Source organism: Acinonyx jubatus, chromosome A1, assembly GCF_027475565.1.
Source record: "Acinonyx jubatus isolate Ajub_Pintada_27869175 chromosome A1, VMU_Ajub_asm_v1.0, whole genome shotgun sequence".
NCBI classification, from domain to species: domain Eukaryota; kingdom Metazoa; phylum Chordata; class Mammalia; order Carnivora; family Felidae; genus Acinonyx; species Acinonyx jubatus.
The window spans coordinates 51,714,775-51,838,424 of record NC_069380.1 but is presented as its reverse complement, the minus strand read 5'-3'; the positions used below and the strand labels follow the sequence as shown (position 1 = coordinate 51,838,424).

General features: G+C 41.5%; 1 protein-coding gene and 1 long non-coding RNA gene across 6 annotated transcripts; both read left to right on the top strand.

Annotated features, from left to right (window-relative positions):
* The first annotated feature begins 8,189 nt into the window (after positions 1–8,189).
* On the top strand, positions 8,190–10,967 carry POU4F1 (POU class 4 homeobox 1). Its single transcript, XM_053216913.1, has 2 exons — positions 8,190–9,124; positions 9,816–10,967. The coding sequence occupies exons 1-2, from the start codon at positions 9,002–9,004 to the stop codon at positions 10,956–10,958; spliced, it is 1,266 nt and encodes a 421-aa protein (XP_053072888.1). The 5' UTR covers positions 8,190–9,001; the 3' UTR covers positions 10,959–10,967.
* Positions 10,968–16,487: 5,520 nt separating this feature from the next.
* On the top strand, positions 16,488–109,585 carry LOC113601073 (uncharacterized). Of its 5 annotated transcripts, XR_008296098.1 has the most exons (11): positions 16,488–16,603; positions 17,680–17,807; positions 77,966–78,116; positions 84,783–84,868; positions 89,961–90,212; positions 95,259–95,581; positions 95,727–99,940; positions 103,025–103,329; positions 105,698–105,855; positions 106,528–106,649; positions 107,658–109,585. It is a non-coding gene; the product is annotated as an uncharacterized LOC113601073 (long non-coding RNA). The 5 variants fall into 5 exon arrangements; XR_008296097.1 differs by having other exon boundaries at positions 90,004–90,212; positions 95,259–99,940; positions 107,658–109,583; XR_008296095.1 differs by having other exon boundaries at positions 95,259–99,940; positions 103,025–103,224; positions 107,658–109,582.
* The last annotated feature ends 14,065 nt before the right edge of the window (positions 109,586–123,650 follow it).

Genomic DNA, 123,650 nt, shown 5'->3' with positions numbered 1-123,650 from the left:
TACTATGAATGTGTCAGTTTTAAATTCATTAATCCAGTATAAACTGACAGTGTGCCATGGCAATCCAGAATGTGTAACCTGATTTACTAATGCCTAATCAGGGTTAGTGTCTATATTGGACCAGAGTATTTCCCAGCTGCTTCAGAAACCTTGCTCCATCCTTCCTAAAACAATATTTCATGTATTAAATTAAACCTGTGACTTTTTCAGTTGAAGGTAATAACCTCCAGGATTTTATTTTTTTAATGTTTATTTTTGAGAGAGAGAGGGAGAGAGAATGGAGGGGAGGGGGGAGAGGGGAGGGAGAGGGAGAGAGAATGAGGGGAGGGGGGAGGGTGGAGAGAGAGGGAGACAGAGGATCTGAAGCAGGCTTTGAGCTCTGTCAGCACAGAGCCCAATGTGGGGCTCAGACTCACAAACCACAAGATCATGACCTGAGCTGAAGTCAGAAACTTAACCAACTGGGCCACTCAGCCACCCCTGCAGGATTTTATTTTAATCACGTATTCTCATTTGTACTCTTTTACCATAATCTGATATATCATAATAAGTACAGTGGTTTCGTATTTTCAAGTGCACCTATTATATGCACACTGTAAACACAAAACAAAAACTTCTATTGAAACCAAGTACTTTGCTAAATTTTATTTCCTAATAATCCTCTTTTCAAACTCTGTGAGTTAAGAACTCTTATCCCCACCTTACAAATAAGTGAATTGAAGGTTAGTGATTACATGGCTGGAATGGGACAGAACCATGTCTTAGAGCTGGGCCTCTGACTCCAGACCTTGTACTCTTCCTCCCCCATGCATGAGAGTTCACATTTGTAAGGCCAAAGGATGAATGGAATTGAAATTTCCAAGGATTCTTTTTAAAGTACTACTTTAGAAGTATTAGCATGTTTCTTTTCAAGTAGCATTTAATTCCTGCCAGTGTTCCAGGGTCTAACTCCACTACTAAGGTAGAAGCTCAAGGATGGGAGTTGTGTGCCACTTTTTAGTATATGTGCTGCCGAAGCGAGCACGAGTGTGCCACTTTTAAGTGTAGAAAGATTCACATTAACTCTGACATGTAGCCTCTCCCTACTGAGAGGCTATGTTAGAAAAAGATGCACTCTTGATAAGAGAAGCAGACACTAACAGTTCATGTCTATAAAAACAGCATCTTTTGATTGCTCATCTAAAATGTAATGGCTAAGGAAATGTGACGTGATGCTAGATTTTGTTCTGACATGACCTTTAGTGTTCATCTTTTAATTTTCAAAATCTTAATTCTATCCATAATGACATGTCTTTTTCCTGTTTTAATGGATCAGTTGAGACTAAAACTGAAAATGGGAGACTTTAAGATTTATAGTCCCTTAAATTTCAAATGTACTTTGTATTTCTATAATCTCTTTTGTATCTACATTTGGTTCAAAACTAAAGGTACCACTGAACAAGGGAAGAACTTTGGTCTTACACCCTAAGCTGTTTCAGAAACTTGTTTCTAATACTTGAATGGTTTTCAGTTATTCAAAGTTAATACATACACTAGATTTTGTACCTGTGAATGACACTTGTAGAACATCAAACTGAGATAACAGTTTAACTTTTATGGAATGTGGCTTATTAGATTAAAAGTATTTCCCAAAGCCTCATAAGGTCTTTCATTCCTATTTGTGCGAGTCCTACAACACTGTCTTTGCCTGTGATGATGTAACCCTATCCTTTTAATAATACTTGGCAGAGAGAAAACCTTTTAAGCAATGATCTCAGAGTGCATAGTGAACATTTATTGCCTAATTCTCGGAACCCCACTCTGAGCGAGGAAACATCTATTAAGATGCAGATTTCTTTTAAGAAGAACCCTTCTGGAGCTCAAGCTAGGGTGATCTTCAGTTTTATATGACAGATGCAGCCTAGAAATACCTTGAAGTTCCACTTCATGAAACGGTAGATTTTTAGGCTTGCTCTGTCTTATCAGGGAGCAGACCCCCCTCTAAGAAATGGTCCTTGGATCAACCAACTGTGGAGAAAGAAGTGTGTGCCTTGTGTGACACTTGTAATTTGGGGGTGTAAAGATCCAGTTCCCAAGGGCAATGATTTAGGCATGTAAATGAGACTTTCTATGAGGACAGGAGCTAGTTGTGGCCCTTTTTGATTCTAATAACGTGGTGAGTAGAAAAAGTCGGTGTTGGGGGTAGGTTGGAGCAGAGAGGAAATCAGGCATCTTACCGGAAGTGCTGTTAGCTTTGGGTCTTTAAGGATGAATAAGAGCTCGGTGCGGAAAAGAACGTCCCTTGCTCGTCCGCTATTCTTGAAGGAGCACCTGTTTAGCAGACGTCTCAGAAGAGATGCTGAAGGACCCATTCTCTGATGTCAAGGCTCCTGATTGAGAAAGGTTTCTAGATTGCTCCAGCCTGAGCTTGCAAGTTTGGCTTTGCTCCGCCTCCTCTTTCCAAGCGTCTCCTGAGGCTCTAAGCTCGCCCTCGCCGCCAGGGCCGGCGGCCTGATGGCGAGACAGTGACTCCCTGGGCGCTGGAAGGCTCAGGAGGTGGCAGGGCTGGCCCATCATCTGTCCATTAAGCCGAGGCTTTGCGCTTCGAGGGCCGGGCCGGAAGGCGCGACCTCGCTTCACTCACAGGGTCATCTTTGTGCTGAAGGTGGGGAGGTGAGGTCTAGCCCGCTAGCCTCGGCTCTGAGCCCCCTTTCCTCTCTCTGATTCCAAGGAACCCAGCCTTCCGGGATTTTCGCAGCCAGTGCTGCTCTTCCCCCAACCCCCGGCCCCCCAGTGCCCCTGGGGGGACCCACCGGCCCAGGCCCCTCGGACCGGAATATCCCGCGCTCTCGAGGGCGCTGTCAGCTGGTCCCGCCCAGACCCCACCCGAAGAAACGACTTGCTTTGAGGTTTCCTTTCATTTTATTACCACTCCCGAAACCTGGCGATTAAGACGCGAAACCAACAAAGAGTTTTCTTTCCACCTTAACCTTGCACACAATCCTTTAACAAATTAATTAATCCTAATGAATTAACACTTCATTTATTTAAACGCGCTACAGTCCATGAATTAAATTTTCATGCAGTGATTAAAGGCTGTTAAAATATGCATGATTTCGTTAAAATTTTATAATAAATCAGGGCAATGTGTTACATGACAAGGCAACTATTTCCCAGTCCCTCGCAAGGGGCTTTGATTTGTGCGGGCGGCGAGGAGGAGGGGCGGCTGGCGGCGGCGCCGGCGAGCGCTGGAGCCCGGCGACAGGACCCAACTCCGCACTTCTGGCGCTTGGACTCGCGGCTTCGCGCTTTCCTCGGCGGCTCCCGGCTCTCCTAGGGATCCTGCTCCAGCAGGCAGAGCTGAGCCTGCGGAGGGCGATGGGCGCCAGCCTCCGGGTCCCCGGAACCGCACTCGTGGAGGGCCGGGGGTCCTCTGCTGTCCACTTGCGCCAGCGGAGCTCCCTCCACCTGGGGCCTGCGTGCGTCCGAGTCGCAGCGGTGGGCAGGCGGCTGAGCCGAGGGAAGGCGACAGAATTTCCATCTCGTCGCATAGGGTCACTGGCGGGAGTGCCTGCTGTAGAGTTGGTTCGTTCGTTGTTGTTTTTAACCCGGGGACCTCGAACCCCTTCTCTGACCAACGCGCTCTTCCAGTTTTGAAAGAGCCCGGGTGGGGCGGGGGCGACTTGCCTCCTCTTGGGATCTAGACCACACGGGCGCGTGGCCACGTTTAGTGATACAACATTGTTCACACGGACAGCGTAACTGGTTCTGGCAGCTAGCGGGCGGGGGAGGCCATGCCCCTGTTAGGATGAAGATGTAGTTGTCCGGCCTCACCCGCAGATCTTTCACAAGGTAGGTTGGTTTTAAGTCCACAGAGAGATTAAGATTAAGGTGGAGCTGATGGATGGATAGATAGATACAGAGAAACACAGATAATCTCCACGTGTAACGCCAAGAGTGATAGTGACCGGCAGTGAACTTTACTGGGGGCGCATCATCTCGGGGTGGGGTGGTCGACATCCAGGAAAATGTTCCCAACGGAAGTTGCACTTGAATTAAACGGCCAGAAGAAAGAAAACAGTAGGTTTTCGACCGGCTCCCTCAAGAACCTTCTCCTCAGGTCCCATCTGGAATCCGGTCTGAACGCGCGGGGCGGGATCCTTACGGGAGATCACCGTGGGCCTCTATAACTCACCCCCTTCAGCTTTGGGGGCAAGACAAGCAGCCCAGGGTGCGGGCCGGGCGCGGGCCGGGCGCGAAAGGGAGGACAGGGCCTTCAGGAAATCTCCGAGCTCCCGCCAGCAAGGACGTGACTCTGAACTCGCTGCTGGGGCAGAGCTGGGCCCTGGAGCTGGCTAGAGGGTAGGGCCACCGCCAAGCGCCGGCCCCGGTGGGTGCTGCGGCCTTGCGGTCTGCGTGGAGGAGGTCTGAGGACCCCGGCAGGACCCGCGAGGATCCCGGGCCCCTGCCAGCAGGAGAGACGCGACCGGCGACCGGCGTGCGCTAGGGAAGCGCTGAGAGGCAGCCCAGGCCTGGCCCGGGAAGGCGGCCGGGAGAGGAAGCGAAAATACAGTCACCAGCAGCTCCTCCATTCCACCCTTCAGACAGAAAGTGTCGGAGCAAAAGGGTGCAGGGCCCACCCAAGTGCTGCTCCTCTTCGGAGAACCGACCTCCGCCCCTACTCTGGGCCTGCCCCTTCACACTGCTTAAAAACAACCCAAGCGGCCTCTGCAACCGGCCAGCTTTGGGCTCTGGGGGCTTTCTCTGCGCGCAGAGTGCTGACTGCGCTGTGCAATGTGCCTAGTTTCAAAACTGGGCAAGTGCCCGCGGGAAACGTGGCTCCCCGAATCTGGCAGGTGCAGAGCTCCTGCTCCAGGCGCCAGAACCCGAGGTGGCCGGCCTGCAGGTAGCGCCAGATCTCTGGGTTCACGCTAGAACCCGGGGCCCGATCCTCTCCTCCCTATACACACACAATCTCCACGCACTTAAGCAGACATTCTTCAGGGCCAAAACCCTGTCCCTGAATCCGAACAAATAACTCGGGTTCAATCCATAGGTGTGTGTATGCGTGCAGGTAGTGGCTGCGGAGTCCAGTGCTAATTTTCCCCGCACCCCTTTGGAAGGAGAAAGGTAGCCCCAGCGGGCAGCAGCTGTCAGGCGTTCTCTCCAGAGCTGGAGAGGTGGGTGGGTGGGTGCGTGGGTGTCCAAGGCTAGGAGAGTTCACTCCCAGCAGTGCTGGCCCTCACTCCAACCAAGGAATCTCTGCTTTCTGAGCTGGGGGGGGGGGGGGGGGGAGGGAAGGAGCTGCCAAAGGAGATGTGAAGTGGGGCCTGCCAAAGGAGGAGGAGAAAATTAATTAATGAGGGAAAGAAATGTGTCTCTGATCCAGATGATAGACTCCCTATCCCTGGGGGCGGAAATTCCTTGGAAATCAATAGCTGTGCATTCATTATCCCCCTCTTGATAAAATGCAAAGCTATGAGCTAGGGGGAGGGGAGAATCTGTGGTGGTCATTAAACAAGGAGAAGGAAGGTGGGGGGAATCTTTCCAGGAATCTATGCCAAGGCTCAGACCCCATGTGGGCATCATTAGCACAGGCAGGGGCCAGCTAGTTACTGAGCTTGCCAATCCAGGAAAACAAAGCAGTAACATATTGGTGAGCCCCAGTCCATCACCCTTTTCTTTCAGCCTTGGGGTAAGTAGAGAAGGACCAAGGAACTGCCTGCAGACCTGCCACTATGCCCCATTCCCTAGCCTGGAGCTGAGGCCCGGCAGGGATGTGGCAAGATAAGTATCCCGGCATCATCTCCCAACCTGTCCCGTATTTCTGTACAACGCCCTCTCGTTGTACCTGTCACACCTATACCACAAACGCCTCTTCACCTAGGGCTGCCCCACTCTCCTAGACTGCCACCTCCTGGAGGGCAGATACCCATATTTTATACCTCATTTTCTCTCCAGTGTCTTGCCCTGGCCCCGACTGGTGATTACCAAGCATTTGAGGAAGGAAAGGAAAGGAAAAAGTAAATGAGGGAGAGATGAAATAATTGAACTCCAAAAAAAGAACAAGCTGCTATCCAGATTTACAGCTCTGTGTGGGGACAACACACCCCTCTGGCCCAGTCTTCATCTCCTTTTTAGGAGGAGGGAGACCCTTCAGTGATCTTCCTCTAGCTCTCCCCCCACCCCATTAACCTTGGCTTGTTGAAATCTCTGGCTTTTACTCCTGCTTCTCCATCTGCCTTCTCTTCCTTCCCAGACACACATTATTTCATGGGGCGTTTTTACTCTGTGACGAACACCTTGCTAAGTACCATGGTGGACACAGATGTGCCCTAAATGGGCTTCCAGTCCATTGGTTGGGGGGTGGATTGGGAATTGAACCCATAGCCCTCCTATTTCTAACCCCAGGAAAAGCTGAGATATTCTGGGCAGAGGTCTGGCCCCACCCCTAGGTGTTGTCTTAAGAAAGGTGTCCAAAGAAATGTGAACTAGGAGATGAGTGGGGGGTGGGAGCGGTGAACTTCTGGTCTCTGTCAGGGGGACTCCCCGCTGGATTTCCTGGTGCCCTCCCAGGGTGGTAGTGTGAGCAGAGATGAGCTTCCGGTACTCAGGGGCTGGCCTCGCTCTCTGGAGGTCCACCCAGCCCTAACCTGCGCTGTTTGAAATCCTGTCTCCTGTGCACGCTTCAGGGTCCCTAAAGGCCAGCGTTTCCCCCCGGGGGGGCGGGGGGGGCAGACAGGATCTAGGCGCTCGCCCTCTGTGGGACCCTTCCTTCCCCTAGTGAGAGAGCTCGGGGAACCGCTGCGAGGGGTGTCAAGAAGGATTAGGTTAAGCCTGGCCCCCCGGGGCGGCGACTACCTTAGGACTCACTCGCTCCCTCCAGCGAAGTCCTGCTCCTCTCCATTCCCTGCAGAGATAAAGTTGCATTTAGCACTCCCCAGGGACTACGTAATGGATGGAAACGCGGCTCCTCACACCAGCAAGTGAACATCTTTCTTACTCCCCTCTCTGGCTGCAAAGGGGGTGGAGGGTAGAAGAAAAGAATAGAAAGAAAGAAAAAGCCATGGTGACGCCTGTGGGCTCTTCTTGGAATTTGAGTATTGAGTGCTAATATATGATAAATACGGACGCGTTTATTGGAAGAAAAGATCCACGCGAACTCAAATTAAGGTTTATAGAAATAAGATCGGCTCTGCGGTAGAAATACAGACCTCTTTGATGTGAGAAGGACCAGAAAGATTATTTATCTGATCTCTGCCTCCCATAAGTAGCCTCTTGCCGCTCTCCAGCTCTCTTGCCACAGATGTGATAGCATCTGGGCTGTTATTATCACCCGGGGCAAGTGCTGTATCCCTGGGGACTCGGCACCTGAACTGTGGTTCTCACGGGAGGCCCTTGATCTGCCTGCCACACAAGGGCCATATAACAGGTTGGCTAATTGATTCATTCTTCTTAGGTTTTGATTTCACAATAAGAGCATACATAAAAAATAAAGTCCGGATCAGAGCTTAGGTTTCTTTCTTTCAAGTTGGTTTGAATTAATATTTTAATCACGTTTTCCTATAAACTGGCTTGATCCTATCTCCTATTGGAAAGGAGAAAACACACACACACACACACGGAGGGAGGGAGAGAGAGAGGCAGAGATAAGAGGCAAAGAAGCCAAAACGATGGAAGGGAAAAGAAAGTTCTCTTTTCAACATCTTATTCTTTTTTCTCTAAAGCAATTTCCTTTTCTGGAGTTTCCAGCATAAAGTGTGTGTGTGTGTGTGTGTGTGTGTGTGTGTGTGTGTGTGTGTGTGTACACGCTGAGGAGAGGAAAGGATCCCAACAACACCCTGTTAACTATTTTTCCTTTTGATTACTAGAAGCCTCAGATCACCTGGAGCTCGTTTGAAATGTGGGTTTGTACACGGTTAAAGGAGACAAACAATAAGAGAAATGCACAATTTCATTTCAACAGCGGTTCCCTGGTAGAACGCACACGCTCCTTGTGGCTCCTAAGTGGCTGTCACTGTCGGTGCCTGACACAGTTATATTCACAACAACAACAACAACAACAAAGTATGCGGAGGAAATTAAATTATATGGAAATCAATAGCGTCTGACTGCTTCAAACAAATGTCTGTCACCGCGATTATCCTCCAGGAACCTATTTATAAACCTTGAAAGAAACGGGTTCTTGCAGCAAAAGACAGCATCTTCTGCATTTCTGTGTTGTTATTTATATTGTATACAGAGGAATGCGCGGGCATAATTTAACATACAAATATCCAGCTGTATACATTATATAACAGCTTGTTAGACATCCCGGAGTGGAGGTGTGCCTAAGTAATGCGCATATATTCAGGGCTTGCGGTGGGGATGGGGGAGAGTTTGAGAGAGGGAAAACACCACCGGGCTTGTGAGCATCTTGTCTTCCTCCCCCTAAAAGGTGCATACCCTCAGACAATAGCTAGCCCTTTTGATCTTTCCAGAGCCGCGGTGGGAAAGGTGAGGCGTGCAAGTGCGCATGCCCGGGTAGCTACAGGTGCATCACCTGCGCTGTCCTTGCTGGTGGTCACTATAAGAGCGGCTCCCAAGCGCCTGTCGCGGCCGGGAGAGCGCGCGCGCGCGCGCAGACGCACGGCGCCGCGGAGAGAGAGAGCGCGCGCCAGACAGACAGAGACAGCTGATGCCTGTCAGCGCTGCGGGGCCGGGAGCTCTCGCGAGAGCTCCCCGAACCGGCCGCGAGAAGTGGGGCTCAGGTGTAAGAGGAGTGCATCCCGTCGGCGCGCGGGGCTAGAGCTGTAGGAGAAGTGGGATCGCGAGGCCGGTGCGCGGCGCTCTGCACGGTCAAAGGGAGCGCCGGGCGGCAGCGGCGGCAGCAGAGGAGCAGCAGCAGCCCCCGGCGCGGCCGCCGCCTCCGCGCCGCCAGCCGCCGCGGCTGCAGCCTCCGAAGGGAGGCCGGGGGAGCCGGCGTGCGCACTTTCCGGCAGACTTTCGGAGTGTTTGTGGATTTACATGCCAAGCCATCAAGATGATGTCTATGAACAGCAAGCAGCCTCACTTTGCCATGCATCCCACCCTCCCTGAGCACAAGTACCCGTCGCTGCACTCCAGCTCTGAGGCCATCCGGCGGGCCTGCCTACCCACGCCGCCGGTAAGCGCCCCACGCCCGCGGCCCCGGCCCGCGCGCCTGCCCCCTCCCCGTCTCCGAGACACTGCATGTCGGGTGCTGGTGTGCGCACAGGTCCAGGTGCGGGGATTTGCGGGCAGGGATTTTTAGAGGAATCCCGCTGCGAGGGACGTTTTGTCCAGTGGCGCTTAATGTCGTGTTCCCGTCGCCTCTGCCTCTGTCGGGCGCCTGCCATCAGAGTGGGGAGCGCCGGGGCCGTGACTCTCGACTTCCCTCCACTTTCTCTGTTAATTTCACGCCTCGGAAAGGCGGTCTCTGTGCGTGTTCGGGTGCGTGACACGGGTCCCCAGCTGCGAGTTACATCTCCATTTCTTCTTCTTTTCCCCCTCCTTTTTGGTCTCCCACGCCGGTTCCCGGAATGTGTTCTTGTGTTCCCCTCTCCCCTGCATCTGTCCCCCTCCCCACACATACTTCCCTACTCATCTATCCCCCCTGTCTCGTCCCCAATGTGCCCCCCATTCCGTCTTTCCTGTTCTCCACTATCCCCACCCCCGGTATTGTTATTTTGGTTGCTTTGTGTTTGGTTTGCCCTTTGCTTGTGCTTTCCGGCTTGTGTGTGGTTTTGTTTTGTGTTTCTGCTTTTTTTGTTGTTGTTTTGTTTTTGTTTTGTGTGTGCGTGTGTGTTTTGTTTTGGTTTGGTTTGTGTCGCCTGCAGCTGCAGAGCAACCTCTTCGCCAGCCTAGACGAAACGCTGCTGGCGCGGGCAGAGGCGCTGGCGGCCGTGGACATCGCCGTGTCCCAGGGCAAGAGCCACCCATTCAAGCCAGACGCCACGTACCACACGATGAACAGCGTGCCATGCACGTCCACGTCCACCGTGCCGCTGGCGCACCACCACCACCACCACCACCACCACCAGGCGCTCGAGCCTGGCGACCTGCTGGACCATATTTCGTCGCCCTCGCTCGCGCTCATGGCCGGCGCGGGTGGTGCGGGCGCGGCGGGCGGCGGCGGCGGCGCCCACGATGGCCCGGGGGGCGGCGGCGGCCCGGGGGGCGGCGGCGGCCCAGGCGGCGGCGGCCCCGGGGGCGGCGGCGGCGGCGGCGGCCCGGGGGGCGGCGGCGGCGGCCCGGGCGGCGGGCTGCTCGGCGGCTCGGCGCACCCGCATCCGCACATGCACGGCCTAGGCCACCTGTCGCACCCGGCGGCGGCGGCCGCCATGAACATGCCGTCGGGTCTGCCGCACCCCGGGCTGGTGGCGGCGGCGGCGCACCACGGCGCGGCGGCGGCGGCGGCGGCGGCGGCGGCCGGGCAGGTGGCGGCGGCGTCGGCGGCAGCGGCCGTGGTGGGCGCGGCGGGCCTGGCGTCCATCTGCGACTCGGACACGGACCCGCGCGAGCTCGAGGCGTTCGCCGAGCGCTTCAAGCAGAGGCGCATCAAGCTGGGCGTGACGCAGGCCGACGTGGGCTCGGCGCTGGCCAACCTCAAGATCCCCGGCGTGGGCTCGCTCAGCCAGAGCACCATCTGCAGGTTCGAGTCGCTCACGCTCTCGCACAACAACATGATCGCGCTCAAGCCCATCCTGCAGGCGTGGCTCGAGGAGGCCGAGGGCGCGCAGCGCGAGAAAATGAACAAGCCCGAGCTCTTCAACGGCGGCGAGAAGAAGCGCAAGCGGACTTCCATCGCAGCGCCGGAGAAGCGCTCCCTCGAGGCCTACTTCGCCGTACAACCCCGGCCCTCCTCCGAGAAGATCGCCGCCATTGCCGAGAAACTGGACCTCAAAAAGAACGTGGTGCGGGTGTGGTTTTGCAACCAGAGACAGAAGCAGAAGCGGATGAAATTCTCCGCCACTTACTGAGGGGGTGGGAGGTGCGGGGCGGGGCAGAGCGGGGAGCTGAAGGGGCTTTTCGGGAGCTTTCTTTGGGCCTGCTTCCCCCTAGACTTGGAGTGTCCGTTATCCTGCTTGCATTTGGGGAGTCCCTCCTCGAGCACCCTCTTCCACCCTCTCTGTGCTCCCTCTGCCCCTGATCCTCCACAGCAAAGAGGACTGGGTGCTGGGTGTGGACACCCAAGAGCCAGGTGGGGGAAAAAGAGGGACCTTTTGGGTGAGCGGGGAGTTGAGGGGAAGGAAAGCGGAGACTGGAGGAGGGGTTTTGAGGAGCAGGTTGGTTCTGGGGGTTGGGGTGGGGGTAGAGTGGGGAAGAGTAGGGAAATGGACTGTTTTTGACCAGAGACACTTGTCAAAATCTCCTGGGGACCAAGGAACTACGTACAAAAACAAACCTACCAACCACCAAAAAACAAAAAAAAAAAAAAACAAAAAAACCTAGACAAATAAAGACAAACTAAAACAAAACAGAACAAAAGCAAAGAAAGAATGCTTTAGTAACTTAAGTCTGGGGAGCCGTATTCTGCAGCTTCATTACCCCCTAAGGAAGAGAAAAAAGAGCACCACCATTATTACCACCAACCCCAACCCTACATACATGAACTGAGTTAAAAACCGAAAACCAAACGAACCAGAGGGTGAAATTCTGGGTAGCGAAGCTAGTTGTTCTGTCTCAGTGTTTACTTTTTCCCTCCAAGTGTCACCTCCACCCCATCCCTGTCCTCTTTGATTTATTTTTCTCGCTTCCAATGAGAATCCAATAGCTGCTCTCCATTTGCTGGAAAGTGAGAAAGTGAGTGGGAGCACAGGTGAAAGGGGGAGGGTGGCTGTTCAGGGGTCCCAAGTTTTCTGGTGACCTGGCCTCTACTGTGGCCTGGTCACTGTCATGTGGGGACAGTTAGGGAGAGAGAGACACACACACAGTCTTTGAGCTGACTAAAAGGCAGAATTTAGGGGCCCCGAAGTACTTTATTCTAGTGAAGTAAAACCATTTTAGCAAGGTTTTTCTCTTTTCATGTTTGCTTTTGTATCTAAGATCTGGAAAACATTATTTCAAAATAAGCTTCCTCCCCTCCCTGGCCCCCTCTCCCCATGGACCGTGCTTGCCCCTTCATTTATTTTTTAGTGTGGTTTATTTTAAACTACCTACTGACTCCCGCCCCCCATTGATTCAGTTAGACTGATGGGGTGGAAGACACTAGGAGAGATACTCAGTCCCATTTTCTCCCCAGAACAAGACCCGTCTTGCTCTTCTAGGTACCCTTTCTTTCTCTTTTAGAGAACATGAAATCGTTGAAATCCGAGAAGTTTCTGCTTTCAGTTGGAGCAGGACTTGGCTGGGAGAAAAATCAACTAAATCCCAGAAGAGAGGAAGACAGGTTTAAAGCCCTCCGTTTGTTTCAAAGGGGTCTGCATGTTGGGGTGGAAAGCAGAACAACTGTGTTTCATTATTATTATTATTATTATTATTATTACTATTATTATTATTCAAAAGTAATTTATTGCTGGGGATAAATGTTGGGTAGCAAGAACTTTAATTTGCACTATCAGTCTCCCAAATAGAAAATCATGTATAGTATTTCATAGTAATAATCAAGATACTTTATGAACTGATGGATTAAAAAAAAAGAGAAAGACAGTTGAAGGTGGTTAGGTAAAATGCGTGCTTGGTGCACAAGATACTCTTTCGATCTCATGTGGAGATGGTTTATTACCATCCTTTAATAAGAACTAAAAAATTAAAAACCAGACAAATGAGAAAAGGAAAACTCTGCCATTTAACAAGACTGAAATCATGCATGATCTGAAAGGTGCAGAAAGAAACACAATTAGGTCTCACTCTGGTTAGGCATTATTTATTTAATTACGTTGTATATCATTGTTTGCAGCGCAAACATTCTATGCATTTGAAACTGAGCACTAAACTGGGCTAGCTTTCTGATAGACCGTTTTGTGGATAGTGTGATTTCACAGTCTACTGCCTGTTTTCACCGAAAACACAACATTCTTGTCATATTCTTGTATTTAGAGGAAGAGGGGAAAAAAAGGAAGATTACTGTAAATATTTTCTTTAATGCACACACTCACACAGTGGTTACAAACTGCCAGTGTTAATCCTGAAATGTCTCACGGATTGATCTACCTGTCCATGTTATGTCTGCTGAGCTTTCTCCTTGGTTATGTCTTTGCTCTATTACCTTTTCCCCCCTCCCCACTTCTATTAGAACCATTTCTGTGCGCCAAAATACAACAGGGGGATGTGTCCCAGTATGCTTACAAATAAAACATAACTGAAAGAAGAGCAGTTTTATGATTTGGGTGTATTTTTGTTTATACTGGGCCAAATCCTGGTAGAGCCGGTCAGAAAACAAGACTCAATTCAACCACAAATACAGGGGAGGATATTGAAAGGGGGATAAAAAGTGAGGAAGGGGTGAGAATGATGTATTTTTCTGCTGAATCAGAATTCACTTTCAGATAACTCATGTGAAAAGCGGTGCTCTGAATAAAATGAATTCTATATTAGTTGCCTGTGTTTATCAATTTTTTTTGAACTGCAGAAACTCTTAAACCACAGCCCTCATTTCAGAGTGCTGGGAGGTAATAAATAACCAGGTACCCCCCCCCCAAATTAAATTGAGGTTCAGGGAAAGAGGCATTTGAAGGTTTGTGTATGTTATCCTAGCCTATAAACATTTCTTAAAAAGTAAATGACTTTCCTTTGGAAGTTAATAAATATTAAAAAAAAAAATCATCCACTGATCTGCCCAGCCACCATGTCAAATGCTTCTGTTCGTTTGGAACATTTAGTGTGCCACCTACTGCTCCAGAAAGACCAGAGATACTTTATTTCCTGGTGACCCAAGACTAAATCAGATGCCAAATGTACAAAGTTTCTTAATAGCTGGGATTATATCTTCTGACATCATCCTATTTTAGCCAAATCTTTTTTAATTTCACCGGCAAATCTGTGAAACAAAACACTTGATGTTCAAAACAGAATAGTACATTTAAAAAGCTGTGATTTTAAACAGTTGTTAATGTTTAAAAAAAAAGCACTAGAGGTATTTTTAAAAATAGATCTCTTCCATCAAAATTGATTTGTTTCTGTTGTTGACTTGAAATGTCATCAAAGTTTTTAATAAAATGCATTTGTAAAAAAAGAAGCAAACAAACCATTATTTTATAGGAAAGTATGACCGGATTTCATTGTTGGAGAACCAGGAATGAACAAATGAAAAGATTTAACAAAGGCTGTTTTTTTTTTTTTAATCTCCAAACAGGAATGTTGCAGGCAAATACATTTGTATTATATAATGATGACCAATGTATGTAATAAGAACTTAAACATTTGTTTTGTATTAAGTAAAATCCTTACCAAATAAAAAGACAATATTATGTTAATAAAACATAACGAAAACACATGCTTTGCAGAGTTTCCTATTTTATGTAGTAGGAAACTGTGCAAAACAAGAAATGCTTTGCTATCTAGTGAGTGAATCTGTGTATTGCGGGAAGGAATAATAAGACTATTCTATGACACCTTTGTCAATTTACGAAGAAGCAAGCAAACGTCCTCCGTAAGCAAGTGCAAAGGCTGGTCACTCAGCGGTAGCTGTCCTTTCAAAGTTTTATGGTTGTGAAGAAAAACTCCACTCTAAGCAGATTCTGAAACCAGACGGTGAGTGGAAATAGTAAAATGTGTGGTTCCCATACATTAAAAAAATAATCTTAAAGTAAGTTGGAGACAGTGGGGGACTTGTGCTCCGTTTATATTTCAGCTTCTCAGGAAATCCAGGCGGTAGAAGAGTAGAAAGGGCAAAAGAAAAGCAAGCATGAAATGCACCTGCCAACGTTTATGTCATCCATTCATTTTAAATTTCTTCTTTTCCCCAGCCCTAGCTCAGGGTCCTGCTCTCCTATAGGTCTAAGAAATGATGTCCTCAAGACACATCAACTAACTTCTGAATAGATTGTTTTAATGCGTGTTCTGAAATTGCTCTCAACTTCGATTACACTCTCATAAATAAACCGTAGGCACCCACTGCCGTGACTGTATCGATTTTTACTTTCTTGTGATATTAAGACTACTTCGGTCCCGTTACCACACGTAGCCACGCCAAGAGAAACCAGGGCGCCCTAGCCCCAGGACTCACCTGGCCAGCTCGCGCCCACCGCCCTCTGCCCTGTCGCCCGGGCCCCTCGCGTCAACCCTGCATGAAGCACCCGTGCTCCATCTTTAACAGGGATGAGCTTTCATAGTCGAGTCCTTGAAGTTGGAATTGCAAGTTCTGACTCTGGCTAAAAAGCAGTGTTCCCCACCCCATTCGAGCTGCCTTGGTGGCCAGCGGGATGACACGGGTGATGACCACACCTATTATCTGGTACGGTTCTGCTTATCGGTGTTACTGGCGCCTGGGTCTTAGCCCCACGATGAGAGAGCCACGTAGAGCTCGCCGGCGGTTTCAAAGGAGACCGCAAGCTTAATTGATTTTTTAAAAAATAGCAGCCGAATTCTAATTCTCGCGGGGAGCCTCTTTTCCACGACTGCGAGATAAGCCTTGTCGCAATAATTACGTTATTTAATATTTGATCAAACCTTCGCGCCACCGCGGCTGGCGGCGCCGGGCCGGCTCACGCCCTCTGGGGCGGCAGTTGAGCGGCGCTGCCGGAGCCGGGCCGGGAACGTGCGGCGGGGGCGCGCGACCGCCCCGCTCCGGTTGCCTTGCCCTTTGAATAATTCATGGCTTGAGAGTTCTGGAAATTAATAAAATGAATGATAACAAGAAGCTAATTAAAACTTTCATAATTGTTGTCAAGTCAGCTTGATGGGAGACGGGCAGCCCTCCCTCTCCCTCGGCCCGAATCTGGAGGATCTGTAGGGCTGGGCTCCGGCGGGGAAGGGCCTCGAAACTGGAGCGGACAAGCGATCCTTGGACTCAGGGAGTTATTTCGGCGTCCTCCTCGTGGGGCTGCTCCCTCCCCTCCAGCTGCCGCGGTCCGCAGCTCACTTGTCATCCGGGGCAGACTTCGGACTTCCGAGCGGGTGGATTGGCGGGTGCCGTTTCAAACCACAGGCAGAGCTGATTGGGTCATAATTTGCAGCCAGGAGAGACCCGCCCTCCCCCGACCCGTGTAGGGTTCTCCCTCTGCCATGGAAACACCCGCCCACCCGGGGCCGTCCGCGCGGGGAATCCCAGCGCCCCAAGCGTGTGAGCCTCCGCCAAGCGACCGCAGGGCGCCGGGTCTGCACCTTTCCACCGCTTGCCGGGAGACTCGCGGCCTGGAAGCTTCCAGCCACCCGAGGCCGCAGTTTCTCTCGGACGGCGGGACAGCCGCTGGCCGGCAGGCCCAGGCAGGGACTTGGCCTGGCCGCAAAACGCCCCAACCGACCAGCGGTCCGAGGCCCAGTCGCCCGGCGCGCCTGCGCAGCGGTGGCAGGTGGCGCGCGGGGCGCGGACCGCGGGGAGAGCGCGGGGCGGACGCGGCGCGCACGGTGTGCGCTGGGGGCGCGCCGAGCTCGCACATGCGCGCTGCGTGCTCTAGTTCCTGTCGCGAGCTGAGCTGGAGTTCCGCAGCTGGTAATTAGGCGCTCTCGGGTCCTCTCCCGCCATGTAAGTGCCTTTGAAGATGTCCCGAGAGAAAAGGGAAGGGACTAGTGTCTTACCGAGGTTAAAAATACTCTCCTCCCCACAGTTTGCCTAAGTCAACTGGACGCCTTAAAACACCAAGAAACTTCCAAAACTGGTTTACATTTAAATAATTGGGAGGAGTAAGACCTTAGATTTTGGTTGTTGTTGTTAAGGTGCACACCATCAAAGCCCTGTTATGGATTTGAGTTTATTAGGCAACGATTTGTACCCAGGGTGCGAGGAAGCCTGGCCACTCTGCTTCCGTCCGGGAGAATTAAGTAGAATCCTGGATCGCAAAACGGAGGTTGAAAAATCTCGGTCCAAGAGAAGCTGGCAAAGCACAAATTCGTGCGTCCAGCGTCCTGCCCCTGCAAAAAGCGCCCAGTCCCCTTCCCAGCCCCAAGCTGGAATGCCCCGGAGGTCGCTTCTCTCTGATTTACAAAGACAAGAGGATTGGAAGACCAGAAGGGAAACTAAGGATGCTAAGAGAGAGCTAGGACAGAGAAGTGGCAAATGGAAGGAGGGAGGAGGAAAACAGACTGCCCGCATTGGTTAGGTAAAATGAATTACAAACAAAAGTTTGGTAACTCTGACTCCTGGTTTTAGTGCAGCGTAATGTACACAAACTTTTGTAGGCATGGATCAGAATTAAACAAAGTGTTGACGATTTCCAGCCGAGGAAATACACTTTCACCAGTCTCTTCCCACCCTGTACCCCCTCCGCCCCCGCCAAGTGTTGACAATAAACATTTAATGAAGGCAGGGACCTGGCTGTCTCCAGTCAGTGTCAGAATACTTTAAGCAGACCATTAGCAAGGCTTCTTCCACTTCAAACATTGCGCGCTACACTCTAACAGTATATTTAAAACAAAACAAAACAAAGTGTGAGACAAATAATATGCTTATACGGATATTTTAAGCGGTCTGCAGTAGTTCTGATACCCCCGTACCGATTAACAGAAACCAACTCATTGTAGATTACTCGTGCTTAAAAAATGTTAAATACAGTTAATGCAATATTAATCGCCCTTTGGTGATATAAAATGCAATATTTTCAGACAGCTATCGAGCTTTTCTAGAGGAAGAGCTGATGAAAAGAGTCACAGCTGAATAGTGGAGAGAAAAAGCCCGGTATTTATTGCTTTTGTTTGGCTTTTGGCTACAGAGACAGGAACCTTCTAATGGGGTAAGGACATTTATTTTATCTGCAATCTATTGCTGCGAGAGCAGGGGCGGCAGATGGGGCTGGTGCGATATTCACAGTGTAATTTAGAGCAAATCCTAATAACTAATAATGATTTATGTTAATTTTGATCATTTATGCGACTTTACGAAAGCGTTGTCATGAACGAAAGAGAAAGAAAGAGAAGCAGAATGTAACAAGGGGCTCTGAGGCTGAGATTGGACCTCAACTATCTTGCTTAAAATACGTTTTATGAGTTAGCAATGGAAATGCAGGCATTTTAAAAAGCAGGTAGGACCTATTTAACTTGGGCAGAGAGTTATCTCCCGGGGGCGTGCATTTCCTCTGAAAATGTACCTAAATGAGAGGAAATGAAACGCCTTTGAGCGAGAGTCTCTTTCTTCCCAGTTTTAAAGAAAACAGATATGTTTCGATTGTTTCATTTGCTTATGTTCAACTAAGGGATTGTGTGTGTGTGTGTGTGCGCGCGCGCGCGTCCGTGTGTGTGTGTGTGTGTGTGTGTGTGTGTGCGCGTGCCTCCGAGAATCAAGTGTGTGCGAGGCATGAACGCGCGCGGGGGTCTTCCCTCCAAAGTGTAAACTGAGCCCCGTGTTTGAGAGCGGGCTGAGCCCCTGTGAGCAGACTATTGCGCATCGCCGCCACGCCTCATGCAAAAAGTTTTATTACTAGCTGCTTAAACAAGTTGTTGTATCTTAATCTTCACTCCCATCTGATATTTGTTTGCCTAGAATCAACTTTTGAGAAGCTTTCCAGTCTCTACCTCCTCTGCTTTTCTCTTCCCCCAAGGGATCCTAGGGCTTTTAAACTTAAAAGTGCATCCCCCTCTCCTCATCCCCCTGGTAACGTGGCGCGGGTTCAGAACCCCAGGGGCTGCCGACGGGACGTAGTTCTGCCCAGGAACAGGCGATTTTCGGCTGCCACGCAGTGCACTGCACAGGGTCGGAGCGATTTTGAAAGGGAGGGTGCGCCTTGCTCATGGCAATTTACTTTTTCGGTTACCTTTTGCGCGTTTCAACGCCTCGAGGCTATAGTTTGAAAGTAAAACAGCATCAAAGCACCTCCTTATTAGCTCTGTATTTGAGAAATCAGAAGATGAAACTACCTAAAAGGTTTAATAGGGCGGAACAGCATTTATTTGCCAAGCAAACAGCCAGAGTACAGTTCAAAAGGGGTACAGTGGTTTATCAGCAGGAGGCTGGAATAAGAACGTTGGGTAAAGCGAATTTCTAGCTTCAGTTATGCCGTTAAACCGTTAAAGTGAAATAAGCTTCAAGTGGGATGCCTTCTTTGACTTTGTATATCATCTCCCTCACCAGATGTATGTGTGTGTGTGTGTGTATGCACACATGCACACACACACACACACACACACATATATATATATATATATATATATATATATATATATATATATATCCTAGAGGCTTTCCCCACCTTCAGAGTTATTGTCAAGACTTTTGTTTGTAAACTTCCAGGTTTTGTAGAGCAAGAATAGTTACCTTTCCAAGAGCTTTGATCTGCAAATGTATCTAAAATATTATCACATCTTTTAAAGTTAAAATTTTCATTCTTTTCCTCCTCTTTTTCTTATTTCAAAGCTACAGATGTAAAAATGCACTTAAGTTCTACGAGGGAAAAGCATCAAGCTACATGATTCAGAGAAGTTTATTTCTTAAACATTCTACTGTATTTTATTTTTGCTTTATCATCCCTATCAGTAACTGTTCTGTAATCGCATTGTTAGTATTTTTGGCATAAAGAGGACTTTAAACAAAATAAATCTTTAAACAAAATAAATCCAGGCAGACGACGCTGCCTGTTTACTGATAATACTCAGGAGCTGACGTGTGTTTGTGAGCTTGAAGCTGTATCTCCACGTGCATATCCATGTACAAACAGATGTAGGCACAATTTTACTGTTGTTGTTGAATGTAACTGAGTCTCATTTCTAAACTTTATTCTGGTTTTGTCCCAGTGTTTCAGCACTAGAAGCAATGCTTAAAATTGAAGAATGGTGCATTATTGAAACTCTCTATCAAACAGCTCTGGGGTGCAGCCTTTCTGAAAACGCCGGCTCTCGATGAGGTCTGACTGTCTGACTGCACATAAGCCCCTAATATGTTAATGGCCGTAGGGGATGCCTAAGGTACTATCTCAAGCTGCTTCGCACACCATATGTCAGGCCGTTAGCCACATGGATCTATTAATCAAAAAGAGCTGGAGAGGGAGGAGAGGGTCTTCGAAAGGGGGAGAATGAGAGCAATGGGGGAGGGGAAGAGGGGTAGAGAAAGCGTTTTAAACCCCCATCATTCCCATTTCTTTTATAAAAAATGAATAAAAATAGCTAAAGATTCAACCAATGCAAATTTTTTTCTGTCGAGTTAAAGACTGTTCATAAATCTCTGCTAGAAGACATGAAAGAGTATCTGTCTCTATTAGAAAGGAATTTCATCTGAAAGATCTTGTTTAGGGTTCCTTTATGGCAAAACTTTTATAAGAAAGACTTGATACAAAAAAATGTTGTTTTGTTATATAAGTTGTTTTGTAGATGAGCTTTATTAAAAGTAGAGGGGGAAAGGGAATGGGGCAAATATGTGTTTAGGGGATGGCAGGGGGTGTGGAGGGAGGCACCTGGAGCATTTGTAATGAATATGTAATTTATTAATATAGATCTATGTATACAGTAGAGTTTTCACCACCGTAGTTTTTCTGAGAGTAAATATAAAGTGTTTACATTTTTATCCTTTTCTTCAGGCTGGCTTTATGATCAATGAAACTTCAGAGTCTACAGGGTACAAAAAGTATTTAATTCTTTTAAGGGGAGAGGAAATGAGAAAGTATTTAAAACTCCCATCTTTCTCATTTCTGCTTTGTTTAGAACTATCTCTTGTCCTTGAATGTTAAAAACAAATTTCGGTTAGATAAATAGTTTACAAAGTTTGCACAACCTTAGAAGTAATTATGTCCTCAACGTGGAGATGGTATAGATGAGTAAGTCTGCTACAGGTGAATGAAACATTGAGTCTATAAGAAAAAAATTACATTCTTTCTTGAAATGGTGAATATATTTTTCATGTGCCATAAACTAACATGAAAGTGCTGACATTAAAATCACAAACAGAGCAATGAAAGGAAAACATATAGACACTTAGATTTAAAAGTTGCATTGTTTTCATGTGTGATGCTACCTGGGGATACAGAAAATATAAAATCAAATATCAATTAAGGTATTGTTATTGTTTTAATTGGTAGTCAATGATGATGAACCATATGAGGACTTAATTCTGGATTATCAATTTTAAGTTTCAAAGTGTATAATTATAAAATTTAGGAAAGGATACCCTTGAAAATGATTTTTAATGTCATGATTAGTAGGCATTATTTACAGTGTTAATTTATAGTATAATGGAATGACCAAAAAGTTTATTGATCGTAGGTTTTAAAATATATATGCAAATGATTGACTACTTACATATATATTTGAAAGCATAGATTATACATCCGTATCACAAAACATCTGTCATTAACGTAGATTCATAGGACTCTATTATATTGGACTTGCAAAAAAGAGAGCAGAATGCTCTTATTTATGATTAAAAAATATATTGAAAAAGATACTTGTGAGATTGTGCTCAGTGATAAACAAAAATTATATAAATGTCATCTATTACATTATTTATAGAATATTAATGGAATACTTTATGCTGTATATTAGATTGGATATGTTAAATATTCTTAATTTTTACACAGGCACCTATTTGTGTTTATGTAGAAGTAAGGTTCTCAGTTACAAGGAAAGGTTAACGTTGGAAGTGCCAAAACACCAGCACATTGTATTATTTGGTTTGGCTGGAAAATCATCTGTAACTCTTTTGGAAAAACAAAGCCAAAAAAAACATTAAAAAATGGAGAATGGTATTGTATAGAACTGCAGTGAATCTGTAAATATGAGAGGTTCTAAAGCACTATATTTCATCCAGAAGATGATGAATACATAAAAACAAGATCATCCTGAATTTCAAGAGTAGCTGGGTAGACAGAAACACTTATTATCTTTAAATTTTGGTGCATGCACACTGGCCTTCATTTCTTTCCCTGTAGTTAAAAGGTAGCCCATATATCTGTCGCTTTGGGTTTCCAAAGACTCGTAACTTAATTCCTTCAGGCTATTCATCAGCACAGTAATTAAACTAGCAAATGGATGTAAATAAAGTGAAATTGGTTTCATGACAGATGAGGCGAAGAGGCCTCTGACATGAAACAAGGCAGGACAATAATGATTTCAACAGCATCGGGCTATGGAAGGAACCCCAGCTGGATTTATTAGATGCTGCAAGTGATTTGCTGGAAGCGGGCAAGACATGAGCACTCTTTAATTTGACAGGAATTTTGCATCCTAAGGAGCATATTGAAATATAAATCCAGAAACAAGTTCAGGCAAACTGTAAACAGATGCATTATTGGACTGAAGATACTATTCAATATTAAAAAAGGAAGAAGAATAGAGAAGTAGTAGAAGGGCTTCAATTGCACAACTTATTAATCGCGAGGAATGGCAAATAATTATGAAACATTTCTTTCTACTTATGAATTCTATTACTATTGTAGGGTTAGCAATTTTTGTATTTTCAGGGTTTTTTTTTTTTGGGAAAACAACTAATACAATAGATGATTTTAAAAACCAGCATATGAAAACATCTGTAGAAATTATGGGTATATGCATACGTGGGAGGAGAATATGGCAGACTGGGAGAGGAGCCTGGATGGGCAACTTATTTTACAGAATACAATTATTACTGCATTTAAATAAAATCTGGGATAAAGATCTGGTACCAGTTTGTTGCCTCTAGCAGTCTGTGCCTTGATACCCAGAAAGCAAATTTCTAGCTACAGAGAAAAATTGTGTCAAGCCCTTGATCAAATGTAGCCTTAAAATCAAATGTAGATTTATCCTTGCAAAATAAGCAGTTCCATAGAATAGGGGGAACAAACTATGGCCAAAAATTGATGAGTAAGAGAAAGAGAGGGTAGAAGGAATGAGTTCTTGGCTGGCTCAAGAAGACTTAAATGGAAATTAAGTCACCAATTCCACTGCAATCAGGAAGTCCCACATAGAATAAATAAAAGACATTTTCACACTAGGAGCAGATTAGCCCCTTTCTCCATGAAAAGATGAGAAATGAACTGTTTCATGCTTAAATGTAATCTCAATTATTTAAGCCCCCTTTTATGACGAGCTAAAGCCTTCATGAATAGTGCCCTTCCTTCCCACAAGATTCACGCAGGATTTTCAGCACCATGGCCAGTCCCCCTCCCCAGTCCCCGGAAGGGGGGTCGGGGTCTGCCGCTTTGGGGAGAAACTCAGCCATTGACCCAGGAAAGGTGAAATCTAAATACTCCTGAAAGTCTACGGTCGGCTTAATTATTTAGCAGTGGATTCAGATCCGCGAGTGGGATACTAACATGGCCCAAGCCCTCAATTCTTTTAGAAAGCAGTTTAAGAGAAAGGGGGGAAAGGGTAGGAGAGTAGGTTATCAAAATTCTTAATGAAAATAAGATCTTTACAAAACAAAACTCAGCACCCACTGCATGCTCCCTCCCTCCTAATTGTGGGTGACTTTCAGGCCATGAGGGAATTTATAATGAAACTCAATTGGCTTTCTCTCTGAGCCTGTTTCTTTTGTTGTTGTTGTTGCTTTTAACAGAAAAATATGCCTAATTATTTTAAAGTTATTTTCCAATCACAAGGCACAGGCAAGTCCTTTAATTATAATACAGTCTGGAGAGGGGAAGCATATGGAGGAGAATGTCAAGAAGAGGGTGCCAGGGGCAGATCCTCAGAAATCTGTATTCATTTCTGGCTCTTATTTGTTCAGTAATCTCTACCATCATAACTAAATCTTGAAGCACTGATGTAGTTCGAGTTGTTGTTGACTTAACGTCAAAATTCAATCACTGGGGGTTTTGCATCAGCCGGGCTACTTATTTGTCTAATAAATCCGTCATTTTGTAAGAAAAATATTTGAGCAGCCGTACTTGACCTCTTGGTATCCACAAGTCACATTTATTTCTCCCAGTTTACAAATGCAAAATCGAGATGATCATCTAATGCCTGGAGGAACTGTGTTGATTTCTGATTGGATTTTAGATGGAAATGTCTATTTTAAATACCTTGTGATTAAATTGTACATATAATAGAATCCATGCATTTTAAGCTGATTCCTGCTTGGAAACTTAACAACCCGCACTGCTAGTCACACATACCGATACCAAAAAAAAAAACCAAAACCCAAAAATGGAAACCCACCCTAAACCTCACAAAATACGAAACCTTCTTTTTCCAAACACTTAACATTCAGCCTCAGTTGTATGACTTTATTAAAACCAGAGTCTTGTTTTTTAAATCTTAAATCTTCTATGGATGGAATCCCCCCCCCCCCAAATGTTCTAATTCCTGGAGGGTAGGGCTTCATCATCACCATCCCAGGGACAATGCACACAGGAGAATTAATGGCTGGCATTTCAAGCTCAGGGTTGAATCTGAGTGTTGAGTCTACTGCCAAGTTGTAACTCAAGTTCAAGGAAATCTGTATGTCCATTTCTGAGTATTTGGAGTTAAGAAAAATAATGTGTTGACTGAATTCATTTTACTCTTCGATATAGCAATGTGTATGGAGATTGCTTGAAAATATTTGTTCCGCCCCACTCCTACCCCTTCTCCGTCCAGCACCTTTTAATGCAAAGATCCCTTCACAACTCAAGAATCTTTCTGAAATCTTAGACTAGGGAACAAGGGTCCATTGGAGTTTTTCCGTGTAGTGTTGGGGAGAATGAGACACCACCGGGAACCCCTCTGTTATGCATGACTCAAAAGACAAGTCTTCAGAAATCAGGCTGGAGAACTGATTTTGCCAGTTGGTGACGAGACTGGGCTGAGGCCTCAGAAACCTGGAACAACCGATCGCTTGCATTTGTCCACGTGGCGTGTCCTATGGATGCAGTCCCGCCTACTTGGCAAGGTGGCTGCGGGGTAGACTGGGTTGCACCTCGGCTAAGGGAAGAACTGGGCCTGGCAACCCAGTCAAGTTTTGGACCCCCTTTGCTTTTGCTTTCTTGCCCGGGGGTGGGGGGGAGTGGGAGGGAGGTAGGGGGGTGGGAGAAGGGGGGCGCGCGCGCGCGTGTGTGTGTGTGTGTGTGTGTGTGTGTGTGTACGTACTTTTCAATAACTAGGGGATGTGTAGAGAAAGTATTGCTCAAGCTTGTTTTTATCTGAAACCATCGCGGTAGTTCGACCCCACACGTTAGAGTTCAAGCCTAAGGTGGCCAGTACAGGGGAGGAGCCCCTTGGACCCTCTGCTTCCACCTTCGCTCGCTGGGCTTCCCTTCCTCGGAGCCCCGCGTCGGTTCCACCTGAGTTGGGTGTTCGCATGTTTTCCTCTCCTGCTCAGTTTACTCTCAGGATCCCCGAGACATCAGCTTCTGTCTCGCGGTGATGAAAGGGGTGCTCTTCTCGAAAGTGTCCGAGTTCCCTTGCCGGGGCTGCCCTGGAACTCGATCCCAGCGCGCGGCTCCGGAGCCGCTCGCACGCAGGGCAGGGCTGGCGGGGGGCTTGCGGCGCTCCGGGATGGGACTGTCCTGCTGGGACGACCCTCGGAAAGGCGCTGGGCGCCGCGCCCGGGACCAGTGTCGGGGTGCTCTCGGGCATCGGCTTGTTTCCCCCTGAGAGCTGGAGGGGTCGCTAGTGAGCAGCAAGCCTCGCGCTCCGCCAAGACCACCAGGGGACTTAGGGGACTTCCGGCCTCAACTTGCTATGACCGTGCACTCCTGACGCTTAGTAGGTGCCTGTTACTGACCCGTCTTAGAGAGGAGCGCTGGGATGAGGAAACTCTACCCGTAATATTCACTTCTGAGCCTTTCTCATAGACATTTCACTTCCATTTCCAACCCCCACCTCGCCCCCCAATCTGATTGCTTCATTTCCCCCTCATAGAATATTAAGACATTTTATACACTTAGAGAAGGACACTAAAATATCCCCTTCAACTCTCGGCCCACCCTTCCGCATGAAAACGACCATCTACCCTCCCCCAGTTGCCAGGCTTGTGGAAGGTGGATAGAGGAGATTATGTCTCTCTGTGGTTTATGCCATGGGTCTAGCTGGATTTACAGTTTCAGTTTTAGGAGGTGAAGGAATACTTTTTTAGAATGTGACAAAACAGGTCAGACCGAATTGGCAAATTTGCTCAATATTTGTTCCTGTTACAAAAACATACTTCTGGGGGCTTTTCGAGTCATTAACCCATCCCACTCTTTTCTTACTCTTCTCCTTGTCCCATCTTCCCCGTCGGTTCTTGAGAAAAACAGGGGGAGGAGGTGCTCCTGGTTTTCCCTGGACTGCCATCTACTAGAACAGATGTCTACTAGGACTTTGTCTTCAGGTGTGGAGATTTCTGAGGGAATTTTATTCCCTGAATGTGGTGACTATGAGGAGACCAGGGAAGTCTCTAGGAAGGCCCACCTCCCTGGGTTTTGTTGCTGGCTAAAGTTTGCTTGAGCCTCCTAGTGGCGTCCAGATTCTTCTCCACCCCCTGTAATACTGAAGAAAGGACTTTTGCATTTCCATTGGTTTTGGGGAGTCAGTCAATCAGAAGCTGGTATGATGTGCAAAGACTTACTAGCCAGCCAAGAAGGCAGCTGTGGTGGGCTGGATAGGCAGGGGATGGGGGAGCACAAGGGTGTTTCAAAGACATGTATACTTCTAAATGTAGAAGACCCTCAAGCTACAAATGCGTTAGAAATCATTTCTTGGAGAAACCTTATTTAAATACTCAGACTTCTACTTGTAAGGTTTTGAAGTTAGCTTTCCCTGCCGTAAAGTAGTGACAAGTTTGTGAACTTTTTTTTTAATATGAAATTTATCGTCAAATTGGTTTCCATACAACACCCAGTATGTTTGTGAACTTTTTAATGAGAACAAAATTGGAGGAAAAAAGGAGGAAGTGCTTTGGCATTTGAAAATATTAATGTCAGCTCATGGAAATAGATGTACTACACTGTAGTTATTAACAACTTATAAAATCTTAAATCAATACAAATTAATTTAATTATGATTTGTAATTGCATTATGCATGATCAATTTGAAACACTACATTAAAGATAATTAGAGCTGAGCGCCATCACTCGTCACTCCCCTAATAGCTTAATGAAAAGGAATGTCATGTACCACCTTTGGGTTAAACCTGTAAATTAGGATAAATGCTTGTTTTCCAATAAAAATGTGGTAAAATAATTGTACATTTAATAGACATTTTTATGACTCAATTGTGAGTATGTAATGGATTTTTGGGGGGAATTGTATTATTATTTTTTCCATGGACCTAGTTAAGTATTTATTAGGGTTGATTGAGCTGTCAGTGTTTTTTCAGGATCAGACCTCGAGGATTTGAATGAAGACTAACTTTTATGTAAAAATATCATGCTGTCCTCGAAGCTTGTGCCAAGAGGTCACTGCAGATGGAGGTCCTAACTTAGCATAATGGGTTTAACATTTCCATGACATCATCAGGGAATCTGAAAGGAGTCGAAGGATAATCAGAGTGGTCATTCAGAAGAACAGTAAATATTTTATGAGGATATATAGAAGACAGGAAAGATGGTCAGAAAGGTGATTCTAAGCTCCTTAGAGTTCTGTGAAAGAGGCTTCTCAGTTACTTGCAGTTAAAAGAGCCACTGCATATTCTCATATTAGTGAGACACATTCCAGAATAGGACCCAGATTAGGTATTAGTTTGTATATGATTAGTTTTGTTTCATGAACTCTTCATATTTTGTCAAACCACCTGTATTTATCCTTTATATGCTGGCAAACAGGAATACACATTTATTATTCCTGAGACTGTTCTGGTTTGTCGATTTCCCAATATTGTCCAATACTGCAAGACAGCTTTCTTACTTTTAAGATGATGATTTAAATGAACAGAAGCACGTCAGAGGTGCTTGTGAATTAGATGGATTCAGTAAGCTCTATTCATTATTTGCTTTATTTTCTGCTCTTTATTAAATAATATTTGGATTCTATATTACTACAGGTGTTTTGATGAGATCCACTTTTATCTGTTAGCAAATTTCCACCTCCAACCTCAAGCATGCAGGTATCCCCTGAGTTTCAAAGGTCCACGTTATGCTACTTTGCTTTTATGAAAGACCTACATTAGTACTTGTTTTGCTAACCAAAAGAAATCTGAAGATTTTTGTTTTATGAAAAAAGGTGAGAAGCAAAAATGGCATTCAGAGTTTGTTTTGCATGTGCCCTTATAGAGGCAGCATGCATCCCAAGCAACGAGAATGGCACCCCCAATCCCCTTCCCTGGGAACCACCCTCAGCATCTCAGCATCAAGCAGCCATAGCCTTTGAGCTGTGCCTGTGAACATCTGTGCTTTATCTCAGTTTATTGTGTGTGTCCATTAACAAGACGTGGCCTAAGGTATAAGAAAAATCTAAGAGAGGTAATTTTTGGGGTCTGGGGACTCTCAAAAAATTTTCCATATAGATTAATGGTAATTGAGTCTTTCCTTTACACCAGTTTGGCTTATGAAAACTTTCATAGGAATGCTCTGCTTTCAGTGAGGGGAATGCACACACACACACACACACGTATATGTATGTATATTTTGAGACAGAAAGAGGGAAGGAGGCTGGGAGGGAAGAAACAATAAAAGAATCCATGAAATTACATAATTTACAGTTTTAAACATTTTCTCTAAATTATAATTTTTATTTCCAGCCAGATTTTACATGAATAAAATAATTTTCTTTTTGTTATTTGAAAAGCAGATGCATCTGTTTTTCGAAACATGTTTAAGTACACTTGCTCAGGTTTACTGGTTTTTGTTTTAATCTCTTTGTATTAATTGGATTAACTGCCTAACATGAACCATTAAACTGGATATTTTAGGCTCATTTTTAGAAATATCAACTGGAATGAGCATTGAGTCTTTCTAAGTTTATTTGTATATTGTTACAAAAAATCATTTTGATGTTTGTGAAGTTAAGAGAACTTTTATCATTCTCTGCAGATATGCATTAGATGTTGGGAAGGGTAGATAGAATATTTTAAACTCTAAAATGTAATCTTCTCTTTCCCTGTCTTGACCCTTTAACATCTTACCCATCCTTAGAACCCCAGATGTTGTCATTCCATGAAGCCTTCCTTGATCTTTCAGCCAGGAAACCTACTTATGAATTCCTAGGCATGTTTTTCTTCATCTTAGGTACTTACCTCACATTGCCTTCTGTTACAAAGATATGTTTGTGTTCCTGTTTTTCTACCAGAGTTAAGGCATCTCAAGAGAACAGGGTTTATCTTTCTTATCTGTATATTTGGCTGAATGTTTAACACAACATGAGTTAAGAATGCACAAAGCTCTTTCTCCTGATAATCATATTGTAATATATGTACATATGTAGATAACGTACACATTTGTAAATAATGCAATTTCTTGCTCCTCTTTCATATACAGGTAATCTGCTAACAACACAGGAATTAGGGGCGCCAGCCCCCTGCTCAGTCAAAAATCTGCATATAATTTTTGACTCAGCCAAAACAGAACTACTAATAGAGGGCTATTGACCAGAAGCCTTACTGTTAACACAAACAGATGAGTAACATATTTTGTATGTTACATGTATCATACACTGTATCCTTACAATAAAGTAAGCTAGACAAAAGAAATTGTTATGAAGAAAATCATAAGGAAGAGAAAACACATTTACAGAACAGTACTCTATTTATTGAAAAAAAAATCTGCATGTAAGTGGATCCATGCAGTTCAAACTTGTGTTGTTCAAAGGCCAAATGTAGTTGCATTTTATCCTGGTGACTTCACCTGTGGCTGGACAAATGGCAACACTGGCTTTTTCAAGCTGGGGTTATTCTGATCTTTATAATTTATCTTAAAATTATGTCCTATCAGTTAGAATTTAGTTCCACAAAAACTCATTATAGTTTTTATTTTAAAGCAGTTTAAAAGAAGTTAGTACTTTAAATACAGTAATCGTCTATATGTCATTTGTGGAAACAAAATTTGTATAATTGCCGCAGATCATTGCGTGCTTCTGAACTGTTTTCATGACCAAAAGCCCTAATCCTTTGCCTTTACCCACAGCATTTTTATCCCATCTATTATTTGCCCCATCATCTGCAGATCTTGCCTTAAAAATTTGGCATCATATGGTCCCCAGATATTAACTTGAGAATGTCTTTGCATGATTTATGCTTTCCTTCTCCTTTGCACAGTCACTGAATATTGCAATGCAATGATTTCTGCAAGTGGACCAGTCAGGAGTCAAATAAATCATTTCTTGATGCAGAGTTTAAAGCAGCAGTTAGTAAGTTTTGATTCTTGGTAATAGGGCTCAGCAAATTTTACTTTCTGACACATCTTATAACACTTCAAAGTAGGTACAGTAATTACAAATAACTCAACCGCCACACCCCTGTTGGTGCCAGGCTCTGCTCTAAGTCTCTGAGAATGCTTTTGATTGCATTGGTAATTTTTAAATGATTGATACTGTGATTTGATCAACGCATCAATTATTACGGTGTTATTTTATGGGACTCTGATGCTTATTGGTTTCCAATAGGGGAAGAAATTATTAATGCTCTTAACAAAGGGAAGGATGCTAAAAGTGGTTTTAGTAATGAAACATAAGTGAGGTTGACCATTTCTGTTTTAAATATAAAATCCATCTTGCATTTTAAAACACTAAATAAATGTTATTTGTGATGTCTCTTTTAACTGGAGTTCCTGAATGGAAGGAATGTCTCTCATGTTCAAGTTTTTCTTTGTAAGAGACAAGAAAACATGACACTTCTAGGTCCGGCCCTTTTCACACTAAACAAACCCCAAAAGGGAAAATGTGCCAGTTTGGGGCCTGCCACATTACATTTCTTGAATTGAAGCCCCAGCAACCAAATATTTTGTCAATCACAATCCATATTTTCCTCACGTTTTGGGCTGTTTGCCAAACAAAGAGAAGGCAAAAACTCCACACTTGCACATTTCTACATTAAATGTAGAAACATTAAAAAAATTAGATTAGGAAATAGATGAATATAATGACCTTACTCTCAATCATAGGCTGCCAGCTAAGTGTTTGAGACTGAAAAATTGCACTAATGAAGCTATTTGAAGGCTTTTGTGGACAACTGCTTCCTCTTTGAAGATTAAATGAATGATGTTGATGTGATTAATCTTAGTACAGGGAGTGATGCAGCAGCTAGAAAATACCTTGGTGATTTTCATAATTAAACTGAATCAACATTTCAAAGAAATGCCAGTGTTATCACTTGTATATTAGAATTACATTCATTAGACAGAAGAAACAAATAATTTGAGCAAACAAGATTTTCCTTTTGGTGTACTGAGACTTCTGTCATGTCTCAGAGTATCTTACTATAAATCATCATTACTGTTTAATTTTGTCCTTGCCTTTTTAGCTGTTTTTGTATCTCTATGTGCCTGCGTTGTGCTGTTAATGACTCAAAGCATCTTGCTTCTCCTTTACTTATTTTCAAACCTTTGAATTTTATCTTCTCTTAGCCCCACTTTCAAGGTAGCTGTCTGCTCACTGTGAACTTAGATAATATTTAAGAAATCCAATTTCTAATAAAGTAAGACTTCTTGGAATTGCTTTGGTTACCTTGCAAAGAATTGAGGAAATCATAGCTCTGATATATCCATCTATCTTTGATGTATTTAGATCTCACAGCGCAGTATTAATCTTGATCCATTTACTAGTTTCTCTGTTTTTTATTATCATAGAATAATAATTCCAGCAAAGAGTCGCATTTTTTTTAAGTGCTTTGTGGACAATTTAAATGAGAAAATCAGCACCATTCCCAATCAATTAAACTATGGGGAATTGCCTTGGTACAGCAACTAGAAACCATTCTACTGACTTCTTGGTGCAAGTACAAGTTAAGTTCAAGGGTTAAGGATTACTGCATCAATAGAAACACACTGTGTTACTTGTTCTATCACCACTTTAAATTATTTTAAAGGTTTCTGGGTGACTCCTGGTAACCCTGATATTTGCAGTGCTCTTCCCGCTGTTGCATGATCTTTCCTTTCCTGATTGTTTAATAGAAACAAGAAATGCTTCCTTTAATGCACTGGATAAAGGATCCCATCTTTCTCTTCAGGGACCCCAATTTGAGTTCACCCTGCAGTCTTAAGTGGAATGAGTTTGGTACCTGTCACTGAGTCACTGGTGATTGAGAATACTCAGCCCAAACTTGTTTCTCCTTCAACTTTGTAATGCAGAAAACACTGGAATGATCAGGTGCCCAACAGTTCTGGGAGAAAGCTTCTGAAATAAACAATGTGCCACAATTGATCTAAGATGCTGGCACACATTCCCTGCTAGAAGACGTCCGCTAAAACACGACCTGATGGTCTGTAATCTGTTGGCATTCTCTATGTAATTGTCTGCGTGTAATTGTGTGCTTGAGGTGCCAGACAGTCACCCCATGCCTGGAAGTTGCCAGTTAACCATGACAGTAGATGAAAAACGAGACCAGCTCACCACATTTAGGACTGTAGGATGTTTAGTTGAAACAGACTTTTCAGCACTTTAAGGCTACCCAAATCAAACCTGAGTAATTACTGAACCTAAAGCACAATTTCCCCTGAGATCCTGCTCCACCCTACCGCCCCCCCCCCCCCCCCACCGTGTGCTTGTCAGCAGTAACCACAGCAGTTCTATGAAGCCAGGATGGACAGGAGTAAGTGGAGACTTGAAATTCTGGGGTGTAAAGAGCTCTACTAGTGGAGAGAAACCCAGGAAGACTCCTTTTGTAGGGTATTTGCCCAGAGATGGAAGGGAAAACCCAGAGAGCATGGCTGGAGGCGGAGGGAGGGCAGAGGGGGTGGCGCCAGGCATCCCCGTTTACTTGTGGAGCAGGCAGTCCAGACAGAGTGGGAACAGCATATAGCAACGGTGGGAGAAGCAAAAAGGGAGCAAGTGCTTTGGATAAGCATGCAGGGGCGAGGTGGGGGGGGGGAGCAATGATTATAATGGCGGGTGCAGTAAACAATCCTAAATCAGTGGGTAATGAGCAAGGACCAAGAAAGGGACAGAGAAGGGGAAGTTAAAATGACAGAAACGTGCAGAAAGGAGAGCTGCCTTGTGACTAACTGGAAAATTGTGCATCCTTGAGAGGAAGCTCTTCCGGAGAACTCCACAAATATAAGTCACCAGACTTGTCTGCTGTCCAGTTCCAGAGAGCTGAGGGCGGAAAGAGATAATTGCTCGATAAATCATTCTTATCAAGCACACTTTCTCTTTTCTAGAACACTGTGAGAAGTTGGAAAGATTGAGAGGTTATGAAACTGTTCCCGCTTCTCCTTCCGCTAGTCTGGCCGTGTTCCTGAGCCAGCCTACTCCACCCTCTTGCTTAACTTTTCTGGTGACCCACTGAGACCCCCTGCTTTCTTAAGCTTCACTCTTATTTTTGGCAAACTTGTCCATAGTATCCATTTTCCCCCAGAGTTGGTTTGGATGTATTTCTATTTCTCCTCCCTCACCTCCCTTTCTGCTTTTGGCAGGGAGGCCACAATTTCTCTTTGCCTCTCGGCTGATCTCCCTTTAGGAGTGAGCTTTCAAAAGAAAGGCGGCATTGAGAAAATTTCCTTCTGTAAGCCTTCCTTCAGGCAGGCCTCATGGCTTTAACCCAATTCAGTTTAAATACAAGTCTGATATATCTCTAGTGGTCAGAGAGCACAAAGATGGAATCCAGATCAAAATGCACTGTGGGTCAGTACTGAAAAATCCAGCTCCTTGGATGCCATTCTCCCATGCTACCTAAAAATAAACATGCATTCAGTATGCAAACAGTATTTTCCCCTGTTCAACTCTGTCAATTGTGAAATGATCATTTAGAGATCTCTATACCTGAACAGAAGCTTTGTTTGCATTGGAATAAAACAAAATACATTTTTGAGGTAATGTCTTTTAACCCAATTATAACTTTACCCTCTTAGGAATTTAGTTTTCACTTGAAATGTTCACTGGAAATTTCCATAATATTCTCCATCCTAATGATCTCATCTGAGTTTTCCTCATTCCCACCCGCTCTGGTCAGATCGGCTTCTCTACTCCCCCGGGAACACTCCATGCCTATCATTCATCCTCTTGCCAGAATTCCTTGCTCCTTGCCTGGCCATGGTCTCTTCATTTGCCAAGTTCTAAGTCCATTCCATTTTATCCATGAACCTCTCCAGGTCATTTATCTTCTTTTCCTGTAAATTCATGTAACACGTGACTGTTTCAAAATAGAACATGCTAAATGAGAGCATAGATTGGGGAATCAGAATGCCTGGGTTTATATCCTGGATCCAGAACTGATTAGCTATATAACTTTGGGCAAGTTATATAAATTCTCCATGTTTCACCTTTCACATCAGTACAGTGGAGGTAATAACATGCAGTTGACCCTTGAACAACACAAGTTTGAGCTGCATGGGTCTACTTACATGTAGATTTTTTGAATAAATACAGTACAGTACTGTATTTTTTCTTATGGTTTTCTTAAGAAAATTTTCTTTCCTCTAGCTTATTTTATTGTTAGAATACAGTGTATGATACATATAACGTACACAATCTGTGCTAATTGACTATTTATCTTATTGGTAAGACTTCCGGTCAACAAGTAGGCTGGTTATGGGTAGTTAATTTTGGGGGTAGCAAAAAATTATACAGCACCCCTATCCCCCACATTGCTCAAGAGTTATCTGTATTTTACTTTATTGGGTGGTAGGAGAATTTAGGAGATTAATACAATCAAATCAGTGCAGTGCATATTTAGAATAAGTACTATGTGTTTGTCATAATTTGTGTTTTGTATTTGTGTTCAGTCATATGTTAAACAATAGAAAGCAGAGGTCATTCTTTATTCCCAAAAAATGCCAAGAGAGAACTAAGAATAAAGAGACATTTAACCACTTGCATGCGGATTGATTGTGTCAATTAAATTAAAATGTCTCTTCTAATGTGCTAAATGGCAAGAAAAATTCACCATGAAGATTACTCCAAGAGTTAGTCAGTTAGAAGTAGTATGTTACTGAATCTTATGAACATCCCTAATCTCTAAGCAGAAGTTAACAGGAGACTGGGCATCTGCACAACTCATTGGTTCAGAGACTTGTAGCTCTTGTCCATGGCCCACACTGCTGCCACCAGATGAAGTGCCACCACCCACTTATCTCTGATTTTGTCTTTGGCCTTTCTTCTTATTACCAAAGAAAAGAAAGCAACTGGTAAACTAGGTCAACAGAATGTGTAAACTAGGACTGCAAAAGGGAATTGCACAGGGTGCCTGGCTGGCTCAGTTGATACAGCATGAGACTCTTGATCTCGGGTCATAAGTTCAAGCCTCATGTTGGGTGTAGAGCTTACTTTAAAAAAAAGCGAGGGTCAGGGAGGGAACTGCACTAAATGGTAGCAAAAGCTCAGCTTTGATGTTTGATAGGAGCCATTTCTTTTTCTTTCACTTTTCCTTAAATGTTCAAGGATTTTGTAGCCCTTAGCTTCATAACTGAATTACAAAAATTTCATAATTTAGTTTGATATGGTATGATGTATTCTTGGTTGTCACTCTTTTCCAAAAATTTCAAATGAAAACTAAGTTCTTATCCCCATTACAACAAAGAGGTATAAACAGCCCTTATTTTTTAAGTCACATTTTACTGTTTCCTCATCTTCCTGAATTCCATGACTCCAAACACAGGAGTAGAAATATAGTGCACATGTATAAACATATTTTTATTATTCTCACAATAGGTCACTTTGGGCATGGTAGTAATATTTTGATATTTCAATGCTACTCTTTGGTGTACTTTTCAGAAACAGGAATAATCTAACCTGAGACCACTACATGGGTTCCGTTTTATAGGAGGTCCAATCTTGTGGAGTTAGTAGCCTAGCATCAGCAAACTATCCTTCATCCGGACCACCAAAAATGGATGAGAGAATGAGTGGGAATATGATTTGATGAGCCTTGTCTATACTGAGAAGTTGCGTGGACCTTCTCCTATGTGGGGACAACTTATGTCATTTTCTCATTCTCTTCATGATAAGGGTGGATAGGATTAGAGGGTAGGGGTGATGAAGATTCTAGAAATACCAATATTTTAGTTCTAGAAGAAGTTTTAGAAACCAAGCACAGTCTAGGGAGCCGATCTGGCCTGGAGTGAGTCATAAGTGTGTCTGAGACAGAGGTTAGGAGAGCCAAGTAGCGGGGACAAGGGAACGATAAGTTGGGGTAAAGGAAAAAGATGGAAATTTGGTAACGTAGTTATTAGAATAATTGTTTGAATAATCTATTATCTGAGCTATTAATATTATTACCTATTACAACAGTTTCCTAATATACAGAAGTAGCAAGACTACACCTAGGATCCTATGAGATTATGTAGGATTCTATTCCTATGTTTCTTAATTCTCACTGGAGAATCAAACATAATTTTGATTTTATATACACACACATATATTTAATAGAAAAAATATGTATAAAATAGGTAAAAATAGAATTAACTACAAATATTTACCTATATTATAAATCAATAAATAATTATATCTATAACATTATATATATAATGGAAAAAAAAATCCCAGTCATACCAGTGTGACTCATGCTTTTATTGGCTACATCAATTTATTTATCTTTGCATAGATATTAGAAAGAAGAAGGGTATGTAGAAGAATTAAAATGACTTTTCTCAGGAAGTTTAATTTAACTGAACAACTGATATAAAAGCAAGCCTCATTTAAGAAAACCACACTGCTGTTTGGTTCTGTTGGCAATGAATTCTGTTTAAAAAAATTTCTTTTCTGTGGACCCTGTCATAGAACTCTCAAACACTACAACATTTTCAATGCGATTTCATTTAGATCCATATTTTTAATGTTAGCTTAACTGTAGTCCAGAACTAATCTCATTTCTCTTTTAGAAAGCACATATCAAGACAATTTTCTGTTGAAACAGCTTCTAGAGGTCACACAACAAATTCTGTTTCTGTTCTTTCTCTCCTTGTTCAACCTTATTCCTTGACCTAAATACACTTCTGTTGGACTCTAAGATTCAGAACATCTGTCTACAACCCTTTGCAGATTCCCTCTGGAGGCCCATTTTTGCTGTTTATTGTATATTGCTAACCACGGTAGAAGCCATGAACACGTCTGGTTTCCCTACAGGTCCCAGACTGCCTGATTGTCAGTGACAGCAATTTATGCTCTTATGACCACTCACTGCTATAACACATTTAGATTTTATGTCATTAACCCATGGATCCAGTGGTGTTTATATAATTCAGTTGGGTGAACAACAACTATCTTTGTTTTGTAATCCTTTTTTCCAAAAATGTTTTTCTCTTTAAGTTTTTCAGAGTTCCAGATACCTGAAAGTCATAATGCTTATTCTTACGAATTAGACCAGCAATGTTACAAGCTTAAGCAGATGTGGTGTCAAACACCAGAAAAGCGTCTTGTATGGCATTTTATATTGCTGTGAAGATGTTGAATATCAATGGAGTAGACTCTTTAACTATTTGCTCTGTAACCTTTACCCTGTTACACTAAAATAGATAGAAAAATAACTGAAATAATTCACTTTTATGTGGGTGGACTATTAGCATGCCATATTATTATCATTCCCCTTAAATTATTTTAAGGAGCCAACTCTGTCTAAGGACTCCTGTATCTTGCTTCACAGACTGTTACTTTGTATGAAGACTCTCCCATTATCTGATTTCAGACCGGGAGAAAACTCTGGAGGTAGTGCAAATCCTAATACGAATGGTTGAAATAGGCATGACTTGGTTTTGTGCATGGAGGTGAAGCTCAAATTCTCTTCCTTGGAAAAACGCTGTTGTCAACTAAGGTTTAATAAAAGCCAACCTGATCACAATACCACTAAAGAACAAGAATCCTCAAGAGCAAAAGCACACGTGACATGGATTTTTGAAGGTGGTCTCAAGGATTTAGTGTAAAGCACAGTGTGTTTGGAATGAAAGAGAGATAAGGAACAACTGTATGATGCAAAAATTAAATGCTTTAATGCAAAGATCAGAGCAGGGAAAAGGTGAAAGGGGTACATTACACTAAGTCAAGGGATAAAGAGGTAAAGAGTAAAAATGAACTACATGAATAGTTTTGTGAAATTAATGATGATTCTAACTGGCTTGTTGAGCTCAGAGAAAGCCAGTAATCCCTGGTGAGTAAGGAAGTGGATAGCCACTAAGGTTAAGACAGATTCTTTTATTCCATTATCTTTCTTACCTTTGTGGCACAGGACAGGCAACCTAATTCTTTTATGTGTTAGTTTGTGTAACTGTAAACTGAATCTCTATTTATTTAGGGAATCTAAGATCCAGAGAGATATTGACACTTCAAGAGCTTTGAAGCTCTTTGGAAGGGCACAATTGATTCCATATTTATTTAGAAGGGTAATCATTTCTTGTTTCAACAAAACAAAACAAAATCCAAATAACCAAAATATTTAAAAAGATTTTCAAAGATCTGGAAATAAACAACAAAGTTCAAAATTAAAAGGTGCTTGAAGGCAGAGGCTGTCTGTTTCTTTGTACAGTCGGCACCAAGCCCAGTGCCTAGCACAGCTTAGGTACTCTATTGTTTAGGGATTTGATCAGAAACAATTTTGAAATGAATAAATCAGGTTCTTTTGGGAAAAAAAATTGGATTCGTCAAAAGCATTTTACGAGTGGAGTTAGTCACACTGAGTATGTTAATTTTGTTTCTTAGGAAATAAACTCATCTGTCACTGTTTTGCATTTTATAGAGTGATCTAAGAATGATATGCAGTGCTATATAAGCCCCTTGAGTGGGGCTGGACCCTTCTAATGACTAGACTATGGCAAGAATGCTGGGATGTTATTTCTGAGGTTAGGTTATAAAGAGACTGTGGCCTCCTTTGTGGTGCTCTCTTGCACACTCCCCGGGATCACTTGCCATGTTGTGAGCAGTCCTATGGAGATGCCCATAGGGCATATGGAGGAGCTGAGGCCAAAGGGGAATGCAGATCTTCAGCCTGGCTACAATAGTTGAGAGAGAAATTAATACCTTCAGTCCCAGTTGGGGATTGTGGTGATCATATTCCCTCTGACAGCTTGACTGTAAGCTCGTGAGAGACCTGGAGTCTGAGGGACCCAGCTAAACCATACCTAGATGCCTGACCCATGGAAACTATGAAAGGATAAATGTTTGTTATATTAAGAAGCTGAGTATTGGAGTGATTTGTTATGCATCAAATCACTGTTAGGTAAATAGAGAAAAATGCACTGAAAGCACCGTTAGATAAATAGAGAAAAAATCCTTGGGTAAAATGTTTGAAAAATAGACTTGCTTTTTTCTAACACTTTAATTGTTGTTCCAGAGGGCCCTAAAGACAGAGAGAGGGGGAAAGGAGTGGGGTGGGAGAAAGAGAGAAGGGAAGAGAGAGAGAGATCGATTCTGTTCTACTCACGCCATCAAGGACATAACGTTGTATCTCCCCTGTCTCTTAAGAGAGCAGATTGGGGAAGCAAAATAGAGTGCATGCTTGTCTCCAAACATGTCTCCCAAGATATGAAGGCTGGTTATATAGAGAACTATAAAAAATTAGTCTGTATCTTCTCTGCGGAAGAGAATAGAGGCTTATAAAACAAAAAATTGTAGTATTGTAAATCAATAACAGATGGCACATGAATATTTTCAAAAGTATTTAGGAAAATGTGAAAAAATAATTTTTAAGAAGAAAATGAACCAAGGACTAAATTTACATTGTTATAAGGTTTGTTGTATATCATTTTATTTTATGTCATTTTACTATTTCATAATAATTTATTTATACTAATACATGTAGATATTTGCTAACATATGTAAACTTGTTCGATGACTGTTTTAGAAATCCGTATTGCATTTCACCTGCCTATTTACCCATTTACTATATTTTGTCCTGTATCTCATCACAGTTAAGTAGCAGTGGTCCACAGGTTTTGGTGACACCAGGGAGTTAGATTCTCTTAAAAATGATATTCTGTTTGTGGGTCTATACCGTCTGAGAGAGTACTGAATTTCATTAATCTGAAACTTCTGAAACTCTTTGGGGGTAGAGAGAAGTATTTGGTTTTTTCTTTGTTCTTGCCACATATGGTAATTTTTCTGAATCCATTATTTTTATGGTATGCCATTTAAATATGAATGTTTTAGAAGTTAATTGTAAAGGTCATAAATGTGATAGCTGTGAAAAGTACACTGAAGCCAGTTATATCTTTTTAATCAAAGGCATAATCTGAAGAAAATATTATTTTCTTATTATTCTATGCATGATAATCCACACTTATTTATTACTATCTACGGGCACCGTACTAATATCCGTGTGCCCTTTTTATTCATTTAATAAGGGGTTTCCAAATTCACCTGTTCCGTGAAGATTTAATAGAAGTAATCATAATCACCATCCTTTAAACTCAGAGTGCTTTATAGCTTACAAAATGTTTTTACATACATCATTCCATTAGTGCCTCCCAATGGCCCTGGTTTAGGAAGGGCATTTATTATTATTCTTATTTCATCAAGGTGGAATTTCAAGCTAAGAGAGTGTGAGTGATTCCCCAAATCACAGTGTTAGAATGTGTTGTGCTTGGGTTCCAAATCTATCTACTAACTACCAGAGGTGGTTGTATTTTATCAACCCGTAACAGGTATAGCCACAACAACTTTGTAATTAATAATAGGTGTTGAAATAGCGAATGACTCATGTAAGCACAGTAGCTCTTGAATGGCTCAGATTAAGTCTGAAAGAAAATATAACCACTTCAATGAAGACTCTATGTTTTATTCTACCTGCAACTATTAATGGAACTTAGTAAATGTATGTATGCAACTTCCCCTAAGGGGATATATTCCTGGCGTTTATTTCTAGTTGGGTTTATGACTCAAGTTACCTCTGGTTTCAGCTCGAAGGGAAGCACCTCTGGTTTCAGTTCAAAGAGTATTTAGTGTCAGAGGATTTGGCATGTTTCTTTTCCTAGATTGGGGAGTGTCCACTTAAAATTCAATCCAGGGTCACATGGGTGGCTCAGTCAGTTGAGCATCTGACTCTTGATTTCAGCTCAGGTCATGATCCCAGGGTCGTGGGATTGAGCCCTGTGTCAGATTCTGTGCTAAAAGTGGAAAGGGATTCTCTCTTTCCTCTCTGCTCCTCTCTCCTCCTCATGCTCTCTCTCTCTCAAAAAAATTTAAAAAAGAGTCCAATCCAGGACTGGATTGCTTGCTTTATTGGTAAATGAAGAGTCATTTTTACAAAGATGTGCTTGACACTAAGTGCTTTGAGCGACGTGAGGAGCAGGCCACGTCAGGCACCCGGTGGAGACTTGCTGTTTGCGCAACCTACCCTGCCTACAACCCAGCCCTGGCTATGAGACTGTTCTTTACTTTGCTACCAACGACCACTGGCCCATTGATCTTATTGCTACAGGATTCCTACTGGCTGAGCTATAAAAGAATTTCATTCTAACGTGCACATTTTAAGTATTCAGCGAATATTTGTTAAAAATAAATTAATAATTACATACTTTCATAACTGAAAACCTTCACAAACCCAGAGAAAATATAGTTTACACCTCCCTGGGGTTGGGCTTGTTACTTTCTTTATCATAATTTCCTTGGAGTTGAAGTGTCTGTTAAGTACGAGTTTGAATACTCTTCAAATACATTGGGGTTCCTGTGTCCTGATCAGTGGTAGAAAAGCACCTGCGGTGTGGTGACAGGGGCAGAAAAGGACTTCTAATGGATCTCTGGAGGAGCAATGTTTTGTGTGTGGGGTGAATTCCGGACTAGAAGTGTCTGAGTCAGCCAACATTTTTGATCGTTTACCCAGGAGGGAGTGATTGAGTGGGAAGCACCAAGGTTAATTTGTTGATTAAAATTATAATTCAGCATTTACATTTTCAAAGTACTCTGTGATTGCTAATGAGCTGTTCCTCAAAGTGGGCATGAGGGAAAGGTCAGCATCTTTGTCCCCATTGTACAAATGAGGAAACATAGTCAAGAGATATTAAGTGACTCACTCAAGGTCATACAACAAGTTCACTGCTGAGGAACTCAATTGAACTTTAGAAACTGGCTGTCTACAGCTGGCTCAGGATATTCGAGGTGGGGCTTCTTCCCAAGGGGAGTTCGCTCATCCCTGGGCTCTGTGGTCTAAATGTGAGTTGATGTGGGTCTGTGATCTTCTAACGAAATGAGTGCAAACATCTCCATGACTGAAGGATGTCAAAATGGCGCTGACGGCTGGAAGAACAATTCTGGGAACACACCATTCTGGCCTTCCTGACTGAGCTGAGGTTGTGCAAATTCTGCTCATGAAAATAATTTCTGGGGTCCTAGGGTCTTCACTCTCACTTTTCAACAAATCTCACAGGAAACCTTTTCCTTCAAGTCTACTCTTTGAGATCAGTTCAGGTTCACATTAACCTTCCTTTTAGATTCTTCTTTAATTAAAACTAACAAAATCCCATAATCTTTCTTTGTTGTTACAAGGAAATGAAGCAACTGTTCCTCCCTAATCAGTGCTTACGAGACACGCCGGGCTTCAAGAACTCACAGAGTCACAGTGCTGAGGATGTTTCTTCCTCTGAGCTCCCCGAACAGTGTGCAGACCTTTATTTTTGCATTTACAATGTAACAGATATTTGCTCTACACTTTCTGGGGGAAATTTTTCACATTTTTTGGTCTCTAAGATCTTTTACCACACCTATTTAATCATAGGCACTTAGTATTTCTTTTAAGTTTATTCATTTATTTTGAGAGAGAGAGAGCAAGGATGAGTGGGGGAAGGATAGAGAGAGAGAGAGAGAGAGAGAGAATTCCAAGTAGGCTCTGTGCTGTCAGCCCAGAGCCCGACACGGGGCTCAATCTCATGAACGGTGAGATCATGACCTGAACTGAAATCAAGACTCGGACACTTAACCAACTAAGCTACCCAGGCCATCCTCATAGGCACTTAGTATTAAATGTTTTTCCTAGAAGAATTAATTTAGGTCACCTAACCGCCTTTTCTTTGTACCAGTGGCTAAACTTTGCTTCTTTCCAGGAAGGAATAATAGGAGAATGAGAAAGAGGAAAAAAGGAGAAAGGAAAACTGGAATTGAAATAAAGAGGGGTAGTGCCAGATGCTATTTGGAAACTATATACTATCTTCCATAACTCATGTGCTCTTATTAATAATTCTATTTTGTACATGAAGGAAAGAAGAGTAGAGGGGGAGGAAATAGGTAGATGGAAACTGTACTGGCTGCCCAGGTGCATATATGCCCAACATTTGTAGTTCTAAATAATTATAATAGAACAAAATTAGCTTTACATTGAACAACTCATCTTTCCCCAGCCAAATTCTGAGACACGGCCAATGCCAATAAGAGAATCACCTGGAAATTGTGCAACTGGCGGTTTCAAGGGATTTGGTCTACAAACTCTTGATGGGTCAATATCCCATTTGCCCCCTTTCTAAGAGCATCCCAGATTTTTCAATGTCATCTTTAGTTACTAGAGTGTGGAGTGAGGAATGTCATCCCATTACTGGCCAGCACATCACCTATTTTTATTTTTCATTTATCAGAGCCCAGACCCTAGGGCCTGTACTGGGAGCATTTAGATGTTGGTTCTTGAACTTTTCTAACGGGAAGCTTAGTCATGGTTCCACAGCAGAAGTATTTGAAGAGAAAGACCTTTGGTAATTAAGGGGTTGAACAGATGCCTTATAGCAAGTGAGCCTGTATATTATGAGGTAACCGTGATATAATCAGCCATGGTATAAGAATATGGGTGACAGCTGAATTCCATGTCTGTATCTGCGATTTACTAGCTAGCTGAGCAAGTTACTAATTATGCTTCAGTTTCTCCACCCATAAAATAGGGGTGATATTATTTACACTAGAGAAGTTATGAGGACTAAAAGATAAAATATTAAAAATAACTGTCCCATGTGAGGGGAAACAAAACAAAGCAAGAAAAAGAGGATAGTTCTTTAGAGAAAACTGTCAATAATAAATGTGGAATAAAGGATACAATTAGAAAGTCACCATTTTATAGTCCTTAATATCATAATCAACTCATGTGAGTATGGTCGGTAGATGCTAAGTCATTGGGTGTTGAGGAAGGGGATATTCATGGTTTAGACTGAAACAGGACAAAATGTAAGTTTACAATGGAGAGGTCAAGTGGTCACTGCCTTTACCAAATAGTCAAGTTTGTACTTCCAGAGGGACAAGAAGGCCTTATATGTTACTAGATAATCAAACATGATGTATCAAGTACCACCCATGAACTATTCTGGCCAAAAATGTTTAAATCCAATTGAGTCTCTCAGCTAACTTCCAGTTTAAAGAAATACAGGGGAAGGGGGTACAAGTGAAAGTGCATCTTGAAGAAGTGACCAGTTTTATCCAGAAAGTGGGATAGTCTATGTAAGACAATTGGACCTGAATGCTTAAAAAAGTTCAATATCATGGGGAAAAAAAGGCAGGCAGGGGGACTGTTCTGAATTAAAAGAGAATAAGGAACTATAACAACTCCGTGAAATATGTAAAATAACAACAACAGCGTCAATGGCAAACGAGCGATGGGATGACTTCTTTTTTTGGCAAGGACTATTAGGAAAATGTGAGTGCGACTGGATCTAGGTGATATTTATGCAACAATTTTTATTCCATAAAAATTCAATAGTAATTAAAAATTTTTAGTTATAAGATACTATTGTGGTATATTTGAGAATGTCCTTATGCATACATATACACAGAGAAAGAGAAAGCAAACATGGAAAATATTAATAATTGTTAAGTCTAAAAGGAAGGTATCTAAATGTTATTTTTTTCAAGTTATTGTGTTTGGAATTTTTCATGAGTTAGAAAAACCAAAAAGAAAAACACCCAGGAAATATATGGAAGATACTTAATTATAAATCTATGAAGAATATAAGCTACTTTTAATGTATCAATAGTATGTATAATGTATCTATAATGAAAGTTGTTGACTAATTGGTTGACAAAGACAGGAAAAAACTTATTCCAAAAGGAAGTAAGAATCACATAGAAAAAAAAAACAGTTCAAAGACTGTCAAACACATAGGAAATATATAAAAACATTTCTTTCTGAATGTAAGTTTTATTAGATTTATGAATTGATCTGTCATCCTCCTGGTCTGAACACAAATCTAGATAATGATGTTTTAGGGTGCATTCAGGAACTTATATTAACAGTATTATGTGTATTTGTAAAGCATTCCTTATTTTCTTAATTTGAATGCATTCACAGTTGCATAGATATCCACACCAAAGGCATCCAATCATCTGACTATATTCATACATTATTCTGGGAGGTAAATAAGCCAAGAATTTCTGCTTCAATGTATCATTGAAGAAACTTGGTCTTTGATGGTACCTGGGTTACAGATGTGGAAGTAGGACCGACTATTAATTACTCCCTGTTTAATTAGGGTGAATGGCAAACATTTCATATCAGATTTACCTGACAAAAATACGCTGGATTAGTAATCCAATCTTCTGTATTATAACTCAGATATTTTGAAATTGCTTATGCCTGCAGTTGTGAAAAAAGCAACTTGGATTTAAAAGTCATTAGCTATGGTGTCCTACTAGACCATGTTCTTACGACATCACTCCATTAAAGCTGCCATATTGCCTCTATAAGAACAAATGCAATACAGCATACATTTCTAGCACAACGCTAGATATTTTCTCCAGTGAAAATAAAGAAAAGGAGAAGTTGAAAAGATTTGTGTTGCAAATACTTAAGTGGAAATCCAGACATTTATTATCTTTTACTACTATTTATTGAAAAATATTCAAGGGTTGGCAATATTTCAAAAAAAATGAATTAGATAGTTCCACCTTGGGGCTTTGCTAAATTTTGATTTTACTCATCTACATTTCTTTTGTTCCTCTCCTCTCATGTCTTGCTTTCTTTTCCATTACTTTTGTGTAATGCAGGAAAAAATGTGTTGTGGCTGTGTCTATGAAATCAGGTTTTCTATATTACATTTTTAAAAATAATTTTTTAATGTTTATTTTTGAGAGAGACAGAGAGAGAGAAAGGGGGGGGAGAATGAGTGGGGGAGGGGCAGAGAGAGAGAGAGAGAGAGAGGGAGACATAGAATCTGAAGCAGGCTCCAGGCTCTGAGCCGTCAGCACAGAGCCCAATGTGGGGTTCGAACTCATGGACTGCGAGAGCGTAACCTGAGCCAAAGTTAGACGCGTAACTGACTGAGCCACCCAGGCGCCCCTCTGTATTAAATTGTTAAAGTGAAAAAGAAATATAAATATATTAACAATGAACAATTCAACAAATCTAAAATACATCACTATTTGCACAAATGTCTTGTTTTTTTCTGCATCTATCAGCCAAAATAATAAATTCTATTTTTCACTGGAACTTGCTAATTGGTTATTACTACACTTTTAAAAAACCAGAAATCTAAAGGTCAGAATTGCCCATGGCAAAAAGCTTTCAAATAATTACCATCAGAAATACCATCTTAAAAACTGAAGGGTGACCACATTTATCAGTATCATCAGGCGTGAGTTGCCACGACCTATGTGACTTTTCCAAATAAACTTTTAGGTGACCTGAATTAAAAAAAAATTTTTTTTAATGTTTATTTATTTTTGAGAGAGAGAGAGAGAGAGACAGAGAGACAGAGAGACAAAGTTTGAATGGGGAAGGTGCAGGGAGAGAGGGAGACACAGAATTCGAAGCAGGCTCCAGGCTCTGAGTTGTCAGCACAGAGCCCGACCCGGGGCTCGCATTCACAGACCGGACCATGAGATCATGACCTGAGCAGAAGTTGGACGCTCAACCGACCGAGCCACCCAAGCGCCCCTAGGTGACCTGAGTTTTTAAAGGAGATTATTAACTTGAATAGAATGCCTTAAAAAAATCTTTTGTGTATGCCCTTTCATATAAGATTTAATGTGCAGAATACATGCTAATGTTTACTTAATGATTCAAGGTTATCATTATTAACAGGATACCTTTAATGTACACAACATTTTATGGGCTCGTGATCATTTTCACACACATACCTCCTATTCTGATCTTCGCCTCAGCTTTATGGCATAGGTGGGGTGGGTATCAATATCCCTGTTTTATAGAAGAGGAAACTGAGGCTCAGGATGGGGAAACGACTTTCCCAAGGATCTCTCATGAGTGCCAGAACAAGAAAGCAAACCGAAGTCTTCTGGCTCCAAGCCTAGTGCTCCTTCCCACGAACAGCCCTGCCTCTCTGGGCCAGTGATTACACAGTGGTGTTTTGCAAAGATAATGAAGTGGTAACATGGACCATTTTTCCTTACTCTAAAAGCCCTCAGACTCCTAAGGTTTTATGTTCTTGCATTTGCTTTTTATAGTTTTTACTGCACAGTGCCTGGCATATAATAAGCATTTAGTCATTGTTCCTGGGAATCTGTCAGCTGTCTGTTGTGGTGTGCCCGGCACCAGAGGCTTATCACCTTCTTAATATTCATTCATTCAGTCATGCAGGCGTGCATTCATTCACTCATATATACATTCGACAAATACTTATTAAGAATCTGTGTGTGCCAGGCCATCAGACTAACTGTGGAAATAAATGCTGAACCCATGAAAAGACTTAAAGTTTAGATGCTTATGTCAACACATTGTCACTCAAATGTCAGACTTCTTGTCCCCCTCAAAGTTACTTTGAAGAATACATGAGCTGCCGTAACAAAATAACACCTAGCCGGGTGGCTCAAACAACAGAAACGTATTTTCTCACAGTTCTAGAAGCTAGAAGTCTGATAGCAGGGTGTGGGCGCGATGGATTGTTTTGGGGGCCTCTCTCCTTGGCTCAAAGATGGCTGCCTTCCTGTGGCTTCTTTGCATGGTTGCTCTTTTTGCAGGCATGCCCCTGGTGTTTCTCTGTGCATCCAAGGTTCCTCTTTTATAAGGACTCCAGTCAAATTGGATTAGGTCCCGCCCATATGACATCACATTACCTTAATTACTTCTTTAAAAGGCCCTATCTCTAAACACAGTCACATTCTGTGGTATTGGGAGTCAGGGCTTTGGCATATGAATTTTAGGCGTGTGGTGGGAGCATATGAATTTTGGTACAACAGCTTATAACACTATTCTAATCACTTTCCATGGAGAGCTTATCATGTGTTAGCAATTTCTAGGTACTTGTATCAACACTAGCCCCAATCATAGCCCCTGAAGTTAGGGTGCAGTTGAAGACATGCTCAAGAGGACTAAGTAGCTCGTGTGAAAAATAGCTTCTGAGTGGCAGTGCCTGGACTAGAGCCCTTCCAGTCTGATTTGGCATTTTTGATGTTTATGTGTTGGTCTAGAAGTCTTTTCGTATCGTGGTGCTTTCCCTTCTGGATAACTGAGCTTCCAGGATGCAGGACTGCCAGGTGTGAGGCTGCACAATAGCATGAGATTAGCGTACATTTACTTGAGCTGTCGATCACACTTTGTTAAAAATAAAATTTCTGGCAGAGCCTTGTTTTTTCAATCTACAATTATTTATTGTGTGCATTCCATGTGCCCAACAAGGTATATGAACTTTTATAGGCAATGACAGCTGTAGATTTGCTTATTTCCGGCACGAAGGATTGCTTAGTTAATTGGCCATCTGGCTTTAGTTTTCGTTGCTGTTGTTGTTGCAATGAGCATTGAAACAATCCTTTAAAATCCGTATTTTTATCCACATCCCTGTGGTCCAGGAAAAGCAAAGTGTGGAAAGGATCAATAAATGTTTGTGGAATGAATTATGATCATGTTAAGCAGATTATCCAGTTGATTTTTAGCAACATTTATGAATGTGCTTTTTTTTTATATGACGTATTTGTGGAATTGTCTAGAACCTCAGTATGCATTATAATAGTCACTAGAAATGCGGTTTTAAAGCCAGGAGATGGAGGTTTTGTTGCGATGTGGGTGAGGAAAATAAATTTAGCTAAATTAATAAATATTATTTGAGCACATTCTGTGTACCAGGAACTATACCAGGCACCGGGGATGCAAAGATGAATATCCCCTGGCTTCACCTAGTTCAGTCCCTCCTCAGGTTTCCACCAGACCATTGCCTTCCTCTCTTGACTAGACTCTCTCTCCAGTCTCGCCCCCCTCTAAGCCAGCCGCCACCCTGCAGCACAGCAGCCTATCCGAAATGTAAATCTTACCGCCAGAAAGCCCAGTCTTCAGCATCACAGCTAAGCCCATCAGACACTGCCTCTCTCTTCTCGTCTCCTGTCATTTTTCACCTTGACATTTATGCAGAACATTTTTCTTGTTTCTTTTACATAACACCGGCCTCATCTTAGTTATTAGATGGCACAGAATCATTCATGAATTTCTCTCAATTTTATATTACTATCAGACACACTCCCATTTTAAAAATTATTTTGGGCTCTGTGAATAACTGTAGTATTTAACACACCTAAATATTTGATGACTAACTTTGGTTGACTTGTACCATCTCAGTTTATACCATAAATTCAGGCAATGCAGAAATATTTTAGACAAAATACTCAGCACATGATAGGAGCAGAAATAACTGGAAATGTTTATTTTATAGTGCATAATGCAAATATAACCTAGTTAAATTACCTAAGATTTAAAGCGATCAATACATATTTTCAATTCAGGGAGAATGTTAATACATCATTTTATGTTGTTGGATAATGTGAAATCTGATACGCTTTGCCATTTCCAGGAATTCCTCCCTGGGCTCCTCCGAAGGAGCTGGGTTATTCTAGTCTGATGTGTGGACCGGAAGCAGTATCGTAGCTGGCTAGTGGCCAGCTGTATTTCCTCAAACAACCTCCACTCCTCAAAAGCATTTCTCCAATGAGCTGCATAGTAAATAGACACCACTTGTCCATCAGCCTAAGAGAAGCCGTCTTCTCAAGGCACACTTTAGATTTTCCTCTCTTCCCTCTTCCTATCTTGATATTGATTTGTATGTTACTGGATTTTAATAATTAGAGGCTTAGAGATGGTTGCACTTCCCTGATAGCTAGTTAGACATTTTCTTAGTTGTTATTAGCGAATCATCTAAGTACACATCAAACCCTATAGTGAAACCTCAATAAGCGATAATGTTTAGAGAATGGTAATTGATTTGATTTGTGGATAAAACAGAAATCCCTACCCTGTTAAAAAAAATCTGGTTTAGCATTGTGTTTAAAATATTTTGTATAACTTTCCTATTTATTGTTAATAAATTTATGGTGTATATATATATATATATATATATATACACAAAACACATACATAGCATATACAACATACAATAGACTTGTCTATTCAGGATCTTTGTTCAGTCTAAACATAAATTCCTATGGACTGAATGAATGAATGAGCGAGACGCTGAGGTAATACAACTGACCCCGTGCTGCCCTGAGAACACAGGTTAGATGCATTTTATTTTGTTTTTAAAGTTAAATCCCTGTTATCTTTAGATTTGGTTTGCTCTTCCTAAGTCCATATCAGGGAAAAGAAATTCGGTTGACTTAGTAGTCAGTTATTTGGATTTAGATGTTAGTACCTGAAAATTAGAGACTTGAATCACTTTGCCACATGTGGCATAAGCCTGGGTAAATTACTTAACCTCTCTGATCTTTTTCTTTTCTCTTTTCTTTCTTTCTTTTTTTTTTTAACTTCCTGTTAAGTGGGGGTAAAAATGGCACCTGTCTATAGGGTTTTTGTAAAGATTAGGTGAGGTGATGTCATTAGAGTCTTAACTGGATGCCGTCAGTACACGGCAGCCATTGTTATTATCCTGCACGATGACATGTCCAATAGAGTTTGGTGGGTTTAGTTTATCCCGGTCTTGTGTCCCTCTTTGTTGAATGTTGCCTGGGACCCCGGTAAAGGCTGCAAGCCAGCTGGTGCTCCTTCTTGCCGGGCATCCCATACTCCCTTCAGGAAGTGGGCTTTGGTTGGAGAGACCAGCTTGGTTTAAACCGCTCTTGTAGCTCAGGAACTTGACACATAAGTACTCTTCCAGGTGGCAAGGGGGCATACGTATGCAGTTACTTGCATTCCTCCCACTGTAACTTGATCTCACACTCTTAGTTTGACTGAATAAAAAAAATGGAGAAAAGGTTTGATAGATACTCTTCCTTATACTTCATTCTAAAGGATCCAGAAATGACTTTTTACATTCTTATTTTTTTCCCCTCCACATTAAATTTTCCAATTTTTCAGCAACCCTAGTTTTGATTTCCCACTTGTGCTTCCACTGCCTCCCTCAACTTTCCTCTCCAGCTAAAGATACTGGAATCCTAAATATCTAAGCCACTTCTACCGTAAGGGAGGTTCTCTCGTACTGTCCGGAAACCGAATGCTTTCAATGAGCTTAAGACTAAAATAGACTAAATCAAGAGTAAGGGGGAAAAAAATCAAAGAAGTTGAACAAATAACCACCATTACAAGTACCTTATTTCCTTAGGCTGTTCTTATTACATCGTAGCGAGCTAAGATGCAGAGGACAACTGGGAGTGCTTTGTGACTTTCTGGTGATCAGAGAGGCTAAGCCTTTTACTTACCTCCTATCCTTACTCTTCAGTGCAACTGGGGTCAGATTCTGGCCCATCAGGGTTTTGCTTATTCCAGTTTTCTGGTGTAGGTGAGGAATGGGAGTAGAGTAAGCATGACACCTACTAAAAAAAGGTTTTGGAATAAAAAAGACTGGGATGTGACTATTAACTCATTTGTATTAGTTTCCGTTTTCTCATCTATGAAGCACGGTTACAACAGCACTTGCCTCCTAGGATTGTGAGAATTAAATAGAGCAATGCCTAGACCGTCCAGCCAGTCCATTCCTTCTCCCTCCCTCCCGCCCCGCCTCCCTCCCCCCTCCATCCCTCTCCACACCTCCCTCCATTTTTCCATTCCTCCCTTCCTCCCTTCAGTCCCTCCCTCCCTTCATTTTTCCATTCTTCCCTCCTTCCTAGCCTCCATCCATCCCTCTATTTATTCAGTTAATATTTCTGACAGTTTCCTTTCACGTGCCCTTGCAATTCTGTAGTTAAAATCCCAAACTCCAGCCAGAGAAATGAAGTTTTTGACCCTGGAATAAGGAGCAGCATTTTAACCAGAATCACTGCCCATCTGCCTTGCCCGACTCCTTTGACAGCTCTGGGAGGTGTTGACAAGTCTTCCAGGTTTTAGTCACAGGAACTGAAAGTTTCCTGTGTTGTCAACAATCCTCCCTCCTCCCAAACCATCATCCACAAGAGGCCAAAGGACGGAAGCGTCGCTGGACGGCACATCAGCAGGTTTTGTGATGTGGACCTGGAGGGCTGACCCTGGGGAGACAAGCATGCTCACCCTGGGTGCGCTGGGGATCCTGGGGGACGGGCTGTGCAGAAGCGTGAAGCTTTTAGGCAAATCTGGCCCCGGGCAAAAATGTGAATCTGACCGAGATTGTCTTCCACCTGCGGGCCCGAGCCTGGGATCCTGCCTCTTCCAGCAGTGTCCACTCTTCCTGCCAGCTCTCAGGAAGTGCTGCTTGTCATTCTTTGTGGGGCCCAGAAGAAACTAAAAGCGCTTCCCACTCGAGGCGCTGTGCATTTTAAAATAGGCGTGAAAGCCATCCGTTAAGGGAAATTTCAGCTTGGAAACTGTCGCCAGGGTCGGGCAACGTCCGCTCTGGACCTGCCTGGAGTCCAAGCTTCAGATATAGAGAGGAAGGCTAAGTCATCAAGAAAGCTAAGAAAAGTAGGGTTGGGGGGATGGCAGGCTCCTGTTTCCCCCCCGTCCCCTCTTCTAGCCTGTGTGGCATGGCACAGTTTTTTTGTTTTTTAATGTTTATTTATTTTTGAGAGAGAGAGAGAGAGAGAGACAGAGAGAAAGAGCAGGAGTGGAGGAGGGGCAGAGAGAGAGAGAGGGAGACACAGAATCCCAAGCAGGCTCCAGGCTCTGAGCTGTCAGCACGGAGCCCCACGTGGGGCTTGAACCCACAGACCTGGAGATCACAACCTGAGCTGAAGTTGTGATGCTCAACCCACTGAGCCCCCCAGGGGTCCCTGGCATGGCGCAATTTTTATTCTGAGCTAGAATTTATGTGGCTGTTCCCTTCCTTTGGGACGCATTCACCAGTTTGCAAAGAGCTATGCCCCCCTGGCCCTATAGAGCCTGGACCTGGACTGTTTTGGAAGCACGGAAGCAGCAGACCAGAGGGACCGCTCGCTGCCTGTGCTAGCTCTGAAGGCTCCTCTGTGCAAAATACTAACTGCATTGCCTTTAAATAAGTCACCCTGGGGAAGGCTGACTCTTTCGTCCTCGTCTGAAACAAATCATCTCATGAAATTCTATCAGAAGAACGTTGAACAAGATATACTAAATTCCAATGAGATCATCCAAGAACTTGCACTTCTACTCACAGACCATCCCTCCTGCATGTTAGGAAGAAGGGCAAGACTGCACTTGACTCTCTGCTTCTGATGAAAGGACACACCCCAAGAGCAATGGCTGTAGGTTTTATGTTCCTGTCACTGTGCCGGATACTGTCAATGTGTGATAGTGACTTCCCCTTAAACAAATTTGATTAAAGCAGATTATGAGTGAAAAAAAAAATGTCTGAGAAAAGACATCTTTTTTATGATAACTCACTTGTGGTTTTGAAGTGTGCTTTAAATGGTAAGATCACAGTAAGTAATTTAGCTGAAGTGTAATAATTGGGTTCCAAGTGTTAGGATTGATACATTTCATTGAAAATAGCACCCTGAGGTTTTTCCAAATTAAAGATGAAATCTAAATAAAACCTTAAATAACCCATGTGGAAATACTTTATTGTAGTTAATAACCAAGCAAAAATATGCTCATTCTGTCTGTAGACTCGTTCCAACAGATTATACCTATTGTTGCTTCCATTTGAAAGACATCTCGCTTGGTTTATGTAAAAATAATAGCATTCCTAACTATTAATAGCAAATAAGAGAGACTTTTATGGACATTCATACATCATTTATAAATGACCCTTATGAATAAAGTGTTACAATGATTTCCATTAGCATAAGTTCCACAATTACGGGTTGCATAAGAGATACATTTTTCTTTCTTGAATGCACATATAAAAAGCTGTCGTTTACTTTGTTGAAATTTTATCCATAATGCTTCATTGCATCTCTATGCTATTAAATGACTATAAGCCTAAATATATAGACCCGGATGTATCGTATGAGTATGTAGAGATCCATGGGGTCTCATCTGGACCCAGGATGCATGTGTGTGTCTACTCCTTGAATGGTGCAGTTTAGAATGAGTTCAGGCTTCCGGGACTGGCTTGGACAAATGACTAGAAATCTAAAGCCCCTAATGGGAATCTTGATCTTGTTTTCCCTTACCCTGGCAACTCTCAACCCAGGATTTTGGGTACTAGCTTCCCACTCTGTAAGGATGTCCAACTTTGGAGTAAATGACTTACTCCAGCTTCTGATGGAAAGGGCAAACCAAGAGACAATTAACTGTGGGTTTTGTATTCCTCGTCACTATACCGGGTACCGTCAGTGTGGGATGGTGGTAACTTCCCCTTAAACAAATTTGATGAAAGCAGATTATTAGGGAAAAAAAAGTTTATGACAACTCACCTGTGGTTTTGAAGTGTGCTTTAAATAGTAACAACACAGTTAGTATTCTAGCGGACGAGTATTAATTGGGTTCCAAGTCTTGGGACTGATGTACTGAAAATAGTACCCCGAGGTTTTCCAAATTAAAGGTGGAATCCAAATAATACTTAAGTACTTCAACTTCGGAGCAAATAAGGTAGTATCTTCCCTGATGACCTAGTGAGAGAGGCATCTCTGTGATGGGAACGCGAAAAGGCGAAACACAAGAACCGATCGCTATTGAGCTTCTGTTTTGTGACAGGCACTGTATGCCCATTATCTCCTCACAACCATCTTATGGTGATGTACATATTGATGATGTACTTATGAGGTGTTATACTTTTTTCTAGATGAGAAAACCAGAGCTCAAAGAGGTGACATAAATTTCCCAAGACTACATAAACCATGGCAGAAAGGGTTTGACCCAAACCCATGCTTGTCCCACCACATATACCCTGACCTCACTAACACATTGCCTGAGCTTGTAGGTACCAGGGCTCTGGAGCCCTCCCTATTAACTTTCTGAAGATGTGGAACTACTCTGAACAGAGATGTTCTTTATATGAGATATCATTAAATCGGTCTCATGTTGCCAGGAGACAGCCTGGGCTGTGAGTTAGAAAGTTTCGGCCACGGACATTGCCAGCAAAGAAGTTACAGTGAAGCACGTCCCCCAGCTATTGATATGCCACATACTCTTATCCCTTGTCATAGCCCTGCATCTCTTTTGTGAGGCCACTTAACATGGGTTATATGTCCCAGCTGTGGCAGGTGTCACTATCATCAGCTGTTGCCATGGTCCCCTCGCTCTACTTGCCGAGATTCCTGAGGAGAAGGCAGTGAGCCGGCTGTTGTGACCCTCCCTCATTTCTCTCAATGACTTTCCTATGTGCCTTCCTTCATAATGGCCAGGAGCATTTGGCCAACAAAAAAGTAGCTCCTCCATTAAAAAACAAACAAACAAACAAACAAACAAAAAAGTCGGGGAATCCTCTGCTTGGGAGTACATATAAAAATGTGGAATGAGGACAGGGAATATAGTCAATGGGATAGTAATCGGTGTCATGTGGTGACAGATGGTAGCTGCACTTGTGATGACCTCACACAATGTATACACTTGTTGAATCACTGTGTTGTGCACCTGACAGTAATGTAACATTGTACACTGACTATACTTCAATTAAAAAATATTAAGTAACTAGTAGAGATGTAAGAGAGCTTTTAAAAGAAAGAGGAATGAGGGATTTTAGAAGTGGAAGGTAACAATTTTGCTCCACCCTCAATGTTCGTACAGAGGACACATGTTTATCATGGCGAAGGGGACTCTGCCACTTACTAGAGGTGTGACTTCAGGCAAATTGTTTACCTCTCTGTCCCCAGTTCCTCCTCTGCAAGGCGGGAATAATAATCGCACCTGCCTCAAAAGGTTCTGCTGGAAATTGAATGAGATGATCTGTGGTTCAAAACAAACTCCCAATAAATGGTAGCTGCCTTTATTATTGTTATTACCACGTTCAACTTAGATTACGTAGCTAGGTTGCAACACTTCTGGCGCTCATGCTAGAACCCACACCTCCTTCCTCAGGCCAATTCTTTTTCTTCGCTGTTTCAACCTGAGACAGATCTAGACTTTTGATATCAACATTGATACCAACTTTCAATATCAACCTATAAAACATTTATAGGTGACCAAGAAAGAGAGGCTAACAGCATTATACTACTAACTTTGGCTTTCTTGAATAACTCTGTTACTTTAGAATAGGCTGTGTTTGGGGCGCCTGGGTGGCTCCGTCGGTTAAGCGTCCAACTTTGGATCAGGTCACGATCTCACAGTTCGTGGGTTCGAGCCCCATGTCGGGCTCTGTGCCGACAGCTCAGAGTCTGGAGCCTGCTTCGGATTCTGTGTGTCTCTCTCTCTCTGCCCCTCCCCTGTTCACACGCTGTCTCTGTCTCAAGAATAAATAAACATTAAAAAAAATTTATAATAGGCTGTATTTGCTAGTTTACTATTGATTATCTCAGCAATCAACTCTGGGAAGTATCTGCTGCTCTTAGGTGACACCAACCATTTACCACACACACACACACAAAACAGTTTTTTCCTTCTATTCTCCATTTTTGTGCAACAGGTCAGCTTGATCCACCGCATAATTCTTTCAGACTTTGTCACCACCACATTGTAACTTCCCCTTTGAGAACAAGAGCAGATAATGACCTGTTCTGGGGGAAGCCATGTGAGCAGATGAGTACTGATGTTGTCATTTGCAGGAGGAAAGCATTGCTGACATATGCAAAATAAATCCTAATTTTACAAATAATTTATCCCTGAATATTGTTTACTTTTCTTTTTTGAGATTATCAGCCTTAGCCCTAAAATTAATCCAAGGAAATTGTAGTTTTTAATGAGGATTTTTCTCTGTGAAGTTTATTGATGAATAAAGTAAGGTCGTGAACAAAGAATCGTTATTTTTTCCCATAAAATGTAGTGGCAACATACTTCTTTAATGTCTTCAAAAAACCTTTAAGACTAATGACTCCTAAAGCCAAAATACCTCTTTTGTAAAGAAACGGGAATCAGAATAACATTTTAAGGTTAACCGTGTTTGTATGCATGAGCGATTATTGTATAAGGATATTAATAATAAATTACAGAGATTTATAAATAAGTTATCTATGGTAAACTAGACCAGGACTTCTAATTTCTTCTTTTACTTTGCATACATTGAGGTAGTATTTAACTATAAGCCATTTAGCAATTAACTACAGATGTTTTCGTAATTTTATGGATCTCCTCTGGAAAAATATTAACCCCATAGCCTTTATTTTATAAGCAAAAATCCTTTAGGGATTGCTTGGTTGTTTGTTAAAAATTACTTTAGGAGTATCTGTTTACAACAAGCAGGCATATCATAATTTACTCTCAAATATTTGAACTGAGTAGTGTGAAAGCCCTTATTTTTTAAAAAATCAAGGCAAACTGCATGTAAATCACACCAGACCTTCAAACAGTTTTCAAAAACCATCAGACCCGAAAAAGACCATTTACTTCACATAATTGAAATTGAACTGCTCGCATTAACCTGGGCCCCCCTCTTTTCCTCACTTGTTCTGATCTCAACATCCCTAAGAGCCTGCCTGCCTCTAGCATATCCTGTCAAATCAGGATTTTATGAAAATGTCTTAAGAGATTGAAAACCGAATACTATAATTATTAACTCCAATGATCTGATACTTATTAGGTCTCCTCTGACTCACATTAGTCATATTGTGCAGAGGGACCAATATTTATTGTTACACTTGGATTCCTTTATGAGATAGAAGGTTGCCAATTTTGTAGTAAATTGAGTGTGTCAAAGACTTGGATGGGGGCCAACATCAAAACAGGCACGGGAAGTGTTTTCTTCCTGCAGGTGAGAGGCAGCTAGACAAACTTGCATTGTTTCTGTCAGCTCTATGATAATTAATTTCAACCATATTATCTGAATTAAAAAGTGACATTTATTCCCTAGACTGATTTCCTGGAACCTTTCCAGTTTCCCTACCCTATTTTGGAATAGGCTTGGCTAAAATATGAACGGATCATTAAGAATTGATGCATCAATGATGCACGTATTCCTCTAAAAGATGACACCTTTAGAACATGATTTTTAGACATTAGTAGAAAAGAAAATGTATATGAGAATGGGCTATGGGTCTCCCTGGCACAGCTGGAGTGCCGTGTGATGAAAAGTAAAAAGAGAGACTATTAGCAGACCTTTTGGGCCAGCAGTATGGATCTCCATTCTTCACATAAACCCATGTTGGCTCGTTTGCTGATCGCTGTGATTGACTGTTGGGTCATATTATCCCCTGCTGTTCCCCCTCCCTCACTTCTGGGGATATCAACAGCAGGAGTCGTCCGTCAGGGCTCCATTGATTATCTTCAAAATTTGCTCCTGCTATTGACCATAATGGGGAAAAAATCATGCCTCTGAATTATTCAGAATGAAAATATACACAGAAGAAATCGATAAGGCACCTCTGATATTAAAGACAAATTAAAACAGGCAGTAGCATGAGGCTCGAGGCAGCCACTACATACAAAGGAGAAGGCATTTTGGAGATGAAGGAAGAGTGATTTGATTTCTTAAGAAAAGATGTTAAAGCTGTCAAAGCTTTTCAAAATTAATAGCTTTATTAATGGAGGCATTAGGACTTCCTGGCCAGAGAGTTCCTTATGGCTGCTGGAATTGTACCTGGGATGACAGCTCCAAAACTTCTTCCTAATATCCCCACGGACTTTTTAATTATAGCATGCTGCACCGCCCTGGAGGGACCAAATTACTACTGAACCAAACTGAACAAAAGTTCAGCTCGAAACCAGGATACTTTTTTTTTTCCTTCCCCTCCCCCATGGTCTTCTGTTAAGTTTCTCAGGATCCACATAAGAGTGAAAACGTATGGTATCTGTCTCTCTCTGTATGACATTGAGGAGGGCACCTGTTGGGATGAGCACTGAGTGTAGTATGGAAACCAATTTGACAATAAATTTTGCATGAAAAAAATAAATAAACATTAAAAACAAAACAAAACAAAAAACAAACAAACAAAAAAACAAAACCAGGATACTAACAAAGAGTGAAGGCCTCGCACAAAGTACAGACAGAATTTGGTGGAAATTAAATGGTGAGGAAAAAAAAAAGTACCCTCTCACTGTCTCTTACAGTTGTGAGAAACACACTTACTCTGAATCTTTGACAGAAAGAACCAGGCTCCAGGAGGCTGTTCTGAGCAGGTGGGGATGGGGGTTGAGATCTCTGGGGTAGAAACTTCGCTTAACCTGGATTTCTGAGGAGAGAGGACTCGATTCAGAGCTATTTCGATGTCGTTGAAGTGGACAACTTGCAGTTCCCTGGAAATCCGATTCCCTTGGTTCGCTCCATAGAACTTCTGACCCGCTTTCCCCTTCATGAACAGGTGTGTTTAGTCCAAATTATAAACAATAATTATTTAGCTTTTTCATTTCATCCTATCTGTGAGGTTTTTGTCTTGGTTATGTAATCTCTGCGGGAGACATTCAGTCAGTAGCCCAGGAAACTTGAGGACCCTCACACCCCCAAGGGTCAGGAACCAGCTTGAAGATCAAGGGACTTTATTAGGTAGGCAGTGACAATCCTTCTTGACCATTGGTTGAAATGTCACTCAATTAGGAGTCTTCCCTTGGACTGCTGTGTGGAGACAGACCAATTTCCTGGGATGCTTCTCTTTTTTAACCCCTACTTCTGAGGCGAGGCCTGCTAGATGGGGAAGCATGCCCTTCCTGTGAAATTAACAGGGGCACTTAATATCACAGGGCAGCCAGTTGGTCAACTGAAGATAGAACTTCTTCCATTTTTTTTTCCAGCTCTTCTCTTGGTTTTTCTATCCTTAAAGCCACTACTTAAACAAGTTGTATATTTGAAAAGTATATAATTCAATGCATACCTCTGTGATATGTAGCATGGTCGGCTCCAACAGGGGAATGTTGGAGCAACATAATCTGACTTCTGCTTCACGGCAGCGAAGAGAATTCTGAAGGGAGGTTGTTCAACATGAGGTGTGTGAAGATTTTGGTAAGCGTTAGCAGCGATACTCAAACTACAGACTCGGGCTGTGTCCAGGCCCCAGGAACTTTCCTTGGCATGGCCTGTCTGTCAATTGGAGTTACTGCTATTGCTACTGGTCAGAAGAGAGATGAGTAGACTATCAGCCGGTTCACCCCAGCACCCCCAGGTCCCAGGCTTTCTTCCTTATATGTACTCACTTTCCAGAGTCTCAGATGCTATCATCCATCCTCCCCACCCCCCCCCACCCCGCTCTCTCTAGGTGACCGGCTCACTCTTTTCCCCTCTCTCCAAAACTCCAACGCTTCTACACCTCTGCCGCCATCCTCTCCCTCATCTGTGACCCTGCTTCTTTCCTCAGTGAGATGTCTGAAGCAATCAGACAGTATTGCTCATCTACCTCAATGCAGGTGGGACAGGAAGCAAGGTTGCATCCCATTTTTCCTCCTCAAGGACAGACAGTGCTGCAGAAATAACTCTTGCCAGCGTGGTCAGTTTTTATCTTTCTATCAGATGATTCCCACGGGGCTACAGGCATGGTGTTGTTTCTCTTTGCTTAAAAGAAATAGAAACCAAACTCAACAAACCAGAAAGCTTTTTTGACCCCGTTTCCTCCTTAAGCTACCATTTGTTTTTTTCTCACCTTTTCAGGAAAATTCCATGAAAGAGTTGCCTCCACTACTGCCTCCAATTACTCTCTTCCTATGTACTTTTCCCAACTTACTATTCTGAAACAATTTTGAACATACAGGGAAGCTACAAAAATAGTACAGAGAATTCCCATCACACTCTCCATGTAGCCTCCCTTGATGTTAACCTCTTACATAATCATAGCATAATATCAAAACCAGGAATTTCCATTTACTCTTGAATCCACAGTAATTGCGGCCTGCCTCCAGATAAAGTCACAGTGCCCTCCACGACTAAATCCAGAGTCAATTCTCAGGCCTTACCTTATTTGACCTATCAACAGTTTTCGTACTGCAGATAATTCTCTCCTCCTCCATACGCTTTCTTCCCTCAGATGTTAAGTCACTCACACCATACTCTTCATCTTTTGCTTCATTTTCAACGCTTGCCTCTTCCAGGGGAGCTCTTGGCCAGTTCCCTTTTCTTCTTTTTACCCCTTAAGGAGCTGAATCCTTGGAGGACCTCTTCTCTTTCCTTAGTGTTCCAACTCACTTGGTGACCCAGGCACTCTTATTGCTTTAAGTACCAACACACCCGGGGGACTGACGCATTTTCTGTCTTCAATTTTAACTTTCCCTTTACACTGTGGACTTGTAGGCCCAGTTGTCTACTTTTAACATTCATTTAGGTGTTTAACGGGCGCATCAAATGTAGCATTTCCAGTGCTGAGCTTCTGTCCTTGCCCTCCCCCCCACCCAGGTCGTTTCTCACACTGTATTCCCAGCGCCAGTAACTGGCAACTTAGTCCTTCCAGTTGTTCAAGACGAACATTTTGGAAAGAGATGCTTCTCTTTCTCTCATATCTCACATCCAGTATCACAATTCTATTGGCTATACCTTCAACATATATCGAGAATCCAGCCACTTGTTAATACCTCCTCTGCCAGGATCCTGGCCCAAGCCACCACAATCTCTTCCGTTGGTTATTTCAATAGCTAACTCACTGGTCTTCCTTATGCCTTTGACCCACATCTATTCTTTACCTGTAGTAATCTAATTAAAGCATAAAACAGATCACATAATTTTCTTATTCAAAATGGCTCTCCATCTTAAAAAAAAAAGAAAAGGGGCGCCTGGGTGGCTCAGTCGGTTGAGCATCCGGCTTCAGCTCAGGTCATGATCTCACAGTCTGTGAGTTTGAGCCCCGCCTCGGGCTCCGTGCTGACAGCTCAGAGCCTGGAGCCTGTTTCGGATTCTGTGTCTCCCTCTCTCTCTGACCCTCCTCCACTCATGCTCTGTCTCTCTCTGTCTCAAAAATAAATAAACATTAAAAAAAAAATGGCTCTCCATCATCCATGTCTCTCCATCTCAAAGGAAAACAAAAGTCTTGACAATGGCAGATGAGGGTCTATGAGACCTGATCGTCCTCTCGGTTACCTGTCTGACCTCATCTCTAACTACCTCCCACTACTCCCCTCTGTTCCAACGCACTGGCCTTTTTGCTGTACTTTGAACATTGCAGCCTGTTCCTGCCTCAGGGCCTTTACATGTGCTGTTTCCCTGTCCTGAAATTCTCTTTCTTCTGATATCCCTCATGAATGGCTCACCTTCAATCAGATGTCGCTGATCAAATGTCCTTTCTCAGTGAGGCCTGTTTTGGTCAGCATATTTAAAATTACTTCTCCTTCCAGGAGTCCTTGTCCTCTTTCCTGTTTATTTTTTTAAAAAATTACACTTATAACCATCACAATACTATATATTTTATTTTATTATTCTCTTTTTCTACTAGAATCCGAGTTTCACAAGAGCAGCAATTTTTGTGCTTTTCCCCCTTGACTTTTCCATTCCTAGTTCTTATACATTGCCTGCAATGTAGTAGGTCCTCAAGAAATATTTGTTGAATGAATGCATGATTCTCCCATATCTCTATGAGACAGGCCAGCCAAGTATTATTGTTTCCATTTAATGTGGGGTGGTGGGCAGAATAAAACATTAAGAGGTTAAATAACTTGTCCAGAGCAAATGAGAAGTCTGAAATGAGAGCCCATGTCTGGCCTCCAAGTGCTTGGGCATTTCATCACTAGATATCAGGAGAGGCCGTCTATTTGAGATCTTGGTGAACTTTGGCAGGAGGGTTATAAGAACAGAACCAAGGGCAGAAGAGTGCACTAAAGCTGTTGGTGGTCAGCTGGTTAAATACATTGGATCCAAACTTCTTTTTACAAGAGAAGAATCCCAAGTAAGCTTCACTGCAGGGTGACAAGAAGGAACATTAATCTGCCAGAGCAGCTGTTTGCTCTTATAAAATACATCAGTCTTCATAATAATGGAAAATCCAAGAGGCAGCTTTGCTGATTGAATTGAAAGTCAATGGGAATCAAGGAATTGTCCATGTTGAATAATTGAGTAACTATTTCTAAATTAAGCCTTTTGGATGAGCAGCACGCCGGACTGTAGCGTGCACAAATGTATGTTTTCCTCACCCCCCTATTCGGAGAAGTTACATTAGATGCCAGCACATCCATCAGAGACCCCAAAACAGGTGTGTGAAATGACCATCCATCAAATGGGATCCTTGGCCACTCCACAGCAGAGTGATTTGGAACTTGTTCAATGGATAATGCACAGGAAAAGGGAGAGGCTATGCAGAGCTATTAGCTGAATTCAAAAGAGCATGGAAATTATTCTGGTGCTGGAACGAAATCAGAAGATAGACTCAGCAGTTTGCTTGTTCTGATTTAGACTGCCAGTTTGAGAAATGGAAGAAATAATTCAGGCTTATATACAAAGAGCTTTTTTTTTTTTAATAAATCTTTGATTTTGGAATACTGTTAGATCAACAGAAAAATTTCAAAGATACTACAGAGAGTTCTCTTATACCTCTCACCTATCTCCCCTCTTAGTAGCATCCTACCTTAGTAGGGTACATTTGTTACAATCACTGGACCGATGTTGACACATTATTATTTACTGTAGTCCATGTTTGTTTTTTTTTTTTTTTTTTTGGTTTCCTTAGTTTTAAGATAATGCCCCTTTTTCCCCCAGGGTCCCATCCAGGATACAACATTACATTTAGTTATCATGTCTCGTTAGCCTCCTCTTGGCTGTGACAGACAGATTCTCAGATTTTCCTTGTTGATGACCTTGACAGTTTTGAGGACTACTGTCAGGTGTTTTATAGAATGTCCCTCAACTGGGATTAGACTGGAGACATATGATTTGGGGAGGAAGACCACAGAGGCAAAGTGCCATTCTCATCGCATACCATGCGTGCATACTATCAATATGAGTTACTCCTGTTCATCACCTAGCTGAGGGAATGTTTATCACATTTCTCTGCTGTAAGGTGCTTCCTTTTTCCCCTTTTCAAACTGTACTCTTAGGAAGGAAGTTTTTAGTGTAGCCTCCATTTAAAGAATGGGAAATTATACTCTGCCTCCTTGAAGGTGGAGTATCTACATAAATTATTTGGAATTCTTCTGCATGGGAGATTTGTCTTTTCTCCCTTATTTATTTACTTATTCAGTATGGACTGATAGCTACTTATTTTATAAATAAAATAAGACATTTTGGCTTAAAATATATTTTATATATATATATATATATATATATATATATATATATATATATACTTGTTTTTAAATACATGTATATAATAAATATATACCATTTCCTCACTTCCTGGCACTGCAGGAGGCACTGGTCTCATCTTCTGTATTTCCTGTGTTATTTCTGTTTTCTTTCACTGGAAAATAATATTAGAAACTGAGATCTGGGTTCTAGGTATGCTCATTGCTAGTGGGGTGTAGTTGATTCTAGTAGTTCTCAGTTGAGAGAGTGAAGAAATACATATGTGCATGCTAACCTGTGTGTATGTATGTGTGTGTATGTGTATGTTCATATATATATATATATATATATATATATATATATATATATATATATATAATACATGCTGTCTGTGTCTGTATTTAAGCTAAATGTACATTTATACTGGTTATCTAACTCTAATTTGTTCCCACATGGATCATTCTAGTCTCTGCTTATCTGTAATTTTCTATTACAACAGTGAGAATTTGGCTCTCGCTATCCATCATTTACCTAACTATTCAGCTTCTGTATACATGCACAGTGAGTCCAGAGTTGTTAACTTATACCTTTGTGGGAGACAACTTTATCAATTACAGTACAATGCTTATATATAGGGCTTTGCATTTAGTCTTACGGACTCTACTCATTTTGAAAGTTACTGGGTTTAGCAGTTTTCCCCCAACCACCTTCAGTGAAGTTATTTCATGCATTGGTGTGTACACTTAGATTCCCTTTTCACCTTTGCATCTCATCCTGACATCTTCCAACCTCCTAAGTGATTTTTTAAGTTGTATAATTAAGTGCTCTCTCTTTATCTCTCTCTATATATATTATATATAATATAACTTAGTGTTCTAAATTCTAAAAATGCATGGTGTCATGCATTCATCATTATAGTATCATACAGAATTGTTTCACTGTCCTAATAGCTGGATAACTTCACCACTTCAATCCTCACACTCTCCCACCCCCAAATCCCTGGTAACCATTCATCTTTTTACAGTATTTCTATGTTTTGCCTTTTTCCAGGATGTCCTATAACTAGAATCATACAATATGTAGCCGGAAAGACTGCTTAGTTCACTTCATAATATGTAGTTAACATTCACTGATGTCTTTGTGGGGCTTGACAGCTCATTACCTTTCTTACTGATGAAGAGTATTCCATTGTGTGGATGTATACTTTACCTATTTATCTATTGTAAGTCATATTGGTTGCTTCCAGTTTTCGATGAATATGGCAATAGCTAATATAAACATTGTGTGTAGGTTTTTATGTGGACACAATTTTTTAAATCAATTCAGTAAATACCCAAGGGTATTTGTATGCTAGATCATAGGTTAAGACCAAGCTTAGCATTGTAAGGAACTGCCACACTATCTTCCAAAGTGGCTGTATTTCCACCAGCAGTGAATGAGAATTCCTGTTGTACAGTATTCTTGCCAGCAATTGATGTCAGTTGGCTGGATGTGAGTCATCCCAAAAGGTGTGCGGTGGTATCTCCGTGTCATTTGAAGTTGCATTTCCTTGGTGACAACACATGTTGAGTGACTTTCCACATGCTTATTAAGAAAAGTCCTCTTCTTAAGGATCTCCAAGCTCCTGACTGGATGTGGACTGGCTTTCTTGTGTTGGTTCAGTCTAAATGTCTAGAAGTTGAGAGAAGAGGGTTTTCAAATGGAGGTTTCCTTCTTTAAAATTTCAAAATGGCTGAAACCAGTTCTGACATTTTAACAAAATGGATAACTGGGAGATGCCAATATCCTCGCTGACAATGAGCCAACTCCCTGCAAATTATTTAAAATGAAGCCGCTTTGTGTTCCAGCTGATACCGTTTAAACATTTTTCCGTAAAGAGCATGGCTTTTCAACGACTTCTGCCAAATGTCTTAAAAAACTCTGCCTCATCTCTGACTGTCCTTTATCCTCTGATTAAAGAGCACCGGACAATTGCAAGGACCACCTCATAGACTTCAAATGCTTCTGGCTTTAATATTCTGTGCTAGACTCACAGAACTCTCTTACAGATGCTAAGCATTCAATCCTGGAGGCTCCACTCCATCATCAGGTAATTAGTATTTTCATTAACTTGCTTATTGTCAAGGAAAATGAGCCTTGATCATCTAATTTTTCCTCAATGAGTTGAATATTGTAATATATCTATAATTAATGTGCTTTATGCCACAAACGTGTAATGGAGTGGAAATCTGAGGCTGCTCCCAGCAGTCACTGTCAGTAAATGTTTGATGAATAAACAGAGACTTTCTAATGGGAAATGGTGGCGACTTTTATAAGCAGACACAATAAAGACTTTATTAACATAGTTAAGAAGCATTCTGGGAAATAGAATTGAATGCATTATTACTGTAGGCTCCTTTTGTGAAAAGTAAATTTTACTGTCCCCATAACAAATGTTTACTTGTTTGATGCAAGTTGTAGTATCAGTATTTTATGGTGTGTTCTACAATTTAATACAATGAAGCTTAAATTAGCTACATATTCCTTATGGACTTGAGATTGTTGAAGAAAGTACCAATCCCATTTCTGGCTGTTAATCATTTGCAAACCTGGTTTACCTAGAAAGGAAACAGTGCACCTATTTCAGGATTTTTAGGAGCCCAAAGACAGATTTCAAGGTATTTTTGGTAGATAATAAACAGAAGAAGCGACTGTGGGCGTGCACTTATTTCCACATGTAAAGAGAGCAGTTTTAAATGACAGATCCCGAAAAGGGCCAGTGTATTATTACATTTTAGAATCTCTATCCACATGTTCAAGTGCAGAATCCAGAGACATGAAAATTTCGTTGTATCAACACATTTTTCTTTGCTTGTGGAACAAGGTAGTGGTTTGACTTAAGAATTGCCCTGTTTTCATTATTTGTTAAATAGAACCAGGAGGGCAGAAGGGAGCTTGTCCATTTGTTCTGCATTTGAAAGATGAGGTGTCTGTAGTGGGAACATTTCATAGGACTTTCCCATGGTTTTATACTGAGAAAATGGCAGTCAGGGAACTAGAACCCAAGTGAACTGATTTTTCTCGTTGCACACTGTCCCCTCGGCATGGATTTGTGAGCAGTAAGCTCTTCCATCATCGCCGTTGAACAACTCTTGCCGTGGTGTCCCCAGGACCAGGGAGATGGCGGCTTGTATCTTATATGGACGAATGTGAATTGTTTCCAAGTCTGCCCTAGCCTGGCCCGAGCCTGGTTATAAGCATTCTGCTAAGATGAACAGACGAGAAAATCAATTTGGGCAAAGAGAGGCGTCGGGTCGCATTTTAACCATGGCAAGAAGGGAGCCAATCTGTCCTTTACGTTGTGCACCAAATGGGTTTCCCAAAACAAAAATCAGGTCATGTCATCTGCTCAACACCCAGGGGCTTCCCATTGTCCTTGCTTTGAAGACTAAACTTGTTATAAGGCCTTGAAGCCCCACTCACACTTCCAGCACCTTCTCAGCACGCCCCCCGCCCCCGCCTCCCTGTGTATGGCCACGGGCCTCACTCAGGTCCTCACCACTGGGGTTTCTTCTGTGCTGTTCTCCAGCCATCTCCTGCTCAGCCTTCAAAGTTGGATGCAAACATCACTTTCTTGGGAGAAGTTTCTCCAGGACAGCTCTCTTCCACACACTCACAGAACTGCCAAGTGTCGTCTCTTCTTAGAGTCCCTGACGTCCTCTGTGGGGTTATTTGCTTGGAGTCTGTCTCTTCCCACTAACTGGAAGGTTCTTTGGGCCCGATTTGTATTTGTTTTTGCTTGCTGTTCCTAGCACCAAACACGGTGCCTGGCCCATAATAAACACTCGGAAACATATCTTTGAGATAAATGGGATTATTTACACTTAAAGGATTGAAGTATTCCTCTCACAGACCAGGTATTTAAATCACAAAGATGTTCATAGTGTTCTGGCTACTGCATCCTGCAGAGTGTGCAGGGACGGAGAGGTTGTAGTTGCACCGGGGCTCCTCTAACGTTTGGAGGGAGAAACTGGAAGACAGTGTGTGATGTGAACACAGTGATGGAAGGGAAAGAATCAGCTCTTGTTTTCAAAGGCCTGCGGACATCCGGGGTTTTCTTCAGAGCAAAGTGTACACGGCCAGTTATTGAACCTACATTCACTGCGAGCTCTGGATTCTTACTTTCAGAGGCCTCGGGGACACCCACCTGTATGTCTGTACATTTTGCTAAAGCAACTCAAGCGCCGCCCTTCCCCTCAGACCTGGCCCTCCCCCCTCTCTGTAACACAAGAACTGTTCTCTATGGCCTCCACCCTCTCAGCTCCCAACCACAACCCATTTTAAAAAATTCTTCCCCTAGATATTGCCCCAAACTGTTCTCTCCTTTCCACCCTGCAGCCAGTGGCCCTCATTTGAATCGTTTTACAAGGACTAATCCTTAGCTTGCTGAGTGCTTTCTCTGCTGCCCATGACTGTCCTCACCAATCCTTCCTCTCTACCACCAGAGTTTTCCTTTCAAAAGTTAAACCTGAGCATGCCACACTCCCTCATTTAAAATAAAATTTAAAGTCCTTGCGTTTTCTTTTTCTTTCTTTTTTTCTTTTTTCCATCCATGGCCTCCAGGACAAAGTTGGAGCCCCTTACGACTGCAAATTAAGCTTTTCACAGTGTCCCTATCAATTTATCTTTCCAGAATCGTCCTGGGTGCACACCCTGAACCCCAGTCCTTTTGTGAACTGCTCCTTTTGTCCTTAATGTGATCTTTCACTTTCAGGAATTACGAAACATTCCTGCTTAAAATCCTCTAGTAACTTCCCCAAACTGTTAGAATCAAATGGACCTAGAGACATTTTATTTTGAAAGATTATATTCATCAGTGAGAGATAGTTGAAGTTTCGGGTCTCATGAAATAAAAGTTTATAGTTTATAGTTTCTGATTGCTTACACTTGATTGGGATTTTCAGGCTATGGCATAAGTAGTACTGTAAGGCGATAGGGTTAGAAGACTTTCAGATATAAAATGGCATAAATTAATTCCCTTTACCTTTGATTCCCGTAAAACAGAAAAACAACACTTTATGAAGGCTGGGCGTTATGTATATGAGATTTTGAGTCGGATGGTCTGAATTGGAAGTCTTCCTTCCTCTGTCCCTTGCTTACGACTTTGGGCAAGTTGCTGTTTCCTTAATCTTAGTGTTCTCATGTGGGTATGTGGATAACAGTCACTGACATGGGTGTGTTTTCAGGGTCAGCCTGAAGTATAAAGTGCCGAATAAATGAATTCAAGCATATTAGGTGCTTAAAATATCTCCTTTCATTTTTCTCATTTGTTCTAAGCTCCAGACAATGATTGATCTTATTTTTTAGAAGCGGCAGTATAATTTTTGATGGATGTGATGGGGATCAAATGGGTGAAATCGTGAGATTTCTGACTTATGTTGAAGAAGAGTTCGTAGACACTGCTGTCAAACAACTGGAAGCTAGAACTTCCTTACGTTGGGTGTGTTTTAATCTTGGCCTAAGTTTTTCTGTTTTATTTATCCTTCGTTACCTTTTTGGTCAACATAAGCTGGTTATTACTTGGATCCTTACTACTTTTCCTGTGTGTCTTATGTGCTTGGTTTTTTTCCATGAAATGTGATGCAGAGTTAGCCTTTGGACACACAGAAATTGTTTGAATCTGAATGGAAACATAATAAAAATATTCATTTGGGGTTGAGGGGAGGAGTTACTGGATTAGGGATAAGGCATGAGGCATTTACATTTTAATTATATTTCTTTCCATATTCAATAAATACATGTTTATACGTATGCTCACAGACACAGAATTGGAGAGGAAATACAGAAAGTGAAGAGTTTAAAGGGCCCCCTAAGTTGGGGGGGCTTTGGCCTGTGGCAGTTTGTTTGTTTGTTTTGAGAGAGAAACAGAGAGAGAGAGAAACCACACCTGGGAGGGGCAGGGCAGACAGAGGAGACAGAGAATCCGAAATTAGCCTAGAGCCTGATGGGACTCCATCTCACCAATCCAGAGATCATGCCCGGAGCTGAAATCGGGAGTGGGACACAACAGGCTGAGCCACCCAGGTGCCCCGTGACAGTCTAGTTTTAAGCCTTTTGCTTTTTCTTCCCAATGAGCCATGCTAATTATTAACGAGAGTTGTGCAACTGTTAATTTTCGTTATTATTCTTAAACTTGTCCACCCTCCTTTCACCAAACGGGTCCCGATGCTCTTTCCCGCCACAAGTGTTGCGGTGGTAGGAGGCCCACAGGCTCGCAGGTGAGAGGGGACAGAGATTCAAGGGGCACCTGTTCTTCCTGCACCTGCTGCATGATAGGCCTGCAGGAAAAGTTAGCCCCCCCTGCCCCCCACTTATTAGTTCTGTCCGCAGGACATTTGAAATTTGATCCCTATCAAAGCCTTAAGCCAGACTAATTAAGCTCCAATATTAACTTCTTGGAGAGTTGGGTGGCTGAGGCCTTTTCTGAGTGTGGGATTGAGAGGCTCCTGTATCGCTCCGAGTGACCATCTGACAGCTGGTGTGGGAGCTGCGGAGGTCCTCAGGGGGGCCCTGTGGGCTTGAACCAGAAAGTGGAGAGAGACCTTTTCGGTTCTGCCACTTAGTAGCTGCGTGGCTTCTGATATGCCGATGGCCTTTCCTGAGTCACTATGTCCTTAAATGCAAAATGAGAGAAGCGACAGTGTGGATGAGGGCATTAGCAATGATTTATGTAAGTGCCTAGCATATGCCTAACACGTAATCACTTCTTAATAAATAATAATAACAATAATCATGATAATGTGTTGCTCCCCTCCCTCTTTTTTCTTTCTTCTTTTCCTCTTTCTTCAATACAACATGAGAAAGTAAGAAGCCACAATTAATCTAACAACTTCAAAATCTTTAATACAAGAAAAAAAAAACACCAAGCATTTTAAGTACCTTTAAAATAAGCCAGAGATCTTGACCAAAATAGAGAGAAGATGATACAAATGTCCACACATTTTATACCTTGTATACAGTTGTGGCTGGAAAATCAAATTATTGAGCGAGAGTCATCACCATAATGGAACTTCAAGAAACAAGATAAAGTTAAAAAAAAAAAAGAGGCATTTTTGTATATTTGCTTGCTGGGTAGAGATGCAGTTTTTTGCCTTTCAGAATAAGAACTAGATTAGAAATTGTAGTGAGTTTGTTTATTAACTCAATTATAAAACTATTAATATTACCCTACTTACAATACTCAGCTCTTTGTAAATATTCTACTAAACATACAGAAAAATTTTACTTTCACAGTAAGAGATCACCGATTGTCTTCTCCTGGGATTCAACTGAACAATGTATTTCTGAAGTGAGAATAAAAGCTTTGGAACAGAATAGGCAAAAATTCCAAAGAGTATAGTTTAATGGCCTGTGGGTATATATAAAGCAGATAATGCTATTTATATAAATAGAAAAGTCATAGTGATCCTCAAATGACAAAAGACTATATGTGACTTGTTTTCTTTCTAAATTGTTTCAAATGGTTGTACTAGATTTTCCTGATTGAATTTTTCATTTTAATTTTCTATTTTTGAAGTTCAGTGACACTAACACAGAATCCTTCAAGAGACTACTACCGAATAGTATCCCAGTTTAAAGTGTAAAATTCATAATAACATTACAGAATATCTAAAATAAAAGTATATAAGAAATGTAATTCTTTACTTTGCTGAATGAAGACAGAGGGGAAAACAAAGTGGGCAAAATAATCCATGTAAAGGCATCTGGGTCCCGAGGCACACTGACACTTCCCTAATGGACGACAGTGCACATAAAAATAATTAATCATATGGAGAAGGCATTGCCAAGGTTAGAAGCGAGGTCTCTGGTTTTTAATGGAAATGTTCCATGCGTGAACTAAAAGAACAACTTCCCTAGCTCAAGCATTAGGGCATCTGTCATACTTAGCTCAGAATAGTTCAGGAGTTCAGTAAAATATCAGATAGAGTTCAGCACTTTTATTTCTTGGGGTATTAAAACTATATATAATAAGAAAAAAAGGGGTTGTGATGAACTACTTAACACGGTGGGTAGAACATCGAAGAGGTTAGACTTAGAATCTCAGAAATTTCAGGGAAAAAAATTTCCCCTGTTATAGCTACGACTTTATTTTGTAGGATTTTTGTTGTTGTTGTTGTTGTTTATGGGTGCTTCTGACGATATTGAAGTAAATGATAAGCAAGTTCATACACTTGAGGAAAAACATACACTGAATGAGAAGGAAGAAGTCTTGGATGTATTTCATTGTTGAATTTAATAAACCAGGTTAATGTGCTCATTTCTTTTTGGCTCCTGGAGAAAGTGTAGACAGGTAAAAATGGAGTCTTCTGGGGAGTGACTGATGGTTACATTGTACAGTTCTTTTCTCTGTGGCTCTGTATGGAAAACTACCGCTTGAAGGCCCTGCCTGGGATGGGAGGTGGGGATTTCCAGTGGGCAGGGGGCTCCTGAGGGGTGTAGGATGGAATGGATTCCTGGAAAAAGCATCTCCTGTGCTCCCAGGGCCAAATGCACAGACTAGAAGACTGGCCTTCCTTGATCTACTGAAGTTGATGAACGAGCTGTCACTATCCAATCATGAGCTTAATTCTTATAGTCTGTGGAAGGGCTAATTCCTGGGTGTAGTTAATATGCTTGCACTGGGAGAATTTTGCTCAATAAGCAAGATTCTCTGCAGAAGTGGCCAATGCTGGGATGAAGGTATGGGATCCAGGAAGGGCTGATAGCAGTTTAGGACCTCTTTGAGAGGGTGGGAGAGGAGTGTGTGTAATAATTAGCACAAAGGTGATAACATGAGATGACTAAAATGCGGTTTGAATTTTTGAATATACAAACTGGATTTCACACTCTTAAATAATTTTTAATATTTTTAAAAAATATTTTTATTTTTGAGGGAGAGAGAAAGAGAAAGAGAGAGAGAGCATGAGTGGGGCAGGGGAAGAGAGAGAGGGAGACAGAGAATCCCAAGCAGGCCTTGCGTTCTCAGCACAGAGCCCAATGCAGGGATCAAACCCATGAACCTGTGAGATCATGACGTCAGCCAAAACCAAGAGTCAGACACTCAACCTACTGAGCCACCCAGGCTCCCCTCTTGACTTATTTTCAATCTTGTGAACACCCCCTGGTTGGATGACAGTATTAAGGCTTTCAGGTCTTTGCTGGACAGGATGGGGTAACTCTGCCCTCTCCCCACCCTCCTGCCATCCCCTCCACTGCAAAGGAAGAGAGATTTCTAGAACGTGTCCGGGGCCACACTGAAGTGGTCACTCTAGGTTCCCACTAAGTCTCTCTGACAGAATGGTCTAAACTGCTAGGGCTGAAGCACTTTTCCTTTCCTTGTGGGCGTCCATCTGCTTTGGATTCTGTTTCTTTGTGGTTTGAGATTATTGATGATTATCATGGGAGGGGAGAGTGTTTCTTCTCTGAATCGAATACACACAGAGAACACCACATGATTTGCAAATACTTTTCTTTGATTTGTTGAAATAGCAAATCCCAAAGTGCAGCTATGGGGAAGGTGGGAGGAGGATGATCAATCTTTTTCATCCGATAAGTACTTGTGTTACTAGGTGCTGTGACTCACTATATGACCTGATCCTTTGCTTGGTGGAGAGATTACATATTAATGTCTTGAGAGAGCTGGAGAGATAGGGCTGAGCAATCTGGAAAGAAACACGAGAGGATTTGCCTGGACTTAAAAAAGGCTGGCTCTTTGAAATACTCCAAGTTTTCCAAAGCATCAATTAGCTCAGATAAAAATGCAAATCAAAGGAAAACTTTCTCAATCTTTTAATATATAAATTCATAACTCAGTTTCCCGGCCCCTCTTTTAGGTGCCCCCACCTCCACATCCCTCATAAGCATGATGATAAGTTTACAGTTTGCAATTTACCTATTATTTTTGGAAGATGGCTTTTGGAAAGGAAAAAAAAAGGAAACTGCGATTTTAAATATACATGTACTCAGGAGCTTTTGAGGAGAAGCACAGGGTACACAATGATTGAAATTTTATATAAATTTTATTAGCTCGAACACTAAAGTCAGACAGATAATGGGATTCAAACATTGCGTCTGCCACTTAATTATTTTGTGACCTTGAACAAGTTTATCTGTCTGAATCTTCTTATCCTCACCTGTAAACTGGGATGATGGTGGAACCTGTTTCTTACGTTGTGTTGTTATGGGGAATAATCAAGATAATGCATTTAAAATGACTGGCATGCTCTCGGGCACCTGAGAACATTTTACAAAGACGTTAGCTATTTTTATAATTGCTATTGTCATCATTATTTTTATTCCCCAGCTCTGTTTTATTTTCTTCTGTATTCCAGAATTTTCTGCCTTCAGTTCATCAAGGAGCATGTGAATTGAATTGGACACGGAGACATCCTGTTGTCCAGTTTTCATCTACAACATCTGCCGTGACCCATACTGTCTGCTTCACAAATGTGTGCTCTGCCACTTGCAAATCATTCAAATGCCCAGGAAGCCCCAGGAAACCTTGAACCTACGCTTGAACCATTTGTTGGCTTTTTCTTGTTTTGTCCACATTTTAAATTTATTGTTATTATTTTTTAATGTTTGTTTATTTTGAAAGAAAGTGAGAGAGCATGTGTGCGCGAGCAGACGAGGGACAGAGAGAGAGAGGGAGAGAGGGAATCCCAAGCAGGCTCCACACTCAGTGCGGAGCCTGAAGCGAGGCTCTATCTCACCACCATGAGATCATGACCCGAGCCTAGATCAAGAGTTGGACGCTTAACCGACGGAGCCACCCAGGCACCCCTCCTCCAAATTTTTTAATTTTTAAGGGTTTTGTTTCTCTAATGCATCTTTCGATTGAGTTTGTTTTCCATCATAGTTATATGAGATCTATAATGAATATTTCATTGCTTTACCCTTCTTTCATCTGAATTCTATTAATTAAGCTTGTATATGTTTCTCTTTTCCCTGGTGTTTCTGAAGCAACTTTTTAACTTGTAGCTACTTTCCATTTAAGAAAACCAATATTCAGTCTCCTCATCTTCCTCTTCCCTCTCTCCTGTCTGCTTTTCCCTGGGCCCTGACGCAAAGCAGCGAAAGCCCTCTGCCTCGTGGCTGCAACCTGCCGGGCTGTGTCGGGGCCCTCCCATCGTGGAAGAGTGGATTGCCAGAGACTTGTTCTAACACAGTGCTAGTGCTTGTAATCCCTCCCCATGCCGAAAGCTACAGAGTGCGTCCTCTGCCTTCCTTGGGTGCATAATTACTTCCCCTCGTGAGGCAGAGCTTCCTGGAGGACAATCAGAGAGCCGCAGTGTTCAGCAGCCCGCTGATGAAGAATGTCTGCCTGCGGTCTCCTTCTAGGAGGCTATTGTGCTGGAGGAAGGGTTTAGCGGCCCAAGCATCAGCTCTCAAATGCCAGGTTCAAATTCTGACTCCGCCATTTGTCCCCATGCGGTGTTTGAGTCAAGCTGGCGTGGCTGTGCGTTTGGGGAGGGGCATGTTGCTAAGCAAGAGCCCTGGTGCAGCTCTGTTTCAGATTACCCTAGGGCTAGGGAACCATTGATATTATCTTTGCCTCATAGAAGTAAGAGCTGGGTTGTTTTGTTTCTTTCCTGTGAAATACAGTTCCATGCATCTCAGAGCTTCACGTTTGGGGAGAAATCCTTTAACTTTTCACCTGCGTTTTTCTTCTGGTGCAAATGGGGATAATGTCATTTTTGCCAGTTCCTAAGTGGAGCTGGGGGAATTTAGATATTTCTAATGTTAACAGGATATAGAATCGGGAAATGCCTGCACAACCATCGTGAACTGTTGTTGTGGTATACGACTTTACTTTCTCACTGTAGTAAATAACTTGTGTAAGGCCACATAAGACAGAGTTGGGATCTGAACTTAGCCTGTGTCTGGTCTTTCCGTCACCTCATGCAGCTCCCCGCCTGCTACTGTGGAGAGAGAGTGCCAGCTTCTTGGGAAACTTCCACTCAGTCTTACTGGAGCTCAGTGTTGGTCTTAGCAGGAGGCCAGAATCAAGGAGCAGTCAGCCGCTCACGGGAGCACCGGAAACATCCTGAGTCAGGGATCCTTCTCCCACTCAGAGCCCTGCCCTTTCGAAAGATGGGAACTGTTTTTATTTGCATTGCAGCCTTTAAGTTAATTAATGGGAATTAATACGTGTGTAAGAACTTCAGAAATTTCCCAAAGGCTCATTATAAATTTAGTGTAAAAGGAGCACTGGATATTTTTTTAAAGACAGGGCTCTCATTAAATTTTTAGGTTATTAATAAAAACATTTTTATCAGGGCAAGTTGAGTGTGAGTGCTGGGATGAAGACATCAGTGAATGCACTTGAGCCAAATTCAACTGACTCCTGCAAGGGAAACCATGCGGGGTGTGTGTGTGTGTGTGTGTGTGTGTGTGTGTTTGGTGGAGGGGAGAGGAGGCTGGTAGTGTGAAGTACTAAAGGCTGCCAGAAAAGCACATATCTATAATTTCCTTTCATTAGAAAAAGTTTCCCGACTTAATTGTTTGTATTATCAAATCATCTAAGACTTCCTCCGCTATTACAGGATGTGGCCAAAAAAAAAAAAGCATTTAGTGGTATATAAAAACAGAACGGAGTGTCTGCTTATTTGGGGATTTATATCTGTTTATTCATTTATGACCACCAGCCAGGTAGCTTGATCAATGATAATAGGAGAGCTTTATGAGGAACGTCGCACGTGCCAGCTCCCCTGTTTCCATAGAGAATAAATGTACAGAAGTAAATCTTCGAACAAACAGAAAAGCGGTTTAACTTATGCTCTCTCTAACTGTCTTTGAATAGAGGCTTATCCTGCCTGGGCCTCTGTGGGCTTTCCCCTGGCTTAACATCACTGCCTTCAGAGCCAGCAGCCACCCTAGGAACGCCAGCCACCCACGGCACACCTGTGAACGGCGGAAGGTCGTGCTGGGGATGCTTGCAAACCCCGGTAACAGTGGCTCATGCCTTTGCCAGGGTGCTCGAGCCATTGTTCGACCGTGGAGAAGTGGCACATCTTTGTCGCAACATACCTCTCCTTGGGGCGGCATCTCGCTTCTGCACTGCCCCTTGTGCACGCTGGTCCCAGTGCTCAGAACTGTCCCAAAGGGACCACTGTCCTTGTTACAGAGCACTTGCACACCGTGTGAAGGGCCTCTTGGTTCTTTTCAACTCATATCTCTTCCTGGGTTAAACAGCTCCGTTTCCCTTTGCCGTTCTTTATCATATGTTGTAACTTTTAGAATTCTTGACATCCGAGTTGTCTCCCCTCTGAAAATCCTATGGCCTAACAACGCATTTCCCAAGATATGACACCAGAAGAAGGCTTAGGACACCCTAAGCCGTACGGGGTCCACGGGATCACAGGGTACCGTGTTACTGTCACCTGCCTATGTCTGGAGCCTGTATCCCAGCTGCCACAGCTAAAAGTAAGGCTGTGAATTTCTTATGGACAGGAACTGGCCTCGGTCACAGCAGGCAGAAGAGTAAATGAATAAGGTTGTCCCAGTGCTTTTTAACAACAGCAGCCACACTTCACAAAGCACTGCTAAGAAAGCATTTCCCCTTCCCCTTTGCAGTCAGATGGCTCCCTGGACTCCAGCAGGTCTCTGTCTCCCCTTTTCAGGTCAAACAGCATCTTTCCAGCTCCACTGCTGATGCCACTCTGGCCACCTGAGATCACCGCAAGTTCTCCTAGTCTTCCAGAACTCCAGCCACACCACCCGGTCCTATGCCGCACGCAGACCTGAAGAGCGTGTGGTCTACTCTTCCTACAGGTTAGTGTCGAAGGTATTGAACAGGATACATGCTGACACTCATCAATGCACTGGCCTCCTCTTCCCCCTAGCTCTGACTCTGGTGAATTCTACCACCACAGCCGTCACATCTATGTGGAAACCACAAGCACCAAACTTCAAATTTGCTATTTGTCCTTCACAAATAAAAACACTCAAAACGTAGCCATTCCTTATATTCTAACATCTAGTCATTAAGAATTCAAATATGCATTATATGGCGCCATGAGTACAATGAGGATCAAAAGGGACAAGGCCCCTGTTTTCATGGAGTTTACATGGTGAGCAACTAAATAAACAAATAAAATAATTGCAGTTATGGACTTAATTTAAATAGGTTAATTGTGATTGGTGTTACGAAGGGAGTAAGCAGACTGATAAGATAGTGCTGGGCAGAACCTGCTTTAGTACAGAGCAGGCAGGGCCTTGGGGAGTGACTGCAGGGTGAGAAGGAACAAGAGCATCTAAGCCCAAGGAACAGCTACAGCCCAGCTGCTAGAATGGGATATGCGTGCTCCGCGGAGCTGACAGAGGGCCAGTGTGACTGGAGCAGAGTGGGCCTTGTATGGGTTTCACTTGGAATACAACGGGAAGCCACTGAGAAGTTCATCTAGTGGATGCAGAATGGTGTTGTTTGCAGTTTTTGAAGGGCCTTTTGCTGTATGATGATCGCACGGGGGATGGAGGAAAGTGAAAGGGGGAATACCAATGATAGAACTCTATGACAAAGGCTAAGGGAAGCAAGAAAGGGCTTGCACTGGTGGGTGGCAGAGAGATGGGAAGATAGATTCAAGATCTATTCTGAATGTATCCTGCATGCAGGTCAAATGTAAGGGGTGAAGGGAAAGGAAGAGTAAGGGTGATTTCAGTGATTAGAGCGAGGGCCATTCACAGAGATGGGGAGACTGTGAGAAGAATCATTTGGGGAGGGGAGTGGATGTCCAGAGTGTTCATCTGGGACGTGGTAAGTTTGAAATGAATCTGTGACAAGAACACAGAAAGCTAAGAAAATAGATAAGGCAATTTTAATTGCCAGAAACAATTTAAAATATGCAGGAAAGTAAAGGTAATTACCATTGATCCCACGGCTTAGCCCTGAATGGTACAGACCCAAAATAATGTCCATGGTGAATGTTAATGTAATCAAACATTTAAAATAACTATATTGAGAGGCTGGGGTGTGAGAGGTAGGCATCTATGTATGGTGGAGACTAGGAAGGGAAGAGTGTAACGTGCTAACCTTCCATGTGGGGAGTCAATATCCAGAGCTGGAAATATCAAGTACAAGCAATGTAAGCGTGTCATTTAGAATACACAGGTAAATACCAACACAATCAGCTACAAATGTTAAAAGTGGTTACCTCTGAAGAAAGGGAAGTTGAGGGTGCTGGAGGGAAGATGCTAACAACAGCTGCTTATTAACAAAATTTATAGACCTGGGTGAATCTTTAAAGTATGTGCATATATAAATTTAATAAAAATGAAAGATTAAAAATGTTAAGAGAGCCAACCAACTCTACAAGGATGTCAAGACAGCCAGCCCTATGAGCATACCTAAATCCCAGGGTGAGCTTGGAACTTCTGCAAAGCTAAAAAGAAAAATGCTGTCATTAGAAATGCTCCTAGAGATAATATGGCTCATTTACTTATGACAATGGGCCTCTAAAATAGATACTTGTGTTACCATTTTACAGATACGAAAACTGAGGCTCAATGGGATTAACTTGTTTGAGATCACCATTCATTCATTCACTCATTCATTCATTCACTTATTTGATATTTATGCATCATCTCTTCTGCACTAGCCAGGCTAGAAGATGGCCATAGATTTTCAGACTCCAGAGTTTGTGTCCTTTTCCTTGTACCATTTTGTCTCCCATGAAAACAGCTTCCCCAAACTAGAGAAACCTCATGGACAGACTCTTTAAGAGAATATGATTTTAAAGGGAATGGGAAGTTTAAATAAATATGTAATTCTGACTCTGCAAGTGGGACTAACTTAAGTGAGAAAGAAAGGAGATTGAAGGTTAAAGCACCTAAAATAGTTATAAAATTAGCTCCTTCATGAGTTCAGATTTTGTAATATACCAAATAAGACAGAAAGAACTCATGACTAAGAAAAAAATATAGAAGATAGGCACAAACCTTTAAGATCTGAGTCACAATGGTCGTAGATCAGTACAAGATAAAAGTTTATTAACGTTCAAGATCGCTAAAAATGGCTAAGAAAAATGTGGATGTGTCTGCTGTTCAAAGATGTTATGATGTTAACACATATCAAAGAAAGAGCCAACCTACTCTTTAATCCAGTTTGTTTCTATTTTCTTCATCAAGGAGAATGGTTTTAAAATGGAAAAAAAGAACATAAAAATCGCTGAAAGGTGGTTGAAGACCAAAACATGAGACGAGATAGTGAGTTAATGCTTCGGGAATTTAAATAAGTTTAATTCCCCAAACCCAATAGAATGATATGCAAGCTTATTGAAGTTTCTTGTATTTTGACCATTGAGTCATCCATGAAAATCAAATAATTCAACCGAGAGCACGGGGACACAGGAGTTATAATAAAATAGTGAACAAAATTATAAAATGCTGATATATTAAGATTCAAGATAAAAGAAGAAATGGTTGGCTAGAGCTTTGGCTGAGAGGAAAGATGACTTTCTAGAAAAGACGTGAATTCCTTCAGCGTCAGGCATCAGCAGCCACAGCATCAAAGGACGGGCAGCAAAGCTGTCATCTTTGGGTGGCTGAGACCTTCATCACAGAGCCTTGGTGCCTTCATAGCACACTTGTTCCTTTGGTTATCTGCAGCTACAAGATGACCAAAATGATAACCAGGAAGAGGGATTCCTGGAATGTGGTTGAAAGCCCCTTTTCAGAATTCCCAGGTCTGCTCTGAAGGAATCTCGGGAGAGCTGGGGTTCTTAAGAAAGCGATGGGAGCAGAGCCATGAACATTCTATTTTTTTCACTCTTGTTACAAGTCTTCAGTGAAACCCATTCTTGGTCTTACAGAGATATTCTTGACTGGTGTGGTGAGCCTATGATACTAATAGCCAATATGTATTAATAGTCTGTGTAATGTTCACATTTTAACAGAGCATTCCTATGGGATGTTTTGATCCAAAGGAATGAATTCTTAATGGTGGAAATTTTGGCTTTAATGGTCTAAGAGTATGATTTAACACAGGACCTTTGCCTTATGCCCCTCCCTCATATATTTTTTTGAAAAATTTTAATGTTTATTCACTTTTGAGAGACAGAGAAAGGCAGAGCACGAGTGGGGAGGGGTGCAGAGAGAGAGGGAGACATAGAATCTGAAGCAGGCTCTGGGCTCCAAGCTGTCAGCACAGAACTCGATGCAGGGCTCAAGCCCACGACATGAGATCATGATCTGAGCCAAAGTCGGGCACCCAACCGACTGAGCCACCCAAGCACCCCTGCCCCTCCCTCATATTTCTCATAACTGGTGTTCTATCTCTGCTTGCCATGTATTTCCAGAATGTGTCTTTGGATCCCCCATCTTTTTCTCTTTATTGAGGTCTTTGAATTATTTTCTGATTTTCACAGTGGTATATGTCAATTGAAGTAGGAGTATATAGATGCACTTGTGAGGTCTAGAGATCCATTTCCTTCATACTATTTAAAGAGGTACAAAGAACACACTAACTGGATTGACTTCATGTTTCAGATGTTTAACAAATGTTACGAGCCAGAGTGTGTATCTCAAATGTATATTTATATAGTTGAGCACCGTAGAATGTGTCTTCAGGGTACTATTGTAAACAAGCTGTCAAGCCTAACTGGGTTATCTTGGGGGAAAAAAAAAACAACTTTTGTTGCACATGCCATTTACAAACCTTGTAAGAAACATTCACTGATCGAATCAATTGTACACGTTTAAATACATGAAATGCCGTGATATTTGTTCAAAAATCCAAAGGTGAGACTTTTGCCTATTAAGCTTTTGGGAAAGCTATCTATTTTAAAAATTAAAATTCAGCCAATTAACAAAGTGCCTTCAAATTTTTACATCAGTAATTGTTTTCATGCTTTGAAGAAATAAAATTAAATTGATTATGTAACGCTGAGAGTGAATGTCAGACTTTGGGGTAAAGTTAATATACTCATTTTCTCATTCTTCTGCTTTTATTAGAAAATAAGCAGCATTATCCCAAACATCCCAAATTTCTGTGATTAAATGTAAATTTGTTTTCATCTGAAACATAAAACACTAGAATACCTAAAATAAAGTTTTACTCATTACATTTAATTTTCAGGTTTCTTTGTAAGGAGAATTAATGGAGTAAAGGATCAGCCTCAGCAGTAGCAGAGTTTGGAGTAGGGGAGACTATAGCCAAGGTTATCAGTGAAGGCTTCCTGGAAGAAGGGAGGTTTGAACTAGGCCTTGGAGAATGAAAAGAATAGAGTCAAACTTGAGGACGCTGAAGAAGGAGGAAAAATAGGGAAAAATCTAGGTATGTCTGGGAGATAATGACTAATGCAATTTAGAGTAAAGTATGTAAGTAGTGGGTCCGTTGAAGGATCTCTCGCAGCAATCCAGGAAAGACATTGTGGTAGAGGCAATTCATTCATTCACTTCTTGATCCATTTGTCCAGTATCTGTTTACTGAGCACCTGTCACGTGCCAGGTACAACTGTAGACACTGAGAGTATAAAGGACGGGATGTACGAGGTAACTTATGACGGGCCTTTGGACAGAGTACAGCAACATGCTAGTACATTGTAGGCAGGAAAGGCTGAAATTCTCAAGCATTCGGAAGAAAATCACCAATGATACGGGTGGTAGGCAAGTGCCTTCCACTGTAGTCCGAGGAGTTAAAATAAGCTTCAGTGGATAAAAATTCCTATAGCATTGACTTCCATTCATTAATTCAGCACGTTTTGATGGAGCCCCTGACTCTGGGCATAGTGCTGTGCTAACAGGGGAAGGAATTCTCAGCTGCTAGAATGGATGGCAAGGAAGGCATAGAGCTCCCTCCCAGGATGTGTTGCCGGAGAGGGCAAACCTGTCTGGAATGGCTGGAGCTCAGGACACAAGGGGCCTGTGACCTCTTTGGATGGGGCAGGAAGCCCTCTGGGCTCCTGCAGCCCTCGGGTCATCATTATGGACATTGGCTATCTTTGAACTACAGTTTTGCAGAAGTGCCAACTATTAATAGACAGTAGAGAGCAGAGTTTACTGTAATAGGCTGACAAATATAGATCTGAGATATCATTATACGGCCAATTTCTCTTCTGCCCGCAAAAGCTTTGTTGGCCCTTGAGTTTCTTCCTTTCCCTCTCACTCAACTAAACACAAATGGCTGGGTACAGAGCATATTCTGGCTCTGCCTGCGAACAAAGATAGGACACAAAGTAAGACATAAACTCTGGTATTATAGGCCCCATTTCTTATTTTCATTTATTTATTGTCAGACGTTTTAAAGGACCCAACAGACTTCTTCTCCATCCTTTGCTCCTGTCCCCCCTCTGAGCAGCCCAGAGCATTTGGACTTACATTTATTTTCATGCATGATTTACAAGCCTTCTCTTTGGGAATCTTGATGCTAGGTCACTAAGAGAGAATCCCGAAGTCATGTCAGGGAAAAGATATACTTTTATTTAATGGAGCAATAAACTGGTTATGGAGTCTCCTTAGAACTTTTTAAAAAGGTTGCTGTAGGCAATAGTTTGAATGTCGTCCAAATCCTGGACGTATCTTTTTTAGTCTTAAATAATTATAGAGCTGGCGCGCTTTTGTGATTATCCCAGTGATAGACTCACCTAGAAATAGAGCAAAGGACTCTTATTAATAGTGTCCACAAGGTGGTTCCTTCCACACATGAAGACTAAAATAAAATAGTCAAACTTGAGGGAGTTTTAGCTATAACCTGAAAAAATATTCAAATGATTCTGTGCCTCCACTTGTGAAAAAGCTAAGATCAATTTCCAATATATTTTTAAGGGCAACAGTATGTGATTCAAGTTACCCCTGAATGCAAACACATAGCACTGTGGGTTTTTAAGTGAATGATAAATGTCAGTTCACAGGTTCCCTGTACTGTTGAATTGTTTATCTCAAGACGTGGTAGAATCATGGCTTGGGACTTGAAAACATTCTTCCCTTATGGATCTGTTTTCTATCACCTCAACTCTGCCCTCTACTTTGTTACCAAAAATTCTATTGTGTTTTCCTCACAGACTTCCTTGCCTGTAGGTATTTTATAGCATTGTGGTAATATCATCTTTCCATGGCTTGCACTTTTTTCATTTTAACCCTGAATTCAAGGACTACTTTTCCGGCCTTTAATGAGGCAAATCTATGTTTTTAATCCATTTATATAACACGGAAGGATTTACTTTGAAGACTTCTTTTTTAATAAGGCATTGTGAAACTGGAAAGTATTGTTCATATTGCAAACGTGGGCATATTTCACCTAGAAAACAGCGAGAAAATAAATGACTCAGAAATCCGCTGTTAGTGATGATGTGAAAACTATCATGTCTTTGTTACGCTTCTTATTTGTTAGTGTAATGTAGACCTTTGAATTATTAGATATGTCTGTGAAAATACTGGCTGAATAGGAGAACTGGATAAAAATCCAAGAAGATAACATGACCTTTGAACCTTGTTCATTGGCAGGGACTAATATGTCTGAAGAAATGCTGTTTGGATAATCATTGTTCCTGTTCATCACATGCATTGAGAACCATGCTGAGAATACCACGGTGAGCAAGATAAAATCTCTGACAGAAAGGGCTTGACGTCTAGTGGGGAGTAAGCCATGACATTACTCTTGGATAAATTCTATGACTGGAAAGTACGGGAAGGCACATGGGAATTAGAGAGTAACTCCACTGCAGAGAACAGCAGATAACTCCTAAAGAAAGTAATGTCAAAGTTGCTGTGGTCGGCATAACTTCAAGAAGATCCCCTGTGAACCGAGTCTTTATGTAATGCCCCTCCCTTGAGGGTAATGGCCCTCTGTGTAATGCCCCTCCTTGAGGGCGAGACCTGTCAATTACTTCCCTCCGTAGAATATAGCAAAGTTGATAGGATGTTACTCCCATGATTTTGCTACATTGTATGACAAAGGTGGAAGGAATTTGCATAGGTAAATCAGGCTCCTAATCAACTGACTTCAGGTTAACCCAGAGGGAGATTATTTTGGGTGGGCTGACCTTATCAGCCAAGCTCTTTACAAAAGACCAGAAGTCAGGAAGATTTGCCTCTTGGCTTTGAATCAGTAGCTGCCATGTTTCTAGAGGGTCTGGGAGTGGGCCAAACGGTGAAGAATTGTGGGGGTCTCGGGAAGCTGAGAGAGGTGCCTGGCTGATAGCCAGCAAGAAAGCAGAAACCTCAGTCCTACAACCACAAGGAATTAAATTCTGTCAACAACCACATGAGCTTGGAAGAGGACCTTGTGCTCCGGAAAGGAATGTGGCTCAGCTGACACCCAGACCGCAGCCAGGTGACATCCTGAGCTGTGGACCCTAAGCGCTGGGCTGCACTCAAACTCCTGACTCATGGAAAGTGTGAGATGATGCACGTGTGTTGAGGCAGCTAAATTTGTTATGCGGCGTTAGGAAGCCAGTACAGCTGAAACGTAACTGATGGCCCTTAGATGGGGAATGCTCCAGGATTTTAGTAGTATGTGTAAAATCACAGGCTTTCTGGTCAACATTAACTTAGCTTCTTATTTAGCCAGCTGCCTCTGAACAAGTTAGTTAACCTCTCAGTTTGCCTATTCTGGAAAATGGGCATTATCATTATCATCACCATCCTCCCTACCATCATCATTATCATCACTGTCATCATCATCACCACCCCCTGTCTCTGTCACATCCTTGTCATCGTCACCTTAATCATCACCGTCCTCATCTGCGTCATCACCATCATCATTCTTCCCTTACAGGGCAGCTGTGAGGATTAAGTGAACTAAGCTGCTGAATGATTTTAAATAGAAGCAGGGCATGAACAGAGCCAGGATTCTAGTTCAGTCTGTCTGACACCGGGTTCTAGAATGCTCTTCTCAACTATAATGTGTATTGTCCTTCTCTATTGTTATGCATTCACATTTAGTCATCTGACAGATCTGACTTTAAGATTCAGCTTCACCTTGAGCAAGAAATTAAAATTTTAGGGTGTGTCCTCATATATATGGTATGAAATAATAGCACCCAGCTTATAGGACTGTAAGGATTAAATGAGATAGCACATACGAAGTGAGTAGCAAAGGACGCACTTAAGCATTTCTTAGATAACTTACATTGCTTAAGAAATGTTTATATGTATTACTACCTGCAGACTTCATTCACTGTACATATGATCCACACACATGGTCCTATCTACACATGTATGAAAAGCTTCTCTGCATAAGGCATAGATTATGGGGGAAGATTATGAAGATCACTGAGACTAAGACACGTTTTGATTGGTCCAGAACGTGTCAGGTCAGGTGAGCGCCAGGAATCAGTGGACGTGTTAGATGTGCAGGGATCATCCTTCCAATTGCTGCGTTTCTTAATTTTAAAAATTCTTCACTGTAATTACTTCCTGTGTGTGTGGATGTAGCCGAGCCAACTGATTTACACCTCTCAGGTCCTTCTTCACTGATTATATAATTATTTGTTCTTTGATTTTCAAGGGCTGAATCATTGCTTTCTATTTTCATAGCTTCCCTTTCTCTAAAAGGGCTTGCCTTGCCCCGTGAATAGGTCCTGGTGATGTTTAGTTGGCGGAAAGCACGCTTTTTCACACAGTGTGGCTTATTATTACTATAATTTTCTAAGCTTGGCTCTTGCCACTGCTTGTCCCGAACAAGCCGCAAACTGAAAATGCTGGAAGTCATGACGAGGAGTGGAGATTTGTTTTATTTTCTCACGGTGTGAATGCAATCTTTCCCGTGCCTGCTCTGCTTGTTTTATTGGCTCTTCTGCTTCCTCCCTCTTTCTGACTCATTGGTATAGACTGTGTTTATTGTTGTCTTACAAATTATCCTTCCACTTGGCATTTGCTGTTGCTAATTGCCTACTAACTTTCTCGCCATTCGAGTAATGAGTGGCAATTTCGCATCTACCTCCAAGCAGATATTATGGTTTCTCATCATTATTACACTGCATCTATTTCTCTCTTATACTCTATTTGACTTATATGTATATAATGTCTTTTTTTTTTACATGAAAGAAGCAGCAACCATTTGTATTCATAATTATTCCATCTTTTCCAGAGCAAGGCAAAATAAGTATATTCAACACATTCTGTATGGCGATTTAGATTAGGGAACTGAATTACAGTTACTAACATTTTCAATAAAGTTTGAAAATTGTGCAATTGTACAAACATATCAGAGCCTCTTTATCACTTTTGTCAGGGCAGGGAGCTAAAGCCTGTATGCGTTCTAGAAGAACTGGGTGAGACTCCTGAGCACCTGTGGTGAGCTGACCGTTTAGATGGGGACCTTTTACTGATCATCCAGGGGCACATTTCAAACTCTTCAACCAATTTGCCCACTGACTGATGGCACCTCTTTTCCTGGTACAGGTTGGGCCACTGAGAGCCAAGAGACAAAAAGCAATAGAGGGCAGTGTTCTTCTGCTACAGGAAGATTATATAAAACATGGTCAAGTTATTATTCTGTAGCTCATTTGAATAGGCATTTTTACCCAGATTCACCTGATTTTGGATAGCAGAGTCCATACGTGTCCTCTAGAGGCTGGCTGATTGTTACCGGAACCACTATTGACAATGCTGCTCGTTTAAGGTCTGTCTTTTGAACTGAAATTATCTCCCACTTGTCTTAACCCCACAGTCATCCCTCCCCGATCCATCCTTTCCATTGCTGCCGGAATTCTCTGTTTGTAACAGAAATCTATGTCATCCCCGTGCTGAAGAAGGCTTGTTATTTCCCCACTGTAATGAAGAGATGATGGTTAAGTGCACAGCTTTGGAACAATGGAAACTTGGCTAGACAACTTTGCCTTAGTGATTCTACTTGAACCTCAGCTTTCTCACCTGAAAATGGGGGTAATGATGTGCACTGCATCGGATTATGTGCAGGTTAGAAATAACATGCTGAGTGCTCAGTGGACCCTCTTATGTAATGTGAGCTTTCAGGAAACGCTAGCTCTTAGCTACTCTTTTTTAAATAAGCCTGATTGATTTAAAGTCAGCATTCCTTTCAGAAAAAAGGAAAGCATCAGGAGCGACAATTCATGTAATTTGGCCTCTTCCTCCAATCCATCAAAACTTAACATAATTCAATTGTAAAGCAGTTGTAATTCATGGCTCTGTTTTCTCATGTGCCAGGTTATTTTATATTCAAGTGATCATGACTATTAGAAGAATTTTCCATTTTTAGAACCGGATTTCAGGGAGTTGACAGAAATGTCAACATAACATGGCCAAAAAGAAATACATAAACAATCAGATCAAAGAGACTCAGCCAGAAGAGAATCCTATTCAGAGGAAGAGAGAAAAATGTTCAGAGGGAAATTAAAGAGGCTGACAACAAATTAAATATCACCGGCAAGAACATTTTTATCTGGCGCACGATGCTTTTTGGGTTCTGATACTTCTTTTGAACACCTGCACTCACGTGAATCCCTTTGCATTTGCTGGCCTTCCCCCTGGGATGACCCCGGAGTCTACACGCAACAACACCTTTGCCCATCTCTCATTTCACATCCCTTGGTTGTGCCTTCTCTCTGCCCCATCTTGTGTTGCTCCCAATCAACACCTGTCCATTTTACTGCCTTTCTCTACATTCTTCTTCCGCATATCACTTGTCACTACTATGAAATATGCAATATTTGTGCATTGTCTTTCTGCCCCACTCAAATGCATCCTGTCCAAGGGCAGGGTATTATAGACTGAATGCTTATGTTCCTTCCAAATTCATATGTTGAAATCAAACCCCCAGTAAGATGGCATTTGGGGCGGGGCTTTGGGAGGTGATTTGGTCACGACAGTGACACTGCCAAGAATGGGATTAGTGCCTTTATAAAAGGGGGCCCCAGAAGGCCCCCTCATCTCCTCTATCATGTGAGGACACGGTAAGAAGATGGCTGTCGATGAACCAGGAGGTGGGTTCTCACCAGACACCCAATCTGCCAGCACCTTGATCTTGGACTTACCTGGCTTCCAGAACCGTGAACAATAAATTTCCATTATTTAGAAGCCACTGGTCTGTGATACACTGTTACAGGGGCCTGGATGAACACAGGGGCTTTGTGTTATTCAGAGTTATATCCCCGGTACCTAGAATAGAGCTTGATATCATAGGTAGTCAATAAATCCTTGTAAGATGAGTAGATGGATGGTAAAGTTAAAGTCCAAGTCCCCAAGAGGAAATGTTTACAAGCTCTATTTCTTTCTTGTTTTTTAAGTTTATTTATTTGAGAGAGAGAGACACACACACAGAGAGAGAGAGAGAGAGAGAACGTGAGCAGGAGAGGGGCAGAGAGATAGAGAGGAGAGAACGAATCCCAAGCAGTCTCTGCTCTGTCAGCACAGACCCTGACGTGGGTCTCGAACTCACGAGTAGTCAGATCATGACCTGAGCTGAACTTGAGTCAGAGGCTTAACCGCCTGAGCCACCCAGGTGCCCCTCTTCTACTTTGTTAATTGTCAAAGAGAGAAATGTCTCATAGATTGGGACTTCTTCCTAAACAACTTTTTAGTGATGGAAAGCTGCCTGGGCACCCATTTTCTTTGCAGAGTGCCTGAAATTCACTTCATGCAGTTATTGGCATATGGTGTTTTGAGTCCTTATTATTATTATTCTAAGTATGATAGATTAAAAATGAGATTTCTATTCAGGAATACAGCCTGCGTTACAACAGCGTGAGTCTACTGCTCACAGAGCTGTCTCTGACCGTCGCCCCTTTGTCAGACGTGAGTGACTGCACCTAAATGGACCGGCTGAAAAACAGGAGGGGCCCCACTGTCAGCACTGATAGGGGCTGCAAAGCCTCACAGCCGCCGCTCCTGAGGTCCCTTCCTGCTCTGAAATCTGCAGCAGTTCCATCTGGCAGAGTTTTCAAAGTTCTTCCCTGTTTCTTCATCTTCCGGGTAAGAGGATTCACAGCAGTGCTCCGAGGGGCACAGAAAGAGGGGTGATGAGTCTGGAGACGTGGGTTCCTGATTTAGTCCCAGCACCGTGTACCCCTAATTAAACACCACCTACTCTTCTGGTCCCCCAATTTCCCGATCTATAGATGGGAATAATGCTAGTGCCCTACAGTATCCCAGAGGAATGTCACGAGGAGAAAATGAAGGGCGGCGCGAAAGTATCTTGACAAATACAAGCACAAGTCTCTTTCAAAAGCAACATCCAGTGCAGTATATCAGCTCCTTTCTTGCATCACCAATGGAGACAAAGAAAAAAACTCCACTGTCATTTCAAAAGGTAGTTCCAACTACGTCAAGGACACTCAAGACTATGTTAATATTAGCTCTCCTGGCATAGTCTTCAAACTATCATTTGATATCTACTTTAAACGTATAAATATGAATGGCAGGTTACAAAAAAAAATCAGGACTAAGACCAAGAGAAGAAATAAAAGAGACTCTGCGAATATATACATGTCTCAATTTTGGGGTATGTTACTAACAAACCACCAAAAAGCAGTCACATTTGTAAGACGTATCATCCTCTCTTTCTCTGTCTCCTCTCTCTTTCTGATTTCCCTACAGATTTTCCAAACTTTGCAGAGGTTCTTTTTGCATATTAAACTGAAGTCAGCTTCAAACACAAGCACAAACAACCCTGCTAAAAACATTTTGTTCAATGAAGGATAAACTATATGACTCACCACATTATTATTTTTGCAAAAAGCTATTATGTAAATATACAGGCTTATATGAGCTTAAATAGTCCGAGGCAAGGATGCAAAGAAAGGAAATACATACACATCTACCGAAGCAATGCTCACGGCGGCCTGGTTTTAACAGACAATTGCACACCCTCACTTAAAGGGAAAAGAAGAAACCATATGTCTATTTTAGTGACTCCATCCCGAAACGGTGTACTTATTCCTTTTATTATATTTTCAAATAAATACATATGGGACCCGTCAGATGTCAACAGTGGCTCAGAAAAGAGTATGAATTAGTCACACTGGCACACAGGGCTCGGGAACAATGAACGGTGCTCTGGAAGACCCTTGAATACAAGCCTATTTGCCTTTTAATCCAAATGAATAATTAATGATAATTATCATGCTGCAGTTATTATCTGTGATAATAATATATCCGTAAGGTGAATAAATTCAATCTGCTACTATGCAGAAATGGCAACTCATAATATTCTTAAGAAATACAGATATAATTATCAGTATTAATGGTCAAGGAAAGAAAGAGATTTTTATATAAGGAATTACAGCAAAAGGTCTAAAGTAAGGTGGAAATGAATCCTCCTGATAATAGTGTTTTCACCGCCGTCACCGCCATGGCCCTGCTGCGGTGACGTTGGGGTTCTTCCTTTTGTGGGTAGGTTCCATTTAAGTAAAAGCTTTACTCTGCACTTGTGCATCGCAATCTGCTCGTAACACTTCCATTATCGCTCTTTAGAAAATGACTCGGGTTAAGTTTAAGATCCTATAAAAGGGGCAAACGAAACATCTTAGGATAGATGGGGGTGGTCGGGCCACCAACTTGACTATTTAACACTTAAAGGGAAAGAGTGCAAAACCCAAACCAAATAAAATGTGAAAAGCTTGGTTTATTTGACTAGGGGGAGTTGGGGCAGTGCTGGTTCATGGCGTTTGGGGGTGATGGCAGTTCTTTATAAAACGCCCTATGAGCATAGAGTCAACTAGTGAAATTAAATGGAATCGTGGTGCATGACCTAATCCCTCTGATCAGTCCTCATCATCGGCAGGCAGGCTGCTTGGCCATCACTTTACCTATGGGTGTGTAAACCCACTCACACACGTCTCCTTTTAGTGAAAGGTCTGTTGAAGGTATAATTTTCATAAAGTAAAAATTACCCTTTTAAAATATCTTACCTCCTAAGTTTTGGAAAAAGTAAATAGGTAACCTCCACCACAATTTAGAAACAGAATCTTTCCATCACCCCCAAAGCCTCTTCCATGTGCCTGGGTAATCATTCTCCTTTCTCATTCCCAGCCCGCAGCACCCACCAGATCTGGTCTGTCCTTATAATTTTGCCTTTTTTAGAATATCACACAAATCGACTCATGGAGTTTTCTCGTGCCTGACTCCTTTCACTTAGCATACTGTTTTTAAGGTTCATCCACGCTGTTGCAGGTAGCATTAGTCTGTTCTTTTTCATTTTCTGAGTAATATTCCATCGTATGCTTGTGTTACAATTTATATGTGCACTCATTAATTTGTGGACATTTGGGTTGTTTCCAGTTATTAACAATTATGAATAAGGCTACTATAAAAATTAACCTCACAGGTCTTGGTGTGGACATGCCTTTCCATTTCTCGTGGGCAAATACCTAGAAATAGGATTGGTAGACCAAGTGGAGAATGCATCATAAGACTGCCAAACTATTTGCCAAAGCGGTTGGAACATTTTACATTCCAGGAACAACAGATGAGAATTCCAGTTGTTCCGTATCCTCACCAGCACTTGGCACTGTTGGTTTAAACACTTTTGCCACTCTGCTTGGTTTGTAGTGATATCTAACTCAGTTTAATTTGTATTTCTCTAATGACTTAATGATATTGAACATTGTTTCATGTCTTTAGTTACCATCTGTGAAGTTTTGGGAAGTTTGTTCAAATGTTTTTTCACTGAAAATAATTTAGCTGTATGTCTTTTTCTCGTCAAGCCATGAGCGTTTTTAAACTTGTTTTGAATGCACGTTCTTCATCCGATATATATTTTGCAAATACTTTTCCCCAGTTTGGGGTTTGTATCATCATTTTGTAAATAGTGTCTTTCGAAGAGCGAAAGTTTCTAATTTTTCAATCCTGTCTGAATTTAGTAAGCAAGCAGACTGGAGAGATTGTGCAGATTAAGACACTTCCCGCTTCCCAAATAAATCACTGATATTTACTGAACACTAACTACATAGAAGTGTCTAGGCTAAACCCATAAAAACATGTAAATACTCACTTAAGAAAAAAAAATAACAATTGCAAGAGTAATTCAGTAGCTTATATAATTTAGTTAAATGCCATTCCACACTATGTTATTTTGTCTTTATACACACAGCTGTAGATAGATGTTTTTACCTGGGAAAAATGTCCCAGGGCATGTGTATCACCATGAAAGGGAAGTTTCCCTTTGATAAAATATTATACATTTATTTGAATTCTACCACTTGTAACCTTTATACACTTGAGGTTTGTAAAGAGAGAAACGTTATGAGTTACTTGGTATGTTTAGTATATTAGCACTGAGAAAAGTAAACTTCTATTTGACATTGGTGGAAAACGTCTAAAACATTAGAAGAATATAAGACAGTTAACTCCAGAGAATGCTTAACAGCCAGATTAAAAATAAAACACTTTTAAGAGTGCTATTTATTAGGAATTACTACAAAACTTTCAAGGTTTACGCTCAATAGCCTCAGATTTTCTTGTAAAATATTTCATGTACTTCCTCATTACTGATCCAATGGGGATCAAATGGGAAAAATGATCAAGCCCACTATTTGCAACAACGTTGAAAAGTCTCTCTCTTTTTTTTTTTTTTCTTTTTGTACTATTTCTAAGTTCTCTCTCATTTGTTTGGTCTTTCCTTGGATGTTTTTCTCAGAGATCCTAAAGGTAATCTGATTTCCATCCTCCAGGAACAAGAGTTTATTTTTATAGAATTAGATTTTCTTTGTCTTTTTTGTTCTTTTAAAACTATTTTCACATCATAATTTTGTTAACAAGTTTAAGTTTTAAGAAATTCGGAAAGCTCAAATATTAATTTCTTGTCATATTGAAAAGAAAAAAATAGTCTCTTTTACAGATATCCTGATGAACTATATGCATTCTGTTTTTGCTTCTTTTGAGGCAAAAAAAAAAAAAATCCCATAGTAGAAATGCCTGTCAGATGCTGGGGAGGGAATAACAAGGTAACAAGAGTTTATCTCCTTGAGGTCTTTGTCTTTGACAGTAGAAAAACTTTTTTTTTTTTTTTTTTTTTTTTTAGCTGTGCCCTGTGTGTGCCATTATGAAATTACTCCATTTCACTGGTTTAAATTGACTCGGCAGAGCTGGGAGAGAAAAACAAGTCATTAGAATCAGAACATAGAAAGTCTGACTTTCTTTAAACATATGTATATTTCTCTAGTTCAGGACAAACTTTGACTTGTTACTGAGCGTCACAAATTAAAAATTCATTTTAGAATTGTTGATAATAAAAGTTCAATATTGTGGTGTCTTTCAACTGAGAGCTCCCAAAGCTAGGATAGGGTATTGAGCATCTGATACTTAAATATCAGCTTTACAGGAGAAAAATAGCTTTTCTCTAAATTGTTTGAATAATTGATAAATCAGTAGAGAATCACAGATAATCAAGAATTGACTGAACGAGAACCAGAGATTCCATCTTACCCGTTCCTTTCTTAGGTGCAGAGAGATGAAAAACTGGCTCTGAAAGATCTCTGAGAACGAGTCCTCAATCCAGCTTGTTGTTTGAATCAATTATTCAATAACACTCAAAGCCAGAAAATGTCTGAATCCAATGCCTTCTGCTGTTGCCTAATGAATCCAGTGCTTTTGGCCTTACACATGGCTTCGATTCCATTCTTCCGTGACTCTGTACTCTGTGTGGGAGCCTCACACACCCAAAGACAATAATTAAACCTCCCCAGAGCTTTCTCCTGCACTTGCATCCTCTCGGTGGCGATATTTGGCGGAATCTTCTCAAAATTCTCCATTTCAGGCCCTGATGGAGGGCAGTGCGTCTTGATAAGGTCTTGACTAGCACTGATTCATATGGAGAAAGTGACTGCCTTTGTACATTCTAATATTTGAATTGTTTTGTAAACATTAGGGCCTCCCGTTATTAACTCACTGCTAGTTTATTACTCACTGTGAGCTTCTGATCATTTGATCCCTGCTCATATTTAGTCATTTACTTTCCAGCTTGTATTTTTTGCATTCTGAAACTCTGTATTAGTTTCTCTCCTCTTCTTCACTCAACAGGGTCACTCGGAAGGGGGATCATAGCCTTTGCTGTGTTGGAAAGTGCTATGATCTGAATGTTTGTGTCTCCCCCAAGTTCACATGTTGGACTCCTAATGCCCAATGTGATGGTGTTAGGAGGTGGGCCGTTTTGGGGGTGATTAGGTTGTGGAGGGCCCTCCTGAAGAGGATAAGTGACCTTATAAAAGAGACGCCCTCACAGGGCTTTCTAGCCCCTTCTGTCAGATGAGGACACAGCAAAAAGTGTGCAACTCAGAAGAAAGCTCTCACTCGACGATACTGACACTTTGACTTTGGACCTCCAGCCTCCAGAACTGTAAGAAGTAAATTTTTGTTGTTTCTAAGCGACCCAACCTGCGGTATTTTGTTATACCAATCCAATGGACTAAGACAGAAGGAATTGATGGGTTGGCAGAATTTTCATAATTTTGCTGTGTAATCTTTCTGTTATTCACAAACACAATATAGGAATTAAAAGGGCTGGAAGAGTGCCAGAAACCACTGAAGACGTTGAAGGTGGTGAGGAGGAAGCCTTACTATTGCAGCAGCAATGAAGGCCAGCCTGTCCGCGGGGAGTCTGCAAGCGTGAGCAAAAGCGGAGGTTCTCTTGGTGATGGAAGAACTTGGGTTTCTGAATGCTTATGGTAGACGGATTTAAGGCAGATTAACTAACTGGGGGGTTCACTGGTTCCCTTGCCCCTTATATTGTCAGAAACTTTCTAAATTTATAATTTCTGTGATTACGAATTCAGTTCTAACTTAAGGCCCAGATGTAGGACTGTGTAGAATATATTCACCAAGAAAGTCCACTTGCAATATTGAGACTAAATGATATTTATGATATTTCTTTAATTTATCTGGAAAAACTACATGCTACCTCTTAAATATAAATGCTCTGTTAATCTGAGAAGTAGAATGTTTTGAAAATTTGCAAAAAATATTTTGTGTGAGGTTGTAAGTAATAGTTATGTAACACTGAGGTATTTTCATAAACTGGTCCCTTCATAACCAAAGACTGAGTGTGCTGCCTGATATATGTGGAGATGATACTGTTGGGTTAAAGATAATCTAGAGTTTAGGCTTTCAGGTAATGGATTTATCCTGATCTACTTATGTTCTCTTATTTGGGAGAGTGTATTTATACCCAAAAAACCTAATGCATGGGAATGAAATTTAAAAGTATATAGGGTCTTTTGCACTTAAAATTCTATTAGAAGACTTTTGATTTACATCTCATTTATGAGGATCCCTGGGTTTATCACCTGATTGGGCACATTAAAAAAAAGTATACACACACACACACACACACACACACACACACACACACATACACACCACATTTACAAATCTATAAATGTCATATATTTTGGTAACAGCAGGTGGTCTGATGTATGGCACAGTAGCAAATGTTGAAAAGGCCATGCCATGCTTTTGTGTGTGATGGCCCAGAGCAAGATGACCCAGTTTTGATTTTCACCACGGTTGTCAAAACTGTGTGATGAGTGAATTTGTACTGAGCTTTTTCCATCTTTCTTTTCTGAATCCCTTCCCTTCATCAGCTGAAACTTGTGGTCCTCAGTGCTTAGTATTCTCAAGCTGTTTATTGGTTGCTTAGAATCTTCTACTGTGGCATTACCACTTGGCCTGTCTTTCTTCCCTGAACCCTGTGTGCCACTCTTTACCTTTGACCCATCCCAATGCATCTTCCCTATGTGTTTCATTTTCAGTATTGTTGGGGAGAATGATTTCGGTATTGATGGGGAGAATGAATGTGATTCAAAAAAAAATGTGAGCCATCAAATTCTTTACTTACAGTGATTACTATTATAGGAGTTTACATTATCTTGCAGGATTGGAGGGGGAGATATTTGGGGACTAGAGAGTGATTTGGATTTGTGTATGTCATGCCTGTAAATCCAAATACTTCCTTAATCTGGCTAACTCAGAAGAATGGCTAGGAGTAAAGCAGGAAGGACAGTAGATTTCCTGGAGCTCATGATGCTCCCTCCTCAAATGGTGCTTTTCAAAAACATTTTAAATGCAGTATCACTGACATGGTGATTTTTAACAGTGTAGTTAAAAGACTTTAGAGAAAGCAAAGTAATAAAGAAGGAAGTAACCAGGCTTCAGAGGGTCAATGTTCTTGCTTTGTGAGTTTCACCCCACCTGGCCTCACCTTGATGCTGGCTCCACCTGGCGTTAGGACCTGAGATTGACTCCGGACTGTGTCCATCCAACTGATTATGAGTTTGAGTCTGAGTTGTTTGGGGGAAGCCTCTTGTAGTTTCTAGAACATTCACTTCTGGCATTTGTCAGCTCTAGGGGAAAATTTATTGCCTAGGAAAAGCTAACTTTTAATACACATGTATTGGCCGAATTTGATCTCTATTGACAGAAGAGAGACATTTTTAGGCATCATGTTGCTGAGGAATTATTTATTTTGAAAGGAAGTCAGGGTCTTTGGATAATTCTGGATCTGGAGACTTATTTAACACATTTTTAAAAAAATTAATGTTTATTTTTAAGAGATGGAGAGACAGAGTGTGAGTGGGAAAGGGGCAGAGAGAGAGAGAGAGAGATACAGAATCTGAAGTAGGCTCCAGGCTCTGAGCTGTCAGCACAGAGCCCAATGCGGGGCTCGAATCCACCAGCCGTGAGATCATGACCTGAGCCAAAGTCAGACGCTTAACCAACTGAGCCACCCAAGCACCCCTATTTAACACATTTTAATTGAGGACCTGTTTAGTTAATGTCCTAAAGATAGAGCTGAGCCAAAGACACATGGACATTTAAGGAGCTCACACACTAGTGTCACAAAAGCCTTTTGTAGAATTTAAATCACTATACAAATTAGTTATTGGTTGTAATTTACTATAAATACTTATTCAATAAATATTGAGCAAGTATCTGCTATATTCTAAGCCCCGTGCTTGGTGCTGGGAATACTGGAGAATATAAGGTGCATAAAATATAGTCTTTATCCTTGAGGAATTTATAGCTTGAGATAGAGTTACTGAAACAAATAGCCAAAATGTCAGGAATTACATAATGTCAAGAATGAAACTCCATAAGAGAGGCAGGTACAAAGCACTTCAGGTCCATAAGAATGGTTCTTAGTGCTAACTACCTGTGAAGGTCTCAGCAGGCCTCTCCTGAGAAGATGGTATTTGATTTGGATTTGAAGGATGAGAGGAAATCTGTAAAATGGAAGACAATGTGGATAGACCGTACTTGTAGAAAATTTAGAGTGAAGAAATCCAAGGTAGAGGGTAATAGGTTCTTGTTACTAATTCTGATGAGTATGTGTGTGCTTGTGTGTGGGTGGTGATGGGAGGTTTCCCCACACCAATAAGCAGTTCTTGGACACCAGCTAGGTATCCTACAATTCAACTCACTCCTAACCCTACCTATCTAGAGACAACATCAGATCCCACAGGTGAAGAGTTCAGTCCTACAGGACTGCCCCCTCCTCCCCACCACCACTTCAGATGCAGGTATCAAATTCAGGTTGTCACTTGTGCTTTTGATCTACCAACCAGCTACAGATTGGAGGTTCCCACAACCCCCTCCTGGGCTATGATACATTTGCTACAGTGGTTCACAGAACTCAGGAAGCCCATTTACTCACCAGATTCCTGGTTTATTATGAAACCATAATTTCTGTTATGGTTTCCATAACAGAAGGAAGGAAGGAAGGAAGGAAGGAAGGAAGGAAGGAAGGAATGCAGGGGCAAGGTGTGGGGAAAGAACGTGGAGCTTCCAAGCCCTCTTCCATTTCACAACTCTCCCAGCACCTGCATTGGCCATTGGTGATCGATCTCAATCTCTAGTCCCTTTCTCCTCCCCGGGGGCCAGGGGAGGGCGATGGAAAGCTCCAACCCTCTTATCAAATGCTTGGTTCTTTTGGCAACCCCCAGTTTTAGGTGAGGTCCAAAAGTTACATCTTTAACATAACAAAGGACACTTTTGTTGTTTTCTTCACTTGGAAATTCTGGGTGTTAGGAGCTCTGTGCCAGAAAGGGCAACGAAGACCAAATATATATTTCTTACTATAAATTCCAATATCAAGGGGGAAATTTCCAAGGTCTGAAATGTTGTGAATTTGTTCATGTACAAGGGCATATGAGATTAACTTTGCACATGAGACACAGCTAGCTAACTACATGACTTTTCTCTAGTTAACACAATGGGTTCATTCTCTTCCTTCATATTTGGGCTAATTCTGGTCATAACACCTTGGCCTTCATGGGTAGATTGTTTATTCTGTTTATTGGAATTTCAACAATATCTTTGCATTTGCATAAAATGTCTCTTTTAAAATGTATTAACAGATCAAATGTAGTATGGCAATAATGTGTATTAAATAATGTATAGTAAAATGAACAAAATAGAAAATATTTATGTTAATATAATCTGAAATTATCTCTGTAGAAGATAGATACTATCACTTAGTCAAGTTTTCAAAATGCCCAAGATGTATGAATACTCATATGCCCTTCAGTATTGTCGTTTTATCTCTGTATTATCTTTTTAAAAACCAGTTTCTGAAACCCTCAGCTAAATTCTTTTTCTATGCTGTTGTTCCTTGGAGGTCTGGATATAGAAGTCCAAGGGCACATTTGGCTCAGAGAATTGGACAGAAATCCCATGCACTGGCACGTTGACGCACCACCCCGTTGAAAGTATGTTGAATCGGCAAATGTGAATTCGAGTTATAGCAGAGAAATGTCTGCAGAGATTTGCAATCTATTTTGATGGCCCTGAATGTCACATTTCCTTCCCTTCAGAAAAAAATGATCCTGTCATTCAACACCTGTAAAATTCAGGTCTTTTAACATGCTATGATCTTATGACTTGTACCTGGCACGGTGGCAGTTTTCTATTTCTTTTCTTAAGCTACAGTCTCTACCCCTCATTTCTTCAAACTTACAACCTATGAATCTCTGTCATTGATATTCTCTCCTCATAACCCTCTTCTTCTTTATTCTGATCCTATCATTCCAGGACTCCTTTACTTACAGTTTGCCCCATAAAATACCCTAATTTCTCTTCATCCATATTTTTCCATTCATTTCCCTTTCTTTCTCATGGTTTTATAGACCCTGAACTCCTCTGCTTTCTCATCATTCACTAATTAGCATGTCTCCATGGTAACAGACAGTTGCAGAGCGGGAATCATTCTCTGTACCAGCTACTGCTGAGTAACCTCTGGGCCTAGCAAGGAGGGGCCTTGACCTGATTAAGATAGGAAGACTTTTCACTTCTTGGCAGGAGAGGATCCATACATTTCAGAGAAGGCCCTGTTTCCTAGGGGAAGGAATAAGTCAATTTGGTTGAAAAGGAGTGTATACTTGGACTGAGGCATGCAAAATCAAAGTATGAAATAAACTAAGAAAATACTAAAGAAGAGGTAGGAAAAATATCTAACGCTGATGCTCTGCTCCTGGTGTGTAAGGATTAGCAGTACTTTGATCTGGAAGATGCTATGAAGCAAATGCTAGCAAATACTTGGTAGCATTTACCTTCTACTTTTACATGTGGAATTCAGTAAGTGTGTGCCATGGGGGTGAGTCAAATAGAGAAAAACCCTACTTCCAGTGTTATGAGGTTTATTTATCATTATTTAAAATTTTATGTTCACTCTTTTAAGCTATCAACCCATAATCATATACTTACTAAGCAACTAGAATGGTATTAATTATTAAAGAAGTTTACTGTTGCATTTTTAAATAACTTACATGGCATTGTATAGTGCATATAAGAACACTTTTCCTGTATATTTTCCTATGATTTAGAGGCTAGGAAAGATATTATTACTCATAATTTATTGAGCACCTATTATGTTTTTGACACTGAACTATGTGGTTTGCGTGTATTGTCTTTGAACTTTGTGACAGATTTTCAAGATAAGAAACTATTATTTCAAGTTTGTATATGAAGAAATTGAGACTCACAGAGGTTAATTATGTCCCCAAGGTCAAAAGCTAGACAGAGCCTGGCATGGGACTCCTGGATACCTGAAACCAAGTCTGTGTGCAGATACACATTACCTGTACATTCCTATACGAAGGCGTTTCATTAGTAGAACGCTGTATGGGCACAAAGTGTAGACTCCTATTTTCACAGGAAAACTTTCATCAGTAAGAAGGAGAGGCCGAAGTTTGAGGTCTCCTGTGTTGGAAGCTATAGTAGCTGAGAGGTTGAGGACCCGAAGTAGCAGATGATTTTACTGGTGTCAGGGCATGAAATGTTTTAGCAACATGTGGAAACTACAAGAGCAGGAATTTATCACTTAAGAGCTTGCTGGTCGTGTTGCAAGCTTGTGTAAACTGGCTGTAAGCATTTTGTCCCCTGACCTATGAACCTGGGCCTGGCATTGTTATCCCAAGAACTCTGCTCTTAATGGCAAGTGGGGATGAGAACTGGAAGAGTGCTAAGCAAGCCATCACGCTCCTCTCTCCTCCGTGTCTCTGATGGAAGCATCCCTTTTCCAAATTTGAATGAGAGGTTACCAGTTTGTGTATTGCATTCTGGCGAGTGAAGGTCAACTTACGTCTCAAATTTGATTGGAACTGGGGAAAACTATACCCTTCATTCAGCTTACGAACACAATGTCTGACATCTAAGGGGGAAAATGTATTTGTTGATTGTCTTCTGTATGCCAGTTACTGTGCAAAGTGCTTTTGTATGCAGTTGGTGGTGGCCGTTGAGGGTGCATCTCTCTGATCACCTTTCCCAGGGAGTGTAACTGTCTGGCCCCAGCTGCTGTGGTCTGAAATCTGTCATTAGTTTTGTATAGAGGCCGAGAGGGTCTGGTCACTAATTCCAATGTATGCGTGGGGGAGGGTTTCTCCACATCACCAAGCAATTCTTAGATACCAGCTGGGCATCCTACAATTCAACTAAATTCTGACGTGGAGATGGTGTCAGATCCCACAGGTTAAGGACTCTGTCCGGCAAGAGTGTCCCCACGGCTCCCACTCTAGACACTAGTCATAAGCCCAGGTTGTTACCTGCACTTCTGACCAACGGGCTATAATCAGAGGTTCCAATGACTGCCTCTTTGGGTTTGATTAATTTGTTAGAGGGGCTCACAGAACTCAGAGAAACATTTTACTTACTAGGTCATTGGTTTATTATAAACAGAAATAACTCAGGAGCAGACAGATGGAAGAAATGCAGGGCTACGTATGGTTGAAGGACACTCCGGTGAAGGACACTCTCCCCAAGTCTCCAAGTGTTTATCAACCCAGGAGCTGTCTGAACCCTGTCCTTTTGGGGTTTTAATGGAGTTTCATTTCATAGGCATAATTGATGAGATCATTGGCCATTGGTGATTGATCTCAATCTCCAGTCACCTTCTCTTCCCTGGGGGGTGTGGGACTGAAAGTTCCAAACTTCTAATCATGGGGTTGGTTGGGACCCTGCCCCCAACCTTAGGTGACCCAGGGACATTCCAAAAGCCTCTCCATTAACGTAACAAAAGACACCTTTATGGAATTGCTTAGGAAATTCCAAGGGTTTTAGGAGTTTTGTGCCAGAAACAGGGACAAAGAGCAAATATATATTTCTTTTTATAAATTACAGTATCACAAGGCCACTCTCCTCAAGGGCTGCCCCTAGCCAACAACTAGGCACGGAAGGGCAGCCAAGGCAGCTCTGTTGCTGGGAGATAGAGAGTTCTCCTCATCGGCTTTGCTGCACTTTCTTAGAGCTACCATCAAAATTCTTCCACTCACTTGTCCTTTCCACCCTCTCCTTGACAGGGGCCGAACTGCCGTTGGGTCTGACGCCTCTCCCAGCCTCCACCTGTTCTCGCCTCACTTTACCTCACAGATGTGTCCCCTGATGAACTTCCCTGACGCCTGCTTCTCGGAGGACCTGTATCGACACGTTGTCTAATTCAGTCTCCCCAAACTTAGGAGCTATTGATGACTATAAGAAATTGAGCCTCGGGGATTTTGAAGTATGCATTCAGGTCACCCTGCCAGTGAGTGGCAGTCTTCCAACCCATCTCCGTCTCTTGACTCGTCTCATTGTGCCACACTGTCTAGGACAGCTTACTGTACATGTATGTTTCTTCTTTATGTGCTACTTTGCCAGTTGACAAGTTCTATGGTAGAAAAAGGAATAGGTAAAGATTAGCCTACAGCTCTCTGCCAAAAGGGAAAACAAAAAAACGAAAAAAAAAAGATCTGGAAGGCAAGTTGTTAATATAAAACGTTCACCCTTTTTCTAGAGGAACTTACAATTTAAGCTTCCCTGTACGTGTCACTGACAGGGAGCTGTCTGGCTACATGAATATGTTGTTTTTCTTTTTTTTTTTCTCCCTACACCCCTTTTTAGGTAATTCAGAGCTGCAAGTGCTGAATCTATTTTTCAGAGATAACATGCGAATTTGTGACATTCCCTGTGGAGTTTGAGGTCTGGGAACCTAGGAAGAGATCACAACAAAACACAAGCATTGCTTCCAAGTGCTAGAGTGATTATTGTCTGGAAGTCTTAGCGTTATTTAAAAGGCAGCTTCTTCTCATTTGGATCAGGCAACGGTGTGTTTTCTGAAGGCGAGAAGGCCTTTCTATAAAAGCCAGTACAGAGTGGGGCTGCAGGCTGCTTGTGTTGCAGCAGAGGCCAGCGGCAAAAGCCACGGTAGCCGCTTCAGGGAAGCACCAGCAAGTGGAACCGATGCCTAATGAATGGAGGGCCCAGTGGGGAAGTGAAGAAAACAAAGGGAGACTTTTTTTTTTTCCCTCATTTCCCCCACCCCCACCCACCACTTTTTTATTCCAGGAAAGAAAAGTAGTTTACCGCGATTCATTCCCACACCTGGTGAAGGTTCAAGAGGACAGGGAGCCTGAGGACCTTCACCTGAATGGCTTCTTGAAAGATGCTGTGTTCAGATCTTTGGTGCTAGAAGAACACCGACTCGTCTCCCTCTTTGCTTTGCAGGGCCTCCTTTCATGTGATTTAGAAAATGTATTCTTCTCAGAGCTATGCCACCGGTCTTGTGCTCCTGCTACCCATCCGTTCTCTCTATTTCTCTGGTCGGGGCCCCAAGCAAGAGCAGGCACCTCGATCACTGAGTCATTTCCTCAGATGAGTCTACTGCAGAATCTTAGCTCTTGGATGGAGGCCCCCATTGTTGGTCTTCTGCCTCAACATTCCTTTTAACTGAATGGTGTCCCGCTTGCCTCTCCAGTTCGTCTCTCGTGGCTTCTTCACACCAAAACAAAAGTGCTTTCTGTTCTAGAAGCTTCCATTTTCCCTATGCCACATGCCTTTGCCCACGCTGTTTCTTCCACCAGTAGCGTCCTGTGCCCCTTGCTAACTCCCTTGCTCTCTGCCCATTTGGTGCGTGTTTAATTCCAGGAAGACGGCGTTCAAGTGAAACCTCCGCGAAGCCTTCCATGACATCTCCAAACTCGATTAGTTACTTCATTCTCTGCATGTGACAGTAATTTTGTTTAGCGGAAATTAATTTTGCTTCTCTGTGAAGATACAGATTCACATTCAGTAGATTTTCTGAGTGACTACTAAGTGCCTGGCACTGGAATGATCACTTTCACATACTGCACTTTTCGAATTTCTTTTTGGTGAAGAGACCAGAGAACATGAGCCTTTTGGATTGAGATGCACTAGTATGGTATTGTGAAATTACCCCTGACTCTTCAGAAGAAGGAATGGGTATACATATGAGGGGCATTTTTAGTCACTTCTAATTTGATAAAAAAAACAACACAACAAAATCTTTGTTGTTCGAGGTCTCTGACTTCCCCAGAAGTTTTGGGGAAAATCGTGAACCCCGCTTCCAGTGACCCTCTGCCACACGAGGACACATATTAATGATCTCTGTAGGTCTCTTTGGAAGGTGCATTATGTTATCACACTTGCCGTGAGCTCTGGGGGCCTCCAGACTCCCTGAGTGGCAGTAGGCATAGGCCCTGCCCCGTCCCACTCTGCATGGCCACCTGAGCCATGAGCAACCCAATCTCAGTCACTCCTTCTTGTAAGGTTGTAAGTAACAGCCAGCATATCTGCAGAATGCAACAAGTACCACTGTTTAATGTGTATAGGATTTTTGACATGCTAATTACATCCTGCTCCAAGCCATGAGGCGTAGGTGATCAGCTCCGTGAAACAATCAACAGTCGGAAAAATAGCTTTTATTTTTCACAGAGATGACTGTGAAAAAACATGTTTTGCTGTTGATAACTCTGCTTTTAGTTGAAAACACAGAGCACAGGCTGGTAAACTATAGCCTATGAGTGAGCCCATTCTGTTGTTTCTTTTCACACGTAAAGGTTTATTGGAACACAGCCAGGCCATGTGCTTACATATTGCCCGTGACTGCTTTCACATTATAAACACAGAGTTGAGTGGTTGCAGAGAGGTTGGATAACCCACAGAGACTAAACTACTCACTGCTTCGTCCTTTGCAGAAAAAGTGTGCCGATCCCTGACATGGCAATGCAAAGTTCTTCCAGAAACCATCAAGGCAAACTCTCCAACAGCAAGTCCTTACCAAAAGCCTGATTGCAAGAATATTTTTCTCTCAGATCTTAGTATCAAGAAAGTTGGGCTTGCTCTTGAGCCACTGGTGAGTTTGTAATCTTCTGGGCTCTCTGAGTTCTGGAATGGACAGTGTCTTTCTTTCAGTTTTGGCTATGAGCACTTCCTGAACCAAGATTGCCCACCTTCTCTGTAGGTCGTATCGATCTCTACTCACTTTCAGCTTGACCTCTCTTAAATCCTCTTGGCTCTGATTACCTGTTAATTTTCACCTGATAGTCTTTATGGACATAATTGGTGGCAAAAGATTAGGTCTAAATAAATATGTAAGTATGTACATAAATACGAGGTACTTTTTGCACATCCATAGTCTGTTGTCTAGAATGAGCTGCTGATCTATTTCTACTTCCTGGATCAAAAACTCTGAGGATACTGGCCATGTCACAGGGTGCTTTGCACATAGAACATACCCAATAAATGTGTGGATTTTTTGTTGGCTCATTTTTGGTTTGTTTTGTTTATTTCAAAGCAAGCTAGTTTAGAAAACGTTTCAAAGATCAGCGTATTTTCAACTTAAATTAATTGGCTGCTGTTGGTATAAATAATAGTCTCTGCAAGATGCTAATGTTGATTCTTTGGTTGAAAAGTTGACTTATTTTCATGCTTTTATTAATAAAAAAAGACAGTAATTGTTACTATTTATTAAATGGCTAGCATTATCTGATGCATCAATGTACATTGTTGAACTTATCTCTCCTAGCAGTGTGCAGTAGTCCTCGACGTTCCCACTCGATCAGATTGTGAAATAAGACTCAGACACCACTCGTTGCTTGGAGGGAATGTACGGGGCTCTGACCACTGAGGCCTGCAGGAGTCTGGCAGGTGATGTCGGTATACGAAGTGGGTGCGTGTACACTGTGGAGTGGTGGGGACCTGTAAGCACGTGTTTGGCCGAAGTGGCAGCTGACTCTCAGCCCCAGCTAACTGGGGCTCAAATATCAGCTCACTGTTGCACGCGTTTCCAGTTGTTCAGAAACCAGAAATCCAGATTTTCAGTGAGATGTTTTCATTTTAAAAGCATTGCTCAGGCATAATGAAACGTGCTGTGGATCAGGTCTGGCACCTGCACCACATGTCTTCAGACTCTTGGTAAAGACCTCGGGGGTTGGGGCAAACTTCTCACCTGTGAATCTGGATTCTGGACATTCTGATTGGCAACATAACCTCCCTAAGCCTCAGTTTCCATCAAATGATGCTAACAATAGTACTGATTTATACCTAACAAGTCCAGGGCACTTAAATGCCAGTGTCAGACATACTGCAACAATCAGAATGTTGATTCCAGTTGTATTTTGACTTCCTGATAGATTTTGGTGAAGCATTTAGCCCATGCCTGTCATGTTGAATATAACTGTGAAATGGTTACATACTTACAATTATGGCATAAGGACACGTAGCTAGTAATTTCCTATCTAGGATCTGTAACCAGGTCTTCATGGTGGCAAAGCCACATTCTTTTCTTTTGGTGCAGTCCTGATTCTCATAACTCAGTATTTTGTTACTCTAATTTTCCAGTTGTTTATCACAATAGACACAGACCAACAACTTGGGAGCAAAGAGTTTCTTCATTTCACTAGTAGACCTATTGATGCTGTCTTGTAAATGAGCAAGCATAGCTGTAGGCATCAAAGATGACAAGAAATATCGAATAGAAGGAAGGGTTTTACTGGGGTGAAAGGGGTACATAGACAAACATGCAGTTCAGCTGATAAATACCTCTTTACTGGTATCGTCGCATCAAACCAGTATTTTTACTAAGGGAAATGATTAGTATAGTAATGTAACATTTTCCCTAATAAGACCTTTTTTTTTTTTTTTTTTTTTTAATAGGAAACTACATACACTACCTGCAGGGTTATTTTGTCCTTAAAGATTTGGGTAAAATACTAGCATATTTTGGCATATAGCGGCAGCACCGAACAAAGGACTGGATTTGGAAATGGAAGTCACAGATTCTACTCTCAGCTCTGCATGTAAATAACCATGTGATTTTAGGCAAATCACTCCTTGTATGATGATTAGAGGTTATAAACCTAAACTACCAAGAGTGAGAATATTTGTGGGAGTTCTTTGTTTCTAGATAAAAGTACAGTATTATCACTAGAGTTATTTATATATGTGATGATAGTGACATAGAGCACACATGAAATCATAGACACTTCTCTACTAGGGAATTAAATAGTGTTAGTAGCTTCAATAACAGAAAGAGGCACTTTCAATTGTATTCCTTTTGATTTGGGCCTCATAGAAATAGATAAGTTGAGGTGTTTAATGTCTTTTTTCTTTATTTGTTTTTTGTTCTACCCTGAGAAGCAATTTTGCTCACAGCAAAGAGAATAAAAATGAAGGACTTGAGGAGAGAACAAGAAGTTTGGAATAAGTAATATAAGGAATGTACAGTGGAGATGCTTGGTGTACATGTGTGAAATGTTAAGTAGACTGAAAACCCCAGTTGTGTGTAATGTACACGGATTAATTAGCATATTTCATTTTTTTCATTATTATTACTATTTTTTTGACAGTATCCAGTACTCTGGACACAGGAGCAGAGACATAAGCAATATGTATTCATACAAGACTCATTATTATCCAGAGGAATTCAGGAAAAGAAAAACAAGGTAAATATATCAAGGGTTTTGGAGATAGAATTATTTGCTTGATAAACAAGGTGTTTCAGGAATAATGGAAAAGGAAATGGGGAATGAAGGTCCAAAGGAGACTGATTTTCATAGAAAATGTCTATATACTTTAATAGTTATCTTTTGTGAGAATCTGTGAGTGTTAACCTCTTTTAGTCTCTGATGTCTGAAGAGGTCTGGTTATGACAGTTTATGTGGGTATAAAACTGCAGGCTTACTGATTTCCTCCTTAAAATTTAAGAAAACCATTGAATTCTGGCATATGTTTTTGCTGAGGGGGAAATACATTGTGTAATTGTTGTTCTTTGGTTGGTAGGTTGGTGTTTTCCTCTGGTAACTTTTACGATTTTATCCTTATCCTTGATATTCTTCAGCTTTCTCTCATGTGATGAGGCATGGAGTTATTTTATTTATGTTGGGACCCAGGTATCCCTTCAATTTTGGAAAATTCTTTACCGTATCCCTTTAAGTATTGTGTTTCTAACATATTTTTCTAAAGTTAGATATATGTTTAAGACTCTCATTCTATCCTCTATGACTTTTTGAAGGTTTTTGTTTCTTTTTTCTTTTAAAATTTTTTTTAACATTTATTTATTATTGAAAGACAGAGAGAGACGGAGCATGAGCGTGGGAGGGGCAGAGAGAGGGGGAGACTCAGAATCCGAAGCAGGCACCAGGTTCTGAGCTGTCAGCACAGAGCCCAATGCAGGGCTTGAACTCACAAACTGCAAGATCATGACCTGAGCTGAGGTCGGATGCTTAACCGACTGAACCACCCAGGCACCCCTGAAGGTTTTTGTTTCTGTTTCTTGTCCATGATGTATTAAAAGTAATTTCCACAATACCATCTTTCAATGAATTGTGACTTGTCTAGATATTATTTTGGTGTATGAAAATTCTTATTGCTCCATATACTTGCTAACACTTGGTATTAGTTGTTTTTAGCTTTAAGCATTTTGATAACTGTACCAAAGTGGTACCTCATTGTGAGGTTGGCACCTTTATATAAATCTATTGATTCTTTGGATATTCTTTTTTAAGAATACCTGTTCAAATGTCCTACGTCTTTTTCATTGGATTGTTTGTATGTTTCCCTAATTGATTTTTATGAGTTTATATATATTTCGGGTATAAACTTTTATTTGATTAAATTGTTGAAAATATTTTCTTTTACACTGTGGCTTACCTTTAAACACTCTTGACAGTGCTTTTTCTTTCTTCAATCAACAGAACTTCTTAATTTTAATATAGTTTAATTCATCATCCTTTTCTTTATTGACCTGCTTAAGAAATCTTTTCCTTCCCTAACATCACAAAATATCCTATGCCTAGTATTATTATTATTATTATTATTATTATTATTATTGTTGTCGTTGTTGTCAGCCATTCACATAAATATCTACAAACCATTTGGAATAGATTTTGTCTACAACATCATGTAGAGATAATTTTTCTCTCTGTGGATATTCAGTTATGCCAGTAACATTCATTAAAAGACTTCTTTTTCCACTGCTCTGCTGTGGCACCTTTATTATAGATCAGTGTTTATACATGCAGCAATCTGTTTCTGAGCTCTCTATTTTCTTCAGTTGTTCTATTTGTCCACCCTTTGTACTACCAGTATATCATCTTAATTTTATAGCTTTATAATAATCATTGATATCCAATGATATTTCCTCTTTATCTCAGTTATTCTTGGCCTTTTGCATTTTCAAACAGAAATTTAATAATACTTTTTCTCTTTAATTTTTTTATGTTTATTTATTTTCGAGAGAGAGAGAGAAACAGAACACAAGCAGGAGAGGGGCAGATAGAGAAGAAGACACAGAATCCGAAGCAGGCTCCAGGCTCTGAGCTATCAGCACAGAGCCCCAACACAGGGCTTGAACCCACAAACTGCGAGATCATGACCCCAGCTGAAGCTGGACGCTTAACCGACTGAGCCACCCAGGCACCCCGAAATTTAATACTACTTTTAAAATCAGCTTGTCAAGTTACACGCACACCCACAAAACTGTTCGGAGATTGAAATTACATTGGGTCTATAGATAATTTTAGGGAGAATTGATATCTTTATGATATTGACTATTCAGTTGATCAAGAATTATCCTATGGGCATTTAGATCTTTAAAATTCTTTCCAATGTTATTTTATAGTTTTCTGCTTAGAGATTTTTTAGTCTCTTATATTTATTTCTTTTTTTTTAAATTTATTTATTTATTTTGAGAGAGAGAGAGACAGAGAGAGAGAAAGACCACAAGTGGGGAAGGGCAGAGAGAGAGAGGGAGAGAAAGAATCCCAAGCAGGCTTTGTGCTGTCAGTGCAGAGCCTGACGCGGACTTGATCTTAAGAACCATGAGATCATGACCTGAGCCGAAACCAAGAATGGGACACTTAATGGACTGAGCAACACAAGCACCCCCTCTCATATTTATTTTTAGGTATTTGATATATTTTGATATTATTATAAATGATATTTTAAAAAATTTTATTTTTGTGTCTCTAGTGTATGTACATTCAAATGATTATTGTAATTAACCTTTATCCAGGAAATTCACTTCTTTTTTTTTTTTCAAAAATTTATTATGGAAATTTTCAAACATACAAAAAAATAGAATCGTGTCAAAAACCTCCATGTGTCCATTACTCAGCTTCAACAATTGTGATTAGCCTTTCAATCTCCTAACCTTGTATTTAATTACAATAATTTTCTACATATTCTTTTGAATTTTCTATATACATAATCATACTATTGGTAAATAATGACAATTTTATTTCTTCTTTCCCAAGATTATTTATCTACTTACTTTCCCTGCTCCTTAAGATATTGAGAAAAATTTTGAAAAGAAAAAATAGCTTTCTTACCATGTTTGTGAACCTGACCGGGCCTTTTTATTTTCATCAAATGGAGCTTAGGAAGGAGATTCTCGGGTATCTGAGTGTCACAGGGATCAGTGTTTTGACTAAGTTAAGACATGTTTATTCTTAAATATTTGCATAACTTGAGAAGTGCTAGTCATAACTATAACAGATTCACAACTGTTTTAAAAAAAATACCAAAAGCACATCAATATGTAGTTCCTGTGTTTACATGTACTTACATATTTAAACTTAATTCTTGGCATTTACAGGGACACCTGGGTGGCTCAGTCGGTTGAGTGTCTGACCTTGGCTCAGGTCATGATCTCACAGTTCATGAGTTTGAGCCCCGCGTTGGGCTCTGTGCTGACAGCCCAGAGCCTGGAGCCTGCTTCCGATTCTGTGTCTCCCTCTCCCCTGCTCATGCTCTGTCTCTCTCTCTCTCAAAAATAAATAAACATTAAAACAATTTTAAAAAATTCTTGGCATTTACTTTATGGTTACTAAAGTAATTTGAAAGTCTCATTGAAAAGATAAGGTATAACCACCTACAAACTGACATATTTATGTGTTCTAGAGTTTGTGAAAATGCCTTTAATTGGCTTATGCAGAGAATGAATTTCAACTCTGACAGTAACCTGCTTTTCAACACACTTTATAGTTCCTATCCGTAATAGGCAATAGCAAATGTAAAGAAATTTTTAACTGTGAGAATTGAATGCTAAAAAAATTAACAGTTTATTAGGTTGTATTTTATTTAACAACCTAGGAAGTTCATGGCCATTTGCAGTTTCAGCGTAATTTTCAGGTGCAATTGGGAATTTGGCATTCTCAATGGAGCTGTTAGTCTGGCAAACCTTGCAGGTGAAATAAATACATTTAATAACACATGTGAAGGGAACATTCTAAAACCAACTTTGATGGCTTCATTTTCTACAACTGAACTGGGTCACCCAACATGGCTCTTATTGTTCTGATGTTGGGGTACAGTCTTTTTTCATCATAAATTTATGACTGTCAGGAGACATGAGCTTGACATACATGGATCTCAGCCTTCATACCTCTGTCTGTTACGTTCTTATGAAATTCTTTTTCATTGCTCTAGCAACTTCGATAGTTTCTTGTCAGCCACTGCATTGGGTCCCTGTGTTCTTCCACAGCCCCTACCACAGGGACATCCCCCTCTCTTTGTTTTTAGTATACATTTTTTAAAGTTTATTTATTTATTTTGAGAGAGGGTGCGGAGAGAGAGAGAGAGAGATTGAGCAGGAGAGGGGCAGAGAGAGAGGGAGAGAGAGAATCCCAGGCAGGCTCCACACTGTCAGTGCAGAGCCCGAGGCAGGGCTCAAACTCATGAACCATGAGATCATGACATGAGCCGAAATCAAGAGTCAGATGCTTAATCGTCTGAGCCACCCAGGTGCCCTAGGCATCCCCTCTCTTTTACCCAATCTTTTTTTATATTCTTTTAGGATATAAAATACATTTTACATATGTTATTGCTCTGTATTCAGAGTAGAACTGATGCATCAAAGTGTGAATATTGCTTCATCTTGACCAGAAGTCAGATTTGGGGTCACTCTAGCAGCAAAGTGGAGGACAAACTGGAGGCAAGCAAGAATGGAGACAGAGCCACTGTATGAATCTTGAGAACAGGGCCAGTGCCATGGAGGTGGAGAAGGGAAGAACAATTTTATAAACCAACAGATGTAACTAGGGACCTCTGAATCTGTTTCCTGACTCAGAATTCTGGGGACTATGGGTGTGTGAGGAAAAGCTACACTGAGAATCAGGAGGGCAGATATCAATGAAACCGAAGATGTTGATGGATCTTACAGCTAAGGATTTAGGAGTCAACATTCCTGAGATGCTTGGATCAGAGCCTAAGTATGGTATGGCAAGATGGGGACATGATGGGAGGAGATACAGGGTCAGACTAAGATACACACTGAACTGGCCACTATCATGGGGAGAAACTAGCTTTGTGCTTAGAAAATTTACAGAAACGAGTTGGAAAATGGTAATAAACCTTTAGAAGAATGGAAAGATATGACAGGGAATTGGGGGAGGGGTGTGGAGAGAGAGAGAGAACTAAATCAGGGAGTTAAACAATAAGTGAATATTTCTGTTAATCCAAATTCTTCCCCAAACTGAAAGCAGTTATGGATGCCTGACTTGGCCCTGTGAGAATTATCCAGTGTTGCTCCATCATAATATCTGGGAGTCTAGAAAATGGAGGAATACAATGAGTGATATAAGAAAACACTCATGTCTTCTTTTCAAAATAAGTAACACATAGACTTCCTGTTCCATTTGATTTTATGTTTGATATATTGTGTAACTATCTGGATATTTATATCCCACTGCAGCTTAAGTAAACCAGAGTTGAGAGACCAAAGAGGCATGATCTCATAGTACCTATGAAAAGAGAGGTTTCCATCTATTCATTCTTTTGCTCTATTCATTCATTCATTCATTCATTCATTCATCATTCATTCATTCAGCAAATATCTATTAAGGGCTTATTAAGTGCCAGAAGTAATCTGGGCCCTGGAAGTACATCAGTGAGCATTATCGTAAAATTTAATTTGTAGAAAACTGGAGTAGTAAAACACAGAAACAGAAAAGGCATGTGTACTTTCTTTCTGAAGTCTTCCAGTAGTGGTGGAAGAAGAACAAGGACCAAGTCTTTTAATCACTAGCTTGATGGCCCTTCAACGACTTCAGTTCTGAAAGCACATATTTTGAACAAATGTGTTAGTTTACACGTGACTGCTAAGAGTTGGGGGTACAAATGTAAAGTAGGATTGCAGGTCTTAAGAAACAGAATTGAAGCCAGCTAGCCAAACAATTACAAACAAATGGCGTGATCATGGTTCTGATAAAGCTCAACACAGGGAGCTATGGAGCACATAGTAGGTTCAGTTACATGCCCCGGAAGGGATAGAAAGGCTTCTAGAGAGGCCCTCCCAGTTGGCTCTGGAAGGAGAGGGAAATAGCCAGCATTGATATGGAAGGAGCAGGCAGCGGGAAGACAATGTGCAAAGATTTTCACTAATACTACCCTGGAGCTGGCATCTCGTTACAATCTCTTTCAGACCTTTTTGGAATTAAGCTTTCTCCCTCTTTCTTGACACACTAGAGGGTATTTTCTTCACCAAACTCCCTTGCCTGACAGAAGGCAGAAGAGTGACCAACTTTGGGAGTGGAGGTGCACATTGACTGGGAAGAAATAAGAGGGAGACTTCTGGAGCGCTGGAATGTTCTAGATCTTGATCTGGGTGTTGGTTGCATGCGTGTATACACATGGAAAATTCTATTGAGCTATATGCTTGTTAGAGCCATGCATTTCACCATACATTGAGCTAGAGCTCAATGAAGCAAGAGAGGAACCTCCCAGCCCAAGTGACATGATAACACTCATGCCATTCCTATCGCATTACTTTTCATATGATACAATTTGTGCTTGGCACCAGGTATATTCTGAGGTTTTTTTTTGTTGTTATGTTGACTTTCATTTTTCATTCTCTGCTTATTTTTTGTAGGAGAATCTTTTCGGAAACCTTTTCAGATTACATATGCCATTCAAAAGCTTGATTTTGTCCTGGGCTCCTACTTGTCCTCTGTTAAGGAATCTCCACAGTCTTAGACTGAGAATATATGAACCCATACACAGGGTACAATTCATTTGATAGTGTTTTAGAGGCTTCTGTGGCATACAGCTGTGGAACACGTGGTTTTTTTTTTCCATTAAAATTTTTTTTTAATGTTTATTTATTTTTGAGAGAGACAGAGAGACAGAGAGCAAGCAGGGGAGGGGCAGAGAGAGAGGGAGACACAATCTGAAGCAGGCTCCAGGCTCTCAACTGTTAGCACGGAGCCTGATGCGGAGCTCGAACTCACGAACTGTAGATCATGACCTGAGCCAAAGTTGGATGCTTAACTGACTGAGCCACCCAGGAGCCCTGAAACACGTGTTTTTGTTTCTCTCTTTGGGTGCATTGAGGAAGGGGATAATTCTACTACTTCTCTTATTGTATCTGGGAGAGTGAGCTATGTATGCTGTTATGTACTCTATAAATTTTGCCGAGACGAGATGAGTGTGGAAAAATCCAGAAAATGTTTGTTTCTATTTTGATTTATGAGCTTCTTAGAAAAGAGAAGGGAAAGACCTAAATAGTATACTTAGGGGATCTTATTTCTTCCCAACCCCTGGAACAGATTAAAAGAGGAGAAGAAATAAAACAATCTTTAAAGTTGATTGAGGGATAAAACACCCACAGAACAAATTTGACTCATTCAAGTTTTATGAATCTCCAAATAGCAGGTTTAAGTAGGTTTGCCAGAGCTTAGGTATATGTGTCTGCCAAGCAAGCTAACTTTTTAAAGAACGGAGTTCTTTGCATTTTCTCAGGTCAAAAATCAAGTTTGTAGTTTAGCTTTTGCTCTTGGAAAATATCAGATGAAAAAGAGAAGAAAACAGGCCATTTATTTAGTGATTGTAGAATACCTTGAATGAGAAATCTAATCTCAGGTAAGGCAATTCACGGGTCAGATGAAGCTCCACGTGAGGGTTAGAAAACTAAGCCTGGATTCCTTTCATGTTGCTCAGACAGGGTGATATTTGAGGCTCGCTAAGGCAAGCCTCATTGAATACTTGAAAAACCCTTCAACAGACCTGTACTGTAAATGTTAAACTTGCTTTAAGAGGCCAGATTTTAAGTGTTCTCAGCACTGGAAGAAATGATAATTATGTAAAGTGATAGAGGTATTAGCTAACAATACCGTTGCAATCCTATTGCAATACAAATATATTAACTCAATATGTTGGGCATCTTAAACCTCCACAATGTTGTGTAATGTTATACAAACATCACTCAATGAAAAAACACAAATCAAACCAAACCACAACCGCCACCTCCACAAAAAGTCCTTCTAGAGCTGTCCTTCCTCTGATGGCCTCGGTTCCCAATTCTCTCTTCTTCACACCAGGACTGCCAGTCACCTCACAATGGCTTTGTGGTCCAAGACCACTCGATATGGGTCCTCACCTTGGGCTTCAGGAATGCTCACACCTTGTCTATCTTTGGTCCTGACCAAGGGATCCTGGTCCTCGGGATCCTGACCTCTGTCATCTAAAGGTTACTTGCTGATTCCAGAACCAAATTGTGCAAATGTGTTTATTGATGCAATTCTGCTAATGGGAGATGTTATTGTACCATGATGCCCTCGTTTTACTTTCATTAATCAAATGACATTAAAATGTTTTGTTGTAAAAAAATGAGAGAACACAGTAATCATGCTTAAGAGAATGAAAAGATTCAGGATCTTTTCACCCAGTAACTACTGTTAACATATGCATATTTGTGCACATGCATATACACATGTATATAACTTTTTGCCTTTTTCATTTAAACAATATTTAACTAAAAGCATTTTCAAGTCAGTAAATACATTTCCAGGACATCGTTCTCTGTGGCTGTAAAGTATTTTATTTTTAAAATAAATGACTATTTATTGCTCTTGGATAGGCACTTGCTCTTGGATAGGCAACTACTGTGCATTTTTTCTCTATTAACTGAATTGTGAATCCTGGTAAATCATCTATATTTCTGAATAATAATGTTCTTAGAAAACATCTTCGACCTAGAATCTCCAGGTCAAATGGGTGCATTACAAACACCTGGTCACTTTCTCAGCTAGCTTATCTTTATTATTTAAAAAAAGGAATGTATGCCCATTGTAAAATCTTGAGTCATATATAATGAAAAGTAACTTCTTCTTCTACCAGAGACTCTTGGTTCTCCCATAGGCAACTACCGTTAAACATTTCTTCTGGTACCTTCTGGAAATAGTCTGTGTAAGCATATACATGTAGTATATATTTTTCTTTTTACAAATGGATGTACATGCTTTATTCTGTACCTTTATTTTGTATAATCAAAAGAAAATGTATTTGGAGCTTCTTCCAGTTTAGAACACATGGATCCAACTCATGATTTGTGCTGGCCACATAATAATGATGGTATGAATGTATCAAATTGGATATGATCGTTGTTCTGTTCATGGAATTAGGCTGTTTTCTCTCCTTTGTTAAGACAAATACAGCAACAACACTCTCATACATCTGGGTTTTTGTACATATATGAACCTTGACAAATTCTTGCAAGTACAGTTTTAAGGCTTTTGATACATATCCCCAAACTGTCCTTTATTGAAGAATACATTTACATTATTATGGGGAGAAAAAGGACATAGCCCTCCCTTCACCCCCTCCCCCCCACTTTATTTCTTTTTACAAAAAAGCTTTAGGGACAATATTTAAGTTCCTTTTTTTTAATGTTTATTTATTTATTGAGGGGGAGGGAGGGGCAGAGAGAAAAGGAGAGAGAATCCCAAGCAGGCTCACACTGTCAGTGCAGAGCCCGACATGGGGCTCTATCCCATGAATTGTGAGATCATGACCTGAGCTGAAATCAAGAGTCAATTGCTTAACTGACAGAGCCACCCAGGTGTCCCTAAGTCCTAAGGACCAGCTGTAAAGTTGGGGTTTTCAGCCCCAACTGGGTAAAGAAGGAAACTGGGTAAAGGCAGCATCTCTTTAATATCCTTCTGTTCTTCCATCAAAGAAGCCATTTCCTAACATGCTGGATTGTTAGTGAGTATCCACAGAGACATTTCAACTTCAGCTCCTTCACCAGGAAGGGCACCACGACTCTGCCCAATCAAATTTCTCAGTCTATTTCTTTGCCAACCGTGTCACCAGTGCTTCTTAGCATTTTTTTTTAATTACTTAAGTATCTCTGTCTCAGGTATCTTATTCCTTATCTTTTTTTACTTAGAGTGTAAACTCCTTGAAACTAGTGGATTATTTTGCTCAGTATTACATTTCCTGCTCTATTCACTATTCAGTATTACGTATTCCTGGTCTATTGGAGTGGCTTAGTCAGTTTTTATTGAAAGCATGAGTCAATTCAGTCAAGCAACAGAAGTTTCCAGAAATCCCCATATCATAGCTCACTTGTCACAAGTTTTGTACTGTTGTTTTGTGTGTTATCACCCTCTGAATTAAAGCAAGAATTTTAAATCTATGGTTCAAGGATGAGCTTCAGAGGGTGTGTGATAAGCTTATAGGCCAAGTCTGGGGTACATGTGAGAGTGTGTCTTTTGGGGAGTTGGTGGAGAAAAGGAGAAGTTTCTTCGTGCTTATGGAATATTAATATTTTCTCAAAAATAATTTAGCATAAATTATGCTAAAGCAGATATGTTAAGAATCATTCTTTTAATGTGACTGGTGAACTAGGTGTGATGTTCTTGACTCTAAAATAGATACTAAGCTGATTAAGCAGCGTTGGGTAATTGTAAGGCAAGCAATATTATGGGGAGCAAAGAACCCCTTCTAGTCAGAACCATGCTTTTTCTTCTGGATTTGTAATGATTGCTGGAGAATTCTTGGGGAGAAAAAAAAAGGTGTGTTATTTTCACATTCACTTTGAAAGAGAGATAATCTAACTTACATGACAAAATATTCAAAAATAATTAAAAATGAAATATTCTGATTGATGACACTTATAGATCAGTAAAGAAGATTAAATGTAATGTTTTATAATTTTAAAATGTTTTTCATGTGATTTTTCTTATATTACAAGAAAAGGTTCAGAGAGTGCTAAGTGGATTACTAAAATGATTTAATTATATTTTTAAGTATTTCCCTGTTCAAAGAGAATTTAAGTAGCCAGTATTTTGAACATGAGATTGTTACACACATGAAACTCGGGGGATACATGGAAAGGCAGAGCATGTTCCTTTTGAAGAAGGATTTCGTTAGCATGTGGGAGGAAATAGCACAGTGTTTGGTCTTCTGGCTAAAGGTAGTACGGAGAGAATTGACAGCTTAGCCAAGGGCCCTGGAAAGGGGGCTGTTGGAAAAAACATAATGAGGAGAAGAAATTAATTTAGAAAGCTGTCTGGAAAAATAATAAAGGTAATAAAGTAATAACATGTTATTTTCAGAGTCAATATTAGCATGTGCCCAGATCCCTTCCAAAACAAAAAACCAAAAAAAACCCCACAAAAAACAAAAAACAAAACACCAGAAAAACAAAACAAACAAGTCATTCAGGAAAAAGAAGGGGGGGGGGGCGTTGATTAGATGAATCTGGACTAGATTTCATGAATAAGTGGTTTGGCCTTGGCGCAGAACACTTTCATTCATTTTCGCATTCAATATTAGGTTAGCAGCTGCTATCTCTTATTTTATTTATTTATTTTTAAATGTTTATTTATTTTTGTGAGAGAAAGAGAGAGAGAGAGAGAACTCAAGAGAGAAAGAGGAGGGGCAGAGAGGAAGAAAGAGAGAGAGAGAGAGAGAGAGAGAGAGAGAGAGAGAGAGAGAATCTCAAGCAGGCTCTGTGCTGTCCACATACAGCCTGACCTCACCCACCCAGAAGCGTGAGATCATGACCTGAGGCGGAATGAAGAGTCCACCGCTTGACTCACTGAGCCACCCAAGCACCCCTCAGTTAGCAGCTGTTATATGTTAGTGCTGTGTTAAGGAACACAGGCTATTGGCTGCTCTGGCCAATGCACGGGAAGTGGCCCACTTCAAGTACAGACAGTCTAGCGTTTTGTGGGTTTTTAGAAGGTGAACTAAAAGTGGGACAGGTCCTTATCGTACTCAATTTTATAATGAATCAAGATTGTGATTCTCTGCGACCCCACTACACAGGTAGGGAAAATAAACTGCAAAAGGGACACAGTCCTAACCTCAGATTCCACAGCTTGGCCAAAGTTAGTCTTGTCACTGATGCTCATCTAGACTGTCAACCTCTGGCCCACGCCGAACATGCTTCAGGTGAATTGAAATAAAGATTATATTGTAATATGAACAAATTAACCTGTTAAATTTGTAAATGTTTACTAGTTGACAGAGGCCGGGGTTACTCACACTCGGTAATTGGACATTAAGCTGCTATATGGTAGCCTATTAACTACAGAACAGCTTTGACGATTGATTTTTAAGATTTTTAATTAACAAAGAATGAGCAAGATAAATCTGAAAGGTGAGGAGCCACACGAAGTTGTGAAGAGTGAGAAATTTGAAAACAGTTATTCACTATCCTTCAACGTATTAACATGATCCAGCATGGTTAAAAATGTGACAGTTTTTAAAATTTTCTTATCAGAAGTGGAACACCCACATTTATGATTGCCCAGGTGTAATGTATGTTAAGATGTAAAATTTATAATAAGTATTTAAAATGCTATGTTATCATGAATTTGATGGATGTACGATTAGGAAATGATACAGCCTCCCCCCCCCCCCCATTAGCAACTTTTAAAAGAAAAGAAAGTCTAGTTAGAAAACATTCTTATATATGAAATAAGCTTTCCAGTTGCGCATGGATATTCATTAGTCATGTGTTTCTTGTTTTAGCTCAAGTCTTAATATTAGAAATAAGATAGAGACTTTAAAAAACCACACACACACACACACACACACACACACACACACACACACAAATTCACACAAATTAGTCTCAGCCATGAAAATAACCATGGATTCAATTAGTAGAAATTTGAAATGGCTGATACCCAGATAGGTATCCATAGACTAGTTAAACATATTTTAAAGAGGTAATCTTCAGTTTCTCCCTTGTTTTAATAAACCTTCATTTTGGAAAAATAGAAAGAACCTGGACATCACTTCGAAATGGCTCATTAATTGGGGCGCCTGGGTGGCTCAGTCGGTTAAGCATCCGACTTCGGCTCAGGTTGTGATCTCAGGGCCCATGAGTTCAAGCCCCGCGTCAAGCTCTGTGCTGAAAGCCTGGAGCCTGCTTCAGATTCTGTGTCCCCCTCTCTCTCTGCCCCTCCCCTATTCATGCTCTCTCTCTCTCTCTCTCTTTCTCAAAAAATAAACGTGAGGAAAAATTAAGAAAGGATTCATTAACATATTAGTAAGTTAGGATTTATAGTTGTTCTCATAGTAAAAATTATGATTTATTTTTCACATAAGTGAGTTACCTCCATGAAGAAACCAAAAATTTGCATGAAGCAACTTAGGTTGGTTTCAGAAATACCTCATGGACTCTGTCTTTTATTTCCATTCTTTCTTATGATCTATGATAATTTGCCCAGTCTAATGGTTGCCCGATTCACGGTACAATTTTTGTGCCTTGGTAACAAATCAAAACTATGACACTTTTTACTACTATTCTTTGATCTACAAACTTACTTAGGGGAATCATGCTCTTTCTCTTTCCCTCCCTTTCTTTCTCCAACTTTTTAAGTATGTTCCTCCTCGTATCCATTTCCTTTTAAATAAGTGATGTCCCCTTAGCCTTATCTAATCAGATTAAAAACAGTGACTCAGATTACGAAATTATATTTTGACAACAGGGTAATCTAAAGCCCTTTCCAAGCTCAGTTGATGTTCAGACGGGTTATCTCTTTGCCCCTTCCTCTGAAGTAACTCGTGGATCTGATGCAGTAACTCCCCTCCCAGGGGGATGACAGGTAACACTGGCTCTAGCAGTCGGTTGTTATAGTCACTTATTCTGGCCCCCAGTTTCTTTCTCTCTCTCTGTTGCTACCCCTTTCTTTCTTCCTCACTCTTTTCCTTTTGACTAAAAAGTGATCTTTAATGACTCGCTAAATGACAACCCCCTCGCACCAGGAATTTTCATGCCAATATTGACCTCACCTTTCTGAGAACCAAGGGGCTAAGTAATCAATTCAGACAGAAGAACAGATAGAAATGAATGTGAAATGTGGCAGGGGTCTTAGCCCAAGTTGTGTCGATTGTGAGATCCAAAGATGTGTGAGCCTGTCAGGTGGATTGATGGGGAGGCCCACTGAAAGTTGTTTTGTGGGAGGGATTACTGGACAATCCATCCAAGGCAGAGAGGGAGCCAGGCATGAGACACTTCATTCAATAACAACACCTCAGACTTATGAGGGGAAGGGAGATTCTGGGGATTTCTCGGGTGGCGGTGTCTATCAGCCCAGCACATTCTTCCCCCCTCCTCCAGTTGGACTCGTGTCTGAGGCTTCCAGTGACCTGTGAGCAGTGTCTGTAAGTGCAAACTGAAAGAGCCGTTCGGCCATGTGAAGACTCCTGGGGCACAAGCATACTGTTTTGGTTGCGGCCATCTGACATACGGTGATACACAAAGAGAGAGACACATTCTCATCCACTTCAAAAGCTAACTGCCAACAACATTGGGTCCTCACAGGATCAGGTGCGTTAGCAGTGGTAGGAGGCTGTGGGGTATGTGGGGTCAGCCGTGTCCAGAGAGGGGTGGTGTGCGGGAGGCATGATGCCAGGCAAGTGGAGAGCGGCGCATGGTAGAGGCAGTCGCATGATGGCCAAGCCAGCAGGTACCGCATGGTGGGTAACTACACTTGTGTGAACCAACTATTGGCCCCCTGAAATACGAGGAGGAGGAGGACTTTGCAGCAGTCTGAGCCACTGGAGGAAGAAAGCAGTGATACTTGGGTTATGTCTCCAAATTGGCTCTACGTGCTACAAGTGTGGCTCCTGAAGAAACACACGCTCTCAAAGGCAGCATGCAATAATATTGCCATGACTCAATATTTTAGTCTCGAAGCCCATTTCCATTCATTCTACTCTGTAAGAAGTTAGGATTATGAGTGCTACGATGAGAAAATGGGTCGCCATTTTGATCAGGAAGGCGATTGTGAAATATGAGGGTGCGGGGGGGGGGAGGGGGAAGCCAGGAGAATTAACAAAGGTAATTAAGGTAGCCAAAGCGAGATAAGCTGATTTTCACGTTACAAAATATATTTTAATTGAGCAAAAAAGAGAGCTATTCACATCCATGTATTTACAGGAGGCAGAAACAGCAAAGATAACTGTGAAAACTGACACTGGGAATTATAGAGGAGGAAATAGACCAGTTACTTCTTGTACTCAGCCTCATTTTTTGTTTTTTCCCAAGGCTGAAAATGATAGCGGATTATATAAACAAAGCGAGAATAAAATTACTGTGAAATAATGCTAACTTCTAGCAGTCTCCTTTAAGTGCATCCTCATTATTTGTCAGTTCACCTGCCATGCATACAAGAATATTAATTTTTTTTCTTCATGAACTGCCCAAGGATCGGGCAATCTTCAGACACTGAAAGCATGTGTTCCTTCGTGCATTGGTGCATGCTGAATAGGGTTGTCCTTTTTCTAAATTATCGTCTGCTTGCCTGTGCAATTTCCATGAGCAAATATGGGTATTTGCACACGCAAATGGAAGTGCCTGAAAATAATATGCGCTCAGTATTCGTGGGCCCAGCCAGCCAGGGTTTGACT

Coding starts and splice junctions, on each gene's coding strand:
- POU4F1 (XM_053216913.1), top strand. CDS start 9,002: ATGATGTCTATGAACAGCAAGCAGCCTCACTTTGCCATGCATCCCACC. Junction 9,125..9,815: donor CCTGCCTACCCACGCCGCCG/GTAAGCGCCCCA, acceptor TGTCGCCTGCAG/CTGCAGAGCAACCTCTTCGC.